Below are 144,179 nucleotides of genomic sequence, written 5' to 3'. Positions count from 1 at the left end.
CTAAAGCTCTTAGCCGCTTCTGTTAAGGGGCTGTAGGATGTTTGGAGCCGACATGGATGGAAGAAGTGTTGGGGGTTGTCAGCTGTTGCAGAGGCAAGGCATGAGGAGACAGCAGCTCTGGGAATGTACTTTGTAAATAACTTCAGTTGAAAGGCATGTGGGTGGCAATGTGATACTAATGATGCTGTATATTTGTAACTGGAAATTCAAGCTAATCAATAACAGTGAAAATGACACAAAGTGAATATTAATCTTGAGTGCAGACTGAGTTGCTGCCACAGTAAAGGTCACTGGCTACAACAGGGAACAGAAAAGAACCATAAAACTAATTCACAGATTGTCATCCTTGAATCATTACTGTACTAGTCCTGGTAAGATCCACACCAAACGAGCTGAACTCAAAGAACTTTATTGGGTGCTGCCATTGTTCATCAGGGTTTTTTTATGTTTGTTTTTTCAGTTTTGCAGCATTAGTCTTGTTTTTTTTTTTTTGCTCTGGTCTGAATCAGTTTAACAGCTTCGAAACTTGGTCCATTTCCCCCTTGGTTTAGTTTCCGTTGACAGAGGAAAATCCAACAAGAACAAGAGATTAAGAGCCATAGTGAGTGTGTCAAACTGATATTTACGGCCTTACATCTCTGCATTTGACCTATGTTGACCTCCTTCAGACTTGGCAGCAGAAACTATGCTGAGCTTCTCATTTTTATTCAGTTTTTACTTTGTTGTACTGTGCATTTGCTGACCTTTACTGTTACAATCTTAATGTATAAATATGTACAAAGGCCAACACAAATTCCGCTAATCATAATGTATTTTCATCATCTTTATTAAATTGGGTTTTGTGATTATATTTCCTTAATCAAATTGCACAGCAATTACCAATTTCCTCAAATATCAATAGTTTTATGTCCCCTCAGGAGGTCTGACTTGACTTGAACCTTGTGCTGTGGTGTGACAACGAGTAACTTTCAAACATGAGTCCAAACAGGTCATCTATAGGCTGTTGCTCGGGTAGTGAATGAGTGTGTAACATTGGGTTCAACTTAAGTGATCATCTTGTCCTTATGTCATTTGCCTACATAGTTTACAACAAATTAGGATGTGAGTTGGTTATTATATTTCCTCCTTGTTACATTACACCTTAGCTTTCAGGTTGTAATTGTTGAGCTCCAGCTTTTAACATCTGCACAGCAGCAAAATGCTGATGTTCTTCAGTGTCTTTTTTGCAGCTTTAATGGAGCTAATGCTTACTGATCCATCAGGGCATCATCTGTATCAGCAGGTGCTGGAGAGGCTGCACTTTCCTCAGCTGTCTCAGACATTTCAGTAATGGCAATATAATAATGACACCTACTTCAGAGACAGAGCAGCAAATATAGAAATACACATGAGCAGCATTTTACTGGACCTGTCCGTTCAGCAAAATAAAACCACTGAGTCAGTACAGTGAGAGAAAGCTACAGCTCTGTAAAAGTAAGAAACAGTAAAACCTTTATCATAGTAAATTATAAGGGATGGGAGTTTCAAGTGGTTCCATTATAACCACATAATGACCAAGTTACTCTAGGTATTGTCCTGGCCTATAGGGGAAAGCCTGATGCAATGTGCATGGAGTATGAATACGTTTTTCTTTTCTTTTATTAGTCATTGTTCCTTTGTACAGTTTGTTATAATGGTAGGTCAAGCAGAACAACAAACAAAGCAAATGTATTTTCATCTGAGTAGAATTAAGAAAACACACTCCTCATGTGACGGGGACCTGGGAGGATTCAGCTTTAAACACCTGTGGCTGCAGCCTCCAACCAACGAGCTGAAAAACGTACACGTTCACTCAATTAGGATTAGAGATTAAAACAGAGCCACAGACACACACACGTGGTTCAAAGCGGCACATATCACAGTGTGCACATCAATTCCCTATGTTCCTAGGGTCCTAACACTTCTACTCTGAAACATCTCTCAAACATTTCTTGCTCAAAGAAATGTTTGATTTAACACGGCATACAGATGTGACAAAGGCTGCAACGCTTTCAATCACTTAGACAGCACAAATGAAGGAGATTAATACTAAAAGCCTAAATTACCAGCAAGCTGACATCTTCCTGCCGCAGATGAGCATGAGTGCATACCTGTTGGATAGGAACTGATTTTCTTCTTTTAAGCAAGCTCAAGGGAAGTAACCTTGTCTTTCAAAAAACACATTTTTCTCACTACTATGTGACAGCTCAGTGACTACAGCAATAGGCAACAATAAGCAAATAGGTGTATGCTCTGTCACAGAAATTACACTTTACGTGTGGATACAATATTCAGGTGTTCCTGCTTCTATCTATGAATGTTTTTACATAACGTGTGTCTGTTAAAATAAATGAGAATCTATGCTTCAAGTCTTTCAAGCCCTTCCTTACTATGATCATTCCTCCATTCAAGTCAAAACCAAACAAAACAATCACTAATGATGAGAACCTTTTGATACAACTTCTTTAAAATGATTAATTTAACCTTGATTAAAATTGTTTTCTTTAATAAAAAATACAATATACATTTTTTGGTACATGTAAAATAGGAAAGATGTCAAATTTTACCCATCCATTTCTAAAAAGCTTGTCATTCGGATTAACTTAACAGCAGCTAAGTATTTATTATAAATGTTTGATGTCATCATGTGAATGTATAACCAAATAATGACACATAACACAATTTTTTTTAAGATTGTTAAGATTCTGCAGGGTGTTTTGGGAAAGGCCATGCCAGCCATGCAATTCCACTTTGTCTCAAATTTACACCATGTCTTTCTCTATCAGTCGAACTCCTTTTTTGTTTGCCTCTATGTAAAAACACAGTCCTCTCAGGCATAGCTTGATGTTAGCCACAGTCTGTTCAAGCTACAACCAGGGATATTTTATACACTTGAGTGAGTTTTGGCATTAATTCTACTATTAATTCTACATCTATTCTTACCCTGCATCCGTCGGGCCACCACCGATGTCCACTTTGGATGGGCACCAACTTGGGCTTGACAGTAACACCCGTCTACCCACCAATTCAAGTGGATTTTAGACATTTTGTTGAATTAAATTTTTAATTTTTACAACTAACTGCACAGGTTTACTCATTGGTCCATTTGTGATGCCTTGCCTTTTTTTTTACTATTACTCAGACAGTTTTTCTGATGTTAATGGAGACTTTTGCAGACTCTGATGTGAAACCACGAATGCAAACGCCGCTGGTAAATGGTATCCAAACCAGTGAGAGAAAACAATAGAAAGAAATGCATACAGACACAATAAATGCAGAAATACATACAGAAATATTTTTTGTGATGTTTTAATGTGAGTCAGGAAAACAGCTTATCAGTTTGTTTGGGTTGAAATAAGCTATGAGAATAGATGTTACAAGCATGAGTACAAAGTATTAGTATTACTTTAGCACCAGTATAGGGAACAACCGCAAATTATATCCATCATCACCATTGCTGCTGGACTGGCACTTTCTCATGCCAGAGGCGTCAAAAAGCTTAAAAAGTAAATCAATCTGACCAGCTGTTAGTTCTGAACCAGGAACCTATAAGCAAGAAGCTGTTGGTAAATCAGTGGGCTGTTAATGCGTAAACACATGTTTAATCAACATCTGAAAGCCTGTTTTCTGCTGCAATGAATACTGCTGCAGAATGTAAACAACAACAGATCTTTATCACAGAAACCGGAAGTACTTAGCGAAGGGATAACTTTTTTTCGGGGTCGCCACAGCGGATCATCGTCTGCATGTGGATTTGGCACAGTTATTACGCCGGATGCCCGTCCTGACACAAGCCTCCCCCTGGGCTTGGGACCGTGACTGCCCAGCTGGAGATGGGCTGTTGGAGCTCAAGTTTTAGATTCTGCAATTGTTCCTATGTAATGGCTTACAACAGAAGTTAGGCAGCCTTCTCTAGGCTGCTTCCTGTTGAGAAATGCAGAAGCGTAAAAAATAAATTTTTAGGCTTCTACTAGGCTGCAACTGAAAACAGTCTCGGTCGTCAACCGACGACGTCAACTACAGAATTTTTAAAATTTTAGTCAAAGGAGAGCAGGTGGTAGTCTGTGCAGAACTAAGTCAAATAGACCAGTTGACAGAACACTAGCCTGAAGAACTGATTTAGATATGTAATATTAAATACTTTTATCCAATGTAATTTAATCATGATGTAAGATCTTCCATAATACAATTCTCTTTTTTGGACAGCTATCACAGACAAGCAAAATATGTTTTACTTAACGATGATGTCTGTCTTCTACGCCTGAGATCCATTCATCATGGGTCTTGCAGTCTTCAGGAATGTTAGGATAATTTTAGTCCTCAATCCCTCATTCACCAAGGACACCAGATCAGACTATTAACTTCAGTGTGCTAACCGGCTTAGCCAGATTGACAAGCACTATATATCAGCGAATATCACTTTCGAATTTGGTCTATTTAACGTCTGCTCACTCTCCAACAAAACCTCTCTGATTAATGATCTTGTGGCTGATCACAACCTCAACCTAAGTTGTTTGATTGAGACTTGGCAACAGCATTTTTCTAGAGCTAAATCAAGCGTGTCCTCCAGGGTTTGTTTAAATCTCACAACCCCGCACTTCCAGAAGAGAAGGAGGCCTCGCGATTCTTCACAGAGTGACTTGTAAAACAAATCCAGTGTCAACTTATGCCTCTTTGAATCCACTGCCCCACAGTACTGGCTGTTATCTATCGGCCACCCAAATTTTAACTTTACATTGATAATACTGATAACATGTATACAAGAGACTTTATGTCTTGAGTTTTGTCCTGCAGCAATATTTGGATTTCCCAACCCACTCTGAAGGTCACACTCTTGACTTAATTTGCTGATCTGGTGTTGTTCCTGTTAATTGCATTGCTACTGAGTTACCCATATCTGACCAGAAGTTAATATCCTTCAGTGTTAACCATTATCCAAATTTGTTCAAGAGTGCACAATGTCTTTTCGCAATAAAGAAATGTCAACCCCTTTACTTTGACCAGTATCAATAACCTCCTCTGCAGTCACTTTATGGGGCGAATGTGGCGCAGGAAGGTAGAGCGGTTGTCCACCAATCTCACAGATGTTGGTTCAATCGGCTCCTCCAGTCACATGTCGAAGACACTGAACCCCAACTTAGTCGCTGCCAGTGTGTGTAGCTACATAGCGGCTCCCCCATCGGTGTGTGAGTGTGAATGGGTGAATAAGAAGCAGTGTAAAGCGCTTTGAGTGCCAATAGGTAGAAAAGCGCTATATAAGTGCAGACCATTTACTACTGATGACCTGGTTCTTCGCTACAGTTCTGAAGTACATAACCTTTTGGAAACTTTGGCACCTCTCAAAACCCAGACCCACCTTTACTCACTCTGCTCCCTGGCTTACTCTGGAATTACACAAGCTCAAATCTAGAAGCAGTCACCTGGAATGTCTCTACAAAAAAAAAAAAAAAAAAAAACTGGACTCACGGTGCACAAGGAAATGTACCATGAACACATCAACACCTATAAAGACTCTCTCTGCAGCCATATCGTTGTATTAAACTACTTAATCAAATCTGGTGAAGGCAACACCAAACGTCTGTTCTCTACTGTCAAGAATATTTTGAAACCTCCTGGCTCACTTTCACCTCATCTGTAATGCTCACTTTGAGGCATTTATGACATTTTTCAAAATACATGAGTAGTTAGTTTCTGTAACCATGTCACAACATGGTTCTCCACGGAATGTCTTTACAAATTGCTCCTTCCTGCTATTTTCTACCTTCAAGCGACGTATTGCTTCCCTGTCAGACTTATCATTTCAAAATCTTATTTTGAAATGAGACTGTAACTTTCCAAGAGTTCAACATCCTGTGATCCTTTGCCAACTCACTTGGTTAAAGAATGTGCACCTCTACTTTCGCCCTATATTATTCAGATTATCCACTCTTCTTTGATTACTGGTATAGCTGCTCAAATTCCAATACTCAGGAAACCTGGTGTTGACTCCAACAACCTTAATAACCTTTGTCCAATTTCTCACTTTCTCATCTCAAAAATTTGGGAAAAAGTAGTTGCAGCACAGATTTATGCTCATCTTAATGACAATAATCTGTTTGAATCTTTTCAGTCTGGGTTTCCTCCCAAACAGTATTAAATGGCCTTGGTTAACGTCACTATTGATCTGTTCATGGCTGCTGCTGATGGATTGTTAACCATCTTGTTCCTGCTTGATTTGAGTGCAGCTTTTGACATCGTTTCACATAACATCTTACTGGAACACCTAGCAGCTACTGGCATTACCGAAAGTCAGCTTACCTGGTTTACTACAGACTGAGGTTCTTCTGATAGGCACCAAATCCACCCTCTGAGACTTTTTCCCTTCCCATTGATGACTACTCTGTCATTCTTTCCCCCCAGATTAGGAACTTGGGTGTTCTCTTTGATGGCACTTTTATCTTTTGTACCCCATGTCAATAGCACCACAAAAAGATGTTACTTCCATTCTCTGTAACATTGCTCGCCTTCGTCCTTTTCTTACCCTGCATAACACTGCTGTCCTTATTCACTCTCAGAGCTCCTACAATCATATACCAAAGTGCATACTCTTTGCTCTTCCACTATGGGTTGTGGGGACCAAAACTCAAGGCACCCCATGTGTATAAAACGTGTTTGAAAGCCAAAAATAATATCTCCTTTGATTTATGGCAAACTGAGATTGCTACAATATCTGCAAGGATGAAACTTCTTAGACATTGCTTGACTTAGAAGAAACGGCTCGGCTTCCCAAAGATCTTAGTCATTTGCATTACTCAACAAGTACTTCTGGCAGTGCCGACAGTAGAGCCAACCAGCAGCATGGAAAGTGATGAAGGAGGAGGGAAGGATGAAGAGGATAAGAGTAAAGACAACATGAGTCTGGGATGAATAATGATGGAGAAGACAACAGTTTGCTTCCTCTGTTACAAAATATTACAAACGATACAGAGCAGCGCTGTGTCCTAGAAAGTGTATCCAGTTGATGGATGATTTTATTTGACCCTTGGAAAAAGAGACTTAACTGGGCTGGTCATACTTTATTGAACCCTAAAGGAGGTAAATGGTGACCTTTACAGTGCTTTTATCCAAAGCGCTTTACAGTGTTGATTCCCATTCACACACACTGTTGGCTGCCATGACCCACCAGGAGCGACTTGACTTTCAGGGTCTTGCCCAAGGACACTTCAACACATAGCTGGGACTGGGGATTAAACCACTGTGGTCCGTGGACAACTGCCTCACCAACTGAGCTACAGCCAACCAGGTAATAACACTTAAAGGAAACTTGGGAACAGAGTAAAGCCAGGCTGTACTTCTTAACATGTATCATCCATACAAAGCATGCACACAGTCGTCCTTCTGCTGCTTTGGATGGAACCCCTTCAAACAATCAACAGATAAACTAGCCACTTGCTGGATCAAACTTAATATTTAGAACTGAGAATGGTTTCAATCTCATTTATCTCTTGGGAAGTAAACATATCAACGGATTTCATTTCAGATATGCGATACATAGTATTGCCGCCGCCATCATCTGTGGTGACATAGGGAAACTGTAAAACAGAATTTTTCAATTTGCCTTGGGTTTTCCCTTTGACTTCCACAATGTGCGGCAACTGACCTGCACATAAATATCAGTTTAGTTTTACACTTTCTTCTGGTGAAGTAATTTATTTTATTTTACCAAAGAATAAACAGTAAAAAGTAAGATTAAAAAGATGTTTGTTTTAGTTTATGATGCATATTGGTTACTGTGCAGCTTTTCAGTCTTGTACTGTGTTTAAAGGGATACATAAATGTTAAAGGTCGGACCTTATAAGATTGGCGTTACAACTTTTACAAAGAAGTGACCAGGATGATGATTCATATATGAAGCTGACAACTTCAGTTGCTGTCAGATTAATGGGAAGCAATGTCTGAAACAGAGCTTAGGCAACTTTTAGAAAGCAAGTAAGCAGTAGATAGCATGAAACTTACAATTAATCCACTCTGCAAAACCCTTCAGGTTATGGTCTTGCTTAATTACAGTAAATAATAATGTTGCAATGTAATGTTTTTATGTTGTAAATTACAAGGTCACACAGAATTCATAAGAGACTGGTTGAATTAATTGTTGTGACTGCAACATTCCGATAACGACTAAGATATGTTTTGCAGCATGTTTGTGCTCTCTAAAAAGTACTGTAGCAAGTTGTGTTTACCTCAAGCTATGTACAATGGCTGCTAATTTGACATTATTTCTTCCAGGTTTTCCTATTGACTATTTAGACTTGTTTGCTACTTTTGTTGATTTCCTTTTGAGTTGTAATTAAAGTGACTATTCATGCTTTTTGTGCTGGAGTCCTTGAGCCTTAGACTGATTTGTCCCTGATGCAATGTCTGACATTTCTGTCTCCACTCCAACACAATGAATGCAGACAGAAGTTGTTCAATCCAGTTCTTTAAGAATTTAAAATCAGCCTTTAAAAAACTCCTTTTTTTTTTTTTTTTTACATTAATTGACATAGAAAGGAAAGTGTAGGCAGCAGTGAAGGAGACCAGTAACACTAAATTAACTGCAGCTACATGCAGACATCAAACAGAAGCAGTAGCCCGTCCTGGGCTGAGAGCTGCTTATGCCCGTGGCATCTCTTGTTAAATACACTAAGCTAGATTTTGTGTGAGTGTGTGTGTGAACATACACACTTAAAACTCTTGGGTTAAAAACAGCCTAATTTGGGTTAATTTGGTAACCGAGTGCTGGTTGTTTTAATTCAGCAGGCATATATAATATAATTGGCAAGACATTTGCTGTACCTGGCAAAATGACTCGAGTTTCTTGTGGCATTGAAGTCACCCGCATCCCGTAGGGAACCCTTTTCCGGACACTGCGAAGACACTCCTCAAAATACCCTGTTGCAGGTTTATGTTTCCTCCACGCATGAACCAAGCATCCTAAAGTTTTGGAAATACACAGAAAAGGTTTTGGATAAACATGTAAGGAAATGGCAGAACCTTTCTTTCACCAGGACTGGGTGAAATACTTAATTCGCCTAAACTCTGATTCAAAGCGTTGAAATGATTCAGCGGCCGATAAAAACTGCTCAATCAGTTCCTCTCCTTCCGGAGTCTCAGACTGCCAATTTCTGTTAGAAAAGAGAGTGTTTTTCTCTTTAGACCACCAGCTATATCTCTGATCAGACTAGATGTGTTATCTACAACATCTCTAATGCCGGTGAATGTTCATGACATGTTGGACTTCAACCTAGCTAAGAAGAGTGCAACGTGTCTGTCTTTTATGTAGTCCTCCACTAAGCTTAAGATGTTGAGGTTCTCTTTGGGAGTGACGAGGATGGACAGGATCAGGAATGAGGACATCAGAGGGACAGCTCATGTTAGATGTGTTGGAGATAAATTCAGAGAGGCCAGATTGAGGTGGTTTGGACATGTTCAGAGGAGAAACTGTGAATATATCAGTAGAAGGATTCTGAGGTTGGAGCTGCCAGGCAGGAGGTCTAGAGGAAGAGCAAAGAGGAGATTTATGGATGTAGTGAGAGAGGACATGAAGTTAGTTGGTGTGAGGATGTAGAGGACAGGGTTAGACGGAGGCACATGATTTGCTGTGGCGACTCCTGAATGGAAACAGCCGAAAGGAAAAGAAGAAGAAGATGTAGTCCTCCACTAACTCATCCCATTCATCCACTGAAGTTCCACTGCCATTCACCTCATATGACACACATGACTGTGGTTCTGCTGACATGTCAAGTGGGTGACGAACAACTTTCTTCCTCTGTTCTATTGTCAAACTCGATAGCATGCCTCCTACAAGATCTCATGTGATTAAATGAATAATGGCACCCAACTTGAGAACACTGGATAAGTTGATGTGGAGCACACATTATGTGTCATGACCTAAAGATCTTCTACACATAATCGATTTTGTCTAGACCTATGAGTAGGGATAGCTCAAGCAACTTTTTTAGGTGGAGTTAGAATTTTCGGCCGTGGTCCAAGGAAAGGTATTACAGAAGTTAAGCTGTCTCCATCCAGGAGGAAAAAGGATTACTAATTAATCTGTTCATCTGCAAAACATAAAATTTACACCAATGTAGCTTTGTTATTAGTTTAGTTACGCACAGACACATTCACCCAACTAAGCAAAACTACAGAAAGACATTAAAGGGTCCTAGCAAACGCCCTAATGTGTTCCCACCGACTGCAGCCTTAATGCTTAAGTAATTGCTTGTGAAACTAGCTACTTAGGTAACTGTTAGCTCGAGGCAAGCTAATAAACTTCTACGAAGAACTGAATAATGTTGCCACACTATCGCTAACAGCTAGTTTATTAATATCAATAGCTGGCAAACTTACCAATTTTGACATTTTATGTCCCAATACATGAGCAGCTTGTGTTACCTATGATGAACTTACATTAACTTATGGAAAGGGAGTTAGCTATGTTAAGTTAATAATGTTACAGACAGCTAACATTACTTTTTCTATTCGCGTTATCAGTAAAAAAAAACACCTGGCTATGTGAACCTAACCTAACAACAATATCCTCCTGATATACAGTTTTAGGGTCTCTTCCCTTTTTCTGTTATATGCCAGTACCTGGTTTCTCCCATGTACAAGTTGAAAGTCAGGTCAGGTCACTGTCCCAATTAAAATGACGGACAGACGTTTTGGGTTGCAAATCCAACCCATTGTGTTGGGTCATTATTTCTTAGCCAATGCTGGGTCAAACCCACCCAACACGTAACCCAGCAGCCTCAAAAAAGTGTTTGGGTTATTAAAATAACCCAGCATTTTTTAGTGTGTACAATATCAAGATACATGCACCTCATTTATGGAGAAGTGTTGACAGGTGCAGAGCTCTGAGTCCTTCATGACTGGATTGGAAATTCTCTGGAGTGAAGTAATGCTTGTGCTTCAGAGACCTCATCTAATCTGACTGCACCTATCGATCCACGTTATAGGCTGAAAAACTCCTAAAGCTCTCCCAGAACCAAGATGTTTATATAGGAATTGATTAAATTCTGTGAAAAACAGAGCTTGTGTCATAAAGGCAGATCAATAGCACTGATTCTTTTGAAATAAGAACTGCAGTTTTAGGTTGTGTAAAACAGATGCAGGACTCTGGCAACATCATATCTTTTGCAAAACAATGAAAAGTTGAGAAATAGTATTGATGTCAGGGTACAAGAGTCATTTCTTTTCATGATCTGCTGTACCAAATGCAGTCAAATGCTTTTGGAGGCTCTGCAGCTCGAGTGAAGTTGCTCTCTTCATTGGCTGCCTTTTCAATCGTAACACAACATACAGTACATGATGCCTCTAAGAATAGGGAGCAAAAGGAATTCAGCTGTCACAGAGACCTTAAATATAACTTGAAAAAGCCTCCACTCTTGTTCTCCCTCTCCCTGTTCTCAGTCCTACAGCCTCTTAAACTTACTTCTCTTCCTCAGGTTTATAACTGACAAATACAAAGAAAGATTTTAAGCATTTGATAAGAGACACCTCTTTTGATAACATGCAAGATAGAGAAAACCCCCGCCTATTCAGCCATCGAAGCTTTTGTATAGAAAACATGACTTTCTTCCATTTTGCAACTTTGGGAGGCAGCCGATCTTGAAAAATAACAAAATAGCAAGAAGAGAGACCAGCAGGGTTGCTGCTATTCATTATTTTAGCTTCCCTGTCAGACTTATCATTTTTGTTCACCAATTCAATTCAATCATTTTCCCCCTCTTCACATCAAAATGGCAGTTTATATCATCAGCTCAACGGAAAAATATTAATAAAATCTGATTCAGCCTTTAATGATGATTTCAACCAATGATTTTCACTTCTTCTTTCCAAGCTGCTTTGACTTTGTTGCCAAAATAAAAGCCATCTTGCAAACGTAAATTAGCTGTATACATACTGTAGGTCCAACGTGCATATGTTCATTTTGCATGTATTAGCAAATAAGTGTATAATCAGCTCCCTGTGATCTGAGTCCTAATGAGTGTGTCATAACTCCACTCACAGTATTCACTGACACTTGCGCTCAGTGCTGCTTGTTATATTGAGAACTAATAATTACAAAGCCATGAAGAGTTGGAGATATAAAAATAGCTACAGTAGTTTGATTGAATATCCATGTAACCATATTCATGCTCCCACAGCAGCATAGATGGAGCATAAAAAAGTGAATAGACAATTATAAAAACCTTCGTCTATAAATGTTCTTCCCCATCTGGAGTTTATTAACAGTTAGTGATGCACATTGACATCTGTGACTTCTCTGCATCTGCAGGTGTTTTTTTAAGCTCATGACAATCTGACAACATAATGATATAGCGTCTATAGGTCCTTCAGATATTAAATAGAATGTTACATATATTTTATACAGCATGTTACCAGCTCACAAGAAGCAGAGGTGCAACTTCAGTTTTTTAAAGAGCATGTCACAAAAAGATGTATCAATATATCTTAAGATTTTTCTTGTTTATTTTTACAATTAATACACAGAAATTAGGTCAGTGATTTTCATTTTTAGAAAAGTTGGGACTTTTTTTTCAAAATGCACTAAACGCATACAAAGCTAAAATCTGTGATTTATTAATCTTTTCCTTTTTACCTTTTCAGATAAACAATGTTTTCACTGACCAAATTAAAGCTACAATCTGCAAAACAATTTTCAACATATATACAGTATATATCAAACAAAACACATCACATCGACCCTTTAACGTTTGGTCTGTTTAGACAAAAGTATAGATTTCTGTTTGATTTGTATGAAATAAATTGTTTTCCTATTTATTATTATTATTATTATTATTATTATTATTATTATTATTATTATTATTATTATTATTATTATTATTATTATTATTATTATTATTATTATTATTATTTTTATTTTAAGCCTAACTGCCTGAAGTGCTGTGTAGAGTGTGGCATAGCATAAAAACAAAATCTGAAATGGGCAGAGCAGGGAGGACTAATTCTAATTCTCAAACTAGCACTAAGTTGCACTTTGTATCTCTAATTGTAATTAAATGTAATCAACTGTATGTAACTGTGTTATATTCCTTTTAATTACACATTAAAGACTGATTATACTAATCGCTGCAACTTTGTAAGATGAATATGCCCATTCTTGTTGCATGCAAGACTTATTTAATAGGAGACAAATCTGGAGGCTAATCAAGCACATGGACTCTGCGTCTACAAAGCCACGCTGTTATATGCATGATGAGGCCTGCCATTGTTAAAATCAACCTCAACCACAGAGAACTCAGCCGTGTTTCTGCACAGAACTATTGGATGTCTTCCTCCTTCTGTAATAAAGTTTCAGGTTGCATTTCTGGATGCAGCAGCAGATCTGTGTTAATGGTTTTCTGAAGTACTACCAAACACACAGTAGCACTACAGTTTCTCATGCAACTTGAGGTCTCAAAGGTCACATTTATAACAGTGGTTGCAGCCCTTGTACTTTAATTACTGAATTTTGCCCAGAGACTTTAAATCTGTTCACACCGTAGATTGCAAAAACCTAAATTCCCATGTTTGAACAGCTAAATGTCTCCCTGAAAGAGACTGAGAGGCCAAAGCACATAGAAAATAAAGAAAACCTGAACACAGCCATTATCTTTTCATTAATGTGAATGTTTTTGTAACTGAGATTTGTAACCATTTTAAAAAGCACTACTGCTGACAGAGGCATCAGAACAGAAACTGCTTATAAGGCTGAGGCAAATGCCACATTTACTGGTCAGTGACTTGTTGGCCAATTGCTCTCTTGTGGCTGTTTACCTTCTTTTCGGTAAAAAGCTCTGCCATTCCATGTCATTGTGTTGGCTACAATTACATGGGCTCTGTAATCAGTGGTGTGTGTTCTATTGGAATATTAGTTCTAAACCATGAATTTGCCTGAACTTCATTTAAACCTGATTTGCATAAAAGCATTAGATTAGACAAGGTTAGAAGCTTGGGAGCGGACAAAAAAGCAAATGTCCACCTCAAATCTACAGTATGGTGTGAATGGGCATCAACCAGGTAAAAATACTTTACATTTGGACAAGGTATTATGTTGTTGATAAGTTGTCTCGGCACCATTTTTACATGCCATAAATTTCAACACAACTCACGAGTCAGAATATGTTTAGGAAGTAAAACTTTTAGCCTAAATTTGTCACAAAGAAAGGTTAAAAAGGTCAATGCAATAAAGAGGTTCTTCTGCTATGAGCAACGAATTTAATGGCAAACCAGTTATTGTTTTCCAAGAAAACGTCTGATTTTCCTAAACACAGTCTCAATGCCTAAAACTTACACACTCTAGCTGTATCCCTTATTAAATGTTATGTTAATTGTTTGTTAAAAGTGGAAGAAGGTTTAAGGTACATCAGAACTGATGAGTGGCCTCTTCAGTTAGGTTAAAAAGACAAAAGAGCCAAAAGTAACATAAACAAAAAAAACTCTATAACTCTATAATAATACTTTATGTTAGCACAATTTAAAAAAAAAATACGGTCATTAAGGCTACTGCTGCACTCTGGAACCCATTTCTTTCAATGCTGCATTGCAGTTTGTGTTACGGTTTGTACAGTAATTTGCAAGGACCCAAGTAAGGAGACGGCAAGAGGGGGTATAAAGAAAAAGGGTATTTATTGCAAAGAATCTGGAGGGATAACACAACTAAAAATCACTCCACAGGAGGAGAACAGACTTGCCGAACAAAAGGTAACAACAGACTATACATGAACGGGGTAAACGTCAGGACAGCTATTCAAACCAACGGGGTGCACACACACAAGACAGACAGGACCAATGTAGGGCACACCCAGGGACCAGACAAGACCGTAACTAATAAGAACACAGGTAAGAGGGTAAATTAACAGAGACGAATGAACAGAACTATACAGGAACAGACAGACGGGAATAAAACATAATCCAACTAAACTAGAGGCAGAGGGAAATTAACAGGAGTAACTAAAACAGAGAGCAGGATAAAACAAACGTAAAAAAGGAAAACCACAGACCAAAACCATGATTTAGTCCAGACAGGGATCAGGCAGGATACGGAGTACCAACACACACACACACACACACACACACACACACACACACACACACACACACACACACACACACACACACACACACACACACACACACACACACACACACACACACACTAGGGGAACAGGTGAAACAAATCAGGACGAAACGAGGAAGGTAAAGAAACCAAACAGACTATCAGGAAGAGACACAGGAAGAGCAACAAATTAAAAGCCAAGAGAAGGAAATAAAGCTAGATAACTAAACACGGAGACAGGACTGGGACAGTTTGTGGCGGCTTAAAAGTTTGCACACACAGCGGTCAAAGTTCAGCCACGCTTATCAAAAAATAAAACTGTACTAAACAACTAAGTAACAAACTGACCTTTAAACCAGAGCCAAACCATTTCTCTTGGCAAGTTTAACTGTGACAATCAACCTTCTTTATGTTGAAAGATAACACAGAACATATTCATCTAAACAGCTGTAATAAACATATTTATTACTTATTCAGTTAGTACAGAAATTTAAATATTTATTTTTATTAAGCAAATTTTTGCACCAATGTAATTTTCAATATTTTGCACCTTTTTGTTACTTCTGATGATGAAAGAACATTTGTACTTGTTGTTATTAAGTGTTATTAAGCAAGCATTGTTATTAAATGGCATATTAGGCAAAATAAGATAAAACTGTGTAACTAATATAGTGACATTAGCAGAAGTGCTTGTATGGATAATTTTAAAATGCACTGAAACACAGCTACAGTGGTTTTGTTGGCCAGTTGCTCACTTGTGGGGGCAGCTGATAACTTAACCTGAATGTGAAACACAAGTCTTTTACCATTTCAGGAGACTGAAAGTACAGACATGCAGGCTTTTCTCAACATCTTTGTGCTCCTCAACTAAGTTGGCCGAACAATAAAAAATTGGAATAAAATAAATAATAAATAAAATTCCTTAAGATGAAAATTCAAGATTCACACCTTGTTTTCATTGTTTGTGCTTTCATTGATCAGGCCAAGTGCACAAAGCAATGTAGGTGAAAATCAGAATCCATCAAGAACCACAGAATTACACGCAATGTAATTTAACCGCTAACACCATGGTCCATGCACCAACCACCTTCACTAAATCATAGGATTTGTGCTGAGAATTCGTTGGAATTCATAAATACTCATTGTATACAGTATGAGGTACACACACAGTACATACTCTGGGGGCTATTTATCAAAATAATCTCAAAATCTGGATTTCAGATATTTCATTCATTAATACATTATTTGGTGTGAGGAATGAGGAAATGATTCTTGGCCAGATTTACCTTGAAAAACAGGTTTTTAATTTCCGTTGGTTTTACCCATTCAGCATAGCAGTGATAGGAAAGACCATGTGAGTGAATCATGGAACCCAGGGATGCAGTATAGATAGAAAAGATAAGACGACCAAGAACTGAGCCCTGCGGCACACCGTTAGAGAGGCTATGAGAGTGAGAAAGATGACCCCGCCAGGATACCTTGAAGGTAAGAACGAAGCCAGTCTAGAGCTAATCCAGAGATGCCTAAGTCAGAGAGTGTGGACAACAGGATCTGATGGTTCACAGTGTCAAAGGCTGATGATAGATCAAGTAGAATCAAGACAGACGATTGACCTGTGGCTTTTGCAGCTCGAAGATATTCCACAACAGTCAGGAGTGCAGTTTTTGTGGAGTGACCCCTCTTGAAGCCAGACTGGTTGACATCGAGGAGGTTGTTCTTGGAAAGGAAGTCTGAGAGTTGGTTGAAGACTGCTCGTTCCATTGTCTTGGCCAGAAACGGAAGGAGGGAGACTACAGAGACCACTACAGAGGGATCAAGAGAAGGCTTCTTGAGCAGTGGGGTAATTGAGGCCTGCTTGAAAGAGGTTGGGAAAGTCCCTGTTGTGAGAGATGTGTTGATGACTTGTGTAATAGCTGGCATTATTGTGGGTGTAACTGCTTGAAGAAGAGTGGAAGGGATCGGATCCAGAGTGCAGGTGGTCGGATGATCAGAGAGGAGAAGGGTGGATACGTCATCCTCAGTCAGAATTGCAAATGATGAGAGCAATGCAGTGTTAGATGGATGTCATCATCTGGAGGAGAGAACTGTGAGCTGATGGCTGCCACCTTGTTGGTAAAGAAGTTGGATAAGTCGTCAGCAGTGAGAGAGGTAGATGGCGGAGGTGAAGGTGGGTAGATGAGTGATTTGAAAGTGAACACTGATTACTCAAGAGCATCTTCTGCAGTTTTTAAATTTTTCCCCTAATTGTTGGTGTTCTTGAACTTGTTTGTTTGTTGCTGTTTGTTTAGACAAAACCTCAGAGTCATTACCTGAAAGTATTATTTACCTAAAGAAATGTGATGTAAAGGATTCCTGCCAAAAAACAGCTATAAAAATTCTTTGTTTTTCCTTCAGTCTTCCCTTCATTTCACATTGAGGTGGGAAAACGTAAATATTCTATAACTGTACAAACTCCTTTCAAGATTAGTAATGTAACATAACTATAACTATATTTCTAAGTGTTTGGAATTGTTGATTCTGTAGGCTTACTTAGCAGTTCAAACAGAAAGAAATAACTCATAATACCAACTATCTGAAATCTGCCGTATGTATGTAAATGTATTGGAACAGCAAGTGGTATAATTCACAAGGTGAATTATGAAACCTTTACCCCGCTCTGCAAATGTTAAAAGCTGTTGTTTTGTGGGTTTCTGACTATGACTAATGTTTGTATAGTAGCTTTGATTGTTTCCCTCTGTTTTCTCATGGTTACCCTGGCTTTTTTCCTCCCATGAACAGCTCCCTGGTCTCAATGTTGCTTTAGAATATTAAACAACAAATAAAATCTTCGCAAGTAAAACACAAGGGTCAAACCAAGGGTAGTCATTCAAATGTATTGAACAGTCAGTCAGTCTCACAGGACACACATGGCTAACTAGAAACATTTGTCAGTTACACATTCCAAAACGTATGTCAACTTAAGACAAATGTCAAACATAGCAGATATTCAGATTACCGAGCCATTTTTATGGCTCAAGGTGTAAATGCAATGTAAAAAGATGAACTTTCAGCTCTTATCAATATCTTCATTAAAAACCCAATTTTCTTCAGTGTACAGAAAAAAATAACTGAATTGACTTTTCCAGTTAATATTTTGGGAGGCGACAGTGTTTGACTTTATGCCAGTATGCTCTCTGACCTGATCTAGTTGTTTCTTTGCTGGTAGATAATTATTATTCTCCTACTTTGGTCCTACATGCAGAATTGTAACAAATTAGAATTAATTAAAAATTTCTTTATAAAATAACATAATTCCACAATCTAAGATAACGTTCAAAATGTTTAATAGCAGTTTTCTAATGAGGAACAGGTAAGAAGTTTTGAAAGTTTTTATAAGTAGTGTTAAAGCAAATAAGGTAAATAATTGTAGAAGAAAAATAAAATTTTTCTTTTTGTGAAGAAAAATAATGATCACTTAACAATTTGAGAAATAAATACTTTTCTTTAGTGTTATCGTATATGAAAATGGAGCTATAGGCAGTGATGTGACTTGATGTGCAGGTACTCTACAGTAGATGCATAGTATAAAATTGTTGTATGTAATAGTGATCATATTGTTATATATATACTGTGGTACATATTTTCAAAGGATTTTAAAAAGCATTTGATCCCCATAAGACTTCCTCTTTAGAGTTTCTAATACTTACATCTGGTTTCAGAACTTAAACCTGAGCAAAAACAAAATACATCTTTGAAATGATAATAATTTTTTGAAGCAAACATTTTATTAAATACCAAAATCACCAATGTTGCATTAATCATGTTGTCACGGGTCTGGCAGGTATTAAATCACCTTTCATCATTTAAATAATTAGAATTTTGTGTTACTGTGTGTGAATTTCTGAAATAGTTTATTATGAGATACACATTAACATCTTAAGTAATCAGAGGAAGGTTGGATATTTTTAAAGCAGCAGCTTTGGTTCACATTGTTAGATGTTTTGAACTGATAACTGTTGCAAAGGTTTTGTAAATTAGGGCTAAATAAAATGTCATATGCACAGCTATACAAAACACAAACACTACTAGAATAGAGTATTAAATTTCTGATTACGTTGATTTTACTTATTTTACAAAATGTTTTTAATAGTGATGGTTGAATTTTGTACAACACTAATGCACTTTTTCCCTTCTTTAACTGCCCTCTCTGCTCTCATCTTTCATCACCTACCTAGGTGTTAGGTGTGAGTTGCCAACCCCAGCTGACAGATGTGGAAGTGCTAACCATCGCCACTTTCACACCCATCCACTCCTATTCACCAGGCATGTGACACGGGCAAAGCACGATGGCTGCAGAGGGCTGCCTGCCACAACCACTCAGCTATCAACCATTAACACAGAGATGAAGCTGTTCTGTACTGTGCAGCCAGGGAGCAGGTGGTCACCCGTCCGAGTGAGAGCCAGTTCAAAGCAGAGCCTGGTTTCTGAAGAGTATTAGAAACAGAACAAGAAAACTTGTGGAATGTGGAATAAAGTGGATACAACATAGCACAGATTAAACACAAAATTTTTTTTATCTGATCGAAACAAATCTACAAACCTTGACGTGCCTTCTTGATTACTCTGTTCAATGTGGTTATCTTTTTCAAGAATATATTGAAGGAGTTATTTCTTTGACCATTCACAAGAGTTTGATAGACTGGACTGAGGCTGAAATGCTCTTAAGTTTGGAAATATCGATTGACAATGCAGTTGAAAGAATGTTGTTATGAATAATGCTCGTTAACGAACAGACAGCTGTAACACAGTAAGTCACGTTCAGTTTCTCATCATTAGACCAAAATCAAAAGGATGTGCTGTGACTGCACAGTATCAGAATGAATGCAGTAATAAGTAAAGTATTAATGCATATTCCCTAATGAGGTCTTTTCATATACACTCGTATTTAAATTGTAGAAGGCCATCTCCATATACTTTTGTTATTGCCATTTGAATTTATGTTTACTGAGTAAACAACTCTATTACCAGTTCATATAAAACTGTTGTGTTTCAACATATTCAGGAAAGCATTGAAGAGTTTTGTGAAAGATATAAATGCTAAGCAAAAAATATAAATAAAGAAAAACATACAGTAACGTAACAATCATTTATAAACATTATCAATGATTAAATACTGTGTAAGAAGAGTAAAATAAGCTTGTGAAATTAATTTTCACAAAATTTAATTGTGAAATTTAATTTTGTAAAGAGAAATAATTTTCCAATAAATAGGGTGATGATGGAGACAGTGCCACTCACAGCAAATAACGTTCAACATATCACTGTGGAAAATCTACGTTTGCTAGGCTATTATGACCTTTGCACAAATTTGTAATAGTATGAAATTTTCTTTTTATATCACAAAAGCTACAATTTACATTGTGGCCGTCATGAATTTTGTTACGGGTTAATGGGGACATCACGCCAAAGACTCAGGTGGCTTTTGGTAGGCTCAAGCCAAACAGATCAATGAACATTGCCCCCACCAATACATGATCTGGGAGGATGAGCCGACCATTACACAGGACGGTGTATGCCAGAGCAACACCTAGTGAGGAAATTCCCTGCTGTGCAAAACTATTTGCAGAGATAACCTCATAAGTGTCGTTGTCTCTCCTGCAGAAAGTAGTGTTCAGTGCAGCTGTATTGATTGGACTGTGTGCAAGAGAGACTGGATAGTGGGAACAGAAGCTAAAGCTGCAGCCATGGACGCACACAGATTCAGCCAAGATAGTAACAGCAAGGCGTGGAGTTACAGCTGTTGGCTTGATATCAGTGCAGATGGTAAGTGTACACCCTAACCCTTTCAAAAGCTTTCTTACCACAACAGCCAAATAAGATGGAACCCGATTGGATGGAAAAATCACAAAGTCTGGCAACTCTTGTTGGTGTTTTGTCCAGAATAGCTCAGTAGGATTTACCCAAGTCAGCAATCAAGTCGACCTGTGGCAGAATCCACCTAGTCCTTTTCAAAAGCCTACCCACCTACTCTCCTTCTGCATAACTAAATGTAACATAAATGTGACTTGCAAAGGAGGCCTGGATGCTCAGTGGTAAAGCATTGGGTTGGGCACGGATTCCAATCCCACCCCAGCAGGTGTTGCTGCCCCTTTTTAGAAGTGTATATACTGATTTTAGCATCTTTCACAGAATTCACCTAAAACAAAGGCCAAGGCCAAAAGTATAAACAGGGTAAATGAATTTCCGTCTTTGACGGAGACATATTTTGATAAAGGGAAGTTAATGGCATTCGTGTACATGAATTACCAAAACTAGAACCAAAAGAAGCAAATTCAAAATCAGTGAAAGCGTCCTTTAAAGGAAAAATAGTTGTGCTTTGCTTAGCTCTCATCCATTCATGATGCTTTTATTCGTGCATTAAGGGCTATTATACTGTTGAAGGACCCACAACCTGCAGCTAAGTCAGACGTGTGTGACACTAGGCAGAAACCCTCACTCCAGTATTCCTTGATATCTTGAAATTTCATTTTACCCTGCACAGATTCAAGCCACCCACCACCATGTGCAGCAAAGCAGCCTCAGAACATTACCAAGCCTCCTCCATCATTCAGGAGGTCTGGTGTTCTAAGATGGAAAAATACTTTTTTTAAAGAAAAGAACTGATACACTATGACCCACCAAAGTTTTCTTTCATCTGCTTAAAGGACAACTTCTCCCAAAAGCAATGTGGCTTGTTAATATGCATTTTAGCAATTCCAGTCTGCTTTAAATTTTCTTTCAAAATCTGACTGATGGTGTGATCAGACCCGGATTCCTTGACCTTGGAGTTCAGCTTGTGTCTTAAGTTGTCCTTGACTTTTTATGTGCCTTTTACACCATCTTCCTCTTCAGTCTGGGTTTGATTTTACTCTTGTGGCCACATCCAGGGAGGTTGCCTACAGCCACATGAACCCATAAAAAAATCTATTTAATATTAGCCAATATTGATATTAATTCCAATATAATTCACATCATTTTCTCTACTAGGTGATGCTGACCAGCCATTTTTAACTAATGGAGCTTGTTACTGTCGTTGGTCTAACATCTGCGATAATCTCTTCCTTATAATAGTGGTGTTTGTTTTTGAGCTTATGGATCGAATATAATGTTTCCACCACGTGTTGGATCAAGTTCTGACACAAATTGCAAATCACAGATATCAGGCAACAAATCAGATGTAAATCAAACTGTTTCCAAATAACAGAGAAACTTTTCCATCCAGGTGAGCTTAGCCTTCTAACCAGTCTTCTGTGCCCACATTAACGTCTTAGTCAAACATGCGATCACACAATTGCATAGTCAATATCATGATGTGACAACATTTTATTGCCAGATATGGTAAATGATCTGAACTTCTATACTTTTCTATGTTACTGGTACCCAAAGCTCTTTACACCGCTTCTCAAACCAACAACCCTGGGATCGGTGGACGACGGCTCTACGCCCCGAGCCACATTTGATGTACGACACAATATGGCACAGCCCTGCCTTACATTTTTTGTAAGTATTTAATATATACTGTTGTAAAAAAAGTCTACACTTTTTGCTTTTATTACATTTAAATACATACATCTGAAACGATCTATGTATATAAGAGAGAGCCCTACCATTATTTATCAACCCTATTTATGGAATAGTACTCATAATATACATAGAATATACATAATCATAAACATACTCATAATATCATAACAGACACAAAATACATTATTACATAAGTTTTTGTACATTTTTGTTACATCATGAGCTTCTCAAGACATCTAAACATTTAAAACTAAGACTGCTGCCTTAGTGGCAGCAATAGAAATATTATTATGCACATGTAAATATTGCTAACAACTCTGAGCTAAACTGATGTGCTTTTAAATCTTTAGAGCTTTGGCGTATTTGCAGAATGTCTTCTTTGTGTGAATGTGGTGATGTTAAATAGATGTGTATTTGGAGCCATAATGTGACCATTTTCCCCCACTGTAGATGAACTCTGGGATTCTGCTCTTTATATCTACTTTAATAAGTGAAATGAATGGAGTTATTCTGGGCCAGGTGTTTCATCTAGAATAGGAGTCAGAATGAATGATGCCTCACTAAATGAGCTATTTTACTACTTTTTGTCCACAGCAGCATGTGTTCCAATCAGTAACTGAATCGCTCCCAGTAGTAGCAACTGTGCAATGGGAGGGTGCTGAAAAGAGAGACATGTGCACTGGAGCCTCCTCTTACTGTGGAGAAATGAAAATGTGACGAGAACACCTTCACACTGCTGTGGCTATTTATAATAACTTGTATCCAGTAGATGTAATTAAAGAACAATTCCAGGGAGTCTTCTCTCATTTCCTTAGCTTCATTATGGCTTTTCATTTTCTAGCTTTTTATCACGTTAACAGATATTCACGATTTTTCATTCATCTGAGCTCTTTTTACAACGTGAACACTTTCCAGCAAAGGCCGTCCAAATATTGCGGATGGTGAAAATGACATGCTTTGATTCTGTTTCCATTAGTAACCACTGAAGCCCACTGGTGCGCTCATCATCATCATCATCATCATCATCATCATCATCAGGTGGCAGCATGCCCTTTGAAATATAAGGGAGGCAGCCATCCTGCTACCACTTTACTCAGAGGGGACATCTTTGCACAGTCATCACATCAAATAGTAAAAATGCCTCATCCTCCAACATTAGTTAGGTCATAATGGACACACTTATGTTCATTTCTCTTCTAAAACCTAATTAAAGACTATTTTATGAAATTGTTTATGTGTGTACTTTTCTAACAAGCAGTGCTTCTATATTCAGCAACAAGCAGGAAGTGTTGCCCCACACAAACCTTCAACATGAGGTGTTAGGAAGCTGAGCAACAGTCTCTTACAAGCCACAAATGAATTCCCCTTCGCCTTTCAGAAGACCTACAAGGTGGTGTTTACGCCCGAGAGAGCAGCAAATGTAAGCAGTAATCAGTGCGTTTTCTTCTGAGCCTAAATCTGTGTCATGTTTTTCCATCTCCGCCTTTTGTTAGATGGATAGAGAGATAGATATTGCTTTATTTTCAATGCATACAACAAAATTGTGTTAATTTAATGTTACACAGTAAAAGCAAAAGTGTTTTGTTTGTTCAAATTAGAACAACTCTAAAATTATGTGTAATAGGTTACAATTACAACATCCATCCATTATGTGTTACCTCTATCCAGATGTCATCGGTAGAGAGGTGGGGTCCACCCTGGACAGGTCTTCAGTCTCTCAGGGCCAACACATAGAGACATACACAGCCAGTGACACTCTCACTGACACGTATGGGTAATGTAGAGATACCAATTAACCTAACATGCACATTTTTGGACTGTGGTAGGAAACCGGAGTATAGGAAACCTGCACAAACACAAGGAAAACATGCAAACTCCACAGAGACAGTGGGGACCTTCCAGCTGCGGCAGTTAGCATTAGCCACTCCACCACTGTGTTGTCCACAATCACAACTATTAGTGCAAATGTAACCAATTCCAGTGAATTCTGTGAGACAGTTTTAATCAAACCTTGCAACTTTTAGACAAATTTAACCTATAGTCTTTGAACTTCCCACCAGAGCTGCAGATCGTGGTTAACCAAGACCAAATCAACCAACAAATGTGTTTCCCAAAGAAAATGTTAACTAATCCCTAAGGTGAGACATTTTTGTTTTAGGGAGTTAGGGTCACTAAGACATTAAACAGATAACACATTTTTAAAAATGGCAGCTTTAATATCATTTACAGTTACTATTTACAACCCAGAGAAGTTGATATTAATAATATTTCTTTGCCAGATACTTCATTACCACTCTGTTGCCTGTTTTCAACCCCTACTTGTGTTTTTTAAATAACATTTTCAGTGGTGGATCTGGAAACATTGTCTGCTTTACATTTTGTCAGGAAGGCAAAGGACAGCAGTGTATAAGAGTTTTTGAACCATATCATTAATCTTAGCCTAATGTCTTATATCACAGACACACAGCAGAAAGCAGACAATAACTACATGTTCTACTGAGTGAAGGGGTATGTTACTACACAGGAAATGATATGAGCAGCAAATTAAACATGCCATAAGGTCCAGCTGTCTCCTCATTACTGCCTGGTTCTGTTCGTCTTTCAGATTCTGTTTTATCTTCAGCCCTCACATTCATTTCTTCTTCTCCGTCTTCCCTCTGCGGCTTTGTCTTCCTCTGCCTCCTGCCTATTCTCTCCTCCTTTTCCATTTCTCATTTATATTCCTCCTAGCGTCAGCATTGTCTCACTTGAAGAAGTTGGAAATATTAGCACTTTTGAAATTCCTTTAGATTTTTAGTTTGCCCTGAAGGTAAGTCCAATTACTGTGACCTACAGTAGTTGAGACACAAAAGGACCCAAAGGTTAAATTCATGTATTACATTCATTGTGGCAGCTTGTGGTTAATAAGTTACAATAAAACTAGAAGATCAATAAAGATTCAACACACATTCAAAGATGCAGCTGGTTAACAGCATGTGCAGACTCTATTAGAGTAAGGAAATTCTCCGCCCATACTGTGCAGCAGCACCCTTGACTCCAACCAATCAGACAGTTCAGTTTGTTTTGGTGTGATCACTCTGTTCAAACCAAGTTTCAGTATCTTGCTCAAAGACACTGACATGTGACAGGAGTCAATCCTGGGATAAGTGGATGACTGCTCTACCTTCTGAGCCACAGTCAGATCTATGATGATGAAATCATTGTACTTATGATAATTCAGCCCTTTGACATGTTGAAATGATCATACAGTACATCTGACAAAGTTTCAAAGTCTTTTCCATCAGAGTGAAATAGTGTGATGCTGATTTGGAATAATTTATTGAATGTCAGTAGTGTGTTATGGAAAACTTGATTGGATCATCAATGGCAGATTCAAGGTCATTCAAGGCTGACAACTTCTTTTTCCTCACATTTTGTTCATAGTTCAAAAAATACTAATCCACAACCTATTTTTCACACATTAAGATGTCAGTAGCCAGGTTGATGTGAGCTGCAGAACAGACTTTTGAGCTTTCTGTTTTGTTGACAACACACTAACAGACACACTCATTTTCGAATCACATTCTGTTGTATTTCAACTGTGAGATTAACAAAGTTCAGACCCCAATTTCATCTGTTGGCTATTTTTTATTTATTTATTTATTTATTTTTTACACAAAACTACTACTACTACTACTACTACAACTAACCCAAGAAATGGTTTTCCAAGGTTGGGATGGAATAACTTAACAGGTCAGCTTAGAGCCTTGACCTCAACTCCATTCCGCATCTGTGGGATGAGCTGGAACATCAACTGTGAGTCAGACTTTATCAATCACCGAATGCCTGCTGCTGAATGTGAGCAAATTGATGCAGGTAGGTTCCAATAACAGGTGAAAATCCTGAAGCCAGAAATTTGGAGGCTATTATAGCAGCACATAAATGGCCTCGGTTTTAAAATAACATGTTCCCCAAACACATGATTGTAATGCAGCCACATTCTACCAGTCATGTAGAGTATCTCAGTTCTGATTTTGTGGCTCATTTGGTGCTTACTGTGGCTGAAGTACAATCATCATTTGGCTATCCTGCCCCTCTATGTGCATTCTACCAGCAGTCTGTTGCTCTCTACACGTTTTGTGGTTTACATGGGGACACATACTGTGCAGTATGCACAACTGGAAATGAACACATCTTAAAAGTGAATTTAAAAAAGTTCACAAAATGCTTTAGTGGATGGAATGCAGGAAAAGTTACCTATCATTATGTGTATACGAGCACATAGATATTGTTTAAGGTTTTGACTTGAGGAATCCTGAACTTCTTTAAAACCTGACAGCCCCCTACAACAATGTCAGGGCCATAGACTGTCCATAGATGGTTCTGTGTAACTGAAAGTGTGTTTGTGTGTGCAGGTAAACTGTAGTATTCCACTTGAACAGTGACAGTAATGAACTGAAAACAGAGAGTCTTACCACATTCCAAACCTCCAGGGTTTAGAGGGTATTATACAGCTGCACAGACATAGTTGATATGCACATGCTGGTATATACACAAACTCATATGTATGTGTGTTTTTGTGCATCGATAATGGACACTATGAGAATTTCTACCTCTGCAACCTTTAAAATAAACGGTTTAGATAATTGATGGAGGTTTGACAGGAGGCAGTAAGGACCTAAAAGCAGTAAAAGTGGCTGACGGTTGCAGTAGAAAGTACATTTTAATAAAAGCATAAACAGTCTTGATGTTGGTTCTGATGAACAAAAGCAGGCAGGGATAACCAAGAGGCAAAGTCCGTGAACATGCAATAGTCAGGGACGACAAAAACTCAAAGCAAAAATTCCAGGCTAATGAAACACGCTGACACACAATTAAAAGGAAGCCAGAATATTCAGATAGGAGGAGAACAATGTAAACTCCTTAAACTAACAGGAAGTTAGAAAGAAATGGTTTGGCTGAAGCACTGTAGAGAATCTGGCACAGTGTAAAAGAAAATGGGCTGATACACACAGATGCAAAGACAGCAAATACAAATTAAAACAAAACCTGAAAAAAAAATTATGATGACACTGTTCTCATCCAACAACAATAATTCAACAATCGTAGCCTTTTAACAGATCCAACAGCATCATATATTGACACTAACTAATGTCATATTGCACCAATTGTTACGCCCTTTAGTGTATCATATCAATGCCACAGGGACCCTTTGGCGTCAGTACACTCCAGGAGCTCCACCATTTGATGCCTAGGAACAACTTTACATACACTCAAAAACAGTGTTAGGGGTAGAAAAACTACTTCAGGGTAAGGTTATGTTAAGAGACAGCAAGGGTCAGGGTTCGGAACAAGAAATTCAGGTTTGGGTTAAGTTACAGGATAAATTACATAAAACAAAATGCTTCAATTTGTGAAAATGGTAAACATGTATTTCCATACAGTAACCACCTGTTTGTTATCATTAAAGAGCATCATTAAACCCTGGTCACCTGTGGAAAAGTCCTGCATCTTGTTCTAGTGTACATGTCATGTACACTACCTTTTGCTAACAATCCCACAATGCAATGCTCCTCGTTTTAGAGAATATCTCCTGTAAGAGATATTCTATAAGACAGTTAGTTTTTTGATGGTTAAAATAGTGTCAAGAATAGTGGCTTACATTGCAAAGCACAGTGAGTATTTCATTCCCACCTCCCATGTGATGTTTTTCCTGTCTGAGCAGGGCTATAATCTACTAGTATGGAACTGAACTTACTGTTAATTTAAAATTGCAGAATCACGCCTGGCCTGATCATTTTACCATGAAGATTTTCTTTCCAAATTAGGTTTTCAGACTTTTATGTTGTTATCGTCTTACCAAGAAAGAGTTTCAATAGTAATTAAATGTTGGATCAGTATTAGTAAAAAAAAAACAAGCTTCTATTTAAAATTTACTCTGACACTCACTGTGGCACCGCCCATATTCATCACTCTGACAAGAAATAGATAGAAATAAGATCACTTAACACACTATGTCCACCCAGCCCTTTATTCTATCACTCTGTCATTGCAGCAAACACTTTCAACAATGCATGTAGTCAGTGGAGACGGGCTGGAATAGACTGTAATTATTCTTAAAGAAGACAAAAGCATGTAACAAGAACCTCCTCACAGGCACTAAACTCCTGTACCAGCTTTTAGAATAGAATGAAATGTGTGTTCATCTGTGGGTTTAGTGTCATTAGTCTGTTCCAGCAATCTTTGATCTCAATGCAGTTTCACTCAATAACACATTTTTTGATATATTAAAATCCAATCTCTTGCAATTTTTTACTTAAGAAGGCAGTTATATGGCCAGAGGGGGTTGCATTTTAGCATTATCAAGCCACTTCAGTAATCTTTTTCAGATGCTGGTACCAAAGTCCACAATATAATAGAACACATGACCCAATAATGAACTACAAAAGTTGATGATCATAGAAATTAGATGAGAAACAGGCAGACTCTTGGGGATCGTTAGGATGTGCAGTTTAGGAGTAAGCAGAGGACTTGTACAGCTATCCTTAACCTTCTTATCCAGTGTGTCCTAGTCTCTGATCATTTAAAACACATTCACATTCATTCAGCCAAATGTAATCATTACCCTGCTGTACATGATGTAAACATCTTTGTTTGAGTCCGAACGGTGTTGTAAATGATGTTTCTCGCCTGTGTAGTTTCACAGGAGTCTTCCAAGAAAACCAACAGTGGTCAAAACTTAATCCCCTACAAAACTGTGCAATATAATATAAAAACAGAACACAAAAGTTGTAGTGCGCGTTTAACTCAAAGTCAGTCCCAATGACAGCAAAAAATAAATAAAAAATAAAAATTTTATATATATATATATATATATATATATATATATATATATATATATATATATATATATATATATATATATATATATATATATATATATATATATATATATATATATATATATATATATATATATATATATATATATATATATATATATATATAATACTTTGTCCTTGTATTTGGTAAATATGAGCCTTATAGGTCATCAAATGATACCTGCCTAGAAACCTCACGAAAGTAGCACCTTAAGTCTTGGATGCCCTTTTCATGATAATCAGTATGACAAACATGACTTGTTGTTGACATCTGTGAACTGGAGCTCTCTCTCTCTTTCACGGTGCACGTTGCAGGACAGGTTCAGAGCCAGTTCAATCAGATAGTAAGAAGCAACAGAAGGGGTGTTGTTCTTATTTTTTTTTTTTTCTGCATTTGTTAATTTTTTATTTTCAGGGCAGAGCACGAGAAAAGGGCGACAGTCAGGCTACAAATTATTACTGTGATTTGTTCCAGCAGGTGGCGCCCTAGGCGACTGCCTACGTAGCATATGCAAAGAGGCTGGTGCAGCAATAGTCTTTTTGTGGTTGGTTAATTAATCTAGCACTACAGGGGAATACAGGGAGGTTAACAGTCAGTGAGGACAGCCCAGACCTATGTACAGACTAAACCAATATACATATTATACCTTTTGTTAAATTCAGTGGGGCAGTAAATTACCTCAATATTCCCACCTTGAATGGGAAATGCAAAAGTCAGGTTCGTACACTGCATCCAGAAACTATTACAGCCTTACTTAACAATGGATTAAATTCATTATTTTCTTCAAAGAACTACAAACAATAGCCCATAATGACAATGTGAAACTAGTTTGATTGATATTTTTAATTTATTAAAAATAAAAAATTAAAGAAATCAGATGTACATAAGTATTTACCGCCTTTGCTTAATACTTTGTTAAAGCACCTTTAGCACCAATTACAGCCTCAAGTCTTTTTGAGTATGATGCTACAAGCTTGGCACAGCTATTTTTAGCCAGTTTCTCCCTCTTCTTTATTGCATTACCTCTCAAGCTTCATCTGGTTGGATGGGGAGCGGTGGTGCACAGCCATTTTCACATCTCTCTAGAGATGTTCAATCAGGTTCAAGTCTGGGCTCTGGCTGGGCCACTCAAGAACATTCACAGAGTTGTCATGTAGCTGCTCCTTTGTTATATTGGCTGTGAGCTTAGTGTCATTGTTCTGTTGAAAGATGAACCGTCGACCCAGTCTGAGGTCCAGAGAATTCTGGAACATGTTTTCATCAAGTATGTCTCTGTACATTGCTGCATTTCCCTCGATCCAGACTAGTCTCCCATTTCTTGCCTCTGAAAAACATCCCCACAGCATGATGCTGCCACCACCATGCTTTAATGTATGGATGGTATTGGCCAGCTGGTGAGCGGTGTCTGGTTTCCTCCAGACAGAATTCAGTCCCTTAAAGAGTTACATTTTCAATTTTCAAGAGAATTTTGTTTCTCATGGTCTGAGAGTCCTTCAGGTGGGCTGTCATGTGCCTTTTACTGAGGAGTGGTTTCTCTTTGCCCACACTACCATACAGGCCTGATTGGTGGAGCACTGCAGAGATGGTTGTTCTTCTGAAGGTTTCCCTCTCTCCAAAAATACTGGAGATCTTTCACAGAGACAATTGTGTCTTGGTCAGCTCCTTGACTGAGCAACACACAAAAACCCTTCTCTCCTAGTTGCTCAGTTTGGCCGGGGGGCCGGCTGTAGGAAGACTCCTGGTAGTTCCAAAATTCTTCCAGAAATTGGAGGCTTGTGGACAAAGTCTAGTTTTGACACTGTCCATCCAAAATTTCTGACCACACCCCTAATTGAATTTAACTTCTTCCGGTCATGTGTTAAAGACTGATGTATGAACTGATGTATGAAGTCAAAGGACTAAAGGCTATGAACTAATTTGGAACTTTACTGAGATGGAGGAGGACTCTGGTCCTGCTTGTCCACCTAGTTCTTCAACACAGTTTCCAATGGATCTAATATTCTTACATGTTTGCCAAAATCAAGACACGGTGGTATTGATCCTTAATGATTAGACATGCACTAGCAGTATGCATGGACATGACCCACCTTTGCATAAGACCGTGTGAATCTACTCTATATTGATTTGCATGTATTCATTGAATATCGTGTTTTCTTAATAATAATTGTGTCATTAAAGTGGAAAATTTAAAGACGTTGACTGGTGACACAAAACAACAGTTTCACCTTCAAAGCTCTGTGTGAGCTCTTTGGAAAAACTGAGGCTTCAGTGTGCTGACCTTCAAAGTAATTACAGGATCTGTTTGGTATACACTCTGTCAAAAAACGTGTTTGCTAAATTATAGCCATTCCAGACTATTGCAGACTCTTTGTTTCTTTTTTTTCACAGGCTCCGAGCTCCATCTATTGACTGTGAGGCTCACAGGTTACAGTACAGTAGGCAAGTATTGCAGCAATGAGCATCTGTATGGCTATTACTTTACCTGAATCATTAGCAAACTCATGCGGAGAGTTGTGAAACTATCTCAGTGTCTACTCAGATTTGTGAATGTGTTCACAAATCTGCAAATTAAGACACCAATTGCAATTCTAATATATGTCTACATATGTATAATGGCTACATATCCTAAATGCATTTGCAATTTCTTTACATTTAAATGATTTTGCATGTATGCACTAAATACATCAATATAAACTGTCTTATAGTGTTAGTGAAACCTGGAGACATTTCGATTAAAGACCTGGGGGAAAAAAAGATTCTTAATTCCCTACTCAGACATGCCTCTCAGTAGGATTATTCTTCCCTGACACTTGCAAATGTGTGTGGTGATTTATTTGTAGCTAATGTTTTCTTTGCTTTCTAATTTATGTTGACCAGTTCACCTTGAATGTTGCTAAATGTCTTTATTTTTTATAAATACATACATAAATACTGTTGTCATTGGCCAGAACAACTAAGCTCTATGGCTCATCCTGGTTTTAAGTAAGCGGCACACTGGCTCCACTTTAACACATTTTGGAAGTAAATAGAAACCAGCTCCATGGTGCCAGTTTTTACTCACATCAGGTGACATGTACCTCCATTTGTTCAGGTTCATATTAAACACTTCCTGTTCTTTTTCTCTTCATTGAACATGCCGATGAGAGCACACTACTGATAAAATTTAGCACAGTGTCCCTTCAATGGACTGTAAACATTTTATGTGACACTTGTAAGGTGGATTTATTAACATCTATCAGCCATTACTACCAAGGTCTGAACCTGTTAAATTACAACTCACCTTTTAAAAGACAGTGAAACAAGACTTGTGTAAAGTGCTAAACCTAATAATGAAGCATGAATTACAAAGTGGTGATGTTGTTAAAACTGAGTGGATGTCCTCATTCTCAAAACACAGCAATGCAGCACCTCTCAAAGGATAAAATTCCTTTTTTAAAATATAGCTAAATTCATGTTGAAGCTGGTTATACGCTTTGTGCACTTTTCTTTCAGCATCCACTGAACAAAGTGAATAGAGGTTTGTATGGAGACGAGGACGGTTGAGTAAACATACTTTTTCTATTCGAGCCAACGGCAAGGCCTGGGGCTAATGTGCAACGGCATCACTTCTTCTCAGCTTTCTACCATACATTTCCTACTTCAAACCTTGAAATGAATGCCCCACTTTTTAAAAGTATACTACTAAAGAGCTATTGAGATATGCAAAATAAAAGCCAATGAAAGAAGTCCTCAAAGTTGTTTTCGGGAGTAAGAGGTTGTAAACGACTAAATAATGAAACCAGCTTCTCTAACAGGGCACACGGGCAGAGCAGCTATCAAACTCAATCAGTATTTAAGCCTCAGGAGCAAAGAAGGGAGAGGAGTGCAGAGAGAGCTGCAGAGGGAGGGATGAGGTGGTGGTGATTCATCAGTAGCACATCCCTTTACTGGGTTGGGTGACTTTTAAGGGCTTCCCTTTACTCTGAGCTTTGGGAAAGCACAGCAGCTGTCTGCACCATAACTTCCCATCACAAGCTCTGTGTGTGTGTGTGTGTGTGTGTGTGTGTGTGTGTGTGTGTGTGTGTGTGTGTGTGTGTGTGTGTGTGTGGTTGTCTCCACTCTCATGAAAACTGCTCACTTCAGCGTTCGTTACCGAAGCAGAAAAGTTATTTAGAGCATCTGAAAATGGTTATTTAAAGCTTTAACTTTCCTTCTAATGCTTTGTAATTACCTTGTGCCAATGAAACGTATCTGTTGAGTTTCTTTCAGTAAAAATCCATTAGTCCTACCTCAACAATTCACTTCCCCGCACATCTTTCTCACCTGGGATTTATTGGATGTTGTCTCACATCAGCAGTTCATTAGCAGAGGAGCTCTGATTGGCTTGAGTTCTGGAGGCCACTGTAAGGTCCTTTCTCTGACCAAAGTGATGTGACACATGAAGTCAACATCAAAGAATTTTAGCAAGAGCTTGGACTCATCGCAAAGATAACAGCCATTAGGTGTGTAGAGTGCAAGTTCGGCACCTCAATGGGGTAAGGAGACCTGTACTGTGTTTGTTTCATACTGCAAACCAAAAAGCTGTCTTCAAAGAAAACATCACTAAGTCAATTTCTAAGCTGAGCTGGAGGTGAAATTCCCTTTCTTCTGAAAGTTTTAAGCATTTGTCATAAGCATATATTTTGAGTATTCATGGTGACTGTTGTTCCACAAATTATCAATTCACAAACATGTGAAACGACTGGTCTATCCAGATGGATTTTGTTAGTCCAGTCAGCGATAAAAATTCCAGGGAAAATGTTTTGTTCTCCTCAGATTTTAGAAAAAGACTGTCAGTTGGATTTATCATGTATAAACCATTAATATTCTCCCAAAATTTGGTGCCAAACTAGATGATGAGATATTTCACAGCATAAGTGAAACTTTTGTCTGCTACTGTTGTTGAAACATTTTACTCAAACCCACAAATGTCAACCTCATGGAGGTGCTACAGCAAAAGTCAAAAGGATCACAGAAGCAAATTGGATTCCTCATCTGTGAACCATGAATGTCTATACCAAATATCATGGCAATCCATCACATGGTTGTTGAGGTACTTTAGTCCAATCCAAAGTACTGAACAGACTGATGGACTGATGTTTCTATCCCTGCAGCTATGCCACTAGCATTGGCAAAATATAAACTGTTCCATGAGTTTCTCTTGTTAGACTTCCTAAAAAGTACATCTTACAGACTGCAGTCTGACCTGTGGCCAGAGAGCAGCTCCACTGGAGAGGTTGGGCTTAGGGCCTTGCTCAGTGGCACTATAATAGTGTCGCAGTATATTCTGCTTATCTGGGAAATCAATAGGTGACCCAACACCCATTTTTTGGGCTGCTTTAAACTCAGCATGAGAACCGAAGGTGTTTGTGTTTCTACTGTTCTTGTGGTTGCTCTTGTCTGATGCTGTACGACTATAATGAAAGAAATAGATGAAGATTCCGTTGGCCTTACATTCATTACCTTTAGTTACTGAGATGTGTTGTAAAATAATTTAAAGTTAATTAAAATGCATATAATGTTGCCTCAACTTACTTGAGTAATGTATTTAGTAACACCATTACAGAGTTACCATGGCACTCTGTAATAGTATTATGGATAGTGCTATATAGTATACTCACTTTTAGCAGCCCCTGATTGTGGCTGGTTAATACTGTATGTCAACCATCAGGTCAGATGAGCCATCACTAACATTATGGTTTAAATTGAAGACAGCTCAAAATGAAAGTAGCTGTTAATGGGTTTGTTTGCTCTCTACAAGGAAAAAAATTAAAAATAAATATAAATCAGGATTGTTTTTAAGATGAAAGGAGCATCATTTAGTCTGCTCTAATGGTTCAGCAGTGTTTCTTCCACTAGGGGCTTCAGTGGCCCATTCAATTTTGAGAAACCCAGAACCAACACAGGATCCAAGCCCTTGGCTATGGGTGGATTTTCACTGCTACAGATCTAATAGGAAATCTGATTGAATTTAAATTGTATAAAAAGGTGGGACTTACATCAACAAATAGCTTTCATTTCTATGGTTTTACAGTAGTTCTGAGACATTCTTATCTAATATTGTTCTTCTCAATTTAGTTTTTTATAGTTTTTCATTAATTATTAATTTTTCAAGAACAAATTTTTAAACAATTTTGTCATGTCATGATTAGGACTCAAATGATGCATGCAGGGACAAAGGATCAGTGCAGCAGCCACTAGGCAAATACAGAAAACCCAAGGTAGGCTGAATCCAAACTAAAAACATCAAAAGATCTTTTAACATAGGCAAAAACTGCTAAGTCTGCTACCACTACCGAGCTGTATTGGCAAGGCTGACCAGACTAGGAGTAAAAGAGCAGGTCACCAGAAACCAGGTCTCAATAAAAGAAATTAAAGTTTAGATACACATGTAGATACAGATAAAAAAAAACTGAATAAAATGCAAGAATAAAACAGATAAATGTAGATGTAAGCAATAGTACATACAGAAAACGAATAGCACATTGAATCAAAACCACAAAAAGAAGGAAGCTTATCCGCTTATCAGTTACGGATACAATATATAAAATAGGAGAACAACAAACCGACACTGGCAATGTCAAGAGCTGAACAGCAGTGAACTAAATTACTAGAAAGAACTACACCAAAACACAATTTAACAGGCCTAATTGCCAGTGAAATAAACACAAAGACAGTAAGAAGCTAACCAAGGGACACAACAGACAAGCATGGGTGCATCAAAATAAACAGTGCCTGAGCACATGGCAATGAATCAACAAAAGATAAGTAGTAATTTACACATTGAACAACAAGCCACAATGCTAAATAAAGCTAGAATTATAGGAACTGTACAAATCCATACTTAACACAAGTGGCTCCTACAACAAAATATAGGTATCAGGTGTATCTCAGAATGTTACAGTAAGACAGGTTTTCTGCACCAAGACAATACAACACCACCATTTTCTATCCCCTTCTTGTGTCAGATATCGAGGTTGAAGCCTTGCACCTACAAAGCCCACCGCATGAGGCACTAGTTATATTGTTATACATCCCTGTCAGGAAGCTGAGTTGCTTATGATCTGTGTACAGATGTGTATGACTACAAGGGCTTTAGAACTGGATTCAACATAAACTTCAAAGTGTGTGACAGAGTTTCTTATTCTATAGTAAGGTAATAGGACTTCCCTGCTGGTGTATGTCACATTTCCTTGACAGAATTTGCATTTAGCCAAGTTCAGTGTTTGCGAAACATTCAAAATTGGCATCATCAAAGTGCACATTACAGTTACAAGCACACTTAAGACTATGTTCATGACACGTTGGAATGTGGCAGGGGCGTTGCACATCCCAGACACCACGACCACAGACTATAGAAATCAATCGGCGGCCACGAAGGCAGTAATTTCTGAAGCACGGTGTGCAGGACCAAGCAAGCAGACAAAAGGAAACAGGTGATAACAAAAAAGGGTTTTTATTTACCTCAGAAATATGAAAACAAATCACAAATATTGGGCCATAAAAGGGGTCAACAAAATCAAACTTGACTCAACTGAATATAACAAAATTATCTCTAAACAAACTCACTAACAGACAAAAAGAAACCCGACTAAAACTAAGCCAAACAAAACTAACCCGCAGACTGAACACACAGGGGAACATATATAATGGAAATCAGACTTTTCAGACACACCAGGAGTAACAGAAAAAAAAACCTCACAATTAACTTGTACAGAACAAAATATAACAATACATCTACTAATTACAAATAATTTGATACTATCTAAAACAATTATATTAAATAACTAACATAACATAGCTAAATAACCCAAAATCCTAAAACTGAAATTACTGCTACCTTAAGGTAGCAGGCTCTGGGTGTGGTCCAATTGACAACTTATTCTATTTAGATGTTCCTGGGGTGCAGCCTTTTGCTCAGCTGAACAAGAAGTCCCAGCAGCTGAAGCCCACAACAACTCCAACTGCACTGGTAACTGAATTATGATTAACTCAAGCAAAAATAATTAAAGTGTGACAGAAGTTAAGTAAATGTGCACACTACTGTTCTGACATATCAAATAAAATGAATTTACAAAAATGAAATAACTCCTTTACTAATCGGTTCAATAAAATGTGTTCAATGTACAAAATTATTAAATGTTAATCAAAGAAAGCTAAATGTGCAGTGCTGGTGGGTTACTGACATTGGGTGGGATGTGGGTTGTGACACTATCACACACAGTCAGTAAAGAGAATTTGCCAATAACCCTTATGTAAGTTAAAATTACACGTACATCTACATTATCAACACGATCTTCTATTCTGGGAATGGGGTAGGAATCCAGAATCGTGAATGAGTTTACCTTTCTAAAGACAGTGATGAACCCTGCTAATCTCTGAGTCCATCTATGTAATTTAGAATCAGATACCTCTAAAACTAACAAATTTCAAACAGCGGTTACTTGTTCAGTCTGGCGTATAGTGGATTTGTCTTGTTTGTTTGTTTCAGTTCACATATTGAAGCCAACAGCATGGATGCTGTCTATTGAGGGAAACGTAATAAGGGGACCTCACTATGACTTTACAAGAGCAGTTTGGCTGCTCTTTTTGCAAGCTCCTGTTTTAACCTGCAGTATGCTGAAGATGCTTCCTGCACCCTGGAATTTATCCAAAGGTAATATAATCTTTATTTTAAAATTACAGTTTAGATCCTGCTTCAGTTTCCCAACTAAAACTAACAACCTTGCTCTTGGTCTTATTTTTACAGGTGCTTCTTGGGCATTATTCCACAGATGGGATCAAAGTCAAAGAGGCAGCATGGACACTTCCATCATCAAGTCTGTACCTTTTATCAGAAAACTCATTGACTTTGAGTGGACATGGACATGGGACACAATGTGACAGAACTGGATAGACATAAAAAGTGTGTATAAAAAGTATTTGCCACCTTTTTGTTTTTTCACTGATCAACAAAGACTAATTATCGTCATACTAAACACAATGTATTCAAGTCCCTCAAGTCAGTCACAAATTCTCAGTTGGGTTCATGTGATGTCATTGGGCCATATCCAATATGTTGTTGTAAATCTTCATATTGCTTCTTTTCTTTTTGGCACTAACCATGACATCTGTCATCCACAATTTTACTTTTACAAGGTTATAATTTCTAATAATTTCTCAGACACTGTCAGAAAGGTGATAATTATAATGTGTTTTTATTAAGTCATAGTGGGTGGTGGATTCATATTTGGGTGCATTATATTAAGAGGTCTTTAAAATGTTTTGTTCATTTTCCATAAGGTAGCCTAAGCATCATAACCACCTCTTAATAAAATGCATTCAGTAGTTAGCCAGGAGGGAACGCGATTCATATTTGTCATAAGAGCAGCAACAAATCCATTCACCATTACAGTAAGTGACAGTTCCCACCCCACAAAAAATACAGTTGCCAACTTAAACCACAGCAAGTATCACATAGACTGCAATCCACTGACACATTCAGTATGGTCAAAAAGGCGTCATGTGACATGGGTGCAAAGCTTCTATAGGCCCTTTCAGGTAAATTTGTATTTATACAAGCACCTGAAGCACATTCTCTGCACTCAGGTGATTTCCATTTAATTAGTGAGTTGATTGTGAGTTTTAAAACCAACTGGCTACACCAGAGGCCATTTAGGTAAAGCACATCAATTATTTTACTGTTTTATCCTTTTTGTATACACTTCTTACAACATTGAAGATGAAAACCAATAAAACTGTTTCAGACAGCCCATTGTGTTCTGCCAAAATAAAAGAATATGATGATCATCTGGATTAAAAGAAGAGCAGTAAGTCCAGTAGTACTAAAACTGATGGTTTATTGTTATCTAGATCTGAGATATTTAACAATGTAATCATTAACTATTTTGGCTAAGGATTTCTTAACTATGGTTAGTGTGGAAACCAGACTGAAACATTTCTAGCGTGTTACTTGTATTAAGTTATGTTCAAACTAGTTTCTCTAATATGGGAGATTTATCTAGCTACTCAGTGTGGATGGATCTGAGCTGCTTTTTTTTTAAATATAAAAAGGTTTAACAATTGCTGGAAATTCACCCATTTGCACATAGTGGCTTCATGTAATTGCATTGTGTCCTTGGCTAATGCCCGACCTGTTGGTAGCTGTTTTCTTTTAGACCAAGGCTGCTAATTCATTAGCTTAAAGACCATCTATGTAGTTGCTATTGTTTTTGAATGGCTTTAAATGTTCTCAATTGTGTGTTCTCAAAAGCAGGTTGACTAAATCTTTGGACAGGAGATGCAAGACTTTCAAAACAAAAGCATAAGCAGAGTTGGTTAAATTCTAATTCAGTAGTTCAATCATGGCCACTCGCAGTCAACTGCATTTAGTTCTGATTTAAATCCTCTTAAAATATTCGAATATATTTGAAACCGAAGATGATAAACTCACAGCCCTCACTTCTCTCTTGACAAATTAGCAGTTAAACAGAGGAACACTCTGAAGAAAGCCATTTTCCATCAAAGGAAATTAACTGGGGTAGAGATCAAAGTAAACACCAATAAGCCAAAACATTAAAATCACCTGTGGTTGTTCAGTGTACAATAGTAATTTATCTAAAGGATCTTCAAGTTAAGATAAAAATGAAAGCTCAAGCCTAATGACCTCTGTAGGGAAATCAGGCTCTCACTATTGCACTGTTGGAACAGGTTGCTAGGCAAAACCAAATCAGGGTGTTTTGTTCCCCCACCAGGATGAAGCAATATAATCCTGCAGCATCAGAAAATATCCACTCTCCTTTGAAAATATAACCATTATCAGAACCACACTCCTCACTAGCAATAGAAAACTTTTCCACAAGTTAGAGTTAGTTAATATTTGCTCATTTTAATATATACTATAATATACTTTATGTACATTTTATAAATACTATACTATAATACTTTTTTTTTTCTCATAATTCATCAGAATTACTTTTACTGGGCAAAAATATTCACCGTTTCTAACACATCAGTGAAATCCAGTGTCCTCTCGTGTTAAACTTTCAGAGCATTTGGTGTATCGCTGAGTATTGACGGGGGAAAATTCCTTAGTTTTTGGAGGAATTTTTATCACACAACTCACCAACAGAATACTTTATACTTGGAAAAATGGTCACAACTCAACTCCACTCACTCCACTCCCAATTTTACCCATAATTCCCTCTATATACTTTTCCAGTCCAGTTTCCGCCCTGCCACAGTACAGAAACTGCACTTCTCTAATGATGGTCCTCATGGCAGCTGACTGTGGATCACTCTCAATTCTCATCCTCCTTGATGCAGCAGTAGAAACTCCACATCTTCTCTCCATAACCTACCTTCTTCCCCTTGGAAATATGTTTTACACAAATTCAAAATTCATTTCCACTGCTTTGCTGATGACACCCAGCTCTCCCAAGCTAGCAAACCAAATTCCATACTCCCGCCCTCCTCCCTTACCAACTTCACCTCAAACTTCCTAAAATCCAAGATGGCGCCCTCCGAGGCAGACGTGTTTGCTCGCTCCATGCTCAAATGTCGGCTTTTCTTCTTTTTTGTGTGTTTCTTCATTTTTCTGCAGTGCACAAATGTCATGCACTGCTAACATATAACCGACAGGCATTACTGGACATCGCCAACTCACGACACATTGACTACTAGTTTTATTCCGCTGGAGCTACAACTCATTGTTTGCTCCTGAGGTCACCACCGAAACCACACCGGGGGCCACGAAGCACCGGGCTCGAGTGAGTTAGCTGACCCCAGGAGAGCGCTTTGAAGACGGTGACGCAAGCGAGGCAAGAGGGGGGGGCTCCATGCTAGACTAAAAGCTTGCGCTAGCCGACCACCGCTACCGAGTCTCCTGCTAGCGAATGTGCTGTCCCTGCAAAACAAACTGGGGGAGCTACGAGCCAGGATTACAACTCAATGGGAAATCAGAGAATGCTGCGACCTGATTTTCACCGAGACCTGGCTCTCAGACAAAGTGCCAGAAGACGCCATTCAGCTACAGACTCACTCTGTTCACCAAGGCCATCGAACGGCCGCGTCCGGTAAGACTAAAGGGGGAGGTTTGTGTGTTTGTCAAAAACTTGTGGTGTGGAGATATACAGACGGTGGATGAACACTGTTCGCAAGATGTGGAGTTTCTACTGCTGAAGTGCCGTCTCTATTATCTACTGAGGGAATTTACTGCTGTGTTTTTGGCCGCTGTTTACATCCCCCCGCAAGCTAACTCCACGGCAGCACTCAGCAAACTCCATGACGTCATCAGCGTGTTAGAAACGTCTCATCCTGACGCTGTTTTTATTGTTGCTGGCGACTTCAACCAGTGTAGTTTACGGACTGTATTCCCCAAATACCACCAGCATGTGGACATTCCCACCCGTGATAAGAACTGCATCATGTTTACAACAACATATGTGGTGCATACAGGGCTGCACCCCCCCCACTTCGGACACTCAGACCACATTTCTTTGTTCCTGTACCCTGCTTACAGACAAAGACTGAAACAAACACACCCTGTCACCCTGTACATCAGCACTTTTGTCGACAACATCGTGCCCCACATTACAAATCAGGAAGTTTCCCAACCATAAGCCATGGATAAACAGTCAGCTTCGTCACATGCTGCGTGCTCACTATCTTGCATTTAGATCAGGCAATGAGACCGAGTAGAAAGCTGCGAAGTATGGACTGAGAAAAGCCATCACAGCGGCCAAGAGGCAGTACAGAGAGAAGCTGGACAGCTTCTATTCTACTTCTGACTCGGGGCGGATGTAGCAAAGCCTGCAGCACATAACAGACTACAAGACCACCACCACCAACATCCCCTCAACAGACAGCCTGCCGGACGACCTCAACACATTCTACACCTGCTTCGAGGCCCCCAGCTACACTGCAGAGAGGGGGCTCACACACACCTGGACCACTCAACCCCCCTCCCCTCCACCAACCTTCTCAATGACCCAGGTACTCAAAGCTCTGAGCAAGATCATGACTGCAAAGCAGCAAGACCAGACAAAATTCCTGGGCGGGACCTCAGAGCTGTGCCAACGAGCTGGCTAATGTTCTCACCTCCATGTTAAACCTCTCCCTCAGCCAGTGCACTGTTCCTATGTTCTTTAAGACCACGACCATCGTCCCTCTGCCTAAGAAGAGCCCAACCACCTGCCTGAATGACTACAGGCCCGTGGGACTCACTCCAATCATTATGAAGTGTTTCGAGAGAGTGGTGCTGGCCCAAATTCAGAGCAGGATACACTATCGACACTATCGACCCCCTGCAGTATGCTTACCGGCCCAACAGGTCCATCTCGGATGCCATTGCTGCTGCCATCCACTACTCCCTCTCTCATCTGGAAAATAAGGACTCATACCTAAGGATACTAATAGACTACAGCTCCGCCTTCAACACGGTCATCTCCCACAAACTCAAACACAAACTGTCCACACTTGGTCTGCACCCCACCCTCTGTGACTGCCTCTTAGACTTCCTGACTGGTAGGCCTCAGACTGTCAGGATTGGTAATAGGACTTCAGCCAGTATCATCACAAACATTGGCACTCCACAGGTTTGTGTACTCAGCCCCCCATCCTCTACACCCTGTCCTCTACACTTAAGTGGCGGCGCGTCCACATGCAGCAGCTTCTCTTGCTCCCGGCAAAATGGTGTTTTCGTGTTTTTTGTCTTGTGAGTTGCAGTGTTTTGGTATGTCTTCATCGTCTCAACTTGTCTGTAGGCGCGCATACAGCCTTGAAGTTCTGTTGGACGTCGGCAGAACCACATTTTTAAAGTTAAACTCTGCGCACGCAGAAGAGCTGCGGGAACTCGGTCTGCTCCGGTGGCCTACACCATCACCGACCCCCCACTACTGCATCTCGCCCACTGCGGAGGCGCCACAAGCGGCGTCAGAGGAAGCACAAGAGGCTAATGGCTAACCCACACAAACCAGCCGTCCCCACCATCTTACTGGCTAACGTACGCTCTCTGGACAATAAACTGGACTACATTCGCTTACTACGGTCAACTCAGAGGGCTGTAAGAGACTGCTGTGTTTTTGTGTTCATGGAAACATGGCTTAGCAACAGCGTTCCAGACGGTGCTATTCAGCTCGATCAGCTGACATGCTATCGAGCGGACAGAACTCCTCCCGTGGCGGCGGGCTTTGTGTTTACATCAGTGATGCGTCGTGCGCGATGCTGCTGTGATCTGCAAACACTGCTCACCCCTGGTGGAGTTCATGATTATCAAGTGCCGGCCGTTGTACCTGCCGAGGGAATATACAGCCATACTGCTCGTTTCTGTTTACATTCCCCCGAACAACAACATCAGCAGCAGGAACGATGCACTTAATGAACTGCACCAGTACATCAGTGAGCAGCAGACAGCCCACCCTGATGCTTTTCTCATCATAGCTGGGGATTTCAACCATGTAGACTTAGAGTGTGTTTCCAAAAATACACCAACACATTAACTTTCCAACACGAGGAAATAAAACTTTAGACCTTGTTTACACCACTCAGACAGGAGCTTACAAAGCCCTTTCCCTCCCCCACCTCGGTGCCTCAGATCACATCACTATCATGCTAATTCCTACATACAGACCGCTTGTCAAAGTCACCAAACCAGTTAAAAAGCTGACATAGGTGTGGCCGGAAGGGTCGACAGAGGCTCTTCAGGACTGTTTTGACACCACTTACTGGGATATGTTTAAGCAGGCTGCCACATACAATACCACCACAGACCTCCAAGAGTACTCAGAGACTGCCAGTGCCTACATCAAGAAGTGTACTGATGATGTACCTGTCAAAAAGACCATCACTGTCCGGGCATACCAGAAGCCGTGGATGATGGGGGAGGTCTACAGACTCCTGAAGATGCTGAACGTTGCCTTCAGAGCTGGAGATGAGGTGGGCCTGAGAACAGACAGGGCCAACCTGTCCCGTGGCATCAGAGAGTTTAAGAGAGCGTACTCCAGGAGGATAGTCCATCAATTCAGCAGAGACACTTGGAGCCTGTGGCAGGGAATACAGACCATTACGGACTACAGGCTCCACTAAAAACAAAACAGCTCCACTGCACAGACGAATCCACCTCCTCCCGGCGACCAGGTGTTGACGCTGACCCCAGACAGTGTGAGGAGATCCTTCAGCAGGATCAATGCACACAAAGCTCTGGGTCCTGACAACATTCCTGGGTGTGTACTGAGAGAATGTGCAGCAGAACTCACCATTGTTTTCACAGACATTTTCAACATCTCTCTACGTCAGGCTGTTGTACCCACATGCTTCAAAGCTACCGTCATCATTCCAGTCCAGAAGAAGCCGTCTCTATCCTGCTTCAATGACTACCGTCCAGTTGCACTTACTCTGATTATCATGAAGTGCTTTGAACGGCTAGTCATGCACCATATCAAGTCTGCCCTCCCCTCCTCCCTGGACCGCTTTTGCATACCCAGCATGCATATCGGTCCAACCGGTCGACCGACGATGCTGTTGCAACGGCTGTCCACTCAGCACTCACAAATCTAGACAAAAAAGACTCATACGTCAGAATGCTGTTCATAGACTTCAGTTCAGCATCCAACATTATCATCCCTCAACAGCTCATTCACAAACTGGTCCAGCTGGAGCTCAACACTTTGCTGTGCAGTGACAACAATCTCTCTCTGAATTTGGAGAAGACGAAGGAGATTGTTGTTGACTTCAGGAGAGCGCACACTCCTCATGCTCTTCTAACCATCAACGGTTCGACTGTGGAGAGGGTGAGCAGCACCAAGTTCCTGGGTGTGCACATCACAGAGGACCTCTCCTGGACCGACAACACTGCAGCACTAGCCAAAAAAAATCACAGCAGCGTCTCTACTTCCTCCGCAAACTGAGAAGAGCCAGAGCTCCGCCCCCCCATTATCTACACCTTCTACAGAGGCACCATTGAGAGCATTCTGACGAGCTGCATCACTGTGTGGTATGGGGCCTGCAATGCCTCCTGCCAGAAGACTCCACAACGCATAGTGAGAGCAGCTGAGAACATCATTGGTGTCTCATTTATGGAACCTGTCTCACCCGCAAAGCCCTCTGCATTGTAGGTGATCCCACTCACCCATCCCACAGCTTCTTCAGCCTGCTGCCATCAGGAAGGAGACTGTGGAGTCTACAGGCCAGGACCAGCAGATAGAAGGACAGCTTCATTCATCAGGCTGTTAGGAAGCTGAACTCGCTCCAGAACTTGCCCCCCCTTCCCTCTTCTGCCTCAGGCACAGAACCATAACCACAACTACCTCATCTGACAATTTAATTTAAAGAACTGCTCTTGAGCCTTTTGTCACTTTGCCACTTTAACCAGACTGAATAAGCTTTTCTTCACTAGTTTGCACTCCATCTGCCATGTGCTTTGCACTGCTTATTTACTTTATTTTACTTTATTTTTATTAGTATTACTCTTCATTGTCCTTATTGTATAGTAGTATTTTATATTTTATATTTATATTTGATCTAGATTTTAGGCTCCACTGTATTATCTGTACACACCATGGATTCGAGAAGACACAATTTCAGTTCCCTGTATGTTTGTACTGTACATGTGGAAGAACTGACAATAAAACTTGACTTGACTTGACTGTGTCACCTCCCACAAGGACAACATCATCCTGAAGATTGTGGACGACATCGCAGTGATAGGACGCATTGCTGGTGGTGACGAGCCAGGCTACAGGAGGGAGGTGGCCAGTCTGGTGTCATGTGTGGAGACAACAACCTCACCCTCAACACGGACGAGACGAAAGAGATGATAGTGGACATGAGAAAGGAGAGGAGAACGCATCAGCCACTGTTTATCTGGGAGCTTGAGGTGGAGAGGGTGAGCAACTTTAAATACTTGGCTGTCCACATGTTCTCACTTGGACACCTCACATCACGCAGCTGGTCAAGAAGGCCCAACAGCGGCTGTATTTTTTGAGGAGGCTGAGGAAGTTTGGCATGTCACCTAAGATCCTCAGCAACTTCTACAGCTGCGTCAGAGTGTGTCCAGACCAACTGCATCACGGTGTGGTACGGCAGCACTGCTGTCATGTACCACAAACGCCTGCAGAGAGACTGCACAGAAGATCACCAGGACTCCACTGCCCTCTCTGCAGAGCATCTACCACCACAGAGTCCACAGGAGAGCTGCTTCCATCCTCAAAGACCCCTTCCACCCCCAGCACGGACTGTTCACACTTCTACCCTCAGGACGGAGGTACAGAAGTGTGAAATGCAGAACCTCAAGACTGAAGAACTCTTTCTTCCCCTCTGCCGTCAGACTCCTAAACAGCTGACAGGAGTTTGCAACCACGGACATAACATAACAGTTTACATGGACACAACAGTTTACATTAAATCACATTTTGCATTTGCACATTAATTTTTCCAGAACCGCACTACCTCACCTTTATTGCCTTATTGCTCTTATTTTTTATTTTCTTTGTATTTTTCTTTTCTTCTTCTTTTTCTTTCTCTATTTTTATATTACTTTACTGTATGACATTTAGTGTGGATGGCAAAGTAAGAATTTCAATGTGCAGGGAAACATGCTTTCTGTCTGTGCATAAGACAATAAACAATCTTTGAATCTTGAAAAAATTAAACAATGATAAAACAGAACTTGTTGACAGAAAAAGTTGACAGTTTTCCCTCACAATCAACAGCTCTTCTGCTTTCCCCTCCCCTCAGGTTAAGAGTCTGGGTGTCATCCTCCACAGCTCATTATCATTCTAATCCCACATCAATAACATCACTAGGTCTGCATATTTTAATTTAAGAAACATTAATCGTCTCTGCCCCTCCCTCACCCCCACGCGGCCTCCGTCCTTGTCACCTCCCGCATTGACTACTGTAACTCTCTTCTCTTCTGCCTCCCCCATAAATCCCTCCATAAGCTCCAACTGGTCCAAAACTCAGCTGCCCACATCATTAACAAAATGTCCTCATCTTATCACATCCCTCTATCCTAGAGCAACTCCACTGGCTCCTGTTTAAATACAGAATAGAATTTAAAATCCTCTTGTACACCTTTTTATGCCATTCACAACCTATGTATACATTTAATCTTCTCCACATTGCCACCTCCTCTCAGTCTTTCAGATCTTCTGCTTCCATCCACCTCACTGTGCCCCCGGCTCGCCTCAGCACCATGGGGAGCAGAGCTTTCAGCCCCACTGCTCCTAGACTCTGGAACTCACTCCCTCATTAGAAACATTGACTCTCTTCCAGTCCTCAAATCTGCACGTACTTTTTGTGTTTCATAAATCTACCTGAGCAATCCACCGAGCAAGGACATTAAAACCTGTTTCTCTGGTTTGCTTCACATTAACCCTTTCTACTCCAGAAAACCTTTTACTTTGTTATACCATATGTTTTCAGCAGATCCCTGTTCTCCTCCGCAGACGCAGGACATGGCGTCCAACTAGAAGACGACATGTTTCGCACCTGCGGACTCAAACCCAGACCACTTTATCACCAGCCTCTTTTTCTCTTGCCCTGTGGAACTGCCAGTCTGCAGTGAACAAGGCTGACTTCATTCCAGGTTTTGCTACACAGTCAGCTGTTCACCTGCTTGCACTTACAGAAACCTGGATCATACCACAGAACACAGCCAGCCCAGCTGCACTCTCCACCAATTTTTCATTCTCTCACACTCCTCGCTCATCAGGTCAGGGGTGGGACTGGACTTCTCATCAATGATACCTGGAAGGGGTGCTGTTGTCCCCAACAGCACCCCTTCCAGGTTGTTCCCAACAGCACCCCTCAGCAATCTGTCATCTCTGGAATATCATGTCGTTAGGATCACAGCACCGATTACGATCCAGGTCATTGTGATATATAGACCACCGGGCCAGCTGGGAAAGTTCTGCGATGAACTGGACTTGTTGCTGTCCCACTTCCCTGAAGATGGCACTCCTCTCATCATGGGAGACCTGAACATCCACCTGGACAAACCAAAGGCAGCTGACGTGTTTGCTCTTCTAAACACATTTGACCTGAGTCTGGTCTTTACTCCTCCGACCCACAAAGCTGGCAACAACCTCAACCTCTTCCTCGACTGGAACTGCACCACAGACAACATCTTGGTCACTCCTCTGCATGTATCGGATCATTTCTTCATTCAACTCACAGTCTTCATCCCTAGACCTTCGCATTCTCCCACCACACTTGTAACATTCCCTCGTAACCTCAGGTCTCTCAACAATTCTCCTCACTGGTCTCCACAACTCTGCCCCCTACACAGGACCTCTGCATCCTCGATGCAGATGCAGCCACGGACAGCATCTGAATTACACTTTCACCGTGTCTGGATTGGTTCTGCCCCATGTCCCGCTCGTCCCTCAGCCTTAATCCATGGCTCAGCGACTGGATCTGTGAACAACGCACCACGGTCAGGAGTGCTGACAGGAAGTGGCGCAAATCCAAGACTCCATCTGCCCTTGCTGAGTATCAGGATCTGCTTGGATCTTTTTCTCACAGTGTCACCAGGGCAAAAATCGATTACTACCAGGAGAAGCTCAACAACACCTCAGACACCAGAAAGCTGTTCTCCAGTTTCAAATCACTCCACCTCCGCCATCCACCTCTCTCACTGCTGACGACTTTGCAGACTTCTTTACCAACAAGGTGGCAGCCATCAGCTCACAGTTCTCTCCTCCAGACGATGACATCCGGCTAATTTCTTCGAACCCTGCATTGCTCTCATCATTTGTAATTCTGACTGAGGATTATGTATCCACCCTCCTCCTCTCTAACCATCCCACCACCTGCTCTCTGGATCCGAGATATGCTTCCTGAATCTGAACTGGGAGGTGGTTTCACAGGTGAGGAGCTTGATAGCTAAAGGCTCTGCCTCCCATTCCCATTCTAAAAGGCTGGACATATCCTGGTCTAAATCAAAATCCTCAGAGGTTCCTTGCAGTAGTAGTGCAAGTAGTATGCAAGGCTTTCCCTGAAAGAGACATTGTCTGGATGGGAGTGTATGTTGCTTCCATGCAAGCTTTTGAGATACAGACTTTTGAGATGCAGGCTTTTGAACTTTCTGCTGATAACAAGCTGGATTGTCTCTCTCCTCTTTAGTCCACAGGACACGACATCCATTTTCTGTTTCTGGAATCGTGTTCACATTTGTTTCTGGATCGTATTCACCTATACCCCGGTTTCTTCTTTGCATGATACATTGATGGTGTATCTTAACTTAACATTTGTAGATTGCACAGTGAACTGTGTCCACAGATGGTGGTTTCTGGAAGCATCCCTGAGCCCAAGCAGTGATTACCAATAGATAATCATGCCTTTTTTTAATGCAGTGCTGCCTGAGGACCTGAAGATCATGCACATCCAGCTTTGACCTTCAGCGTTGTCCCTTATGCACAGAGATTCCTCCTGAATCTTGTGATGATATTATACACTGTCGATGGTGGGCTCTTCAGAATTTTGGCAATTTTACGTTTACATTTTTTCAAATTGTTCCAAAATTATTTACATATTTTTATTATACACAGTTTGTCACAGATTGGTGAACCTCTGCACACATTCCAGACGCTCTGCCTAATTGAAATGCTGCTTTTATACCCAGTCCTGTTAGTGACCTGTTGCCAGTTTACCTAATTAGTTGTCAAATGATCCTCTATTTGTTTTTGATGTGCCGCATTTACTTTTCGAGCCTTTTGCAAGAAATTGTAAAATATGTCAGTTTCAACATGTGATATGTGAAAATGGGTTGATGAGATTTGCAAATCATTGCATTCTGTTATTATTTACGTTTTACACATGCTCCCAACTTCTTTGGAATTGAGGTTGTACATGTGTGTTTAGAACAGGGAACTGCGGTGGCACAAACCTACCAACCAATTATCTGAATATTTTATGAGGACCAGCTTCACAATTGACAAAACATTCCTTAAGTGTTCAATGATTCTGCCAAAAGGCCTAATATTCATTCACACGGGTGCTTTTGTCATTACAGGCACAGGATAGTTGAGCTATAGATTAATTATTGTTTTTTTTCTCTCGAGTAGATTCATCAAATTTTTCAATTCACACATTTCAGCCTGGTGACTATCCTATAATTGTTTACACTATGCAGTGTCTGATGAGCATTGTGTAATACATGCAGTGAACATTGCTAAATTGCTAAGCATGAAATGATTAAATAATATTTTATTACAGCCATTAAGTACATTTAACCTCTATTTGACTGTTTGATTTTGCTATGAGCAATGCTGTCCTCATTTAAATAATTCCTTGCTGCTAACTTACACAGTTAAACACTCATTCTTGGTAGCTGCCCAGTAACACAGCTGATGTGTTGGTCACTGAGCAGCTCAACTGTGGCAACTGTCTTTGCTTCAGGGTAATTCAGCAAAGAGATATCAGAAGAACAATCGCAGTTTTTTCATTTTCCCAACCCAGATTTAAGCCACCACCTGGGACTCAAAAACATTAGTCTTTTTACCTTCAGGCCATCACTATTCCATTTGACATTCAAGACAAACAGTCAAGTGTTAAGAAAAGTGATCTGTGATATTAAATAAAGAAAATCAAATAGCTAAAACAGTGTAATTGGATTATTTAAATAATGGAGTGCATGACCTGGTTTTTAGATGCATTTTTCGAATTTGGGAGAAAGATATATGAAAAGCCCTACTTTATGTGCATGTAAATGAACAACAATTTGTGCGTTTACATGTGCATAAAGCTACAATAGCATGAGATTCCTCCCTGCATCCACCCTCCATCTTCCTGTTTTTTTTTTTTTTGCACCACTGCAGAGCTGGAGAATGAGACTTCACAGGAGGCATTAACAGCACTTCTCCTTGCTAATGTCAGCTTTGGAACATATTTCTACTACAAAATATTCGAAACAATTCATACAGTCTAGCTTTAATTGCAAAATCAGACAGCTCACAAAGGTGAGAAAGTTGTAGTGTTGAAGGCTTGCAGGTTATTTTCTAACCTTATTCGTGCAGTTACAGTTGAGTAGAGAGGCTTGTATCCCCTTATTTTTTCATTAACATAATATTTAATGCACAATTAACTAGTACAAAATATCTTTCATTAGAAATGAAAGCTATTTATCTTATAAATGTATAAACCATTGCACTAGTTGAATTTTCATTATTTTACCACATTTATACACTGCTTTACCACGTTCAGTACGGAAGTAAACTTTGTCGTTTTATCTGTGAAAAGTGCCAAATAAATAAAATGCTTTACAAGGTGCAGATAAAATACCATTGTTAAACTAGAACATAAAAAGAAATACGGAAACAAAATAAAACAATTAAAACCTAAACGCTGAGTCAAATAAAAGCCTGTCTAAACGAGAGTGTCTTCAGCTGCTTTTTAAAACAATCAACAGATTCAGCCATACACAGTGACAGGGGCAGGGCCACAGTCTGAGGGCTACAGCCTGAGAAGACAGGTCCCTCTGAGTTTTCAAATGGGTTCTGGGAACCATGAGGATGGTTTGACTGAAGAACCGAGAGCACACCTTGATGAGTACAGGGTCGAGAGGTCTGCAATGTACTGAGGGGCCTGTCTGTGTAGTGCTTTCAATGTTTGCACCAAAATGTTAAAATCCATTCTGGACTTGACTGGCAGCCAGGAGTTATACGGCCTGTTCTAGAGGTTCCTGTTAAAAGTCTCGGTGCAGCATTTTAAACAATCCGGAGTCGATTCATGGTTGACTTATTAAAACAAGCAAAAGCAGAATTACAATAATCAAGATTAGAAGAAATAAAAGCACGAATAATCATTTCCAGATCAGCTTTTGATGACAGTTTCCTCAGTTTACAGATGCTCCTCCAGTCATAAAAACAGTTCTTGACTAATTGTCTTGACCCAGTACGATGATCTTTTTGTCGGGTGTAATGATCACAGTTTCAGTCTTGTTTATCTGGAGGTAGTTATTGTTTAGCCAGATCTTGATCGATGACACATTATTTGTTTTATTATATTTGTTGCACTGAGATTATATTTTTCACAACTATATTATCAATGTAGTCTATTGGATCTGTTTGTCTTTAATTATTTCAGATTAAAAACTCTACACTTCAACTCAACACCAAAAATATAATCATAATAATTTTGAATTATTTACCATGTTAGTGATCCTGGACAGTGGTGTGTACTCAGTTTTGTGGCTGTTGCTTTGTTTGTTGTATAGTACGTACATGTACAAACTAAAGTAGCAAAGATACATTGTACTAAATACCCATCATTGCATGAGTACACAAGGTATCATTTAATTACTGGCCTGTTTGTGAACATATGAAGACCTGAGGGTCCACAGCCTTAAGGTATTTCCACTGTCCCCCACCAATAAATGACATGCACCCAGCCTCTCCGCCAACAGCCTGAGGCCACTCTACATCAGAATGCAGTAATTATAAGTTCTGCCTATCCACTTGGAGATAATATCTGGAATACTGTTACCACCTTCAGAAATCACCGTTGCTGCTTCTGCTGCCATTTTATATCAAGCTGATATACACATCTTAAATGAAACATCACTTTCATGTGCTATTTTGAGAAATGTGTTAACTGCAGAGAAAACCAATATTCAGCACACAGCGGGATAAATAATTTAGGTAATGATGATGATGCTCATGATGTTGCAGTGGCTGCTTGTGTACATGATATTACGTTGTAGATATTTATTTAGCAGTTAAAATGGGCTTCACTAGCAAAGGGGAAAGTACAGTACGTCGCTTTAAACAGCAACAAAACTGTACATACAGTATCCACTGTAACTTACATCAAGTTGGTATTTTGGCGTGTTTCTATTTTGATACCAGTAACAGTAAAATCTTTTTCTGACATAGGCCTTTATGCAGTATTTTTCCTGACCTTCTGTGACCATCTCTGAACAGAAAAATTTCTTCTACTGACAAAAGTGTAATGTGGCTCTTTAGAAGATTAAATAATAATTTGTTCGCACAAATGTATAAGATTGTGACCGTGAGTTTTAGTTAACCTACACTGATTAATTTCTTGGTCTCTAGGAAGCAGTAAAACATGCTGTATACACACCACACCACTAACTCTATGACCTCAAAATGTATATATGCCTGATGTTGCTTATTTACACATTTAGTACTTATCACTGAAGTCCTACACTCTCCATCATTGCCACTATAAAAGTGTATTAAACCTGTTGCAGTATGCCAGTTTGGTAGACATAACCCAACCGTAGTCCATTTTAGTTTAGTTGTCTGAGCTGCCATCCTCACACACTTCAATGCCTTGTATGTGACCTGTCTAACCTGCAAAGGTCTTTCTTTGCATAGACTTCCAATTTGGATAGCTGGAATTATTTTACATTGTATTTTAACTATATTTTTCCCATTTCCCATTACATGAGTACAACATTTAGAGTAGGTGAAAAGAATTGTGTCATTCGCCATGTGTCTGCTACTATTAGATAGCTCTTTAAATACATACAAGCTTCCTCGTCTGTTTAGCTTCCTATCATTTCTCCATTTAAGGCTTTTACTGAACAGTGATCAAGCAACATTACGCTCCTCATGGAATACAGTTTAATGCAATGGACATAGAAAGCATGCCCATAAAACAGTGTGTGTTGGCAGTGTCTGCGATGTCCACAGATTCACGTGTGACAAAATGAAGCACTTAAAAAACCAGCATGTGTCTTAAATGGAGGGGAAATCTTTCTGCAGCAGGAGGCAGCAACAACTTAAACAAAGAGCACAGCACACAAAAGAGTGTGACATTAATCATTGGCAGCGAGATAAAACGTGATATCAGTAATCACCTTCTGGCTGCTGTGCTGTCACTGAACTATATTTTATTGTATTCACTTATTCAATTATAATAGCATAGCCTATGTATTTTACTCTGCTGTTTAGGAATAAAAACTTAATCTGCTGTAATCACAACGCGAAATATGAGCATCCTTCCCACAGCCATAAATAAATGCATGTTTTCATGCTATCTATCTGATTTAATGAGCTCTCTTCTTATCTCTATTCGTTTTTCTATCTGTCTATTTCATATAGAATTTAGACTTCACAGAAAACTAAGGTCAATACAGGTCATAATATTGCAGAAAGTTACAGTACTTTATACAATAAAACCTTACAGTAAACTACACTGTCTAATATGGTAAATGCAAGGATTACTTCCTATTAATTATCTTTTCTTTCAATAAATATATATTTGTAACTCTATGCATTAAAATGCATTAAATGTAGAGTTTTTAGTAGCGCTTCACACCCTAGCTCACTTCCTAACTATACTTCCTTTCATAGTCAAGTGAGTTGCACATTAGAGTAATTCCAACTACGACTTTTAATTGGCTTCAGGTGTGAACCGCTACTGAACTATTACTAAAACTTACGGGGGAAAGTAGGTCACCTACTAAAAAAAAAAAAAAACCGTCATTAAATGGTGTGATGCATCATGAGCAGTTGGTACTAACACATTCTCATCCCACAGTGTCAGATAATGACATCTATAAGGCATCAAATTGTGCCGCTTTGTATATCTGGTGGCGTAGTATACATTTACATTACTTTTACATTAAGTCATGTAGCAGACACTTTTATCCAAAGTGACTTACACGTGAGGTACAAGGCAGCAAAAATCTAAGTCAAGGAGAAAATCATTAAACCAAAGTCCTATCAGAAAAGTGTTTACATTTCATGAGATGCAAGTACAAGAAAGAGCAGAAAGGAAGTGTTTTTTTTTTAAAAATAGATTTTAGTCCGCATGGTAACTCTAGTATGGAAGTTACCATATACCAATGCTGCAGATAACCTTCAGCATCACTATTGGATGGTACAGGAGCATCACTATACAGTAGCATTGGAACAACAGTGTCTGGTATTGGGGCTACAGGTACACTTTGCCATTGGTATAGGATGCTCAAGTGCTCATAGGGGTCATTTGACACTACAGGAGTGACTTTACATACACAAAAAAACTTAGGGTAAAAGGGTAATTGTTACGTTAAGAAACAAAAATAAGCACAAAAACCTCAGCTATGGTTAAATTAGAAGATAAATTACATTAAAAAAAAAAAACACTACAAAAGGTGACACACACATGTACTTTCATTTTATAGTAACCATGTGCTCCACATTATGTTACAATTATCATTTAAAGTACACAACATCTTGCACTAGAGTCGAACCCCAGGTCTCCTGTGAAAAAGTCCTGCGTCTTAACATCCACCACCCCGTCCACCTCTCTATGAGACTTTTTCACTTAATATTCCACGTCATTGTTTTAGGCATCCAACATTAAAGCATCAGGGTTTACATTGTATTACACTCAAAAGCTCATAGCGTCGATCATCCACACAAACAGGTCCCCTAAGCATCAGCATGAAATGCAGAAGGGAGTGAAGAAAGCAGCGCTTTTTGATGCTTCTGAGAATGAGAAGGGTCTGGTGATACTGGCATGTCAAATGTTGAATAATTTTGCTCGATTAGTGCAGGATTCGTGGCTTGGTACGTGGCACAGTGTGGCATACAAATTGGAATCCTGCTGCCATGCTGTATGCAATGCTGTATCTGTCCACCAGGACAAGCAGTGACATGAGAGAACATCCAGATTGTTGGTCTTCTTTTGCAATAAACTGAATCATAGTCCAGAACGGCTAGTGGACTAAAGAGTCAGACCCGTGGGCTGGCATCAGCCTAACTGAATACTAATCAAACTTATAACAAAATTACATGTCCATAAAAAATACCATTAATGTGATTAACACAAATTGTGTAGTAGATTAGATTAATGTGGGTCAGCAATAATTTCTTCTCATGACGTGGAATGCATTCCAGGTACTGCCAAAACATTAATAAGAGCTGCTGTTGCTTTCAGCTATTTTTAGCATTGTTTCCTCTGAGACTAAAAAACGCTGTACTACCTGCAGTACCATCATTAATTATTTCTTATTATAAATATCCACAACAATAAGACTTACAGAGGATTAGTCAGAATCTGATGGCAAATTGTAAGAATGTGTAATAATGTGTATCAGAAAAAGGGGTGTGGCATTAAAATTAAAAACGTGAGCGGATGACTGGTTGCCTTTTTTAGAAGACATGTACACGCATTAAATTATTGTGTTAGTTTATGTAGGTCTCTACCACTTTTTACCTTGGCAAGGAAGAAAGACTGATGCTACATATTTGTTTGGCTGTGTCACTTCTAGTAGAGTTATGGCAGAGTAACTATGAATCATGGTCTCATGTGCAAAGGAGGTTAGGTGAGGTGACTGCAGGCCTCTTTCTAGACACATCATCTATAACAAACAGTATTTAAGCATCTCCAAATGAAACACGCCTCCATGCATGCATTCACAGATAAATTATAGATACCTCCCTAATTGAAGTTATGGGCTGTGGGCACGGCACTGTTATAACTAATTGGCTGTTGTGGCTGGATTTTCATCACTCACTGCAGGAAGCAAATGCTTGTCCTACATTCTGTCAAAGTTTCCAACAGAAAAGTCTCCCATAGCAAACACTGACATACACTGGTACACAAGCTTGAAAAGTCAAGATGACTATTACTTGGTTACACTGGTTCATAAACTTTCGAACAAAGTCTACCCTCCTCAGGCATCAGAAATGTACAATAGTAACAATTTTTTGTGATTTAAATTCTGCCTTAAATGCTGAGGAGTGTCATTACCCAATGAGATACAATTTTACTGTGTTGTATATAGTTTGTAGCTTGTTGTTCCTGTTCCTGGGAATCTATATGATCTTGCTTGATAAAACCTGTGCGTGGTCCTTGTTTTTCAAATTGTAAAAACACAAAATGTTGCACTTAAATGCAGCATGTTGTCGCTCTACAGTGTGCAAAACAAATCATATCTACTGTTGGATTATTAATGTCAACTGGAAATTTGTAAGTCTGGTTACAGTTACCAGCTCAGCTGCTCAGCTCAGCTCTCTATATACAGTAGGTCAGCACCAAGCCACCACATGCTGTATACAACAACAAGTGTGCAAATTTGGTTTTACCATGATAATGTGAACATACTTTAATTTAGGCTACTTTGTGCCTCTTTTGGATGGTTTCAAGCTGTTCTTCCAAGCAAGATATATGAACAGTAACTTCGAAGGCTGTGTGTGGCACAGGGCCCCCTGATCTCTCAGGCCTCTGGACATGTGCCTTGTAGGCCTATACAGTAATACAGCTACGTTCTGATTGGGTCTAAGCATCATTTCATCATAATAGAGCTTTTGACCTCTTTGCTCTAAAGGGCCTGAAAGGCTCATTTCACATCATACACACAAGCATACACACAATTACTATAATTTGCAAGATTACAATACATACAAATAACTGACTACATCAAAAAGTTCACATCATTTTTTTTTCAAGGCTTGATACAGTCACTACTGTATGTACACAGTCCTCTACATTTGTCAACAGTGAACCTGTGGCAAGAACCCACTGCGACCTTAAATAGTACTACTTTCCTCTTGTGTAGGAATGCCACAAATGTTCATGCAATCATCAGTGTATTTGCGTTGGATTAAAGTTATCTAAACTTTGTTAAGAACAAACATCTGGGCCGTGCACTATGGCTGTGCAGATGCTCAGGAAGTGAGATCAACAGCACTCTCCAGTAAAGAAAAGCTGCCTTTTTCTGGCAGCCACTAATTGACGGACATTAGCTGATGCAGGGTTTAGATAAAAGATAAACTCATGTCAACAATTCCCCAGTCAACAACACAGTACTCAAAATTCCCAGTTCTACTGTTTGTCCAGTTAGAAGTAGCATTGTTTTCTGTTATACTGTATTTAATATTATGCTTTGTGGGGGCAGCACAGTGGGGCAGCACACACTGCCACCTCACAGCTATAGGTCCCCGATTTTAATCTACAAGCTGCTTGTGGAAGGTTAATTGGTTACTCTAAATTTCCCAGTAGGCGTGAATGTGAATGTGACTGCCTGTCTATGTCTCTCTGAGATAGAATGGTACCCTGCCCAGTGACAGCTGGATATCCTGAACAACTTGGTTATACATACTGGATGTATATGCTTTATTGTGTTACGGAGTTGTGAGTTTGTATAGCAATTTGCTCAAAAATCACACTGAACTTTACTTGCTATCAATCCATCCGCATCAGCAGCTCATCAGTCTGCTTTCCAAACTGCTGATATATCAGTACCATGACATAATCCCTTTGCGAACCCTGTAATGCCTGTGCAAACTGGGTCGTCCTGGAGAAAATCTTTGCATGTGTACAGATTGTATCTGTACATCTGGCCTTTGAAAAAAGTCATTGTACACTAATATCTTAATTAAATCAGTCGAATATGTTTTCGAGAGTAATTTTCCTTACATCCTATCACACTGTCCCTGGGCAGCAATAGGGGCTGTTTTTAATTTGGATTCTCTGCGTTTGGTTAGTGCACCAAGTGATCTGGGTTAAGCCTGCAGAGCACCAACAAGCATCACAACCCTACTTCCCCCGTGCAGAAGGTGTGGCTGTCTACAATCTTCCATTTGAGAATGATGGATCCTCACTTTGTTGGTTCATTCCTTGTGTTCACGGTAACCATGGACCCCTTTTTCTGTAGGTGTTATCCAAAACTCAGTTATTCAGATTACAAGCTGTCTATATTTTTCTTAAGAATTCAGTAAAAGGGATAGTGTGTCTGTGTGGAAATCAAAGAAAATAATCAAAATTTTAAGTTACTATCAAAGGGAGAACACATTGTTAAAGGACAAAAATGCAGAGAAAGATTCTGGGAGAGGTCAGCACATTAGTCTTCATGTCACATAACATCTCCTCTGAACTTTCTGAAACTAACAGAAAGTAGAAATGAGTCTATGAAACACAAACTGAAACTAATGAAACCACTGGAGTAACTAACTGAAACTAACTGAAATTATAAACAAACCCAAAATATTATGAAAATGAAAATGAATTTTAAAATATGAAACTATTATAACATTGTTATAAGATCTTATAATGTTAAAGATGAATAATGGTAATAGAAGCAGCAGCGGTGGTGACAGTCAGACTGGGAGGGGGAGTGGATTTCGTAGTACTACATTAAAACAGAACAACTGAGACTACTAGTAGTGAAAGTTTTTGTAGTTTAGTTCTTTGTCTGCTCTCAGTTCCCAATTGCCTGATTACACACACACACACACACACACACACACACACACACACACACACACACACACACAACTTTACCTTTTTAGGCCCTGTCTCTCTTAGATCCCTGACCTGTTCTTAGTTTAGTATATCCTCACTATTGTAGAGCATTCACCATTGCCACACTGATGTCTGCCTGTTTTTTTAACTCTCTGCTTGGTATTTCTGGACTCATCCTCTCTGTTTTCTTTTAAGACTCTGGTTTCTCTAATTATATGCTTGTCTCCTGACCCTGGCTTTGGAAACCCCTGCTTGGGTGTTACAGCCTGACCTTCGGGTCATAGGCCTGTTGTTGTTATTAAACTCAGCTCCTGCCTCTGTCTCATATTTGTGTCCTTCTATTCTGCAGCCTGGTGTTCAGTTTACATAACCATCACAGAGTAGTGCTAGTGGTGGTAGGAATAATAGCAGAGGGTGTAGAAACACTGGCAGAGGTAGGAGCATAGTAGAAGTAACAGCATGACACTCCAGCCTAAAGCACGCCTCACCGCATAGCAACATGCTGGCTTCATGGCAACAAGGTTTCGGTGTTTGATAGCAGAGTGAGGGTAAAAAAACAAGAGAAATGCTTCTGAAGTCAAAGACATTTAGCCTCAATGACCACAAAATAATCACTTGTACTATAAATAATGCGGAGAGTGTCCTATGATTAATTACTAATCAAGAAGCACACACACACCCTCTGTATGTAGCAGAAGCAAGTAGTAGTAGCAGTTGTTTAAATGGTAGATGAGGTTATTTTAAAAAGTTAAAGTAGTTGTGGAAGGTGTCATCTAAGCAGTTGCAGTATTAGAGGTAATAAAGGTGCAGCTGTAGTATCACTGTTAGAGACAAAAAGAGTACTGCTCCAGTGGTGGTTGCCTTATGAAATGTGCAGTAGTAGTAATTACAGCAGTTAAGGTTAAGTTTTACAGCAGTAAAGTAGTAGTAGCACTAGCAGTTCTTCTATTAAGGAGTAAGAGTTGCAGCATTGGTGGTGGGAGTCAGTACAGAACGTTTACATACTTACATTGTAATGAAGTAAACATAAAAATCTACTCAAGTAAAATTTTACTTTTTAAGAATTGGCTGTGTGCTAACATTCAGCTACACTGCACTCAGTGTTTTAAAAGTAAACCTCTTGTAACTGAACATACTTAAGTAAAAGTAAATTTATGATAAACTAAGTAAAATACGAGGACACGAGACATTGCAGTAACAGCAGTAAATGTAATTTGTTCTTTCCATCTCTGGTATTTGTAGAGGTATTAAAAGTAGCAGTATTTGCTACAGCTATAGAACCAAAAGTGTAAGACGCAGCAGGACTTAAGTAATTTTAGAAGTAATTTTGGTGGTAACACCAGCAGTGGTACTAAAAGTGATAGTACTACTACTATCACTTTTAGTAGTTGGTAGTTGTTGTTCTTTTAGTAGTACTCGTTGCAGCTGCTGTAGTAACAGTAGCATTAGCACTCAGATATTCACAAATTCAGTACAAAAGTATTAGTATGAGCTTGGAAGAGCTGCCAGTTTGTTTTTTGTCACCTTCACGGTGACGCAGGATTCGAGAAAAAGAACAAAACAAATAGGGAAAAGAAAGGGAGGGAGAGAGAGGGAGAAAGGGAGAAAGCTGGTGGCACGAGAAGATGTGTGTGTTCATGCTGTGCCATGCTGCCGCTGGCCAGTACAGGCAAACCAATACTCCGACTAGCCACATTAACTTCACACACACACACACTCTCCTCCTTCTTATGTAAATACATGATTGTGCAGTGGTGTGAGAGAGGAAGATAGATAGAACCACATGATGTTACTGTGAGCATACAACAAAGCTTTTCAATACCTTAAAAGCTGTGGGGGGGGGACTACAAGTATCATCCATGTGGAATGACCACACTGCCACCTAGGGCTGGCAGAACATATGACACCGGAAACACTGCAGATCATTTCTTCTCTCCTACTGCAACAAGAAAATAAGAAGCATAGTACTTTGTTTAGTGTCTTTTTCAGTTGGGATTGTTCTGTTGAATAACCTGCAGCTACTCTCTAAAAGGGTCACAGACATTGGTGTTCGTTTAATGTCAGTGATCCTTGCCTTGTGTCTTCATGTGAACAATATATAGTCTTACAGATTAAGAGCTATATAAACAGGATATATGGGATGTATACCCCATTGCCCATTGGTGTGAATGCTTGTCTGTTTCTGTATATCAGCTGTGAGACAGACTGCCCAGAGTTTTCTCTACCTCTTCTCCAATGACAGCTGGGATAAGCTCCAGTACCTCTGCAGCCCTTCATAAGATAAGCAGTTTATAAAAATAGATTGCTGGATGGTACATAACTGGGGGATACTGGCTTTTGTCAATTGGATAGACATGGCTTTGATTTTTTTTTTTTTAAAGCCCTAACAATAAATGAGCAGTTTTTGACTTTACAGCCTGCATCATTTGTCTTTTTTCTTAATGAAAAATACCTACATTCCCAAAAGGACTGGCTCTCAAATAAGACAGAGAGAATGCACTCAACAGTGCTTAGCCCAGAGCAAAGCACAGAAAAAAGTGTCAATTTAAAGGTAAACAGACTGCGGTCTGGCTGTTTTGACTGCAGACAAATTAATGTGTCTGCTGTAATTAAAATCCAAAAATACCTACACATCCTTCATGTCAAAAGCTTTTGTCACTGCTGTTTCATCAAGATTAATATAATTTGAACGCCTCAACTTTTTTATCAGATTGCATGAATACATTAGTGAAATCAAACTTGTTTAACCCTATTTTTATATGCATGTAGTATAAATGTAGCAACATAGTCATATTGATTATTCTTACACAGTAACTCTAATGAAGATGTGCCTATATTTGTATAATGTAACTGGGTAATTGAATAGGATATGACATCACTTCCAGCAGTGGAGAGTAATAGCAGTGAATGTTTCATTATTCTCAAACATAATGCTAAATTGCTGTTGAAAACACTTCTACTGGAGTAGATGTGTGAGGCAGGTTGAGTGAAAGTGGGTCGGAAAACAATTATCTCTCTTTATCACAAGTAACTCTTGAAATGAAGTTGATGTCATATAGAGATAAGGGAACCGGTTCTAACGCAAAAAGTTTTCATGCATGAGACATTTTCATCTGGTTCAACATTATGCACCTTTTACTACTATTACTGTGGAACAGTAACTGTAGTACTGCAGTAGGTATGAGTCTATTATAATATATCAACAGCTTTCGGCTTGTCTCTTCAGGGGACATGCTGCACACGTCGATTTGGCATGAGTTTTTACGCCAGATGTCATTCCTGCCAAAACCCTCCCATTGTATCCCTGCTCAAGACCAGCACCTTATATCTGCAATAATTTATAATATCAGTTACACAGTTGTGGCACCAAACAGGAGCAAAAACTGTAACATTACAGTACCTGCAATTAGTGTGCTAACTTTCATTCAAACAATGCGTCTCTGCTGATCGCATTCAACTTTTAGAGAACATATTTAGAAAATCAAAGACTATCAACAGGTTTGAAATTGTGATGTCAGAGTGTTGGTAAAAAATTCTTAGGAAGAGCAAGAGCTAAATATGAATATGAATAATATGTCTACTGGTCTCATCTCAAGTATATAATACTTCCTGGCCAAAATATTGTTAATAATATTGTTATATATATATCCAACTAGTCAACAGCACTTATTTTGAAATGTCAAGAAGAGTTTGCATCCTCTTTGATCAATTATTAAAAACAAACTTTAATTCATTTCTGATAAAGGAGCTTTTGTACTACCTGTGCATTAACAATTATGTTTTGCAGCCACCAAAACTGCCAGTCTGCACTACATGTTAACCTGCATAATCCAACAGAACTATATCATGGTCAGTTCTAAAAAGGAAGCAAACTGCTGTCATTTTCTAAAGTAATCATATTTTTAACATTCCATATTTTCTTCTTCCTCTTTTGTCTTAGGGGGTCACATCAACGGATTGTCTAGTTTATTTAAAAAAAATTTCATGCTAATTGCCCTTGCTCAAGCAACCTTTCCCAATTTGCAGGGCTTGGGATTGGCACTGAGTAACTGGGATTTATTTTGATATTTTGGACAGCTTGGGGACATGGACAGAATGAATAAAATGGGCATCTGGAAACATCCAGTGAAATCACCACCCCACACTTTTCTTTTGGTCATTTTGTGGTCATCTGACATGTGTTTGTGAAGGCCAGTTTTTGTTGTTTATTTGTGTGTGTTTTAGTCTTTTGGAGCTTTGCACGGGCCAGAGTTAATATGTAACACAATACAAAGTAATTTGATCTATCAGCGATATAACATTATTGATTAGAGCAGCTTTAAGTCTTCATTCAAATTCAGTTTTTTTTTGGTCACAAAGTTTTAACTGTAATCTGAGAGCACAAAATAATAATTTTCTTGTTTTATACATGACCCTTTTGAGGGATAACTCAACAATGATTAGATAAAACATTAGCAATAAACAAAACATGAGTCAACATCTTTGACCCCAAAAAATCTGTATCAGTTTGATGCTGAAGAGGGACTTCTCTTTGTTTGTTGTCTGTTGGGAGATGTTTGAGAGGAGACTGCGCCAAGAACAGCAGTCTGATTCAGTAGTAGGTGTTAGTGTGTGTGGGCACTGAACACAAAAAAGTTATCCTGACTTTACCTCCTCCTCCTCTTTCTGTCATATCTTAGTATGCGGAAAGATAAACAGGCAGCTATTGCTCCTTGTGCGTCAATAAATTAATTTTAACTGTGAGGAGCTGACACAAGGTCCAGGTAAATGAAACCAAGAACTGGGTGTACAGGAAGAGGAGTAGGGGGAGGAGGAGTTGATGGTTTAAACCTGAAGATGCCAATGATGGGAGAAGACAGCAAGTGAGGACTAGAGAGAAATGAAAGGGAGTAGATAATGTGAGGGGGCGGAGTGACGGGGAGATAGCAGCGGGAGTACAAGCACAGCCAGGAAGATGTAAATGCTGGTTACTCATTTACATTCATTGAGGCAATTACTCTCTCTTCCACTCTCTCCTATGCTTCGATCTGGCTTTCCTTCCTACACAAATCCACTACCAGAATATAAATTGAGTCCTGGCACAGAGACAAACAACAACAAAGTCAATCTAAAATACTGTCTTTGTGGAAACACACTAGTTATAGTTACAGTTCACAGGCTTAAACCAAAACAGACTCATGAATATTTTCTGTGGAATCAGGGGAACAGCACTGATTCAGTATTAACTTCTGTCCAGCAGATGCCACCAGAGCAACAGAGCTCTCTCTCTCTCCCATTACACAAAATGACCACAGTGGTAAAACATCTTATTACAGTAATCCTGAAACCATGCATACCAAAGTTAATACAATCTCATGTCTAATTACAGGCAGTATAAGTTTTGACCTCCTCATAATGCTTTATTTGACTTACTATTTAAAGGCCCAAAGAAGAAAAATTACAATGCACTACATCGTAGTGAGAGCAAAAAGGCTATGTTTAAAGTCATTTTCAAGAAAAATGAAGGCAATTATCCATGTGGGCTGATTCACTGACCATAATAGCAGAGGTTTTCTCTCATTGCAATCCAGAATACAGGGGGCGACTGTGGCTCAGGAGGTAGAGCAGTTTTCAGCCTATTACAGGGTTGTTGGTTTAATGTTGGTTCAAGTGTCCTTGAACAAGACCTGCCTCCAGTCCAAACATTTGGGACATTATAAAATGAAAAATCCGACAACAAAGGCCCAGGATTGTTAAGCAGCTAGAATCCTGAATCAGACAAAAAATGGGGCAACATTCCTTTCCTAAGACTCTATAAACTGCTCTGTTCACTTCCCTTCTTACTTATGTATACGTGTATATAATGTCCCACAATTGACATGCATAATAAGACAAAAAAGCAAGCCACAAAGCCCAAAGATCTATCTGCAGATCTTCACAGTAACACGTTGTGGTGAGGCACAAGTCAGAGTGTTTGATCAGATTGTTTAAACCATTTCTAAAGGTCCTGTTCCCAGGAGGACAGTAGCCTCAGTAACTGTGAAAAGGAAGAAGTCTGGAACTACCAGAACCAGCCACACGGAGTAACTAGACAAACAGGACCTTGGACAAGAGGGGTGACCAGACCCAATGGTCACTCTAACAGAGCTTTAGAAGTAAGGAAAGACATCTTAGTTACAACCGATTAGCCTGTCTGGAGTTTGTCAAACATTATTTAAAGAACACTGAGAGCATGAAGACAAAATTTGTGTGCGGTGAGGACTGAAACTTAAACTCTTTGTGCAGAAGTCCAAGCAGAGAAGGCTAAATGCAGCCAAATACAGAAGTTCAAGAAAATCTGCTTCAGAGTATATCTGAAACTGGGATGGCGTTTAAGCCTTCAGTTTAATAATCCGAAGCGCAGAGCCCAAATAATGCTGTCACACTGTGTGTGGATCATTGCACGCAAATCTGGGTCTTGAATTAAACCTGCAGAACCAGAGCCTGCCTGCAGGTGGAGACACTGACTTGATGTGTGACTTTACTGATGCTGGTTTTGCTTGTCTGCTGTGAAAAGCTGGATGCCAAGTCATTATTCTTCTCTCAATCATCAAAATGTGAGATGCTGCTTATCGGCCTGGGCTGAAATAAAAGTCTAGAAGATTTATTCACATGACACCAACAGTAGTCTTGTATTCTGTACATACAATTATTGCTTCTTTAATCATCCTAGAACAGTAATCTCTCCTCAGTTAAGGTTTTCTTTCTGACTGGAGGGTCTAGGCACAGAGGGTGTCATATGTTGGTCATACTGTAAAGCCTCTTGAGACAGAATTGTGATTCATGATATTGGTTCATATAAATAAATTTCTGCCTCTCCATTGTGCTGTACAAAATTTTATTGGATTATAAAATGCCCCATTAAAATGCCCTATAAAAAAGAACGCCATTAAAAGTGAAGCATGTGAGAGAGACAGTTCTTTTTGTTGTTGTGAGCCTTTAAATCAACAGAAAAAACACTTTGGTTTAGTGGCTGCGACTACATTATAGCTTGTTATAAACCACTTACTAATGCGTAGATAGTGTTTATTAATGCTACATATTGTGCTGTGGCAGGCTGAACTGCAACAGAGATGGCATGAATACGAAAAAATGCTGAAAAGTTGTTTATGATGAGGATAATGTATCTAAGGAGGCATTTTGTGTCCATGCTTTACGGGTTTAGGTTAAGGCTGGTTTCTCAGGCTTCTTCAGCTAACTGTTAGTTTTATTTATATAGCACTTTTCATACACAATGGCAGGTGTATCTTTGCAAATAATCACTGGTATAAAATAAAATTAACTTCACATAATGTCAAAGATGAAACACTGTATCAGGAAGTTTTACAATCTGCTCCACATTGATACCCTCTGTTCTTAGACCCTCAAATTAGATAAGAAAATTTTCCCCCTATACTTACTTACTACAGAATTTGTCCCAGTAAAACATTTTAGGTTTTTTTTTAAATATGAAACCTTTATATGTGTGTTACTAATCACACATGGATCTAAACTTTTTTAATAACGGCATAATAACAGGGCACTGGAAAGACTTGTAGGACAAGGTTAGCAACAAAACATTAACAATATTTAAGGTGTCATTTTAGTGGCCTGAATGAATTCGATTACACATCTCATGTCATTACAATTAAAAAGGATTTAAAGAATGCTACACAAAGATCTGTTTGTTTTGTTTGTATTATATCTACGCTACACTGATTTCCTGTCATGGTAGTTATTATAACTATGGCCAAATGCTTTTTTTTGTGTTTGTGTTTATAGAAAATAACGGAATAACGAAAAAAAATCACACAAAAACAAAATGTTGTATCTCTGTCGCCTGTGTTTTTACCTGTGGCTTTCCAGGTGCTCCCAGTGCCTCCTGTGGCACTTCCCAAACAGCTCCTGACATGCACTAATGTCATCAGTCCATAAAGAAACCATGTTTTTGGTCAGCACACCTAAAAAGTACAGAGTCGCACCGACTCACTCTCATAATAAATTCATGACTCAGGTTAGCTGGGACGTTTTTGTCCACCGCTCTGCGCTGCCCACAGAGGAGAGACAGGAGCTAAAATTAGCTTTGACACACAGAGCTGAAGAAAAAGCACTGCACAAAGGTCCTAATAATTATAAGATAATAACACGTTTTGGAATTGTAAATTCTCCAAAGGGATTTAAGTACAGCTTAAGAATTTGTACCCTGTACACCGACACAAACAGACGTTTCTCTCCATGCTGTAAGCTACATTTAAATGCTATCCCAACTCTTTCATATATTCATATTTCAAATCACAACTATAATGGCTGTGAGCATGACACCACTGTCTAGTTAGTGCAATGTGATTTTTGTATTTATTCAAAGGTCATGGCATTTGTACTAGCTTAGGAACTTGGACAAAACGGCATAACCACAACCAAGCATCACCTTTGAAAATATCAGTATGTGTTCTTACAACTTCGATCAATCCAACCCAAAATTTATGCGATACATTATCTCCAGCAACCTACCAGCCAGCGTCTTTGGTGACGTAGCCTTTGTTCCGCTACAGCCTACTACATGAAGCCAGTTATACGCTAGTAGCATCTGTGTGTTGTACCGAATTCAGTAGGTATTTTCTTACAGAGACAGGCTGACATGAACACTATTTTCCAGCAGGACGCTCTTTTCCACCGCGCTCTGCTTCCTCACATCAGCCGCAGCTGCACGAGATGAGGGAGTGGTAATCGTAATGACTGCGCACGCACGCGCACGTGCCCATATGTATTCCACTTGTAAACGTGCGCGTTAGTAGGTGGAGGGGGCAGAGACAAGGAAGCAGCGCACGCGAGGAGAAAAGTGCCGTTTATGATTGGCTACAGGCATTGGTACCCATCTCTGTCAAGTCGGACCGATTAAGCTCGAATATTACCGGATGTCAAACCTTCAAAATAAAAAACGTATTATTTGCAATCGCCTATTGCAATCAGAATTAGCACTTTATATATGCTAAAACAAATTCTGAAGAGGTATTTATTGCATACTATTGAGATTAAATGTATTGTCTATTAAAAAATCTTGCCAGAAAACCGTAATAAAACGTTACGGGTCTTTTTTTGGGTACCCTACTTGAGCGTTTACGTGTCCGGATCACGTACGGTGTATTATGTGTAGCTTTACTCTTAGCAGAGGCAAGGATGTGACCAGATTCTCTCTCGCGTGTCTCATCGGCCCCTTTACTTGCTACGTTGTTTGTTTGTGTCCTCCTGCCCTTTACCGTCGAAATGGAACAAGGTGGGAATTAGCGGGCGTAACCCTATTCGAGTTCTCTCCCGTACCCTTGGAGAATGATCCACCGGCAGGTTATTTTATCCCAGGTAGGTCGACTCCATTGTTGCTGTGTAATATTATGTGATGTATCCTACCAGTCTCCAGCAGCGGCCCAGCGCTCTGTAGCGCGCAAAACGTTATGTGTCATCGTCTGTCGTGTGGTTCAATTCTGTTTAAAACAGCTAATGGTTAAGTTTGTTCCTGTTTTTTTGTAATAGGACATTACACGACTCCTCTTGTAACAACAGCGTATCTGCTTTTCCTTTTTGTATGTAGGACACCCATCTCTCAAGCAGCACTTCAGTGACGTTGTGTAGTGGTGGTTCACCTCACTGCCAGATACGGTTCTCCGGTAGCCTCGTTTCGTAACGCTTCCTGTGTGCCCCAATATTCCTGTGCTGCTTTCATGTGACATTTAAAAGCATAATTAAGTTATTGTAAGCTATGGGATGTGTGCCGAATCAAGGAGCTGATATAAATCTAAGATAATGGTAAGTTGCTTTCCATGGACATTTTACATTTTTGCCAGTTAGTTAGCAAAGCAACATTAAGTGAATCCATTTCCTAAATGTCGTTGTGGTCGTGATGTGACCAGGGCCTTACAGCTTTGCCCTAGATTTGGGATTTATGAGAAGAGGCTTCCCCTTCCCTCTTTGTTTAGGGATCCCCATCCTTAAAATCCTCTTAATCTAAATACTGAAGCTACACTCAATGGGTGTGTTTTCCTTTTGTTTTCCTTTGCGTTTGGTGTCATACAAAAAAACAAACCTAACCAAAGATAAACGTTATGGAACAAAAGGGTGAATCTGTTATAATTAAGAACAAATGCAAACATAAACGTTAAAAATATTTAGGCTATTTTCCAAAGAGTAACATATCAGTTTTACAACATGTGAGTTAGGGCTACATACTCCACAGTATCATCAATGATAGTGGTTTTCATTGGGGGGCCTGGTGGCTCAGTGGTAGAGCATTGGGTGCAGAAGGCAGCAGGCTTGAATCCCACCCCACCAGGTGCAGCCCCACCCAGCCACCAAGGGCAACCTTGGTGGCTGGGTGATCCCGGACTAAAAAATGGGCGGGTTGTGGCAGGAAAGGCATCCAGAGTAAAAAACACGTGCCAAATCAACATGCGGAACATGTTCCGCTGTGGAGACCCCCGAAGGGACAAGTCGAAAGCTGTTGATTGATTCATCATCAATGATAGGGATTTTCATATTGTCAAGATGGTATGTACATTATGATCTACAGTTGGTGACTATCATAAGGTACAAGTTACAGTGTACTATTGTCCAGTCATAGGTAGACAAACTTTGATTCTGTTGGTGAAAGGTCTTATGAAGCCTTTTTTAAACATTACACTATGTAATGAGCCTCTGTAGACTAGACTTTGGTGCTGGTGCTGACACTGCCATTTTTTCTTTGAGTGACTCAGCCTATAACAGAGTATATACACTGCTGTGATGTCTTTGCCACACTTTTGGATCAGACAGATGTTAATGTGTTAATCACTTCTACGGATGGCAAAACATAAAAGTGTAGCACCTATTAGCTAAATAACCTACTTTCCAGTGACACTGAATAAAAATGCACTGTAACTCTTGCTCATTTGGAGGATTCAGATGAAAATCTTTAATCAATGAAATTGACTCATTTTTAGTAATTCAAATGTTAAAAACCCTATTTTTAAATGACTAATGAAGAATTCATTAAGAAAAAGCAGCACATCTTTACTGTTGAGAAGAATAAACCTGCAAATGCATGATGTGCTTGCTTAAAGGATAACTGCAATTGTTTATTAGTTATGAAATAGTGGCCCGTTGATGTTTTTGTTGATGCACAAACTCAGTTGCATTAAATAGAATTAGGACACTGAGCTTCTCGCACAACAATTTACTTTTTAGTATGCTGTCAATGCCAAATCAACCCTGCCAGTAGTTGCTCCAGAGTAAAACTTTTAAGTTAGAGCATTAGAAGCCGTTGCAAGAAAAGTGGTAGACTTCTTTGCGAGAGAAAGACTTTATACAGTTCTAAGCCCCTCAGGGTCTTACTGCAGTGTGGGTGAACATGAAAGCTTCAAAAAGCAAAATCATAGAAAGCAGCAGCAGCCATACTCTTCTCATGCACTTTACCCTTTTCTCATCAAGCCACAGAGAACTATGGAGTTTATTATAAAGTGTAGGTGTGGAGCATGTCTATGATCACAATGGACTAGTGGTGAAGCATCCAGTCAATTAACTGATTTGTTGACCAATGAACCTACAACTATTTTTGAAAATGTATTGCTTTTAATTCATTTTTTATGCCAAAATGCTAAAACAAAATCACTGGTTCCATTCTCAAATGAGATGTGGCATTATTCTTTACTATGACAGTACAATCCGTATATTTCAGTTTGTTTTAGCAGCAGTGCTGTTGTGCTTGTGTCCCTGTGCTACATTTATACGTGTTGATGGAGGAACAGCTTCAAATGACAACAGAAACATTAGGTTTTACTCATGTTTACTGCGTGTTAACTTACTCAGTGCATTTGTTGCTTGTGCATGTTTCTTGAAGCGACCTGGAGGCCCAGTTATCTGTAGTAATAAATGTCTCCCATCTACTGACCTACTACTGCACCCCTTTACTCACTCTATATTTTCTTTTCTCCCTCGTGTGCACTACCCATCTTCCTGTCTATTAAGGGAACACACTTAAGCACTTAGCTAGGAAACCTATATGAACAAGCCTATTTTTTCTCTCCCTTGTCATAACTGCCAAGCATTCACACAGACAAAGGTTAAAAGAAACACTACCTCATTAATTCCAAAAGTGACTTGTCGACATCCTTTGTTTTATTGACCTCAGCTCCTTTATCATCATCCATCCTTTTTAACAACAATCGAAGAGGTCTAAACAATTTATGGATCATGTGCCTGATTGCAACAAAATTAGAATGTGACAAAAATATAAATATGCCTTCTACATAATACATTAATTTTGAAACTGAATTAAACAATCACTATTTAAAAAATACAGTCAGTTCTCTGTGTACAGTAGGTTCTATGTACATTTATATTGATTAACCAAGTGCCTACCACCAGTGCCTTTTTAGCAGGCAATCGATTTTAGGGATGGCCTGTGCCCGCAATGGCTACGCCTTTGAGCATGACACTTTTCTAAAATGAATTGGCTATCTTGTGCACATGCACTCACGAATTGCTCTTGTAATTTTACTAAACTGTGACATCACAGTACATGTGTGTACTTGTGTTCAGGCCCTCTTCATTTTATTCTAGCCCTGTCATCTTTGTAGAAGCACAAGTATGAATGAACCATGAGATATCAGCAGCAGAGATGCTTATTATCCAGAAACTCTGGAGTCATATTACACGAAAAGCACAGACACATTATTATAAAAGCTGCTGGTTGCATTCATCGCACAGTACTGCACATAGAATTTGTATTGATTTACAGTATGTTGCCTTGTGCTAAGATATCCAGTAGTCACTGCGAAGCACAAAGGGAACATCCCCACCCCTTTGGTGGAGGAGTTACTGAGTGATAAAATGCTAGCTGGTTTTTTTATATTTAAATATATTTTAACACATAATGCTTTTTCTCCTGCATGAAATTTTATATACTTTATCTTGCCATGAGAAGTAATTAAGTGTAATCTTATCAGTATAAATGCTAGATGGATACCACATAATAGACAAGTTGGTTCATGGGATGCTCCTTCTTCATTCTGGCAAATTCCTTGTGAAGGATGTAGCCTAGCTGTTTGTCACTGCAATGTCAACAAAGCCATAAAACAGCATATAAAACTATGTCGGGATCTTGGGGTGGACACTGTAAATGTATCAGCTCATCTACTAAATAAATACCTCCCACGTTTTCGTTGTATTCTAACACAGGTTTTAGGCATGAGTGGACCAATCAGTTGGGCTCTTTATTTTTATTTGATCTCAGCCACCATATGTGTGTCCATCCACTTAACAAACACGACGGGACTGTTGTGTTTCTACCTCATGGTGCCTTTGTGGTTGTTTATTGATATCTAAGGGAATTACATGATGAGCTGCTCTCCCATTATGTACCCAAGCATAGTCAGCAGGTGTTTGAAGAATCTTGGGCTTGTGTGTTGTCTGCATATAGGAGGTTTCCACTTCCCAAGTACCACGTAACGGACATTACAGAGTCAAAGGCCAATTCTAAAGTATTAACCAAATTTTCTGTGTAGACAGTGAAGTCTACTGTGAACCCACAGGCCTGTATATTGTAGGAGCGTTATTTGCCACCTTCTTCTTGCTGATGTGTCATTTAAATAGGGATGTCCCAATACTAATACCAGTGACCTCCATAGTTCTATTGGCAGAAGAACATGTAGAAATTTCAGATCTTGTGGGATTGGCAGATTTGTCTGCTTCAGAAAATCCTGTTGTCAGGTGTGTGCTTCTTGCAGTATCCAGCGACTGGAAATCCTAATGACGGCTGAGATAGGCTCCAGTCCCCCTCAACCCTGAACAGGATAAGCAGATACAGATAATTGATGGATGGGCATACAGGATAAAGTGATCATTTATTATAGATCCATTACTATGAGCAACCTCTTCTTCACTGACACATTGTTTTCACAGTGTCTTTTAACACGTTGTTTAAAACATTGATTCAAATTCTATTAAAGAAAACAAAAAAAACCCCCAACCAATTTAGTATTGTTGGATACTCTACAGCCTATGTTCATATCAAAGATGAAAAGCATTTACTGGATTATATTACATCTTACTTTACCACATTCCTGTTCATATTTTCTCTTTTAGCAGACCTGCCTTTCCACTGCAGCCAGGCAAACCATGTGATCATCCATAAATTAGAGATGGGAATCTTTGACTCTTGGGATGTGGATTAAATGCAGAGTCTATTCTCAATTCAAAAGCATTGTTGTATTCCATACAAAAAACAAAAACAAGGGCTCTATGTTTTTGGACTATATCCAGTGCACTATGTACCAAATACTGATTTTTCTCCTTTTCCCACTAAGCTGTTAAATGCTTTAACTTAATACCTTTATGAAAAAATGAAATTACACTGAACTTGTGATTGAATAGATTTTGTTTCACCCACCACCTCCATAGACGCTCATGAAAACTGTTGTTGTTGCTGTGTTGAAATGAGCATTACCGAATGCTGATATTGTGTCCGTTCAGTGGTGTCTCTCTCTTTTTTCTGTTCGAAACTCACTGTGTTTGTCCGTCAGTTTACTATTGTTTGTCCATCTGTGCTTTTGCTTCTTTTAAATTATTCATATTTTTAGCTCAAAAAGTGAAGAATGAAAGTATGTTGATCTTGCTCCCCAGAGATGCCATACTTGACTTTCACCTGCTGCATTCACTAGTTTCTGCTTTTTGTTGTGTGTTTTGTAACATGGCACCCTTCTCCTCCCACTTCCCTCAGGTTTTGGTCTCCTTTGGGTTGACTGGTCATTATGCTGATGCAGCTCTGTAGTATCAAGGTCAGTGCCCCTACCCCCTCTCCCAGCCGCCACCACAATCACCCATCACCTTCTCATTTGTCTGCCTACTACCACCAAGCACACAGTTTGTCTATGGAATTGAACCATTATGGGTTATTGAAAATATACAGTTGCTTTGGATTATTCAGACCCCTTTCTTTTTTTCCATCAATCCCCACACTATAACCTATTATGACAAAGTATTATATTTGTAATATGCTAATTAATAAAAAATTAAATACTCCCCTCATTAGTATTTAGACCCTTCCATTTGCTTTTTTTTTCTTTTATTTCTTGAGAGCTTGTCTGGGGTCCACCTGTGGCAAATGGACCTGAAAGCTCACATTTTCGAAAGGTACAGATATATGTATATACTGTACCATCCAATTAACTTTACATGTCAAGACAGAAAACAAACCATGAAGTCCAAGAAATTCTCTGTTGACCTCGACAATGGCATTTTGTGGTAAGATACAGATGGGGTAGGTGACACTACAGGGGCCTCAAAAATTGTGAAATCACCAAGACTCTTTCTAAATCTGCCAAAGACCAAACTGAGGAACTTGACAAGAAAGGCCTTGGTCAGTAAGGTGACCAGGAACCCACATATTACTCTAACAACTTCAGAGGTTCTCTGCAGATATGTGAGAGCCTAATCGAACAAAAAACATCTCATTAACATTCCATTAAATAGAAACCTCCTATATAATCTGTACCTAAAGACAAAATATATTTGGAAGAATGGGATTAACTTTAAGATGACATAAACTTTTCCAAGATGACTCATACCTGGAATTGCTTCCAAAAGGTTTCTACACAATAATGAATTAGGGGCATGAATATTTTTGTAAAGAGAGAATTTAAGTTTTAATAAATGTGCAAAACTTCTGCAAGTATGCTTTTACGTTGTCAGCAAGGTCTATTGTGTGTAGAATTAATAACGTCCTAATAACATCTAACATGAGCATTCTTTTCATTGCAGAATACATTTTTCAACACAGTAAAATGTGCAAAATGTAAAGGAGAATTAATGTTTTTACAGTCACTGTACAATATGGATACTATCTTTAAATATTTTTATTGCCATAAATTTTTCAGTATCGCCAAAGGTGATTATATTCATGCTAAAAAACACATTTTATTTAACAATGTCAGATCAAATAAACAACAACATAAAATAAACAACATACTGATATACATTAAACTGAATTTATATATGAATAATAATAAAATATACCATGCGTGCAGATAGACTAACTGCACACATAAAGAGCACCAGCATTTAGACCAATCCGTCAAGGCTGGCTGAGTCATGCCCCCAAGCCCTTCTAACTGGAGCATTTCAGATCTGATAGAGTATCACAGAATGGAAAGCTCTGTTCCTCACATTTAGACTTGCTGATAATTATGCTGCATCTTGCAGTGATCAAGGCATCCATACTGAACACACACTGAGACTCCTTTAACCTATTTTCAAAGCTAGTTTTTTTATGAATATTACTCATTACAGTATGTTCTGACTGGGATTACTAATCAAGACATTGAATGACAGAATAAATAAAAGAAATTTACTGGTTTGTTTTACAGATGTCTTTAAATAAAACTAAATAGTAAGAACTGACCTAATCTTAGTTACCAGAGTGTGCTGGGTGTTCACAGTGAGATACAGTAAACATGCGAAGGTTGTTCGGCCAACATGATGCGAATTGTTAGTTTTGATTTTTTTCCATTTAGTAATAATGAACATCCTATTTAGTTTATTTAATTATTTTATACTGCATTATGTTATAGATTGTTTAAGATGTTTATTTTGCCTACTGTGAAAATAACAGAAACACCCCACAATAAGATGCTATTCAGTGCAGATATTATAGTGCTATTGTGGTAATTATAGGCTTAAAATGGCATTTGTAGCAAATATGCTCAGAATGACCACACCTTTGCACCACAGTCTAAGGCCAATAAAGTATGGATCTCAGATCTCAGATCATCAGATCTCCAGTGGAATTATGGTGATGATGAGCATTTAGGCCAGTGGAGCAGTGTGATGTGTTTTTGACACATAACACTTGAGGACTTTAACAACTTTAATACGCACTTTTGAAATAACAAATTTGCTCAATTTACTATTAATATATGCCTAACATGAGCTGTCCCTCTGATGTCCTCATTCCTGATCCTGTCCATCCTCGTCACTCCCAAAGAGAAGCTCAACATCTTAAGCTCTGCTACCTCCAGCTCTGCCTCCTGTCTTTTCTTCAGTGCCACTGTCTCTAAGCCGAACAACATCTCTGGTCTCACCACTGTCTTGAACATCTTTCCTTTCATTCTTGCTGATACTATTTTATCACACAACACACCTGACACGTTTCTCCACCGGTTCCAAGCTGCTTGCACTCGGCTCTTCACCTCTTTTTCACACTCTCCGTTGCTCTGAACCGTTGACCCTAAGTACACGTATTCTGTCTTACTGCGACTAAGCTTCATTCCTCTGTTTTCCAGAGCAAACCTCCACCACTCTAGATTTTCCTCCACCTGCTCCCTGCTCTCACTACAAATCACAATGTCATCTGCAAACATCATAGTCCATGGAGATTCCTGTCTAACCTCATCTGTCAGCCTGTCCATCCCCAGAGCAAACAAGAAGGGGCTCAGAGCTGATTCTTGATGCAGACCCACCTCCACCTTGAACTCCTCTGTCACACCTACAGCACCTCACCACTGTCTTACAGCTCTCATACATGTCCTGCACCACTCTAACATATTTCTCTGCTGCTCCAGACGTCCTCATACAATACCACTGCTCCTCTCTCTGCACCCTGTCATACGCTTTTTCTAAATCTACGAAGACACAATGCAACTCCCTCTGACCTTCTCTGTACTTCTCCATCAGCATCCTCAAAGCAAATACTGCATCTGTTGGACTCTTTCTAGGCATGAAACCATATTGCTGCTCACAAATGTTCACCTCTGTCCTTAGCCGAGCTTCCACTACTCTTTCCCACAACTTCATTTTTTGGCTCATCAGCTTTATTCCTCTGTAGTTGCCCCAGCTCTGCACATCTCACTTGTTCTTAAAAATGGGCACCAGTACACTTTTCCTCCAGCCCTCAGCATCCTCTCACTCTCCAAGATCTTGTTAAACAAACTAGTCAGAAACTCTACTGCCACCTCTCCTAGACACTTCCATACCTCCACAGGACCATCAGGACCAACTGCCTTTTTACTCTTCATCCTTTTCAACGTCCTCCTCTCTTCACTCTTACTAATGTTTGCTACTTCCTGCTCCACACCAGCCATTTTCCTCATTCATCAACTCTTCAAAGTTCTCCTTCCATCTTCCCATCATTCTCCTGGCACCTGTTGGTACATTTCCATCCTTATCTTTAATCACACTAATCTGCTGCACATCCTTCCCATCTCTCTCTCTTTGTCTGGCCAAACTGTAAAACCCACCTCTCCTTCCTTATTGTCCAAACTAGCATACAAGTCCTCATATGCTCTTTGTTTGGCCTTTGCCACCTCTACCTTCACCTTACGCTGCATCTCCCTGTACTCCTGTCTACTCTCTTCAGTCCTCTCAGTGTCCCACTTCTTCTTAGCTAACCTCTTTCTCTGTATACACTCCTGAACTTCCTCGTTCCACCACCAAGTCTCCTTGTCCACTTTCCTCTTTCCAGATGACCTACCTGTCTCCCTGATCACATTGGCTGTAGTGGTCCAGTCAACTGGAAGCACCTCCTGACCACCCAGAGTCTGTTCCAGCTGCTCTCTGAAAACTACACAATGTTCTTCCTTTTTCAACTTCCACCACTTTGTCCTCTGCTCTGCCTTGGTCCTCTTCATCTTCCTCACCACCAGAGTAATTTTACACACCACCATCCTGTGTCGTCTTTCTACGCTCTTCCCTACCAATACTTTACAGTCACTGATCTCTTTCAATTTACGTCGACACAAGATGTAGTCCACGAGTGCTTCTACCTCCGCTTCTATATGTCATCCTATGTTGCTGCCTCTTCTGGAAGAAAGTGTTCACTACAGCCATTTCCATCCTCTTTGCAAAGTCTACCACCATCTGTCCTTCTGCGTTCCTGTTCCGAAGACCAAACCTGCCCATCACACTATCACCACTGGTACCTTCACCAACATGTCTATTAAAATGTCCACCAATCACCACTCTTTCACCTCTGGGGATGCTATGCATCACTTCATCTACCTCACTCCAGGAGTGCAGTTTGTTTAATTCAGAAAGGCTAATTAAATCAAATCTGCAGTTTGTCTATTCAGCCACCAGGTGTTGCAAAGTGTTACCCTCGTCCCCAGTCTACAGTACTAAATCCTAGTGGATGAAGTCTGTGGATGCATTAACAACTTCTTGGTGAAAACTACTTTTAAATCTGATCTATCACACAGCTGTCATAACCCTGTTTTTATGTTGACTTTGTCAGATGATGGACATAAGATTTCTTATAGATTGTGTCTCTGTTCCTTTAATGTTGGTCGTGATAAGATTACATTACTGTTTCATACATGTTTAGTCACCCTGTTTCCTAAAAGGTTATTAAAAAACTTTACAGGGAAAATTTGATATTTGGATTATAGCCCACGGCAACATGTCTGTTTAACGGATGAATTGATACATTTACCTACAGACATATAGAAATTCCTAGCACTGTAACAGATTTTTTGTAAACATTAAATATTATGTGAATTGCTTGGATTAGTTTTCATTCATCATGGGCTGCGGTCATGTTTTACTGTATGTTTTGGTGTCAGATCAGTTCCTCCTTTCTCATCTCAACATGTACCGCAGTGACTTTTCCGACCAAGAATTTACGTCAAAGTGTCTCTCTCTTCTCCTTAAGTGATCACGATCCCAATCCAAGTCTATAAATTTGACATGACATTTCCAGCCCTTTCCAGCCCACTGCTGCCAGCAGTGATACTGGCATGCTAAAGTGCAAGACCCAGTATGGGCCTGGGTCTTCCCAGAGACAGGTTCTTTGAGGCTCAAAGATTTTTGATTTTCATCCCAGGACTGATGCTGTTTTAAAATTTTCATGCTGATCCCTCTGCCAGAGAACGAGCAACCGGTTTCCGGCACTATCTCATGTTGTAATGAATTTTGAAAGATAAAAGCTCGTGTCAGCTGTTGGCTAAACTTATCACGGTGATGGTTAGGGAGGACCCAAGAGATGAGACAGTGCGAGTGATTGAAAATAACAAAAGGCTTTTATTGACAGAAAACTTAAGGCAAACGGAAATCGCTCCCAAAAGTAGGGTACGAGAAACCGGTTCAGAACAAGACTAGACAAACTATCCACAGGATCAGAACAGGAGGGGAGTTTACTTCATCGAAAACAAAATGACAACAGTACTAATGTGGAAAAACAAGAGACGAACATAATTTACCAAAATTAATACAACAAAGGCTCAGGTGTGAATATATCGGTAGAAGGATGCTGAGGTTGGAGCTACCACGCAGGAGGTCTAGAGGAAGAGCAAAGAGGAGATTTATGGATGTAGTGAGAGAGGACATGAAGTTAGTTGGTGTGAGTGAAGAGGACAGGGTTAGGTGGAGGCACATGATTCGCTGTGGCGACTCCTGAAAAGGAACAGCCGAAAGGAAAAGGCTCAGTGATAAATAAGGCTGGGACATGAAAGAATAAAACCTAAATGATCAAACAGGAAAAAAAAAAAACACAGGGAAGTCTAAGGAAATTAACAAACAGGAAAATACCTAATAAAAGACACAGATGAGAAGCATGGGCTACTAGATCAGAATGAACACATGGGATACGACAAAGGAAACTAATAAACAGGAACACACCAAACTAAATAGGACATAGGGTACGAAACAAATTGCTAAAAAACAAAATGAACAAACGGGAGGAGATTAAGAACCTAATAAACAGAAAACACATCACAACTCAGACCAAAAGCTCCACAGTGTCTCGAACGCAAAGTCTGGATTGCAAGAGTCAGGTTTTCAGTCAAGTTCAGAGTGATGACTGTGGGTTAGATGACAAGGATCTGGCAGCAAAGTGTGGGGAAGAATGGACTTGAAAAGTGAGGGGAACAGGTGCAAAGAATGAGGGATAACGAATATAAAGCTAAGGAACAGAACTAAGCACAGGAAGTGGGGAGAAGAGGCCACAAAATAAAAGTCCAAGGGGAGGAAGTGCACTGGGACCATGACAAAACTACAGCAACCACCTCTCACTAATATCGATAAGCTCATCGCAATTGGTGAAGTTTATGAATCCGCAACTTCTTTTCATGCTCCTTCTGACATTGCGCTGTTTCCTCTGTCAGTCTGTCAGCTGGGATTTATTATTATTATTATTATTATGTCCTCATAGGCTACTGTGTGTCTAACATTTAGTTCAGTGTTGTTCAGAGCAGTTTATTTTAAAGTAAAGAGTGATGTCTTTTTGAATAGTTTTAATGATCATGTTTTAGTAACTAACCACACCAGGAAAGGTGGGGGATTCAATGTCCAGAGCCTTTTCCAGGTGAGATGGACGGATTTAATGACTTTAAAAATCCTGTCCTGTCTCAGTGTTGGACATATTTAATAATAAGTTTGCGGCTGAGGAGACAATCAGTCTGTTCTCCTGTATATGTGCAACGGAAAATCACCAAGGTTAAGTTAACAGTTCCAAAATATAAATATAAAATTCAGAGTTATAGTAACACTCGTGATTTTGCTGTGCACTTGTATACTTGGTTTTTTTTAAATCGAGTTGAGTCAAAGACTTCAACCCCACCCCATCTTATTCTCTCTCATCCTGTTTCTGTGACCACACAGTCATATTATCCATCTGTTGTACCAGTAAACTATTTAAGGTCTGTTTTCTCATTTGCATTATCAATTTAATTTCGCCTTTGTCCTTCATTGTTTTCCATGGGTTGGAAATTATTTCCTGATTCCTACCAGTCTCAACCAGCTGAATATTTGGTGCATTATCAAAACACCTTAACAGCCTGTTGAAGATTAAAAACACCAGCAGGCTAATTCCCAGGTAAAACCAGTTAATACTAGAGAATTAAAAATTACACACGATTTAAACTGAACATTATTAGATCAATGTGATGACATAAACAGTGATACAACACTGGATACAATATAAGTCTAATTTCTCTTTTATGGGGAGAAAAAAAAGTCACAGGAAAGTGCACAGTCTGGAGTCTCCCATATAAACACTGAAAGCAGCCGTCATGTCTGAACAATAATTGTCTGTGGGATCCCACAGTTTGGGGAGAGTTTGGTGTTCTCATGCTTCTTGAATAATATTGGATATATCTTGTACTCTAGTACTTTGTTGGTGGATAAATACAGTAATACTGGTACGGTATGTTGTGGTGCATGCACCAGGTGCTGTAACTCTAAGTGAAAGCTTAGCGCCACCTACAGACCACATACTGTCATCACATGCCATCCTGTGGGACAAGAGACGAGCAATCGCCGTTTAGAGTGACGAACTCACGTGGCAGAGACCAACAGTACTGCACTAAACAAATGCACTGAGCAGAAGCCACAGATTTCTAATATGGCCACTTTGATAACTGAACTCAAATCGATGCACTCAGCAGTCAGGCTCTTGAACTTTTACAAAAGTGTGTTGCAGAGATGCACTGATACATTGCTGCCAGATTCAAAATTATATGTGCTGGTGAATAGACCAGCTGTAGTTTGAGCAAACAGGCAGTAATGGACTTGAATATTGGAGTAAATTAAAATTATTCATTTATGTGGGCTGCCCCTGTTGCAAGGATGTCATCTAGTAATATTATGAACCTCATCCCACTATAACAAATCCACTGTCCAGTACACTGTATTAGTATTTCGTCTTAATAAGTTACTTATTTAACTAATTAAAAAAATAAATGGTCTGCTCATTTAGCACTTTTATCCAAAGAGCTTTACAGTGTAACTTCTCATTCACCCATTCACACACACAGACTCACATTGACGTGCAGTGTGCTCACTTGACCCACTGTCTTACCCACGGACACATTGATATGTAGCCATTAAGGTCCAGGAAATGAACCTCTGAGCTCCTTTAACACAATTTGCTGACCCTGTGGTCAGTTTTCCACAGACCACAGTGTCAGCAAACTGTGCTACAGGAGTCTATAAAATAAAATCTGTAAAAGTCAATGTTTGTAAAATAACAAGCATCAACATGCTATTATATAATTGCTTATGACAAATATGTTTTATGCAGGCAGCAGATGAGTTATATTATCCAACATGACTTTCTCCTAATAAGTGAAAAAGATATTGCTCTATTAATAAGACATTAAGGTTTATAGCCTTGATGTGTATCGTGTGGGTGTTGATTGCTTTTGTCAGTTTGTTTGCTTGCTGCTCCCTTCAGATCCTGGACTCACACTTAGTCAGACTTTTCAAGTTTTTTTCCACACTGTGGATGTGGTTGAGTTACAGAAAATACAACTACTGTATTTCCTTGGTGGCCTGGTTCAAGGCCTATTAAAATACTGATATTGATAACTCATCTGCATATCCAATCTGTCAACAAAAACAGAGACTATATGCACTGATCAGTAAAGAAGTTACAAAAATGATCACCTCAAATCTTTTACTTGAGTAAAAGTAAAAAACATTATCTACATTTTACTTAAAGTAAAAAGTAAAGGTTCCCCAGTTAGAAAACTTGTATTTTTTTAACAATACTTTTTATTTTGATTATTGTAATATGACAAAACGTGTAAAGTAATTCATAGAACAATTGGGTCAAAGATCACTGTTTATGTGTTTTAACCACTTTATGTGCTGACAGGTGGTTAATATAACAGCATTTATTATTTTAAAATATTTGTATAAAAACTACATAATATTGTTATATTAAAACCACCAGGTGTTGTTAATGTTGTGGGTAATCTGTATGTATTTCTCTCCACTTAATAACCCTTGTCAGCTGTTAGATGCTGGTGTTACAGCCTTTAGATTTTTACTAAGATTCATCCTTTCAGAAATAGTCTCCACATAAATGTAACTGTCGTTTTGTCCATTTTGGTTGCTATTATCTGCTTCTTTCAGGATCTCTCAGAGGAAATCCATGAAACATTTTTACCCCCTCACTTGTTTCTTTTAGAACAAGATCGACAAAAATTAGCATGATCTACGTTTGCAGGAAAAAAGCCATGTTGTCTGGGTGACAACTGAAAAAGAGCTGGAGTGAATTACACACAAATATAATACCAGACAGACTGCGACAGAGTTTGACCAAGTAATTTGTGTCCCAAAACCTCAAAGCACGGAAATACCCCAGCTGTTGAATCTTGACAATACAACAAGAATGCGTTTCAGGTTAACATTCACCCTGGACAGTAGGGAATGGTTCAGTAAGCAAGATCATTTTATGTATTTAAAAATTATTCAGTTTTTATTTAGACCAGCTAAAAAGATCCCAAGCTATACCTTTAAGTTTCATATTAAATGATCACACCAACTTAATGCTAACATCTGCTTATGTTAGCATTAAGTTTGTGTACCAAAAAAATTGCACAAAAATTGTACAGTTGCTCAGCTAGCAAATCATAAATTTACCTTATGGAGCTTTACAGTCTGTACAAGAACTACACCCTGTATCCTTAAAACTCTGATTTAGGTAAGGAAAACCTGGCCAAAAAGTGAAGAGACCTCAGGAAAAGGAAAGGAGCAGGAATTTCTCAAACAAAGTAGATTTACATTATGGATAACAACAGAAGAAACCTTTGCTGCTTGCCATTAGATTTACTATATTTTTGTGTGTATTTTGTTGCAGAACTTGTACCAGAATCGGTTCCTGGGCCTGGCGGCCATGGCATCCCCAACCCGCAGTAGCCAGACCCGCCAGCGCTGTAAAGATACAGCTCGTCACAGCTATGGCCCAGAGACCTACGCTGTCAATTGTCTGAACCAGGACGCCTTCATGCTGGGGCTGTCGCGGTCAACTAGTGACACTGATTTGGTCTCTCCAGATGCGCGCTCCACCCTCACCATCAGCTCCTCTCACTACATCATAGGCCAGTCTGACGACCTGGTGATCACATGGGACATCAAAGAGGAAGTGGATGCTGGAGACTGGATCGGAATGTATCTTGTTGGTACGTAAGCTGTTACATACTGTAATGACATTTATTGTAAGACTATTTTGATTAAGACTAAATTTATTATAAATCTTTTGTTACATTTTATGATACCAGTCTAAAAGCTGTGTAAAAAACCAAGTACTCTGTGAGTATTATTTTACAGAATAAGCATTTTGTTACAGGTTATTCTACAGCAATGGTGATGGTTAGGCTTGTTGTGATAACTGTTTATGTAACAGCCTGTGCATAAGTATAATTAAATGTTGATCATAGCATAAAGTAAGACTAGTTTACAGGAAGTGTCTTCCTCTGAACATGAAAGCCAGAATGAACCCTGACTAACTTCACACCTACCAATAAACACACTTTTATTGGTTACAGTGCCAGAACAGAAACTGGAAGTCATAAATACACTGTGCTGGCAGCGCTACTTCATGAGCTTTTTGTCTTTGCCCTGTGGTTCTTAAAGGCTTATTAATTATGATTATTGTACCTAATAGATTAGTAAATCATCAGTAATGGGAAGTTAAAGTAAAAAAATACTTTAACATCCCTTTCATCTCTCTTTTTAGATGAGGCTTTATCAGAGAACTTTTTAGACTATAAGAACAGAGGCATCAGTGGATCTCACAAGGGACAAATAGTTTGGAAAATTGACTGCAGCTCCCACTTCAGTAACTGTAAGTATCAAAAACTGTCTATTTATTTATTTTTTTATTTATTTCATTTTAGCGGAAATGAGTAATAATTTCTTACTCTTTTTTGGGTTAACTGATTAAGAACACACTGCTCCCACTGTATGACATGTTTCTAATATTCCTGAAAGTGATCAAAATTCTACTTTAGATTGTGTGCTTGCGTTGATGACTGTTGTACGCTAGTGGTGATTCAGAATATTTGGATTTATTTTTATTTTTTTCTCAACCACAAGCTCTGGTGGTAGGAGCACAAACATAAGTAGAGGAAATTCACTAATAGTTTGGCCATTGTTGGAAATGTTTTGGTAAATGGTTACAGTCTTTGTTTAAATTTATATTAATTAACATTTTTAGAATAACGATAGAGTTGTGTTTGCAACCCTTAAAAACCCTTACTCAAACTCTCACCCCAACAAACTGAACCACACTTACTTACTTGAGTTTGTTTGTTTAGTCTTTGCAAATGTTTTAACCAGTTTTATTGTCAAATTGTCTTCACAACAAAGTGGGTAAACCAAGATTTTGCTGGAGCAGCATGTGAGGTGTGAGTCTTTAGAGAATTAACAGGGTGGCCCAACAGAAACAGACCAGAGAAGGCAAACCATAAGCCCCTGTCAGACATAAACTCTAGAGAATGTCAGGAGGAACAGGTCCTAACGTTATCTGGAGTTTCCCTTTCAGACATGTAACCAAACTTTGGAAGATAGTCTGTGTGACAGGTGTTTTCACTAATGAAGAAATACTGAGCAAGGGGCACTTCGAGCAGGGGGCGGGACATGACGTAAAAACAATGCTGCGGAAGTGACAACGTTTGGCTGTGCAATCTAGTTCTCAACCACAGATTCCTGTGCTGTTTCTTGTATTTGTTTGAGGATTTCCAGGTCTGCTGGAAATCAAAAAGTTCACGAATATTGACGTCCTTCCAGTTTGCATTCGTATGAATGAGTAAATCACCCTTGAGTGTTTGTACTTGCACAATTTTGCTGCAGTTGCAGGAAATATGCATCATTACGCCCACTCACTCATGGTGAATCCTTCAGAGTATTAAGTCCTCTGTTCACAAATGAGCTTGGGTGGAGATTTTGCACTAGGGAGCAGGCTGGGTAAAGTCCTAGTAATGTCAGGGCCAACAGACTTGGGTAAAAAATGGTGCATGCAATGCGCATGTGCGAGCAAAAATATAGAAATCATGTTGGCACAGTCTTTACTTGGTCCAAAGCCTTCAGTGCGTTTAAAACCACTAAGTTAGTTGTATTTTGTAACTTTGAGATAATAATATTTATTAATTATTAATTAAACGGTTTTATTTTTGTCACTAAAATGATTTCATATTTTCACCACAAAACCACAATGTTATGCAATCAACATTCATCTTTACTTTTTTGTGAATTCATGTATGAAAATAAATTCAGTTTATGATTCAAAGTTAGATAAAGACTTACTACTACTTACTACTTACGTAGTCTTCTACTTCATCATTTTAAGTGCCTGAGTCACCAAGAGAATATTGGGGTTCAACATCTCAAGGACATTTTGACAGACAGAGTTGGGGATCTTGTACGCTGGAATGTGTGCCTGACCACCCAAAGCAATTGAGCCACCATTGCCTGAAAGATAAATATGTTGAAATAGGAAATTTTAAAAAGTAGTGATTAGCAGTAAGTATTTTGGATCTGTGCTCATTTACTGTGATCATGTTCAAAAAACAAAAAGGTTTTGGATTTTGAACTTTCTGGTCTTGACTTGGGACCTGAGTAAACACTTTGCGACATATTTGAGACTTGCAAACAATGACTTTGTCCTACCTCTGTGGCACCAATAATGCTTTGTCATCTAGCTAAAATCAAACTCATAATACTAAGATAATGAAATATTGGCAATACAGTACAAGCATTTTTTCACCAAAAACAATTTACAAAATCTGTAAAAATAAGCAAAAAGAATTCTATTGATTCAATGAAAGTGGATTGTGAACCTCCATATAGTTGATTGAAGGGTTTTTAAACCTGCTTTGTTAAGCCTAGTATATTTAAACTCCCCCTTGGTGCAGTTCGTTTCGTCTGAACACACCATCTCCTTCAGGAGTTACCACAATTACAGCACCGAGAACATTTTGAGAACGTGTTCCTGCCTCAATCTGGCCAAAAGCACAATCTTGATCTTAGCTGACAGCATTCTAATTACATTTAATGACCAAAATCAGGGGAAAGTTGTAACACAGACAACACAGAAGACACACATATTATGCTAATTGGTGACTTTAAGTGTGAGTGTTGCTAGTTGTCTGTCTGCTTATGTCTCTTGGCCCTGAGATCGACTGATGACCTGTATAGGGTGTACCCTATATCTTGCTCAGTGATGTCTGGGATAGGCTCCAGCCCCCTCAGCAGGAAAAGTGGTTAGAATAAAGGCTGGATGGCTGGAATAAAATTAGCTGGACATTAGTTTTACTACATTTTGTCACTAGCTTGTACAATAATTAGATCCCTGCAGAAAACCCCCACTGAGTGTTTCCTAAAAGGGTTTTCTCTGTGTTTGTTCCCTGTACACTGTTAATGTGTTCTTAAACTGATGGTCTCGCTTCATAATGTGCATTATCAATCCCTTTTTTTGATTATTTCACCTCTTTCTGTTACACACATACCACACTGCAGACCCACATGTGTACAGTTAATTTGGTCAGCTTGCATGTAGTGTAGCCGTATCTTGTCAATCCCTCTAAGTATGTCTAGGTAAACAAACTGAAAAATTGTTAATATGACCTTAATATGCTCAATCTACTTTTGTCGCTGTAGCATTTTGACCAATTAACCTAGCGTGCATGTCTTTGGACTGTGAGGAAACCCACAAAAGCACAAGGAGAACATGCAAACCCTACATAGAACAGCTGTTAATAATGCATGAATGATGTATGAATCATTATTATTATTTATTTAAATCTATAAATCTTTTAAAGCCACTAAGGAGATGTCAGATGATTTAAATTTGAACATTTGCAATGGCCTCTGTGGCTCACTGTTTGCTATGCTGATTACTTAAGCCATCTGTTCATCTGTAGTGTTGAAGATAATATTCTGCTTTGCAGTGATGGCATAGGAACATCAAGCAAAACGTCATTGGTGGAGAGGTTCTAATGCATTGTGCATACAAGTGAAAACAAATGGACAAAGACTCAGTGCTGATAAAAGGGAACTAACGTCTGTATAACTGTCTGTCTATCATTCCCACATTCATTTTTAACACTTTTTTGTATCTTCCTCAGCTGAGACACAGGTCTGCTTCAGATACTACCATGGTGTTACTGGAGCTCTGAGGGCTACCACACCCAGCGTAACCATCAAGAAAGGTCCTTTACCCGTGAGTGTCACCACACCTCATGGCTTTATTTTGACTTTAGTAGGTTTTGAGTTTGTGTGGGGCTGAAACAAAAACATTGAATACCTCAGAACTTACATAATGTTACTCTTGACTAGTTAAATCAGGTTCTACATTTACAGATTGTATAGCTTATAGATGTAATTAACAGTTTAGTCTCTTTTATGTAGTTTTTTAACAGTAAGTAGAGAAATATAAAATAACTGGTCTTATCATTTAAAGGGCTTCACCAAATTTCAACTGGCTTTCTGTGGCTTTGGTTTAGGGTGTAAATGTGCATTATTGCTTTTAAACTTCCTTCTTTCCTATATTAAATTATTTTTTCAGATCAAAATGAAAAACTCCTGCAGATGACATGACCCGGAGGAGTTTTTCGTCATTAGGAGTTCGGATGATGTCATCTGGGGGAGCTCTGGAAAAGCAGGTTGACTATGATTACAGACTGCATAGTTTGAGCAACAAGATGACATCATCTGAACTGAAGGTTCCTCCAAGTGGAGGCATTTTTCAGCTAAAAGTAGAGATATTTTGATATAGGGAAGTCAATGGGAAGTTTAATAGCATTTATGTACATGTACTACTCAAACTAGAACTGTAAGACGCAAGTTCAAAATCAGCGAAGGCGTCCTTTAATCGATCACTTAATGTCTTGTCTCTCAGCGCACAGTAACTGTTGTTTACAACACACTACGCCTGAAGTTAAGCTGCACCTAGATTTCTAGAGTAGAAGGCTATTTTAGAAATTAATGGTATACACAAAGACAGTATTTAAAGGGTGGATGAACAGTGGAAGGGATTTATTTCTAATATCTTTTTCTGTTGTCTCTTTTGCTGCACACTTTTTTTCACCTTAAGCCTTAAAACATTTTTTCCAAGCTTATAGTTACACAATTTGCTTTCCTAGGTAAAATAATCCATAAAACAATTGTTTTTGTTAGTCTCTATAGTAAAGATTTACCTTTGTTGTTTTCTGCTTGTTTCTCCCGTTTGAGTATAATTTATGAGGCAACCATGGTTGTAAATTGAATATACTTACATTGAAGAACAACAAAGTGATATTTTCACCTGTTTTCACCGGTACATAAGTGTCCTTCTGATGTAGCATTTCTGCACTTGTTATGCTCGTGGCCATGTTACACCTACAAAGTGGAAAAATAACTTCCTACTGGAGATCGAACATTATTACAAAGATAGCTATGAAGCCCTAAGGCTGCTGTTAGAGAGAGGTGATGCAAAGTTTCTGCAGGAGATGACAGAGAAAGCTGTATGCTGGTTCTGCAGATGTTATAGTAGCTATTGCAAATTGACCCTGACTTGTCCTGCTCACCAACATGGTTCAGGAGTCGGGCTTTGCAAGGCCATATTGTCACATTGTATATTATACATTTTGTCAGTAATTTGTCTCCCTCATTTTATTATGTTGATTATATAGTCACATGATTGTTTGCATGTGTGTCATTAATGTAGACATCTCACATCTTAGCACTCTCTTGATACTAGTTGACATTCAAATTCAGCTCTACTAGTCCTACTAATAATTATCAGTTATACCAAACAAAATGTACACACTTTGCCATAGTTTTGTTCTTTTCCTTTCGGCTTTTCCCTTTCAGGAGTTGCCACGGTGAATCATGTGCCTCCGTCTAACCCTATCTTCTGCTTCCTCTTCTCTCACACCAACTAACTTCATGTCCTCTCTTACTATATCCATAAATCTCCTCTTTGGTCTTCCTCTAGACCTCCTGCGTAGCAGCTCCAACCTCAGCATCCGTCTACCAATATTACTTTGGCATAGTGTGCAATCAAAACATTCTCCCCAAGGACAGAGCTGATAGTTTGGGACATGACAGAGTATCATTGCATTTCTTCAGGTTAAGGTGGCTTCAGGTTTCCGTTTTCAGGTGTGTGCGGCTTCCAGGTTGTCAGAGACTAAAACTCTGTGGCAATTTGTTGAAACAATGGTTAATTGTAAAACTGTGAGTCTTTAAAAGTCTTCGTCTCCAACCAGCAATGCTTGCTAGTGTCTCTTATAATCTGAACTGTGTAACAGGTTAATTTGGATGTTACTGTCCAGCATATCATAATAGAAACACAACAGGTGTGTACTCTTACTGGTACTCTGTATCAGTAATTATGCAAATATAATTTTAATACTTCTATTCAGACTAGGAAAAAGTGGTATCAAACATCCCTATTAACCAATAGCCACTTCATAGGAACCCATCTGAATAAAATATGTACTGTACAGTATGCATGCTAACAACATGCCAAAACTTGAAATGCAAAATGCCAAGTTTTTTCCTCCCATAGGACATTTCCACATTATCTTCTTCTGGAACTGTCAGCTTTACAGCTTACTAGTGTTAACTGGTAGTTACATGAAAAAGTCGTGAAAATCTTATTTCAAATGTTTTGAGCAGTAGTAGTGATTAATTCTGGCATTGCCCTTCCAAAGCTTCTGTGAGTCACACTCTGTTATCACGAGGTCATCCTTCTTGGTGATTGGATTTCCATATTTACCTTCCCATTTTGCTGCTGTGGGCCACTGGAAATGCTGATGGGCCCAGAACCTGATCTGTAGTTGCTTAAAAATAGACAGTGAGGGGGGGAGGGAGGATCGAAGGCAGCATTGTACCCAGTCCAATCTGGGTAGGTCATTCAGATTTTTGGAGGCAAGAGGTGGAAAGCACCAGGTAAAACAGCTGGAGGATGACATGCAAGGACAGAAGAAGGGGAAGGAAAGGAAGAAGAAATGGAGAGATAGAAAACCAGGGGAGAGTTGTCTGCTGGGACTGTTCTTTATTTTAGTCAGTCAGAGCTGGCAGATGCTGCAAAAAGAGAAGGCAGAACATATGTTTGTGTATGTGTGTGATGGATGGCTTTGGTCTCCAGCTGGGATTTCTGTCTCCCAGTCATCCTGAGAGGAAAAGCAGGAGGAGGACAAGGCTTAGCTGGATAGCCTGGGTAACTATGAGTATTTGTTCTGTCCATATCTATAACTTTCCTTACACATAAGGCTGTAAGTACTCATTCATTCATTTGCCTTTTGCTTTTTTGTGTGTCAAATTACATTTTCAGTTAATCAGTCAAGATCAGAGGTAACTGTTGAGTTTGAACATCATAGAAAAAACAATATTTAATCATAAATTGTGATGTTACACTTATTACAGACTTGTTGTCTTGATCTGTCTGATACACCAGTTTGCTGATTAATTAAAATGAACAGATGAAACATTCTAGGAATAGTTCAGCCTTTAGAACATTTGCCTTTTTAGCTTTCTATGTATACAAGACACAACTTTAGAGGTGGTAATAGGTGTGTTTTTTATTGACTTTGGATAAACCAAAAATTCAGTTAGCGTTTTTCCACCTCTAGCCCCCTTGACCCTAAGTCTACATGAAATAGTATAACTAAGAATATTATTTTGCTGGACGAAAAGTTTGTTTCATCAAATATTATAAATTTAATATTTGTTGTTGTGTTGTTCTACAAGGCACTTTATTTTAGTTTAATTTTCACTCAGACTTTAGCCGGACCTTTATTTAAAAATGTAGTGGCATCGATCAGTAATCATCTCTTCTTCATACAGCCATACACTCAGCTGCTTGCCTAGTTGATTTTGTCATGCATATGTCCAAGTTGATCAAAAACATGGTTTCATATACCATTTTGACTTTTGCGCCCCTTAAAGTTATTGTGACCTTTTTGAAACCTGCTACTTGTCTGAATGATGTCATTTCACCTCTCCCAGTAAAAGATGTCTGGGGCAAAATTGGAATGAGTATTTTGGCGATTATAAATAGCCGTCTTCCTACCGGTGTTGCCCCATCACATTTTAAATAGGTGGTGGTGCAACGTTAAATTAAAAAAACCTTGTCTGGATCCTTCTGTATTATCAAACTTTCAGCCCATTTTCAGGCTCCCTTTCCTATCTAAGATTCTGGAAAAGGGTTTGCTTTTATAACTCCCGCTTTTTCTAGACACTCCTGGCATTCTGAAGACTTTCCAGTTAGGTTTTAAAGGTTTTCGTAGCACCAAATGAGTCCTTCTAAGGGTTTTTAACAACCTTTTAAATACAACTGATTCTGGTGATCATGCACTTTTGCTACTTTTACATCCATCTTCAGGTTTCGACACTGTAGGCCTTGATATATGGATTTATTGGAATTGGAATATTAGGTGGTGCAGCTTTGAAGTGGTTCAGATCAAATGGACCCTGAATTTATGCGTTATAAACCGATTAATAATATTGAAAAGGCTGAGTTTTACCAATTGCGACTCTTGTTAAAAGTAAAACCGTTTTTCATCATTCATATTATATTCATATCATATTATTCTGATACTAGCGTCCCTTCACTGGCTTCTGGTCCATTTTAAACATGAGTTTAAGATTTTATGGTTTGTTTCTAAGGCTCCTAATAGTCTTGCTCCCTCTTACATTTTAGAAGTTCTCCATCCTTATACTCCTGTTTGGCCTCACAGGTCTACTGATCAGCTGCTTCTTGAGATTCCTAAGATGATAAAGAGCAGAGGTGACCGTGCCTTTTCAGTCATAGGGCCCAGGTTATTGAATAAACGTCCTCTCCATGTAAGGGCAGGCTGGTAGTGTGGTGGTGTTTAAATAATTTCTTAAAACCCTGGCTTTTAATTCAGACTGAGAGTTGTTTTGCTTTGGGTTTTGCTTTTTTTTAAAATAGTTTTTTATTTTATTTATTTCATTTATTTTCTGTATCGTTTTTTATCTTTTAAAGTCTTATGTTTATTATGTGAATGATTCTTTGGTGTTTTTATGTACGTATTTCTCCTATTACGTGGGGTATAGATATTTATTACCTGTACAATGTAAAGTTTGGTCAACCTGGTTGTTTTTGAAAATGCTATATAAATAAAGTGGATTGGTTTGGGATCACTGTTGTTTGCACTGCTATTTACTCGTAAAAAATGTCAGGTTTATCTCACAGGTTCAGGGTGGCCACAGCGGATTATTAGTCCGTATGCTGATTTAGCACAGTTTTTTTTTGTTTGTTTTTTTACATCGGATACCCTTCCCGACGCAACCTGCCCCCATTTTTCTACTTGGCTTGGGACGGTACTGCAGGGCTGGTGATGGGGATGGGCTGTTGGGGTTTAGGCATATTATTGGGAGGAGCGTCGCGCAAGCCTCCGACCCTGTGGCAGGTAGGCGGCCACTCCACCAACAGAGCCACAGCCATTCCCCTCCAGGTCAGAAAAAGTTAATGCTGGTGATTCATTTGAAGACAAATGCATTTACTTAATTTAGTGGCTCTCAGTGTTCACTTTTTCTCAACCCATTCATACTCCTTAATTATGTCTTAAATTCATAAGGAGTTTGCCTAAATTAAGGGGAAAGTAAAAGCAACTTAATTTCTCCTTACTTTCTTATTTAAGCATTCTCAAATTAGCATATTTAAGATGTAGACATTTTCGCATTTTCCAATTAATAAGAAATTAAGTGAATGGTGCCTACAAAAATTTTAATTTAAAATAAGAGTACTTTTCTGCTTTCAGGGGTTAATTAAGAACTAGTTAATGGTATTTTAATGGATTTTTGATTCATAGAGAGGGTTTGTTTAGGGATGGCCTACAAAAACCCTATGGCGCTCTATTTCCTCCTGTTTCAACTGTTTATGCTAAGCTTGGCTACCCATTTATTAACTCTAGTGCTGTCCTTAGCTCACAGACATAACCTCCTCTACAGTACTCTGTTTTCTGCCGAACAAACTGAGCCAGTTTGCTTCCTGCCTTTGTGTATTTGCACTGATTTGAACTGCCCAGGATCCACATGAACCTGGGCATATGTCTGTACTGTGGACACCCTGTACTATAAAGGTGCTGAATGTACATGTGCTATAACTACACATTTATTTTGTGTACTATAATAACTATTTTATTTATTCTTGTTAAGCTGTTAAAACACTGCAATGTTGTTCAGCAAATACTGTATATCAAAGAAAGGTTGGCTGTCAGGAGGTTGCCATCATGATTTCTAGTGTAGTAGCTGTCCATGTGTGCAGTCTATGTCAATAGTTTGTCTGAGTTCATCATGCTTTGAAGGCCTTGAAATTAGATCTTCTGTTCTAAAAGGGATTCTAACTTGGTTGCCAGCTGTTTACAGTTGAATGTGGGCAGCCAAGTGGCTGGCCTAGTTTTTTATTGATATTTTTAAAACATGCTTTGTTGTACTCCTGGAATTTTGCATGTGCTATATTCTCTTTTAATCACCAATTTCCAAAGAATCTTGGGATAGGTTGGACCTCAAAGGATTACCTCGTAGGTACTTGCCGGGGGATGGGAAGACTACATTTAATGGCCATATTTGAACAATCTTTTGAACCGGGACATCCTTGTCGAAAAACTGTAATGACGTGTTCTTCAAATGCAGCCTTCAAAGAAGGATGCAGCCTCTAAATTAAGGCACAACTTGTGTCTGTAGAAGAGGAGCAGAAAGCGTGATCAGACTTTTTGATTGCTCAGCCTCTGTGTTTTAAATTACAGTAGGATCATTTGAAATATTTTAAATACATTCACACACAGGTTGTAGCCTTGTTGTGGCTGACGGACTAATCAGATGTGGATCCACTTTGTAAATGTAGGCTGTCTCTTTTAGTCTCATCATGGTTAGGAGGAGGCTGCTTTTATTGTGTGAAATATGTCTTCATGAATCATTTACGCTTCTTGCAACACTTAAAGTATGCTCATAAATTGTATATTGCGTTACTTTTACTTGTATATTTTAAAGTGCCTGCTCGCTCTCGCCTGTATTGTGCAGTAGCTTGTAGATTATATAAAGTGTGCTGCAGACTGATGAAGTTGTCTTTTGGTTTATCTGAGAGATTAGAATCAATGAGGAAAATGGAGCTGGCAGTCCTGCCTCTGACTGTGCTCAGCATGGCAGATTAGCATCTCATTAAAATGAACTGGTCCAAACATCTGTCATTTCCTTTATCCCTTTATCTTGTTGTTTTCACTGCCAGATTTTTGTTTCCAGCCAGTTGCATAAGCATTCAGACCTGACATAAAATCTTGTAAAATCTCTCACACACTGGCTGTTTATGTTCTTATAATGGCTAGCAAGAGGGAAACTGTGCTGCTCAAAATTGTCATCTCCTGAGATGTAAATTCATTTTTGTTTTGAATACTGTCGGACTTTCTCTTTGGAACTAGAGAAGCAAAAGAAAATAAGGAAGATCTTAGTGCTCATATATTTTTCTAATTATAATATTGACACATAAACACAAACAAAACTGTCAAAATGGATATGTGCTTGAGTAAATTCAATAGACAAAGCTCTTTAAAATTTCTGACCCGTCAACTAGGAACATCTGTGAAATAAATCTAGTCCAGAAGGCTATGCTTTTTCCCTATAACAGAGAATCAAGACAGTACTAGCTTTTCCCTGATTGGTCATGTTTAAGAGTAGACAGACTTCCAGACTTCTTCAAGTGTACATTTCAAAATAAGAAAATGTTTATTTAACACTTTCCACAATCAAGAAATGCTTGGTTTTGGATCCTAATGGTATCTCAAGAGCTGAGGTCTTTCAGACCATATGTATAAGAAGAAACCTGGAACATTGTAAGTGGTCTGAATAGAATCAGTCTGTGACACAAAGGTACCATTATCGAGGAAGGAAAAGTGAGGGGAATAGCTAAGTCATTAAAGGTAATGTTTTAATCAGGGCCAGATCTGGCCTGTCTGGCTTGGGGATGGAGTAAAAATGTGACGGGGACAGTTTTACAGTTTTAGCTCTTTGTGTTCCTCAGCTTATGAATAACACAATTTTCTTTAGATTAGATCTGTGTATTTTAGTGCAGTAATGTTAATTAAACTGCATTAACAAATGTAAAGGGCTTTAACGTAACATCTTCGTTTTGCAATTTTTTTCTCACAGACTTGAACATGTTTAAAATAGTAAAGTGCTCTACCTCTGTGGTTAATCTTTAAAGCAAAATGGATTTTGTTTAAAAGTGAGGGACTGGGCAAACATCAGAGCAAAGTGCTATGAAAAGTGTATCTGTTACATGAGACATGAGTGCAAGAAAGAACAGATAAGACGTTTTGTTTTTTTAGCATAGGAAGTTGAGGAGAGTTACATGTAACCAGGCTTCTAATGTGCTTTCTCAAACAGCGCGTGTGCATAACAAAAGGATGTAGATGGAAACGAGCAAATAAGTGAAGGGCTGAATGAGAGAGAGGTGATGCTGCCTTGTTGTTGAAGTCCACATAAATTCCCACTGAAAATTGTTTTATTAACATAAAGTGCCTCACAGAAGTCTAAATATGTCAAGATGGATAAGTGGTAGATATACTAAAAGGTGTGTACTTCTAGAGGTAAAACAATCCAGAGAGAAGGAAACTCAACACTATGCCATAGCAACTTCTCTATGACATTAATAAATCATGTCTGTTTGAGTACCCACTTATTTGACTAAGTGTAGTATATAGTATAGAGGTAAACATTTCTACAGTATGGGGGACCTGAACACATTCCTTCACTCCCCATGAGCTCCACAGTCTCTCTTTCCATCTGTCATGTCTTCCAGACTGAAGAAACATTGTCAGGAGAATGAAAAGTGGATTAATAAAAGGATGCTATCAGTCTAACAATGTAGCTTTAAAAACTGCTGCATTGAAATGAGCTTGGACAATAGGCCCCTGGCTGACCACCTATGAGTTTGAAACAAGGTTGTATCTGACAGGAAATGGAGGAATGTTTTCATAGTGTAATAAATTTCTGTTGGTTTTTCCTATTCAACTTTTACTTGTGCTGACTTTTTTTTTTTTACTTGTATGCTGTCTTTTTTTTCTTGTATACTGTTATTTAGCTACAGTGACCCACTTTCCTAATGGGCACCATTAAAGTTTCATCTTACAGCAAAGTAAGGAAGATGCTGCGATAGAACAGAAGGAAGTTCTGAGTGTTCTTTCATGTTCTTCCAGTTTATACACGGCTTTTAACCCTTCATGTCTGTGACAATCTCCAGGTATTAAAGCCAGTGGTTAGTCCTGAAGTCAACCATGGGCTGGGCAACAGGAGACTAATTAACTTTTCTCTGTCAGGTATGCTGTACTCTCATATTTAGTGTTGACTCTTTAACAGCACTAACTCATACTCATGGTTAGCATATAGATAGATTGATAGATATTTTAAATATATAAAAAGGGATGTTGAATAACTAGCGCAGTAAGCCAGAGCAAATGCAAAGAAAGTTGTATTTAGTACCTAAAATAAAATCAGTTGTACACTTACTTTTGGAGATGTAAACAGGAATAATAGTTTTGCCCTGGATTAAGTGAATGAGCTGTAGGCAACAACATAGCCTAGATTCATTTACATGTACTTATATTTTTATTATAAAATTATACTGAGTTTTCAGTTTCTGTTTATATTGTACCCATGGATGTTCGAGTAACTATGTCTGGATTACTTTGATATTGTGGCAAACCCAAAAATTTAATTGTTTCCAGAAGGTTTGGAAATTATTTTGGCAGGTGAATCTGCTCAACCTAGCTGTCACAATGACAGCTACATAAAAGTAACCTGTTCAAAGAAATAATTGCATCGACACACGTTGAAATCAACACTTGAAACAACACATGCCACATGTGGCATTCTGAATCCATGGCAAATACACCACTACTGTTGGGGATATTTATTATTAGAAATAATTGAAGGTACTGCAAATGGTATGTAGTACAGCTATTGCATAACCATAGAGCAAAGAAATAGCTGAACGCAACAGCAACTCCTCATCATAAGACCTCAAGTCAGTATATCTCACATATATAAGCTGCAAATTTGTCAGAAAATAAAACCGTTCAATCTAAGTTACATTAACTGAACTTAACAAAAAAATGATTTGGTTTCACTAAGTTCTTGTCTGATCCTCTGATTTCTGTGGACAATTCACTTCAATAAATAGCAGAAGCAGGATCAATATGTGAAAGATTCAGATTGACATATTGAGAGAGACTTTGCAATATGTGTCACAGCAGTAGTAACTCTGAGACTGCGATCGTATAGTAACATTGTTAATATAGTTTTTTGTTTGTGTTTTTACAAATAAAATGCGTGTTAAGGATTGTTTTAGATTTAATTGTAAAATGGTTAAATCAGGAGCAAATCTCAAAATTGTGTCCAAATCATAATGCAGTCCAGATGATAATAAGAGACATTGAAAACTGATCTTAAGCCAACATTGGCATTACACAATATGTATTTCTCCTCTTTTGGCATCTTCCAGATAAGCAACCATGTAGTTGTAGTCACTAATAAAAGTACTGCATTGCAGTAGTTTAGTTTCCCTTTTGGTCCAACAAAGGACTGACATTTGTATGTCCATCCTTGTTTACATTACCCTCTCAGATTTATGCTTTCTGTCCTTAAAGACTTCCAGGCTGTTGGTTTGAAAAAGGGGATGTTCTTCAATCCAGACCCCTACCTGAAGCTCTCCATTCAGCCTGGAAAGCACAGCATCTTCCCCTCATTGCCACACCATGGCCAGGAGAAGCGCTCTGGAGTGGTCTGCAATACAGTCAACCCACAATGGAGCACAGAGGTACATACCGATATAGACTTCATCATACACATAATGATACATATCCATGCTGTATTTAGACATTTACATTGTTTGAACTACTTTATCTGTATCCAGTGTTTTCTGTGTTTGTAACTGCTAAAAATATTTGAAACCATCCACCATAATTTAAACCATCGTGATGGACAAAGTCACCTGCAGTGAATGAGCAAGTTTAGAACAGTTGGACTTTAAACCTTTAGGGAAAAAAGGCTTGTTTACATGTTTGATCTGATTCCTTTTTTTCAAGTATTAGAATCAGAAAACGTAACACTTAATTGTGCAATTTTCAACGGCTTTTAGCTTGTCTCTTCAGAGGTCGCCACAGCGGAACATGTTTCACACATTGATTTTGTTACGGTTAGTATAAGTATTTTAGGAAGAACCCAAGTAAGGAGACAGCAAGAGGAGGTATAAAGAAAAGGGTATTTATAAAGGGTTTAACAACTAAAAATCACTCCACAGGAGGAGGGTAAAGAACTTACAGAACTAAAAGGGAACAAAACAACAAACTAAACACATACAGGGAAAACGACAGACTATGACAGCTGCACAAACAACGGGGTGCAAACCTACAAGACTAACACAAGGTAGAGTACATTCAGGGACCAGACTAGACCATGACTAATTCTAATACACAGGTAAGAGGGTAAATTAACAGGGACAAATGAACTAAACAGGAATGGACAGAAGGGAATAAAACATAACCAAACTAAACTTGAGGCAATGGGAAATTAACGGGGATAACTAATACAGGGAGCAGGGGAAGATAAACTAATGCAAAATGTAACAAAGGAGAACCAAACCATATAACAAGAAATAACCACGTAAGGAAAGACCAAACTTTAGACCAAAACCTTAACAGTCCAGACAGAAATCAGGCAGGATACAAACTTGTGACAAAGGCAGACAGAGTACTAATACACGCTTACACATAATACAAACAGGCAGAGAACACTGGGGAGAGCAGGGTATAAAAGAACAGGGGAACAGGTGAAACAAATCAAGACAAAACGAGGAAGGTAAAGACAAACAGACTCACAGGAAGAGACACAGGAGGATAAATAAAATAAAAGCCAAAACGGGAAATAAAGCTAGATAACTTAAACACGGGGACAGGACTGTGACAGATTTGGCATGTGTTTTGACTTCGGATGCCCTTCCTGCCGCAATCCTCCAATTTTTATCTGAGCCACCAGGCCCTAATTTTCATAATTTTCTTGGTGTCAGGTGCAACACATAATCTAAAACTTTAAGTTAAAATGCAAAGGTGTGACACACAACAAATATGAAGTATGTACACAGAGATACAATAAAAATAAAATAAGAAGCTATGCAGAGAAAATGTGCAATGGAAGAAACTGTTCTTTTGGCAGGAGGTCCTGGTATTGATGGACTGGAGCCTCTTGCCAGAGGGGAGGGGCTTAAAGAATTTGTGTCTTCTTTTAAATATTTGTAGAAATAAAACACAGAAAACCATAGTTCTCACTATAATCCCACCAGAATGTCCAACAAGGAAAATGGACAAATAGGTACTTAGTCTACTGCTGAAACAAACAATCTATGTAATCCATCACCACCCACTATGAAAAATAAACACATAGTACAGTTATCACCTTTCTTACAGTTTCAACTTACAAACTGGGAAATTATAACCTTCTAAAAGTAGAATTAATGGCAGAGTTACTGTATTGGCTTTAAGTGGATTCTACAGATGTATGTTGTGGCTGATCAGTGTATTGTGGCTTTATGTAGCACACTTATTTTCTGTGCTACATAATTCAGTATGTGATGTAGTTTCAATCTAAAATATCAAAAAAATAATAAAAGGCAAGAAATCTTTACTTTTCACTTCCACTGTTTTGTTGAAAGTATGTTCTAAAATTCTTTTCATGTCTGTTTGTTTCTCCAGAGGTTCAACTTTGTGTCTCTGCCCACTGATGTCCTGGAGATTGAGGTGAAAGATAAGTTTGCGAAGAGTCGGCCAATCATTAAGCGCTTTCTTGGGAAGCTCTCTGTCCCTGTCCAGAGGCTGCTAGAAAAGCATGCCATTGGGTATAACACACACACACATACACACACACACATTATGCATATTAATGTAGAGGTTTTTCATTGTTTGAAGCAGTGAAACTGTAGTGTAGATATTACTCTTGGCCTTACATTTACATTTAGTCATTTGGTAAATGCTTTTATCCAAAGCATCTTACAATGGAGGTGCAAAGCAAGCAAAATTGCTACTGTAAATCACAGAGAAGACATTGGCAAGTGTCAGGAGTGAAGATAATAGATAAGGAATAATACATTTGTTTTTTTGTAAGTGCATAGATGTAAGTATACTTGATGACTCAGGCCTTCAGAGCCGAGTCTTCCCACATACAACAGCCCACAGACAGCCCTAGAGATAAAGGATGTAGGTGGCTGTACCAACTGCAAATCACGTTGGACCATCTAATTTTAAACTTTAAAATGTGTACAGACATTTTAGTCAAATCCACAAATATTGCCATAGCAGTGTCTGTTTTCAGTGTTCCTATTTTTCCTTACCCTTTCCTTTTCCCTGCAGGGATCGGGTTGTGAGTTATTCTCTGGGTCGCAGGTTACCAACAGATCACGTCTGTGGCCAGCTGCAGTTCCGCTTTGAGCTGACCTCCTCTATTCACCCAGGTTCATGGTTCACCGTGATATAGCAGCATAGACATGTCAGCGTCACCTCCAGCTTATATGAAGTGTGTTTCTCTGTGTTCATTCTTTTCTTAGACGATGAGGAGGTCTCCCTGGTAATAGAGCCAGCCCAATCTCAGGGGCGAAATGCAGATGCCAACAATGCTCCCGATGCTGCTGATGATGACACGCTAAGTGTGGGGCCTGACATGCCTGACCTCCCTTTGGATGTCCACCCTGACTCTGAGACCTCTTCAGCACCAGCTTTCACCACTGAGGTCTCTACACCCAAGCAGGATCAGCCTCTTACTGAGGAGGTCGAGGTTGACGCATTACCAGGAGCAGAGAATGGAACCACGGAGGAGGAGAGCACAGTGAAGGAGGAGCCCCCACTTACTGAGCCCCAGGTGGACCCAAAGGAGGGAACATCAGCTGAACAACAGGAGGAAAGTTGTGGAGTGATGGTACAAGATGGAGGAAAGGAGGAGAGGCACCAGGAAGAAAGAGCAGAGGAACAGACAGAAGCATCTGCACCCCATGCTGAGGAGGCAGCAGTAGAAGACAAGGAGGTTGAGGAGCTAAAGCCAGACTCTGATAATCATGTAGCAGTAACAGCGAACAATGGAGCAACTACTCTGGAGGCTCCCACACAAAAAAACACCACCTCCCAGGAGAGCCCTGCAATGCCAACTGAAGGTTCTGCGCAGGAGGTATCAGAGGGAGGAGACCGACACTGCACCCCCTGCAACTGCCAATCCCTTTTTTCTAACTACAACTCCCAAGCTTCCTCACGCCGTAAAAACCGCCCCTGCTCCCTGCCAGTGTCAGAGCTGGAGACGGTGATAGCATCAGCCTGCGGTGAGCCAGAGACGCCACGATCCCACTACATACGAATTCACCACCTCCTCCACAGTCTCCCCTCAACCCAACACAGGCCCCCCAGCCAAGAGGAGGAGACTGTGGAGGGAGATAATACAAACACCACTGAAGACACCACCTCCACATCACTAACACTCAAAACATCCAAAGACAGAGAGGAGGAGGGACAGGAAGAGGATGAAGAGGAGGCTACAACCCAGTCTCCCTCTCTGGTATGACCAGTGATGGGCTAATTGTCATCAGTGTTAATGGAGCCCTACAGTACACCCCCACTTCAAATGTATTAAAGCTACAATGGCCTAAAACGGATGCAATTATTTAGGTCAAATTTTCAGAACAGAAACAGTGCAAAAAAATAAGACATAAAATAGTTAATATATTTAAACAAAGCATAAGCTGTTAGCTCTGAAGTGATTAGCTGATAAATTGTTTAATTTTAATGGACAGAAATCTTTTACATTTGTTTTATTATTTAAAACTGAGCGTCACATAATGGTCTGATGATTTACATGAACTTTTCTTTGTTTAATAAATAATAACTTATGTCATTTTATTTAATTAATCATATTTTCAACAATGCTGAAATGAAATCTACAACGCATTGCCTCTACTCACTTGTACATAATGTCTTTTTAGTTTGCAAAGTGATTTGACTTATTGCTCTGTGGCCAAAACTGACTACTCATATACACCATTTCAATGGGTGCCAAGTTTTCGCATTCCAAAATGCTTAGTCGGGATATAAAAAAAACATTATATGCCAATTATCACCCCAGATGCTCTGAATCAACCGGAAAGAAGAAAATTATTATTGTAGGAAAAAATTAAGTTATCCTTTCACATTGTTATCACTAAGCATTTTACTATCATCATATGAGGTCTACTAACTGTGACAGGCCATCATCTTCTTTCTCAATTCTCTCTGGAGCCCAATAAAGTGTGTTTCATTAATGTATTTTGTTGGTAATGGTGAAATGAAAACTATGCACTTGAATTTATTACATTTTCTATGTCTTTGTTTGCAGACATTGTTTTTTACAATGTCTGCAGCTAATTTATGATCAGTGTGGTAACATACTTCTTAATGGTGCATCGCACATTGCTCTGTTTATTTTGTATCTGTATTTCCTGAACAGTTAGTGAAGAAACATTTATTCTTTCTGAAAATAAATTGTCGGTGCAGGCATTTACCCAACATCTTCCTAGGTCCCAATTTAACCAAAGTTAAGAAAAGAACTGCAAGTGAACAAAAGGCTTTATCATTTTTTAGTTAGTATTGAAAATTTACCCCAACCTCCAGTGGGTTAGGTAGGTCCTCTACAGGCATAACATCATACGAAACACTAGCAGGAGATCATTTTAGTACATAGCCAATCATCATGCATGTCAGTGACCAAGGCTGAATTTAGGACCAGGGCATAGTGTGTCTTTATGTACAAATTTTAAGGATTGTTTTATTACAAAATGTCAACGTATTTTCCTGTATCATGCTACCTACATGATTCCTATATTGTCCTAAATGAGCAGCGCAAAAGGTACCGCTTCCACAGCCAGTGCAGAAACATTGAAATCAGTCAAATTGAATCAAGCCTTGAGAGCCTCCTCAAGCCTCGTTAAACAAACCTGTTCACAGTTATGCCCAGTTTAACCCCATATTTTACTACAGTCAATCTGAAATGTGTAACCAGATTATGTTTGCACTGCAAAACAGTCATCACCCCCTCCCTTAAAACTGGTGTATTCTTATAGGTTGTGGAGTGCCCAGGGCCGTGCTGCCACCGCTCTCTACCCCGCAGCCTCTCCATTGAACGCCTGTCTGAGCTAAACCAGCTCCTGGAAGGTGAGGGAGGAGGACAGGAGCCAATCAGGAGGATCTCTCCCTCTCGCTTGGAGAGTGAAGAGGGGAACTCCAACAACAGAGTAGGAAGAAGAATTTGCGGAAGCCCCCATAGACCTCCAGGTGAAAATGAGTGCGAGTTTTGTGACACTTCCTGCTACAGCACCTCCTGCTACAGCACTTCCTGTTACAGCACGTCATGCTACAGCAACTCGGGCTACGAGGGGAGGAGCCGCTTTTGCAGCCACACACGCCTCTCCTCAGTGGACAGCAACAGACTCTCTGGCAGCACAGTCTTCTCCTCCCAGGATGAAGATGAAGATGAGGAGAGTGCCTTTGAGTCCGTACCCGACACCGGCCCCACGCCAGAGGACCAGGAGGCAGGCGATGCAAGAATAGAGAGGAGGCCAGGGAGGTGGAAGGAGGCAAGGAGGAGAGAGCAGGGGGATCCAGCTGTGGCTGGCACCAGTGACAGGAACAGCATTGGTGAGAGAAAACATGACTTTCTCATTGTCTGTCTGCAGGAGTCTCAGCTTTTTGGTAAACATGTATTTTATATTATTGTATCGGATTTTAGTGTGTTACCAACTACGATCACGGGTCTTATGACTTATTTTTTACTTCTCCAGTCACTTTCATCCGGCTGCCCTGTTTGCTCTTTGCTGCTCAGTTTTTTTAGGATAGTTTTGCAGTTTTCCTTTTAATGACTGATTGAGACATAAATGATTTGCTCATGGTTTATTTAATTTGGATTTGACAAAGAAATATCAAATAATATCTCATTTATCTCAAAGTGAAAACAATCTCTCTAAATAATCAAAATTAATTACAGACATAAAACTGAGAGAGAAATCAAAAGTCACACAATTAGATAAATAGAGAAATGTGATTGTATTTTAGGGATTGTAGTATAAATACTCCTGTATCTGCAATTAAAGATGAAAGAACACAAGCAATTCCTTAAAAGAAATATTGAAAAAGTAGTCTGGAAATGAATACAAGAACATTTAAAAGTCAATCACTATCCTTTAGAGTAGAGTTAAATCCAATATTAAGAAATGGAAGGAGCATAGGTGAAGGCCGTCCTTTTGTTTGGTCAAAAAAGCCAAATTAAATTAATTATGATTCAATATTGTAATAAAAAACAAATCCATGAAAACGTTTAAAGGTACTGAATAGTTTTTATAGGCATTGTGCTTTATATTATGTGTTCTATACACATTGGATATGAAATAATGTAAATAAAGACACTTTAACATGCCAGGTCTCAACTTTAGTTTGTTTAGGTTTACATCAATAATGATTAAATGACCTAACATAAAAATTACCCAGTTTTAATAAGTATTGTCCTAACTAAATTAAAGCCAGATTATATTTAAGCCGGTAAACTTTGGATACTTTGCTGTGTGTGAACCTACTTGCATTTTCTAACAAACTACTTACTAGTGAGATTTTTGAAGGTAAATCTTCCTTCTCATCAACCCTTGTTTTTTTCACAATAGAACATAAACAGCATATCAGATGTTGAAACAGACATTTTACCGATCATGGAAAATATTAACTCATTTTTAATTTTCAATTTGTTATGTAGGTTTTACACATTGTCCCAACTTTTTGGAATTGGGGTTGTATTTAATTTCATTCTTAAGCTGGTCTTCATTTATTTAGTCAAAATATTAGTGTGTCTTTTAGAGATAGAGGTTTGTTATTTAAATACGTTTAAGACATGTAAAAATTAGGTGAATACTGCAGCGATAGTGTATGTCCAGATGGTATCTGTGCAGGGGAGACATGACCAGTCTGAGTTTACTGGTGCTGAGATTGGACATTCATGTAAAACCATGCCAAGCCATCTTATTGCCTGTATTAAAAATCATTATCTTTCCCATCATTCTCCAGTATCTGTGTAATCATATCAATTATACTGCGTAGTTCCTCAGTTGAGTGTTTCACAGTGGGTTTAGGCTGTCTCACTGTTTTCTGACCAGTGTTGTGTGAGTCACACAACTGTTAGCTCACAGTTCTGTTCAGGTCTTGCAGGAGGTTGTGGCATGTAACTGATTACATTCTAATTTAACCTATGCACTGTACAGCCCATGAACACCTCACACACACATAACCAGAACTAAGTCCTTCCCAATCACAATCCCCCTTCATGTAAAATTAAGCTCAGGTTCAGGTTCTTAACTTGCAATTAGATAGGTTAGTTCAGCTAACAGAATTCTGCTTGCATTAAACACACAGTGCATTCATTCATAACATTTCTTCTGACTCGGTGATGTTGAGACCAGGGCTATGTGGAGACACATTCTTGTTCTTCTTGACTTTACAATTGTTCTTAGAGATTGTGCCTGTTTGTTTGTCCTGTGGCAGAATTAATTTGGTAACAAACAGACACTGATGGTTACATATAAACTATGTAACCATTGTTTGGTTTAAAGATTGTTTTTGTTGGACACTTTTAAGATTAGAGATCATTGCAAATTGATCCACATCATACTTTCCATTTCACTACATAAAGGAAACTTGCTGCTTCCTGGATTTGGCACAGAATGTTGCTAAAAATCATTCATGCACTGCTTTGCATGGCTACTGCTAGTGTGACACAAAATAGAGATTCCACACCCTTGTGTGTTATGTCCAGTGTTTTCCTAGTCTGGCAGATAGTGTAACACATCCCCGAACATGTAGTGATTTATCCCACACTTTCTCTCTGATTACCTGTAGGCTCAGGCTTCTCACCTCCTGTTGGTCATCTTCCAGTCCTGCGACCAAGCCATGACCTAAACCATTTTCCTGCTGCCACTGACCAAGCCTTACCTCCAAGTAAGAACCAACATCTCCTTAGTCTTACTCTGGAGTTCCATCTAGCACCTTAGTTTGTTGTGAATGTGGCTGTTTGTTTGTGCATGCTATCATGGTAAATGGTCGGCACTTATACAGCGCTTTTCTACATATTGGCACTCAAAGTATTTTACACTGCTTCTTATTCACCCATTCACACTCACAATCACACACACACACCGATGGGGGAGCTGCTATGCAGCTGGCCAACACTCACCGGGAGCAACTAAGTTGGGGTTCAGTGTCTTGCTCAAGGACACTTTGACATGTGACCAGAGGAACCAGGTATCGAAGCAACATCTGGAGGATTGGTGGACGACCGCTCTTCCCTCCTGCGCCACAGTCTATCATGCTGTATTTCTTTTATACATAGATTCTCTGCTTTGTGTTTATCATCATCATCTCATTGTCCCTTCTTGGATAAACCTTTAATTTCACCAAAGGGTGAAATACTAGATGTTTTAAGGGTTTTCTGGTCTTCATTGATTCCAGAGGAAAGTGAGTTTCCTGAAAGCTCAAATTCCACACTCCCCTAAAAGTATTGTAACAGCAAGGTCAATTGACTTGTTTTTGCTGTACACTGAAGCATTTTAGTCTAAGATCAAGAGTTGGATATGACAAGATGTTTGAGAATTTCAGCTTCCACTTGAGGGTGTTTACACCATTGTTGGTGCTTTTTCTTATCAATAACAGCTTCCAGACAAAACGTTCTGACACATATTCCACTATTCATGTAACATTCCACAGACTTACGGCTTCATAGATGAGTCGCTCCAAGCAGCTTTTTGATGATTTATTGGCATCAGACTTTCTTATGTGCCTCCTAGCCTTCACTGCGCATGTGCTGCCACCCTGATCCACATGATCAATCCACTATAAGCAGATGGCACAATTAAAATTTACTATAGTGAAATGATTTAACACAAAATAACAATAACTTACTTAACTATGTAAAGCTGTTTTGGCTCTTACAAGCATAATACACGAAACAACATGAAAGACAGAGCCTTCCGTATTAGATCACATTTGATCTCTTACAAAAGTATTGGAATATGTAACTCATGGTTTTTCTGTGAGGTTGTAATGTTGTTTGCGCAAACATTTGCATAGCCAATACAACAATTTGGAATGTCTTAAAAAAGAAAGAAACCAGTGGTATACTGAGCAATATGTACAGAGCAGGTCAGGAAAGGAAAACAACAACAGCTGATGACAAGCATTGTGAAAGCTGTGACGAAAAACCCGAAATAAACAGACATCACCAACCACCTCTACAGAGCAGAGATTAAGGTATCACAATCCACCATTCGAGGAAAACTCATTATTCACTCAGCAGCAGTAATAATCAGAAAATTAGGTTGGAATTTGCATAAACGTACAAAGATGTGTAGCACAGTGGCATAGTGTCATGGTCGGTCCTGTTTAGCTGCTTCTGGGATAAACTTATTTTAAAAGCTTTGTGGCAGATTGCCACAAATTGCATTGCATTATTAATTACTGTTAAGAGGTTTTTATTTATTTATTTATTTTTTACTAATCAACAGAAAAACACATCCTAGAATAGAAAAGTAACGTTTGTTCGTTTTTGTCCCCACTGTTGGCACAGATTGGGAAGCTCGTGTCGACAGCCACGGCAGAGTTTTCTATGTTGACCATGTCAGCCGGACAACAACCTGGCAGAGACCAAGCCACAGTGGCAAGTGTAACCACAGCATTCCCCGTTCAGGATCCACCCAGCAGATGGAGCAACTCAACAGAAGGTCAGGGTGGGGGTAGAGAGAAACGGAGAGTGTCACAATCTTAAGGCACTCACCTAATATTCACCCAGTACTGTCAACCAAATTATAATAGCACTGAGGAGCATTAACATCCTGAAGTTATAGCAATGTATAGCAATATGTCATATTCTAACATGAAGCTGTAAAATGGGAGTTATATGGAGAGCCACTAATTTAGAGTAGTAACTTTCCTATATAGACAGACAAACTCACATGTTCTGATATGTTTCTTATAAAACAGAATCATTTTATAACAATAACTTGGAAAATATGTCTAATTTGTATTGTGAATATTGTGAATTATAATGTGAATAAGATCCCATTTGTGGTTAACAAAATGAACTATGGTGTTATGGCGGCCACAACAAGCTGCTGTAACATTTATATTTATTATTTTTTAAATGTTTTTATTTATGTTAATTTTTTATGCTGTACTATCTCTGGTTTTAAAATGCTTACTGGTAAAACTTGCAGGGTTCAGTTTTTCAGTGTTAGACATTTCTTTTAAATCATATAATACCAACATATATAATTATGAAATACCAAAATGCCTTAACTGTATCAGTGAACATGTATATATACTGATTTTGGTTGTAGTTATCCTGAGCTGAAAAGTGTTAAAAATTGTTTGAGAAAATCTCAGCAATGTACACTGGTCCTGTAGAGGAGTTACACTGACATCTGGTGACTAGAAGTGGATTTTAAACTGAAATACATTTTTTGTGATGCAAATCAGAAAATAAGCATATGAAAAATATGGAATACATTAACATTACCACCCAAGCTTAAAATAATCAATTATCAAGTAGCACTAAAGAGGCGTTGATAACAATGGAAATGGTTGTTGTGAAAAGTTCAAATACCCGTTGAAAATCCAGTAATATATAAGAAGCCATTCAAATGTTTCATCCTTTATACTTCTATAATAGGTTGATATGTTTTTATGCAGGTACCAAAACATCCAGAGGACCATGGCAACAGAGGAGGAAGGTCGCAGTCAGAGGTTGGAGCGCAGCAGCAATACAGAAACCGATTCTGATTCCTCTTCAACAGGTACGGCACTCACACCTTGAACTCACATCACCTGTAGCTTTCACGCCATCTGATGTGCGGGCGTAAGAGTTTTGGACTCCATGCCCATTTGTTTAGATTATTAGTTCAAGCTGTAAATACTGGCCCTGCTTTCTTATCCATGCTTGTTTTTCTGCGAGCAGGTCCTTCCTCTCCTGTAAATCACCAAAAGCTGAGCAATCTCCTCCAATCACCTGCTGTTAAGTTCATCACACACCCAGAATTTTTCACTGTGTTGCACAGTAACTATGTAAGTACAACATACACACACATAGATTACGTTAAAGTTGAAAAATACATTTGATTATATTCTTTAATTATCTATATACCGTATCCTCTGTTCACATGTACTTTAAAAGAAACACACTGTTGGACATAGTCTTCCTCTGTGACCATTACACAACATAACATTCCTTTTTACTCCATGTATTTGTTGGGTATTTTTAAAGATTTTCAGTTTAAAATGCAACAATTTAACTTTGACAACTGCAAAGCTACATGCAGGCTAGATTAATAGTAGACATACAAAAGTAAAACAATAAGAAAAACAAATAAAAAAACAATAAAATAGACAGTGGAAGCAGCCATTGTCCTGTATGTTGTTATGGGTTGGTAAAAAAACAAATACAGTAGCAATTAACATTGTATCCAATTAGTGTTTATTATTATCTTTTAGAAGTAAAATTGTTCATGTTTCTGCAGGCAGCCTACCGGATGTTCACCAGCAGCAGCTGTGTGAAACACATGATCCTAAAGGTGCGTCGTGATGCCCGAAACATTGAACGCTACCAACACAACCGAGACCTGGTGGTTTTCCTCAACAAGTTTGCAGACACCCAGCTGGAGCTGCCGAGGGGCTGGGAGATCAAGACCGACCCCCAGGGCAAGGTCTTTCACTTTCCACATTTAGAGGGACATGAATGGGTCTAGGGCGTAAATGTAGATAACTCACAGTCAGCAGCAGTGTCTCACACTTTGAAACAGCAACTAACCAAAATGAACCGATACTCCTGTTCAGCTGTATGAAGATGAAACTTGTTGAATGGTGCAATAATCTTTTGAAAACCAACATTAAGTTCTAACTCTAATCAAATGATGTCCTCCTAATTCATATATCTTTTGTCTCCCAGTCTTTCTTTGTAGACCACAACAGTCGAGCAACAACCTTTATTGACCCTCGGATGCCACTGCAGAATGGCCGCCTGCCCGGCCACCTCGCTCACAGACAGCACCTTCAGAGACTACGCAGTTACAGCGCAGGAGAGGTACTCAAACCGTGTATTTTTACTCACTACTTTAAGATCCCCTCTCCTCTCTAGTATTTCTTAGAATATCAAAGGGTTGTTTTTTTTTAAATGCTGAATCAGCATCTTTACTAATTCTGCCGCTTTTAACAGGGATTAGAAATATCAGTACTCCTACATGCTTTATTCCATGTTTGTATTTTTTATGTAGGCTACAGATCAGGGTTATACTGCAAATCTTCAGTCTCCAAGTAATCCAGCGATAGTTGTGGACAGTAAACATCCATGGTTGCATTGCAGATAACCCACACAGCTTTGAGCATGTTGTTAAGTGTCAGACTTAATCCTGGGGTTAAGAACAGCAGCTGTCTCAGTGAGTAATGGCTTCTGTTGGTGCTTGTTCTCAGGCTTCAGACGTGTCTAGGAGTAGAGGAGCGTCTCTGATGGCAAGGCCTGGAAACAGCCTGGTAGCCGCCATACGAAGTCAGCATCACGCTGACTCGCAACAACTGACTGCTCCATGTAGGCACAGTGACAACAACTCATTATTACTCAATATTTACTGTAGACAGTATATGGATTGAATTTTTAACTGTTACTATTTTTTTCTGAAGACCTTTCAGAAACAGGCTTTTTCTGCTTCCCTTTTTCACCAGCTTACAATGACAAGATAGTGGCCTTCCTTCGACAACCGAACATATTTGACATGTTGCAAGAGCGACAGCCCAGCTTGAGCAGAAACCACGCACTGAGGTGTCTTTCTTTTCTACATGACTGATCCAAACATACAATCATCCTTCGTTTTATACTTGCTGTCCATGTGTAGGTAATGTATAGAAAATGTGCTTAATTACTTAGTGGATCAGTGTTTAATTTGGTATGGGTGGTAATTCTAATGAGGCTTTATACAGCGGCATGGTACAACATGCAAATTCCTCTTGGTGGCCTAAAGAAAAGAGTAAAAATAAGTAGAAGAAACAATTATTTGTAGCTGAGTAAAATAGCAAAGAAACATACAAGTTAGTGACTTGTATGTTGTAAGCCAAACCAAAACAGAAATGCTGAACTTAGTGGCACTTTTTGGTCCCCAGTGCTTGCTTCCTTTAAAAACACATGTGTCTTAAGCTAATGTGATGCTTCAACAATCCAATTTAGACAACCACTGTGAGTGCTTAATTCTCTACATCGCATGCACTGCAATAGAAATGACTTTACTAAATATACTTTGTACGTTGTGTCATATTATTGATCGCTTTAATATTTGCAGTCAGGTTCATTTCAAGAACTTCCTTTCGTAAGAGTCTTTCAAAAGTTTCTACTATATTATTGGACTCATGCTGTGAGTCATTCTAACACAATCATATTGGATGAATGTTTGCACATTCTAATCTGCTGGTAAGGGGAAGTGGGGATGTTTGATAGGAACCGTAACTGATGTTAACTGATAAAGTTTACATAGATACAGTTTTCTTGGTGACAGAGCTCAACAGGTCTCAAACAATAGGTTTCAGTGCCAAACCCAGATATTTGCCTGTATGAACAATTGATAATATTGAACCATTTTTCCTTTTTTTCCCTGTTCCCTCAGAGAGAAGATCCACTACATCCGGACAGAAGGTACCCAGGGGGTGGAGAAGTTGTCATGTGATGCAGATTTGGTCATCCTGTTAAGGTTAGCACCACGCGGATTTCAATACTAAAACTAGTATAGATATAGGCTTGTATTTTTTACTCAACAGCGTTGCTTTGAGACACTTTTGCTATCAGCAGATAAACCAATCAGCCGTAAGATTAACATGACCTGGTGGTTTTAATATAAATATGAGATTAACGCTTCACATTTTTGCGAAATAAAAACCTGTCACTCCACTTCACCTCTCTTTCTCCTCCAGTGACATTACAGAATGTCAGACTGATGTAGTTATTCTGGGAGTGACAGAGACAGAGCAGAAATGTGTCCAGTAACAGGAGGACAGGAACATTAAAACTGTGTCCATTGGAACCAGGACAGCCTCAGGTTACCTGATTTTTACAGCGCCACATAGACAATCACTTTACCAATGCCATGCGCACAGGAAGTAGAATTATTCATAGTTAACTAAACACTATTTTAAAAATAAGTTTTAAATAATTGCTATCATTACTAACACATGCAGAGAAAAAGTAAACAAAGTTAACTGCATAATGACTTTGCAATATAAAAATCATTTTTAACACTTTGTTTAAGTTCTATCGACTCTGGATAAACGGAAGGGGGGGGGGGGTCGTACCAGTCACTGCTGGTATTGAGTTTGTGTGCTTCTACATCTCTGCACACAGTGTATCACATTTTGCTGTGTATGGGCCTGTGTGGCTGCAGACTGTTCAGTGAGTATGCTGACCTTTCTGCTCCATGACATTATTAAGACCACCAGTGCTAATGCTGTGGCATCAGTGCATGAACCCAAAAACCTCGACACGATAAAAATGTCAGCTATCTATGTTGATATTTGTTGCTGGTTTTAAATCACAAGCTATGTAGACATGTGACATCATGGTATAATGATGAGTAACACTTATACACTACGTTTCAGGTATGTCATGTCTCTGCTTTTCTATCTTCCGTTGGTGTAGTTTATTTGAAGAGGAGATCATGTCCTATGTTCCACCGCACCCTATCCATACTGGCTTCAGCTTCTCTCCCCGCTGTTCGCCCGCCTCCTCGCCACAGAACTCTCCTGGTAGGTCCAGCCAGCCAAAAGCAGATGTCTGTCAAGTGCTATAGTAGTGCAGAGTACAAGGTGAATAGTCTCAACAGGGAGGAAGTGGAACCCGAAGGAAGCAGTTTGTAAGGCTCAGCCAATACTTAGAAACAGGGCGATTGTAAGGCGTGTATGGTATCACAGCCTATTTATTCATAGGAGTATATCAACAAGAAGATGCTAGATGTGCAAAGGCAGTCACTCAGCAGGGCCAATGGATGAGGTGGAAAAAGAAGATATTTACAGGGATACGTGTAAGCAGCATGATTAGGTCCACAATCTGAGTGGATAGATGGACAAAGACCCAGCCCGTCCTTTGTGTTCAGATGAAGCTTCACTTTGACATGTTCTATCAGGCTGTAGAAGAAGCCCTGCCTAGGGGCAGTACATCCTGAGAAAAAACCCAGTGTGTAGCAGCAGCCATTGAGGTAAACTCACTGGAAGCAAAAGGATTTTTTTTTTTATTTGTTTTTTACATTTTTTGCAAACTATTGTTCACTTTTTGTTTCTTTTACTGTTTGTTGTTTTAAACTGTTTTGTATATTAGGCCAGTTTGCATTAGTGTTCTTTCTGCAAACCTTTGAAAACATTAGATGTCCAATTATATTTTAGATAACTATGTTTAATTTTAACCTCTCATTTCACTTCCTCCTTGTTTTTTGCTGTGTGTGTGTGTGTGTGTGTGTGTGTGTGTGTGTGTGTGTGTGTGTGTGTGTGTGTGTTTCTAGGCTTGCAAAGGGCCAGGGCTCCTGCCCCTTATCGCAGAGACTTTGAAGCCAAGCTAAGAAACTTTTACAGGAAATTAGAGGCCAAGGGCTATGGCCAAGGACCAGGCAAGATCAAGTAAGACTGGCTACATATTCCATATATAAGATGATATATAAGATTCCATATATATATATATGACCTGTGGCTGTTTTAGATTGTTAATCAGGAGAGAACATTTGCTGGAAGGAACCTTCAATCAGGTGATGGCGTGCTCCCGCAAAGAGCTGCAGAGGAACAAACTTTATGTCACCTTCGTTGGGGAGGAGGGGTGAGACACATACATGTTCACACCTGTTCTATATTTAATGCAGTATGTAGTGTGGTAGTCTCACAAGGTTTGGAAGTGTAATATTTACTGATTGTTAAATTGCTAGCATTCTTGTTTTTTTTTTTTTTGGACATTTGGTAATGTTTGCAGTTAAATACAGAAACACACACACACACACAAGAACTATTACACTATTACAAAAATATGTACTAATACTCACTGGGAAAAAAATCTGGTAATTAGGTATTTTCAACAGTTTCAAGGTAGCAGTTCAATGGAAACAGTTCAATGGATGGGTTTTTGATAGATATGGGGTAGATTAACTCAAAAATGACTGAGAGCTTTTGAGGAGATTAACCTCAATTATTAACCTTTTTTAGTAGAAAAAACCCTGTGTGCTTATTTTAAAACTAAGTTTTCTTACATTGTGGGGCAACAAACAGCACGAGGAAGCTACTATCTGTCATTACATACTGTATTTTGTGAGTTTGGTTGGAGGTAGATAAATAGATCAGAACTGATTTTTCAAAAAATATACCATAAACCAAATATGTAAAAATATTGACTCAGTCTCGCTTCTTATCTCTTCAGGTTAGATTACAGTGGTCCATCCAGAGAGTTCTTCTTCCTCTTGTCTCAAGAGTTGTTTAATCCGTACTATGGTTTGTTTGAATACTCGGCCAACGACACTTACACCGTTCAGATCAGCCCCATGTCTGCATTTGTTGAGAACCATCTGGAATGGTAAGATGCTCAAGTCAATCAGTCTTTATATATCTAAATATATTAAAAATTGGTAAATCTTTGTATTAGAGAGCAGTTTGTTGAAATGTTAGTTGATGAAAATCTTCATAATTATAAATTTGGTGCTAAGAGCTGTTGGAATTGAAAAGGTTAACTCTTTCCAACACTTAAACTACAGGCCATTTTGACCTTAAAAGAGTAGTGTTTTGTTGCTACGCTTCCTCATCTCAATTCTGGTCCTGAAGTATACTATTGTAGTATGTATACACTGTTGATGGAGAACAAAATCTACACTTTTCATCCAGTGTAAAAACACATCCGGAAGTTAACCTGAAACTGTCTCAGGTTATCTTCTGCCATGGCTTAGAAATATATTGTGGTAGTCACATATAGGTCGAATAGGGTATTAGGGTCTGTGCTCTCCTGATAACAGGTTTGTAAATGTGTTATGGTTTGTAGATCCAAGAAGAAGATTGGAGAATGATTTGTAGGCTATTACTACAACCAAAGTGTCCCAGAATAAATTAAATCAATCTGGTGTGAGGACAATGTATTAAAGGGTTCATTAGAAGAGTGTATGGTTTAATAGAAAATACCTACAGTAGTAGCTACCTGCACTTAATATTTAAAAAAAAATAATGTGATGTCAAAGGAAGCTTTGTTTTACAGTAAATTTAACAAAAAGGATATATGTTTGTATGAAAATGTAATGAAATGTTACTTTAATCACATTTCATTTTAATTGTTTATGTAACAAAGTCAATGAATCTATTTACTGATTTTCCCATATGTGTGCATATGTGCGTGGTGTGTGTCCAGGTTTCGTTTCAGCGGTCGTATCCTAGGTCTGGCTTTGATTCACCAATATCTGCTGGATGCTTTCTTCACCAGACCTTTCTACAAGGCCCTTCTCAGACAGTCAGTAAACACATACACGTTTATAATGTTTGTGATTTGTCAGTTTAGGTAGACAAAAATAGAAGAATATTTATTTGAATGGACAAGAATTTAATCTAGTAAAATTATAATTGGAAAGATCAACAGCTATGTTAGAAAGGCAAGAAGTTACAGTAACACAGATTTGCAAGGTGCATGTTAGTAAGAATTAGTTAACTTTTAGAAATTTGACTTTTAACCTCTGGTGCAACTTTGGATGACTTTGGTAGCTATGGTGATAGAATTTGTTCCCAATTACAACACCTACACATTTTGCATTTATCAGAGCCTCTAACCGATGTTCCTCCACAATGATAGTCCAAGCTGGTGTAATATAGGGACATTCACCCATTTACAGAAACAAAGTAATTTGTTTTGTTTAAATTTGACCTTTATTTGTATAGGGACCTTTGCTGAGAGGTCAGTCTTTTTTATATATTTTTGGGACCTTTTCTTACAGTTACTCATGTTAATAATTTGTTTCTTGCCATCCACCCATGTGTCCCAACTTAACAACAGTTTAGGCATCTGGATTGTGTGTTTTTTAAATCTGTCTGAACATCCTCTTCACCAGAGTTATTTCAAATGGTGTAAATTAATGCTGGCCTAGTTAACAGATACTGCTAGTCTATTAACTATGTGCTAATTATAAAGTTTTGTGGCTTGTATTAGTAACCTCTGTCATCACACAGGGCGACCGACCTGTCTGATCTGGAGTATTTGGATGAGGAGTTCCACCAGTCTCTGCAGTGGATGAAAGACAATGACATCACTGATATCCTAGACCTCACCTTCACAGTCAATGAGGAGGTCTTCGGCCAGGTCAGCTTTTGAGCGTGTCCCTCTATGTTCAGTATTATCATTGTATGTATTTTTGTTGGTTTAAGGGTAGTAGCAGTAGTATGACCATACACAATATCTCCACAGTTCAGTGTAGACAGTATGGTTAAGTGTATAATATTTTGTAGTATCTTATGATAACATAATAATAATAAAGTAATTGCTCTTTTGAAGTTGGATTTGTGGCATACAAGATTTTATCTTTGGCATAAACATTTGCATAGCAATGCAAAATAAACAGTATTTATGTAGTAAAGTAAAAGAACACCAAGCATTTTGCAGGTTACTTGTTAACCAGACTTACTGTGCTGTTAGGTGACAGAGCGTGAGCTAAAGTCGGGCGGCTCCAACCTGCAGGTGACTGAAAAAAACAAGAAGGATTATATAGAGCGAATGGCCAAGTGGAGAGTGGAGAGAGGAGTGGTGCAGCAGACCGAGGCACTGGTCAGAGGTTTTTATGAGGTAAAATATATTGCACACGACCTTTTCAGCATTCAGGTGGTAAAAACTACCACAGAATTATTTAAATGTCAAGAGAAAATAAGTACTAATTGGTAACCAACTTTATACGTCATTCCATGATACAACACTAAGCTCACAGGCCTACCACCTAAAGCTGTAGGGAGTGATATGTTAAACTAAACCCTACAAAGACAGATCCTAAGTTAAAATCCATTACATCACTACATCAACTTGCTTCAAAATATGAAGTAATTTAGCTCATTTTTACAATTCCCATAGATGTGAATACTTTCCCATCCCCATCCCCAGCCGTGCAGTGCCGGCCCCAAGCCCGGTAGAAGTTGGGGAGGGTTGCGTCAGGAAGGGCATCCGGCGTAAAAACTGTGCCAAATCAACATGCAACCCTGAATTCACGGGATAAAGCTGAAAGGACAAAAAAATAAAATAAAATAGATGTGAATACTTGTTGTTGTTGTGATTTTTATTTATTTAATCTTTTTTTTTAACTGTACATTTTTTATCCCCATCCCAGGTGGTAGACTCCAGGCTGGTGTCTGTGTTCGATGCACGGGAGCTGGAGCTGGTTATTGCAGGGACAGTGGAGATCGACCTCTCTGACTGGAGAAGCAGCACTGAGTACAGAGGAGGTGTGTACTACTACACCAAAATACCTTACAAACCCCTTTTACTCCTGGTACGATCACATGTTCACATGAAGAAAGCAGGTTGTTATTGAAGATCAGATGCTCATACAGTTGATTGAATGCAGCTTAGCTCAGATTGCGTTTATCTCAGCAAAATGTGAATGAGGTCTGTGTGGTCTGGACACAATATTAGTTAAGATTTTCTCAAATATAAATATTTGCTTGTGATTAGGTTACCATGATGGTCATATAGTGATGCGGTGGTTCTGGGCTGCTGTGGAGCGCTTCAACAATGAGCAGCGTCTTCGCCTTCTACAGTTTGTCACTGGGACATCCAGTGTTCCCTATGAAGGCTTTGCTGCTCTGCGGGGATCCAATGGCCTCCGGCGCTTTTGCATCGAAAAGTGGGGCAAAGTCACATCACTACCCAGGTATCTAAGACTGTTAACTGTAAACTCATGTTCACGTTCTCTCAAAAACCTTTATTTTAAAAAAAGTCACTTCAATCTTCAAGATGTTAGGCAGGTTACAGCACAGCACTTTGAAAAGCTGACACATGTTCTGTGTTATTGGAGTCCACATGGAGTAAAGCTATAAGGAATGAGGGGGTAACATTTTCCTAGGGTTAAAGGATTAGTCGGATCATACCCAGGATTGTATCTATCTCTCTTATTTTCATGTTAATGCACAGGATGAATTACTTTGACTCAATCCCACATATATAGCAGATTTTCGCCTATGATAGTGGAGTCAATAAAAATATGGTTCTTTGTGACAAGAGCTGTTGTTGCTGATGTTGTACCAGATTTTAACTACCCGTCCTACAGTACATCTATTACACCCTTTTTTGTGTTACATAATTAATAAGAACTAGAGAGAGACGTTGACATACTAAAGGCCATCTGATATTCATTCATTCATTTAATTATTTACATACATACATACATACATACACACATACAGCAGGAAGGGCATCCGGCATAAAACACATGCCGAATCAACGTCTGAAACATGTTCTGCTGGGGCGACCCCTGAAGTTTTTTGATCAGCAATATTTATATTTTTAAATATAGAAAAAATACAGTTACACATTGTCTTTCCTAACTGATATCATCTTTATTAGTAAAAATATTCCATCATATATATTCCATCATACAGTATATGCCCTCACCATAAACAGCTGGTTAGAAGAGGAACATCCTACAGGGCTTTGATTGAGGTCCCCAGTGAGACATATAGGAGAAACTATTTGCATGCAAAACATGCTTTTAGTACTAATTTGACCTTTACGTGGATTTTATCAAACAAAAGTGTAAAGTGTTGCATGAAAAATAATGCAGTGTTTTCCATGGAAATGTTTTTAGGCATGACGGCAAGATACTTTGTACAAATTTGTATTTGTTTGGCTGCTAGAAATAGCAAAGTTTTTGCTGAAACTTAAAATATAGATAAAGATAGAAAATTACTTTCTTACTAGAAAAGACTTTGTAGAAAGTAAAGTATAATTTGGTGACATATTGTAAAGACTTTCCTTAGCATAAGAACCAGTGACCTTGCAGCTAGTCACAAGCATGAAAGTCAAAAATGTACTGAGAGATTATCAAAACACTTTAGGTTTTATTTGTTTTGTCCGTGAAGAAAACCACAGTAACACCTACAACTGACTTCAACAAAAACTAAAACCTACAGAACAGAACATACTGCATGTTAATAAATCAAGAATGAAATGTGAACATTTTTGTTTGTGCACAAAGCAATACTCCCTGTACTGTACATAGCAATTTAATCCAGTAATATGGACTGAGCACTTTAGACTGCAGATGTGGCATTGAGATTGTTCCTATGACTCAAAAGCACAAGGTGGCCGGTGAAACAATAAAAATGTCACCCACCTTACAAAATGTACCAGGATATTATAGTTACCTATATACTGTACTTCATATTTTGGTACTGGCACTTGAAACTTTTAATAAATGCTCCATCCTTACCCATCGCACTGTAATAGACCAGCTTATCAGACATGATTCAACCTTCGGACGAACAAGGACTGGTTTACCAAAGACCCAGGCCAGATTGTTGTCAATTACCATTATTTAAGTTAAGTTGACTGGCCACCAGCTTTAGTTTCACAGATGAAAGTGGTATCAATCTTTTCATCTAGTATCTTCACCTGTCTCTCATTCTCCTCTGTCTCTCTCCGTTATTCTCAGGGCTCATACCTGTTTTAACCGCCTGGACCTGCCTCCATACCCTTCATACACCATGCTGTATGAGAAACTCCTTATAGCTGTGGAGGAAACCAGCACATTTGGCCTGGAGTGAGCCCGACAGGGCAGAGAAATCCACTCTGCATCTATCTCTGTAAAAATGGCTTGGCCATAATGTGAAGGGGGTGTAATATGTCATAAAGATATGTGGATTGCATATGCAAAGGTTTTGGTCACATGGATAGATGTATGTCACATTTAGGGTAATACATGGTAAAGTCTCTCACATTGATCTTTATGACAGCACCCAGGACACAGCAGTACTAGTTATTTTTGTATTGATCATTGGGACATTTTATATTAATCTTTAAGACTGAAGAATATGACACATTACAGTTTTAAAAAAATATACTAGCAGCAGCAAATAAAGAGCATTGTAAAGAAAGACAAAAAGCATTGGTAACACAACAGCACAAAAAAATATAACTTTACAAGTAATGTAAGACATTTTGACAGCCAAATACTGAGAACTTGTCTGAATTTATCTCTCAATGACCTGAAAACATTATAATAAATAATAATGACTAAGCCTTATCATACTGTAAAAACAAGTATATCAAATAGAATCTGAAAAAAATACAAAAGAAATACTGACAGGAGAAGTATCATGATAAGCGGGTTTGAGATACCCAGTTTAAATAAAAAACCCTAACCCAAAAACTGGTGGTGAATTTATAGTCTTCAAACGTGAATTCGAAGGATGTGTGCAGAGTCCTGCACACAGATTCTCAGGTGGTTGCTGATCTTACCCGTTTATATAAATGTGACTTTAAAGAAGTGGTTAAAAATATGATGCTAATTACAGTACAAAACATATTAATAAAATGCATGAAAAGACTAGGAGCCCAGATGCAAAGGAACAATCATGTCAGATCCAACGAGGATCCTTATGTATTTTATCTGGACTGTCGCTCATAAATAGAATCCAGCCTGAGGATCTGAGACTGGGATTAGACTGTGATGTAGCTCACCAGACCAGACCAGTTAATAAAAGCCTTAGGGATGATTCGTACAGCCTTATAATCAAATTAAATCTAAAACTACCAATGAAAAAATACATTATGTAGAACATTGTCTGTTTGATGTAGTTAACGCATTAGCTGCAGCATTTGACAGCAAACAAAATATGCAGTATGACAGAATAGGAGATGAAAGAATAAGTTAGTTTCTCTAGACCATTTGATAAAATCCTCCCATCAAAAAAGAATCCTTTACTTTCCAGGGAGATTATAAACTAAACTTAGGCTATCAGAAAGTGTTGAAGATAAATAATTGACAAAATAATTGATTTAGATATACAGCAAGAATTGCTGAGGACTCGGGTAAGATGCCAAAAATGATCTACCAGAAAAACAGAACCTTGGGCAAAGAAGGGATCCATCAATGCCAATAACACTTAAGTCATCCATTAATATTCTTGTTCAATTAATGGCTGTTCTGCCTCAGTATTGAGCAGAAACATGAGATAAGCTGAATGCACTTCAGAAAGTTTAAACAGAAGATGTGGTTTGGGACACTGAGACTAGGGAAAGACTAGCATGTATATCAGATTTTCTAATAAGCAGTTTTCCTTCAGACTGACTCAGAAAACAGTAGCTTGAAAACAAATCCATGTAATACAGTTTAGTAAACCATTAAAAATAAGTCAAATAGGTAGATATTGATGCCAACTATGGTAGTACAAGAATACTCTTAGGTTTAAATCCTTAAGAAGTATTGGCATCATCCAGGAAGGTCTACATCCAGACTTAAACCCAAGCATAAACTCTTCTGTTCTCCTGAATGGACAGCAGTGTTACTCACAAACAACTCTTATCAGTATGTCCAAGCTTTCATGAGCAGAGACAAAATGTCACCCTTTCTGACAAAGTAGCGGTCAGTTTCAACATAAAGGCTTCTGGGATTCCTTCTGTGGAGACTGAAGTTGATCATACCAATGAAGAAAACAGCATAGTTCCTGATTCCTTGACAGGCTGACTAAAGCAGACTTTCTGTGTTTCCTGTTGGCCACGGTGGTGCTTCACCTGTCATCATTCCTGGTCCAAGTCTTCCACTCGTGACCTTCTCTTTTTCTGTGAATTATCACCATGGTGTTGCTGTGTGAACAGAGCAAGGTACTCCGGTATCTGAACCTTTACTGTCACAAACAACATGACTGATGCAAAGCAGCATGTGAGTCTCCCAAGGGCTTCATTGGATCGGCTTCCTGAATCAATCCAGCCTTCTGCTCTAAACTCGGGACATGCAGAGGGGGCCATTGGACAAACCAGTGTAATATATGCAATAGTTGAGACCTTTCCTTCAGTCTGCCATGGTCTTTAAGAAGGTGACTCACTGCAGTGTTCCCCTCAGCAGTCCAAGCATTTGTCCACATCTCTAGTCCAATAATAAAACTGTGTCTCAGTTACTTACTGCCTCATATGTGGCCTAAGTGGTTGTGGGGTTTTGTGGTTAGTACTTAAAGCTCATGTACTTTAAGAAAAGTTTGAAGTTGAGATGTTAGCATTGATTATCCTGAAATCAGTTTGCATGCTCTTCTACTGTTCATGTGGGTTTCATGTCACAATCCAATCAGACTGTGATACCTCATTTACACATATAGCTGACAGTTATCTAATATCAAAAAAGCCAAATATAACTAAACTCCAATGATTTTTTTATTTATTCTTTTCATTTTTTGTATAAAGCATCTTGTGTCTCCAGAGTGAACTGCTGTGAGAACTCTGATAAATGTTCTCAAGTGATCTTACTTCAGTCAGTGTCTGTTGGTTCTAAAATTTAAAAAATGACAATGAAAAGGATCTGGGGGTGTGGGGCTACACAGAAGTGAGCTGACCAGCCTTCTGGAATCATGCTCATCATCAATCTAAGGCTGACGGCTCCAGGCCTAGTATATCATGCAAATCTCCAAATGAACCACCAGTGGTAAAGTTTGAAGGAAAAAAGAAAGACAAGGAAGAAGGAATATGGCAAAAAAAAAAAAAAAAAAAAAAAAAGTGTATCCAATCCTGTTCACTTATAGTCCAATCACGCAAGCTGTCAACGTGATAGTCGGTGACGAGTGTTAGCTCGCTGAAGTGTGTTATTAGAGTTATTACTTTCCTGGACTAGTTGTTTGGAGAGAATAGATTAACACCCACTAGCTGCAAGGTGTAGCTAATGGAACCAAAGGACAAAAAAACAATGTTAGCTAATATCTAAACCATTTATTGCAAAAATGTAAATGGAGATAATGGAGTACAGTTTATAAATCTTTAAGATTGTAAATTTGATTTCACAAAAGTAAAACAAGATACCTCAATTTTTAAAATGTTTTACCAATATTGACTAAATAACATAAATTGAAGAGCATAATTGGACTTCCCATTTATTATAAATTGTATGAAAACTACTTTTAAATATATATTTATCCATGTATGCAAACAAATAAAATATAATTCAAAAGATATATAATTTACATTTGTAAGACTGTATGTTGTTGCCTGATGCAATAGATTTACCAATTTCTAAAGTTTTAACCAGAGAACTAATTTCCTAAGTTGTAAGGCTGCAACAAAATTTTATAGATCACTAGTTTGAAACCAGTGATTAGTTCTCAAGAAACTTAAAGGGGACAGATTTATGATAAACTGGTGCAACCCAGTCATGTGTGTCACCAAACAGCTTCAAAGTATCTACCTTAGCATCTAGTACAGGAAAACCAAGGTAGACGCTGAGGGTAAAAATGAAAATATTATCTAGTATCCTTGGACTTGTATCTATATTAGATGGTCATACCTTACAATTTTTGTATAATTGCAACAGTGCTGCTACAGGAAGCAGTGTGCCCTGAATGTAGCAGTACAGAAAGTAAAGGTGTTGGGTTGGTGGTTGGAGGCAAATCAAATGTTCATGCAAAAGACCAGAGTTTAAATCCACTCACAGAACCACACTTAATATTTGCCTGTATATATGCTGATCTTAACCACATTCTAGGTTCCATTCTAGGCACATTCCAGACTTTGCCTAAACTTGGCATTGGATAATTGGGGGCTAAAATGCCAATCATTTTACTGATGACATTCTTGAGACTGGAGACCTGTATGGCTTGCTTCCTTGTGATCCATACAATACAGTACATGCTGGAATAGGCTCCACTACCCCCGTACTCTAACTCTTAGAGCTAAGCAAGTATTAGATGCTATGATTTTTGTCCCCCATGCAATGTGATACTGCTTGCTAGCTACAGAAATGGTCCAAATGAGGAAATGGGGCACTATAAAACGACAGATACACAATGTTTTTTCTGTGTAATTATTGCACAAGTTGAGACCATCACACATGAAGCAAATTTAAGAATTAATCTGACAAGAATCCTATAATTACTCTTGTAATAAATGCTCTGTACTGGCAGTCATATAATTAGTACTGCAGTCATCCTTGGCGGTGGCGAAGCCTTATCCACGCATTTCTACAACCAAGAGAATAAGGCTGTGATTATGTTGCATTCTCTGTCTTTTTTTCTACAATCTTTTGTACTGTTGTTTATACTGTATTGTAAGTATAAGTACATGGAGGTCCTGGAGCTTCCCTTGAATGTTTTGTTTTTCTGCAGTTTTTTGATGATGTTTTATGAAGCATCACTCACTTTGCCTTCACTTTTGAAGCCTTTGTGTTTTAACGTGCGTCTTTTCTATTATGTATGGAGCTCGCTGGGTGGTTGTGACTTAGTGCAGGAAATGTGCCACCGTAGTGTCGGTTTTGGTTTTCAGTCAGCTGACAGCATTTCTGTTTTTCTGTTCACATCTCTGTTGGCATAGTGAAATTGTAGATGTTTCCTATTTTCCTTTCATGTCTCATATGGCATGGCATTTCAGGGCCACGTATATCCAGTAAGTACTTTGTGATTGAAGAAAACTAATAGAATACAAATAGGAGATTTTGGAATTTGCTGAAAATGTAAAGAAGTCTAGTTTAGACCTCGAGCACTAATATTTATTCCAGAAAAAAAAAATGGCTTAGGACACTTCCATAACAATGATATGTGTCATTAATAGAAGCTATTAGAGAATTATTTACGTATGCTTTTGGAGAAATAAAGAAAAATGAAATGTCTATAGAAAGTTAAGGTGGTGGCAAACTGTAGCGGATGTTTAATGTTTGTATTTTTTCATGCTATTTATGTTTTCATTTTTTAAAGGGAACTTTATAAAGGAGCGTATGTGAATAACAGGATGAATAATGTCAAATGACACTGAAGCATGCAGATCTTTTTGTTATGTTCTGACTGTGTAAAATACACAAACTGTATGTACATATTGAAAAGTACAGCTCTGTTTTGTCTGAGAGCGGGTTACTAAATACTCAGGCTGTGCTTTTGCTCCACCATACCATACAACTGTTGAATGAATCTCAATAAAAATGTCACTTTATTATTTTGCTGCTGTTGTGTGGATATATTGGACATAGAAAAAAAAACATAGAACTTTAAAAAGACAATCAAATTAATTCTCACGGTTGGTTCTTGAAGGAATGTTGTAATAAACCATTGTCTTTTTTGGTATTATTCTTTCAGAATAAAATGTGAGTACAGCTGCCTTTGATTTGACTTGTTTGATTTGAGTCCATGTTGGATCATCTGCACCTGATGGTAGATGACTAACAGGTACAAATGTCTGATGAGGACCTATCCTAATGGCATGATCGTCCACTGTCCTCTCCATCAGCTTGTTTCTATCTGTTCAGATGAACTACTAGTAAGAGATTCTGCATCTCTGCTGTCCTCAGGTCCTCCTGTTTTTTAATGTATGGAATCACATCGCTCCTGATCCAGACAGTTCAGCTCAGGGGAGAACCTCGCCTTAAAGCCTTATAAGGTCGGTCTGTCTGAAAATGGAACAGTTATCACTGCAAAGTCTTCCTGTGATGTTTTGCTGCAGTGATGGATAAATCATAAAGTAGTACTGTTGGGAATCAATCTTCTAAAAATTACTTAGAACTGTTTTGTACTTTGTGTAACAAACACTTGTTCAGTTTGTTAGAAGCTCATCTTTTAAACCAGTGTGATCAATGGAAAGCCTGGAACAGCAGAATGATTTGACTGATTTATAAAAATTACTTTGTCTGCGTTTGAGTTCTGTTGGATTGATGATTCCATTTTTCCTATAATGTGATCCATCAGTGGTCAGGCCTTTGACAAGTTTTGATCTAAACCTCTGAAGTTTAGCTGTACGTTATCCGTGCAGGATAGATTTCCATGGTGATCACCAGACTATTTAAAAGTAAGTCATCTTTATGGTTGTGGAAAACCGATCCTAAAATCAAACTTTATCTAACTGACTGACTCCTCCCAACATCCTCTGATGTTCAGAGGATCTTATGACTTCCCTGCACAGATCCTGTTTTCAATTTGAAAAAAGATTAGAATTTAACTGTGTTCTGTGTTTGTGGTGATGTCTGTAATGTCAAGATTCATGCAGCTGTACAATAAGCCAAATAACGGCTGTTTTTTTCCACATATAATAAATGATTTTATTCTGTTAAATCTAATTTTCTTTAGGAACACCATTAAATTTGTGTGTACATGAATTAATATCTGCAAGAAAATGAGGCCAAAAGAAAAGGTAGGGGACAAAGGAAGTGGAAGAGATAGGAAAACATTAAAATCTTAGAAGATACTGTATGTGGCACATAACAACATACTGTGAATACTGCACTGTATCTCCTCTAAATGCAGGCTTTCAGTCCTGTTGTTAAACAGTGGCACAGCAGATCCTATAACTCATTAAACAAATAATAGTTTCTCATACCTGGAATAAAAACAGGAGGGGAAATAGATCTTTTTTTAAAATCTGATTTTCACCTTTGTTGCACTGAGATGAGTGAGCGCAGGCCAAATGTCTCCACTCATCAATATACCTGTACAGGCAAAACAGCACAACATCAAAGTACGGCCCAGTCGAAAAACAATCAAGACTTGAAGTTGCTTATTTTCTGACAACAAGCTGAGGGTCTTACTCCTCAAAACTTAGTGCGTTAGTCCAGGACAGGAGCTCATCCACCTCCCACTCCAGCATTTCATCATTGCCTCTCTTTTCAGTGGTGTTCATCACTTCCTGGGCTGAGTTCCCCATCTGGGTGACCGTGTGTCGATGCACTGGATGAGTCTGCAGACGACCCCAGCTATACCTGTATGTGAGGGAGAGAGGAAGACGATTACCTCTTTTCCACACATCACAAAGGTCAATTTGTATTTCAAAAACCAAGATAGAACCAAGCAGATTAAAAGCAATAAAGATTAAAAAGTTTTTATGTCAATTTACAGGCTAACAGCTACAAAGATGTTCTGGCGAGGTTGGAATGGTAACACTGTTTCTTTAATTGATTGACCTGTTTATTTAAGTGTTTTGCACCTTAGTTTGCAGAACATATGGGCTCATAGACAGAATGATGTCAGACAACTCACATCTGCTTCAGCCATTCGATTTTCCTCCTTTTCCTCCACCTGACTACATCCTGCTGCCGTTGCAACTTGGAATAATGAAAGTCCATTTTTTTGTTTGCACCAATCTCCATTGGCTCACCCACAGGACCCACCTATGAGATGCCATAGAAGAAGAAATGCAGACTTTAGAACATCTCATGATGATTTTATTTCAGGAGTGTTACACCCATTTCAGAAAACATTGATCCTTGACATGGTGGTTTATAATTAGTTTTCTCTTAATATGGACTATTTAGATACATGGAGCTGGCAAAACAACAGGTAGATGATACTTTACTGAGGTCTCATTTCTGACCCATACTTCACCTTGTTACAGAAGAACCTCCAGCTGTTGTTCTCCATACGCTGGTAGCATCCTGACTGGTCGTCCTTCATGAGAGGGCAGCTGTTGTTGGTCTGCTGGTCCCCAGGCTTCCTAAAGCCTGGCTGGGTGTAATCTTTGGGGCTGCTTGCACACACATCTGCGATGGGCCGGTGGGTGAAGATCTTGTAATAGATGTTGGGGGGAAAGCTAATCTGAAACAAGGGTAAAGAGCTCAGCATGTGTATCTCTTTATCGCTTTATCATAGGCGTCAACATTAACACTGTTATAACTTTGCTTACGCCTCCGAGCCGAAATCTGATGAAGGCTCCAGCAGCAGCATCGAGCAGCTGTGCCTGCCACAGGAAAATATCAGTGTAACATTTGTGTTGTCTGTTTTGTTTTCTTTTTTTGGAGAAGGCCATCATTACCTCTCGAGGGTTGACAGTTTTGAGGATAGACTGTGGGTCCTGTTGGTTGCACTGGGTGATCAGCTCTTTGAAATACTTGAAGACCTCTCTGCACTATAGATTGGGTAGAGAAGACTTTACTCTTACACTTACGACTGTGTACGTTGTGCAAGTAAAAGGTATGTGTATCCAAAGCAGCGACAGTGCTCACCACATATCTTCTCCAAGCCTTTTGAATGATTCTGGACGCTATCTGCTGCACCATCTCCTGCTGGGGCTCCTGGGGACCTTCATCCTGTGAGCTGTAGGTGTGTATACAAAGGAACGATAAAGAGAAGACGGGCAGTCACATCCACTAATACCAAGTTTTATATAAAGAATAATGTGGATGTAAGTTACTTTTTGTCCAACAGTCTACTTCTAACTCTTTTGAGGAACATGTTGCACTTTTTTATTCCAATACATTTTTCATCAGACTGCTATAGCTATTAGCTGTTTACCTATTGTGCATGTAAAAAAGAATCGTTTCCTAAAAGACAAATCCATTGTTACAGGTTTAGTGCATCTGCCCAACAAAACAGTTAACATTTCCTCTATGGACCACTTTCTTCACAAAACATTTCTGATTAACTATGAATCATGGCTGAGCTGCTCAAATTACTATTGAGTCATTCACTACTCATTACCTAATTCTGTGCACTGAACAAAACCTGATATATTACACTGGGTAATCACTATGTAATCCCTCAAGCATTGTTATTTTCCCGTTGGGGAATTCACTAGCTATTCCTTATTATTCTCAAAATATTTTAACCCCCAAGTTTAATATATATTAGCAATAACATCTATAATCTGTAGCATGAATTGATGCAAACATATTGGTGAAAGCTGTTACAATGGAAATGTATTATTGATACAAGAATCACATATTTCTGAAAATCTCGCTGTCCTGCTTGTGAAAAACCCATCACCTTTTTGTCATACTCATGAAGTAACATTACCATTAGTGACTGAGTGACCACTCTGTGGGATGTATTTGCAATTTGAAATCACATAAAACCACAAACAGCTTTAGGCAAACAGAAATTCAGGAAGTATTGCAGTATCATCATAGAAAACTCTGCAGGAACTAAAGATTAATGACTAATTATTAGCCTAAGTAACACAAATAAGTAGTCCTCACTGATTTAGGAATCGTTTAAAGTTAGTGGTTGTTATCTAACCTAATCATTGGGCAACAACGGTTGCTCCCAGTCTGCTCCATAGTGGTTCAGAATCACCTGGTCTGTAGTTACTCATTCACAGTTCATTACTTAATAGATTGTTGTCATGGACGGATAATTGAAATGACCCACCAGCCACAGATCTTCTGTTAAAGAACTCACAAGACAAACTGACCACAAAAGATGCCAAACGACTCTGAAAATTAAATGTTTTTTGAACAACACAGCCGATGACAGAAGAAGAGCATAATAACACCAAATTCCCACTAATAGAATGTATTGATTTATTTTTGTCTTTATCCTGTGAGCTCAGTGTCGCCACAGTGGATCCTTAGTCCGCATGTTGATCTGGCAGTTTTTACGCCCGATGCTCTTCCTGACGCAACCCTCCCTAATTTCTAGCGGTCTTGGACCGGCACTGCACAGCTGGGGAGGGGAAGGGGCTGTTAGGGGTTCAGTGTCTTGCCCTGAGACGCTTCGAGATGTGGCCGTGAAGAGCGGGGCACGAACCTCCGACACTATGGTCGGTAGACGGCCACTCTACCACCTGAGCCACTGCTGCACCTCCCACTAACAGAATTAAAATGAACAAAATCAGGCAGAAAAAGTTCAAAATAGCCTCATAGTCTAACATGATAACACTTTGACCAGTTAATGATAATAGCCATTAATTTTCGCTGTATGATCTGATGTTTCTGGAAGGTCGCTGTCAGTCATTCACTTTAGTTTAGGAACCTACAGACCGTCCTGCCGCTTTGCACTGATCTCCTGTCTGTTCTGGCACAAGTCAGTGTGTTTATGTCTGAAAATACGAAACAAAACGAAGCAAAATAACGATCGAAAACAAAGCAGCGCCTGTCTAACTTAGGGAAGCAGTTAATGCTCTGTTTAATACAGTGTTTAATACACAATATCAAACCTAATAACTAACCTATTGTTTTATACAGCTATAACTATAAAACTATTCAATGTAAGGACACACAAATACAACAAGACAAAAATAAATGAGCTTAGTTACCTCATTTGGTTCCGCGTTCAATAATGTGATAAACTTTAGTAACTAGTTTATCTAACTTTATGGTAACAGCAGCCGTGCAATCACTAGGTTACCTGGCAACGCAGACGCAGGAAACATGGATGTCACAATAAAAACCTTTGACAGTGGCTCTCAAGGTACGTAGATTTAAAAATGCAAAGAGTAATAATTTAGTTATTTTTTATTTATTATTTAATGAAATTTAAGATCAAGCTTTTTAAGGGAGCCTCGCAATTCAGACGAGTAAACCTGGAACAACTAGAAAATGTACGCTTTTATTTTGAAGGCAGAAATATTTATATGAGAGAAAACTTTGTCTCTCAAAGGACAATGCGAGCCAAGTGAAGGTATAAGACAATCATCAGGCATAAAGCATCAAATTCAGACATCAAAAAGTGCTGAAACAAGATAAGAATGTGTTCACTCTCTAATTGTTTGTGGAGTAGTTGTGTGGGGTCATCAGTGTCAAGCTGCTGTGTGATCTTTGCATTTTCCACCAAATAACTGAAAAGGTGCAAAAAAACTTTAATAAAAAGTAGAAAGCAGCATCGCCAAAATACTTTGAAAACTCCAAAGTACTTAAGTTTAAGTTACCTGTATAGTTTGTGACACTGTGACACTGCGTCTTTTTTATGCTCACGTTTGTATTTTTACTGCATCTCAACCTGTCAAGCACATTTCACCCAGTACCTACAGGTCTGCTGGTATATACTGGATGTGATTTTAGGTTTGAACAAATTCAATTACATTTGTCACCTGGCCACAAATTGTCTGGCCAGATTTGGCAGATGTCAGTCTCTTTGAACACTACACGAGTTCCCCTGATACGAGCCATGTACATGTTAAACAATAAGGTTCCAGTTATGAAGCACTTCATTAAACAATTCATGAAGTAGTGTCTGAAAACAAACACACACCTGCCTTGTGTTGTTTTACAAACCAAGGGAAACAAGAAAATACATTTTGCTTGATGGCCTTTAGATGGAGCTCTTTAACTAGCAACCCCAGCTTATCTGTGCCTTTTCACCACACACACACACACACACACACACTCACACACACACACACACACACACACCAGGAACACTGTATATCTGTAATGAGTAATCTTCTTCTTTTTCCACCTCCTTACTCCAGTTTGACAGTGAGGCCCTCTGTTCCTAATCCACCTTCTCATTTAGTCTGTTGGTGTGTGAGCAGCTGAGCAGTTTCCAGGTGTGAATGAATGTGTCAGGATCTTTCTAAAAAAGACCTCAATAAATCTAAATATTATAAACCTGTTCTTCTCTGCACATCACAATCCTTCCATAATATTGTCCTGACCACGACTATGATGACATCTTGTTTTTCATGTTTTCCATGTTTGTTGGTTTTTCATTATACATGTTACAAGGCACAGTCTAAACTGGTGAAGTAGTTCATTTAGAAGATATGAAAAAATCTAACCATGTTCCTCCTAAAACCAAGGACACAAGCAAGGTGCTATACAAATGGAACTGATAGCTACAAAAACTGCCTGGATCAGGCTCTGGGGGTTTCTGTAAGTTCTTTACAACTTCTTTCACACAAAATCTTTATTTGTCACATCGTTTCTAAAACCTGCCACTGAAGGGGCAAAAACACACAGCAGGTCTGCAAACCTATAAACCTAACAACTTACTGTTCAGTCTCATAAAAAACACCTGCAAAAGACTACACACAATTCTACATAATACTACGTACAACTGTCTACATAAGATGCAAAATTTTAAACTAAAGTAACTTCCTCTCCATTTCCCACACACACCCAGTCAGAATGCTACACTTCCTCACCAGTGTCTCTCATCCATTTCTGATGGGTGCAAACATTAGTTGATTAATTGCTCACTTACAAGTCAGAGCTTTAGCAGGCGAAAAAAGGCCACAGATGAGCTCTCCTGTTTCAGAGGACAATTGAGGTTAAAGGTGAAGCAAGAGCTAGATATCAATGAATAAAAGTAAGAGGAGGAGGAGACAGAGGAAGGAGAGTTGTCCCAGATTTGATTGGGGGACAGAACATTATTGGCCCCTGTGCCATTGTGAGTGTCTGTGGACTGTGTTCAGGGAATATTACAATTTGCGCAGCCATTAGCCAGTACGGTGTTCTCGATCACCATGACAACCACTGTCCAAACAACATCACACTTCTCATTTCATACAGGGCAGTGGTGGCCTAAATGTTGGGGATGTGAGTATGTGATCATAGTGTTGTTCAGTTCCCCGGTCTGGCAGGAATGTCTTTTGTACTACATTTCACATGTTTGTCTTTTTGTGATTGACAAATGTTCCATTTGTATTTGATTTTCTAAAGAGAAAACCATTTATTTCATGAATGTTTGTCTTCTGTTGGGTATGTAAATTGTCATATGTAGATCACAAGTGTTTCAAACACTGCATTTAGGAAAAAAGTATAAATGTCACACACACATGCATAGAACTTTCTGCAAACCATATGTGCAGTAAATAAAGCCACACAAATGCAGTAACAAAGTTCTAATATGCATGTGTGTGTCATTGATGCAAAAGAATCTGCAGCATAACCCTTTTTCCGAGTTTCCCTTATTGTCTGTAGTTTTACCTTTAGGAAAGCAGAGAGCTGCTCTCTAAAAATGCCATACTTGTGATTTCAGCAAGCTGCAACCTTTGTACAAGGCTATGCAACATTCAGGACTAATCCATACCCTTAACAGTGCTCCCTTCTCAGGAACCCAATATATCTGTGGCTCTAAAATCTTTCAACGATTTCAGGACGACCTACAGGGTATGGAAACTTGACGTTTATGCACAGCTGTGTAACTCAGCCACAAAGGAAATGTTCTTGCTCCTTGCCGAGCATCTCTGGGACATAGAAGTTCAGGAGGGTTGTGTTGCGATGTCCTCCAATGAGCCCCCCCACCCCCCAGTTCATTTCAGGGGGGGTTCTTTTAATGTTTAGTTTCAGCCCATAGGGCTACAGCCTCCACAATGTCTCTTCATGCATGTTTTGAAATGTTTTTATCGGCCACAGATGGATCTGTTTGGGGAATGAGCGTGCAAACATGCATTTCTCTGATCGGCTGCTGCTCCTCTCTGGCCACCACCCCTGCATGGGACCTAGTGTTTCCCTGCCACATATACACATTTGTGTGTAGTCAGGGTTTGGTTTGAACCCCGTCGTTATTGGGTTTAAAGCAATCACTTGAACAGTATAAAAACCAAGTTGTCTACCCTCAGTGACGGAGGGTAGACAACAGAGGAAGAATGGGAGAATGTCTCAGGAATGGAGGACTAGGAGGAAGAGGAGTATAATAGTGCAAGAACAAGAGGAGTCATTAGTCAAAAGTCAAACAAACAATCATAGATTATGGTTTGGTCTTTTTTACAGTGGCCAAAGGTCTTTTAGGAAACTTATTATTTTAGTATAGAGTATAAAAACCTATAACCCTGTAAAATGACCCATTAGTAGAAGTGAAGTGACACAGTTTTTGTTTTTTTTTAAATATTAGTAAATGAATTGCAATGAATACATTATTTATGTTTGTTGGTTTTCTACTATACATAAAAAACAGGTCCTCGTGAAAATAAAAATATGCAAAATATACATGGGTAAAGATTTCTAGGTGCTTTGTTATGAGGGCTTGTGTAGCGTGTAATGACTTTAGTGTTTATGGATTAGCTGGTTTTGTGTGACATTGTTTTCAGTTTTGAGTGAATCGTAAGATTTTTGTCAGACACCTGAAGGCTTTTGTGAATGTAAGTTTAAGATTTAGGTTTTGTGTTTATCCCTTTATTCATTGGGGGATTTCCACACTGCTGCAATTGGTGGGTATTTTTGACAACTGTCAGAATCATTGCATCATCAGTTTCTGTCAAATAGCTTGTGCTGTGTGTACAGTTATTTGCTTGATGTGTTCATTGTGGTTTTCACCAAACAGAGGCAGCTTCCATACACTCTACTACACTGCACCGCTTAAACAAACAACTGAGTCTAAAACTTATTGAGCCTGGACATCTCATTATTGACAAATTGCCTTGTCACACTGGGGAACACAGGTCGGGAGGATTAAGATGTAAGTAGGCAGAGGGAGTGAATCTGATAACAGGCCTGTTTGGGTTTCATTTTGTGGTCTCCAGTTGCTCACTAACTGAAACATGCTCAAACTGCCAAATGAAATGAGGGAAATGACTTACAGTTTCATGCAAGGAAGCTAATGAGGTAAATGAGAAATGTTGAGAGGGTCTCAGGATCTGGAAATGGATGGAAGGTGAGCAGATGACATTACTGGGTGATTTGTAGCTTTGTTGCTGTTTGGAAAATGATATAAAGGATCCAACCAATCGAGGCAGATGGCCGCCCAACCTGAGCCTGGGACTTTTTCCTCTCCACTGTCGCCTACAGTCTTGATCAAGGGGGATTTGTTGGGTTTTCTTTTCATATGTGTATACTCTTGACTTTGTAATGTAAAGTGCTATGAGATGACTTTGACTTGAATTGGTGCTATATAAATGAATGAATTGAATTGAATGTAGGATTGATAAACTTAAGCCTCGAAGGGTAAGAAAAAGATTTAGTCAGCTCCTTCCCTTCCAGACATCCACGGGGGTGAATATAACATATCGCAGATTATCAATTAGTAGGGGACAGTCATGTCCCCCTACCAGGAGTATAAACACATGCAACCACAATCATAGGATGCCCACTCTGATTTGGAGAGAGATGTGTAGTGTTTGCTTATCATAACTCAGTTTTGCAAAGACATTTCTGCCATCAATGACCTTACATGACCTTTAAAACCATATTTCTGAATCAAACACTATTTTGATAAGAGGGTTGATATGGCATTTAATCCATACACTCACACGATGGGAGATCTACAGCTTATTCTCTAAGTCAAGCAGGTAGCTTCCAGAGAGTTACCCAGATTCATTGGTACCAGCACCAAATATGGAAACTTGGTGGGGTATTTTGAGTCTTTTCAGGAGGGCCAGACCCTTGCTGTTTTTAACTTGTAACATGTAACTATTTTGAATATGCCAATTTTTCTTGTGGGGTCTTTTCAGGGAATAGATAATATGCCAGACACAGTCAAAAGCACAAATTGTTTTCATTCTTTCAGCGAGTAAAGAAAATATGTCTTCTTCCTAATTATCATTATATGGAATGGATTCTAACTTAAGAGGCGTGTTGCCACCTCCGCTTTTATAATGAGCTACAGTAACAACAAATTCCAACTCGTGAGTCAGTGTAGTGTCATTACTTTGCATCACCTGGGCAATTTGTTCCAGAAATGTGTCTGCATTGCACTGATCACCAGGGGGTAATACAGTTTGAGCATCACTTGCCAGTGAAGGCCCTGCTAGTGCTTTTTTTAAACAACCATCTGATGTTGAAATTTGTTAACATGTTTCTATTTTTATGTGCTACATTATGCAGGTTGCTTAAATCAGTGTCACGCAGGTGCACATGCTGACGAAGCTCCACTGATTTAAATGCAGGTATCTCTATAACCTTGGTCTGATTCCCTGTCTGACTGTTATGCCAGAGCAGCTCTGATACCGACAGGGTGGATGAAGTGCTATGACACAGTCAGGAGGGGATGATTTCCTGACCCTATCACACATCCAACTGTCTGTTACACCCCTCCCTGTCTGACTGTTCTGTCCCATCACCCCACTATTTGTGCCCTGCTCCTCATAATCTCAAGCATCTGAATGTCCGACACATCCCTGCTACTCTCCGCGGTATCTGTATCCAAAACCTCATCGAGGACTTTTTGGTAAACTCCACTCTGATATTGCTATGGTGACGGAGTGGTTGGTTAACCAGTCATTGCCTGGCAGCCTAGTTGGCATGTTTAATTCAGTCTCTGTACCACTCTGCTATGAAAACAGGCATTACATTATAATCATTGCTGACGGTGTGGATGTGTAACGGCACATTCTAGGGATTTAAATATTTTTCTCAGAGGAATAATGTTCTTAACATGTGGTGAATTAAAGAATAATTAGCAGTAGAGTATTTGAGACATATATTTATCAGTCGAATCAAAATTCCTAAAGATAATCTGAGGGTGATCTACAGGATATGGCTTTTTGGGAGAGTATTAATTTGGATGTATACTGTGGTTTTTAGTGTGCACATTTATTTTTTCCAAATTATTTAACATGCCAACACACGCTCACTTAGACATCTATCACAGTACTCAAGCGTCAGAATCCGCTACAGCAATAGTCTGTGTAAGCCTACATGGCAGATGTGTCTGTTCAGAGTCCCTACACACACATCAGTAACCCTGCTCGTCTGAACACACTGCTCCTTCCTCTGCCTCTCCACATATCGCTATTAACGGTATTCTGATCAGCGGGTGTCAGTCAGTCAATCAACTTTATGGTCATTTTGTCATGCATACAGCAGTAGTGCAGACAGACTGAAATTGTGATTCTTTCTTCCAAAAAAAACAACAACAACATAATAATAATTAATAAATAATAATAAAATAAAAAGTAAAAATAAATTAATAATAGATAAAAGTGACAACCAGTGGAGTAAAGTGACAGGTCAGCGGTTCAAAAATCTGACCGTAGGAAGCCCCCCTTGCTGAGCCCCCCTTGTTGAGAGGATGTAAGGAGTCTTTGACCTGGCCCTGCACTGGTTCTGGAAGACTCCCTGTACAGAGGGCAGGATGACCCCTATTACCATCTCTGCCCCCCAGCCAACCCTCTGCAAGGCCTTCATTTCTCCCACTGTGCAGCTGGAGTACCATGAAGGCATAGAGCATGTCAGTACACTCTCCATGAACCCTCTGTAAAATGTTGTGAGGATGTTGGTCAGAAGCTTCCTTACGAAGTGCAATCTCTGCTGGGCCCTCTTCACTTTCGCAGCGGTGATTTGCACCTAGGTGAGGTCATAAGAGACATCTGTACTACAGGGAGCTTGATATTGTCCACCCTCTCCACTTGATCTCCACTAATGCAGAATGGAATAAGCTCATGTCGTGTTTTATGGAAGTCGATAATCATCTCCTTCATTTTGTCCACATTGAGCACCGGCTCTCTGCACCAGCCCTCCAGGCATCTCACCTCCTCCCTGTACATTGATTCTTCATTGCTGCAGATGAGTCCCAGTATTGTGGTGTCATCTTCAAACTTGATGATTAGGTTCCCCTTATGTCCACGACTGTTCACATTGCTAACACATTAAGCATTGGATCCCCCCAAGGCAGTGTACTCAGTCATGTGATTGTATTAGAGTTGTATTAGTCTGCCCTCCCCTCCTCCCTGGACCCCTTTCAGTTTGCATATCGGTCCAACCGCTCGACCGACGATGCTGTCGCAACTGCTGTCCACTCAGCACTCACACATCTAGACAAAAAGGACTCAGTGTTGAATGCTGAACTGAAGTCTATGAACAGCATTCTGACGTATATCATCCCTCAACAGCTCATTCACAAACTGGTCCAGCTGGGGCTCAACACTTTGCTGTGCAACTGGCTGTTGGACTTTCTAACTGGAAGACCTCAGGCAAGACGGGTCGGCAGTAACACATCCAGCACCATCACACTGAACACTGGGGCCCCCCAAGGATGTGTGCTGAGCCCCCTTCTCTTCACCCTGCTGACCCATGACTGCACACCATCACACAACTCCAACCTCTTCATTAAGTTTGCGGATAATACGACTGTGGTGGGTCTCATTAGCAACAACGATGAGACAAACTACAGTAGCGAGGTGAGACGCTTTGCAGGGTGGTGCAGTGACAACAATTTCTCTCTGAATGTGGAGAAGACGAAAGAGATTGTTGTTGACTTCAGGAGAGCGCTCACCCAGCACACTCCTCTAACCATCAACGGTGCTACTGTGGAGAGGGTGAGCAGCACCAAGTTCCTGGGTGTGCACATCACAGAGGACCTCTCCTGGACTGACAACACTGCAGCACTGGCCAAAAAATCAGAAGCAGCGTCTCTACTTCCTCCGCAAATTGAGAGGAGCCAGAGCCCCGCCCCCCATCATGTACACCTTCTACAGAGGCACCATCGAGAGCATTCTGATGAGCTGCATCACTGTGTGGTATGGGGCCTGCAACGCCTCCTGTCGGAAGACTCCACAACGCATAGTGAGAGCAGCTGAGAAGATCGTTGGTTTCTCTCTCCCCTCCCACTGCTCTTGAGCCCTCTACCACTTTTACCAGTCTGAATAAGCCATTTTTGCACTAATTCTGTTACCTGCACTGATATACTCTTTACTGGTTTGCACTCCATCTGCCATGTGCCTTGCACTGCTTTTACTTTATTGTACTTTGTATTGTATTTTTATTAGTAAACTCTCCAATGCCCTTATTGTATAGTTGAATTGTATAGTGTATTTTATATTTTTAAATTTATGTGATCTGGATCTTAGGCTCCACTGTTAGAACTACGTGTAAGCACCATGGATCCGAGAGAAATGCAATTTCAGTTCCCTGTATGTATGTACTGTACATGTGGAGGAACTGACAAAGCTTGACTTGACTTCAGTTAGGCAGTTCTCAGGCCAAGAAGAAGGAGTTTCTCTATTAGCTCTGGGGTCAATATGCTGAGCTAAAGTCAGTACACATGATTCTGTCAAATGTGCTTTTGTCTTCAAGATGTGTGAAGACTGTGTAAGATTGTTGATATTGCACCTTCTGTGCAGCGCTTTGGGCGGTGGGCAAACAGTAGGTATCAGTCTAATGATGCAAGCAGGCTGGTATTGATATGTGACTTGTGATTGTGATTGCCGACTGGTGGGATGGTGAAGAGGACCAAATCTACCCCTTGTTGCCAGGTTTGATGCCTCAAAGTTTGCAAAGATGTTGTTGAGTCTTTCTGGAAGAGTTGCATTACAATCATCAGCTCGTTGCCTGCTTTTGTAGTCTGTAAGGGTTAGCTTTCCCCATCACATTTGCCTGAGGTTCCCCATGTCACAGAGGGGCTTCTTTAACTTCTTAGCGTAGGTGTAAGCAACTCTGATCCCCTTTTGAGTGCAGACCTCGCTGAGCAAAGAGCAACCTTATCTCCTGATCGGTAGGGCTTACCAAGGGCTTTCAGCAGTCAACGCACCTCGTTGTTCATCCATGGTTTCTGGTTGCTATGTGTGGTAAAGTTCTTAGGTACAGTAAGATCTTCTGTGCACTTGGCAATGTAGCTGGTCACTGCCTCATCGTACTCCTCAATGTTACCATTGCTTCCCTGTGATCTTAAAGACCTCCCAGCCCTTGCATCTGAAACAGTCCTGTAGTGAGGAGGCAGCTGCCTCTGGGCAAACCAAGGTGCCAGAAATAGGGGCAAATGGGGAGAAATTTGAAGGCGCTTGTAATGTCAGCTTTAGAAAGCCACTTTTGCCAGCCAGCTTAATCAAGGACACCTGAAAATTAATCCCCCACAAAAATCTTTATCAGCAGCTGCCAGTACTGACGTGAAGAGTTTCATTTCCATCCAAACTCTGAAATACCTAAGCCATCAGTCACCCATCATTGCCTCATCTCTAAACAGTGGACATATTATGGATGTAATGAACACCAAAGCCTCAGATGCAAACTAGTAGAACTACCCTTTGCTTTCTCAGACTTACAGAAACTTTACTCTCAATTATCACGTAGGTGTAGGAGTTCCATCACAATTATTCACACAGCAGACACAAAGTCTGTCTAACTGAAGCCAAGAGGGGGTCACTCGGTCACAGGTTGGATAACTAGCCAATCTATCACAGGGCTGACAGACTAATCTTTAAGTATTTCCTTCAGGATCACAGGGGGCTGGAGCCTATCCCAGCTGACATGAGGCGAGAGGCATCGTAATACCTGGACAGGTTAACACAAAGATATAAGCAGACAGGTTAATTGATGACTGGAAACTGGTATGAATAGGTAAGAATGGTTGTCTAACACGCATGGTTTCCTCCCACAGTCCAGAGCAAGGAAAGGGAGAAGATGCAAATTCCATACAGAAAGGCTGCAAGGCATGGCCGCTTCAAACATATGACCTCCTGGTTGTGAGCCAGGAGCTCTGAGCACTTCACCACTATGCTGCACTGAAACATTGGATTCTCTTAAGCTTTTCAGAAGGGAGAGGACTGTGGGAAAAGGATGAAGACAAGAGAGCAGAAAGGTTGAGCATGGAGTCAAGAGAAGTGGGTAAACAGGAGAACAGGGGGCTGGAGATGACGGAGAAAATGTAGAGGATGAGAGAAACAAAGAGTAAAAGCTGAAAATAGGGTGAAGATGAGAGATGGCTGCAGGTCAATGTCAAGTTACTGTGTAAAGCACCGACTGAATACAGCACAGAAACACAAACACACCTGGCCTGTGTTTGTGTTTTCTTCTTCTCCTTTTCCATCTTTTTTTTCTTTAGACACGTGTCTATGTATTATCTGATTAAATACACTGATGTGTGTTTACATCTCATTAAGTAAATTACATATTTTGGTGAATTTGTATAGATTACTTTGTATTCATAATACTTTTTTATCTTGTTTTTGTGGACAGTGAAACTGAGAATTTCACTTTATATTTATTTTATGTAGTGCTACTTATAGTGTGAGTAAACCGATTGATTTTCATTTGTAAAAATGTGTCACTGTGTTCATCTCAGCATAAAGCTGCATGTTGAACACACGCAAGATTCAAAACTAAACATGTTACACTTTTGCTGTCAACATTTAATTTACAACCAAAAACCTGCCGGATCAGCAACTCTTCCTAAAAACACAATAAAAACAGCCATACATCCATTATCTGTAATTGCTTATCCTGTTCAGGGTCAAGGGGGCTGGAGCCTGTCCCATGTGTCACTGGGCGAGAGGCAGGGTAAACCCTAGACAGGTGTATAGTCTATCTCAAGGCCACAGCCAGCCAGGATTTGAACAGGAGACCTTCTAGCTGCGTGGTGGTACCACTAACCTCTCCACTGGCATGCTGCCCATAAATTATTAAAGTAGACTGTTACAACTAACCAAGAGTTTTCTGAAGCATATGTGTTTACATTTAGTTACATTCTGGTGGAAAACAAACATTCATTAGGCAACTTCTTAAGTCCTGTTGGGATTCTGTTAAAATCGATTATAAGAAGGAAATAAACAGCAGCAGTCTGAAGCAGTCCTCGTGTGGTTTGCAGTGTTTGAGTGTTTGTGTATGTATACAACTGATGGATATTTTACTCGGGCTGTGCAGTAGTACTCTTGTTAGTATTTATATAAGTTTGAAAATATTTTTTCCTGATTGCATACACTACCTGATGTCAATGAAAATGCACACAAGAAAGACTCTCAGAATAACTACAAGCTAGTTGAAATACACTGATTACTTCTATATACAAACTTAATACATTTAAAAAATGAAACAGGTCAAAGTACAGTGATGATATTTTCCACTTGGTAAAAACATCTCAGACAAACTGCTACAACAAGAGCTACCAGATATCATTAAGATCGCCAGCGTTTGATCTTTCTGTGCCTGAGGATGCTGCGTTGCCACCCCAGGAAGGCGCCTTCGCCCGCTATAAACCCGGGTGAGAATCCTGGTCTGTCCCTACCTGGCCACTGTTACCTACAGTAGCCGCCTATCTGCAGAGGTCTGCCAATGCGCCGGCAAAACTGAAGGCTCCAGTTTCCACCTTGTTCCTATCACTAAGGTGAAGGATCTCACCAACCATGGCTTTCCGCCAGTCCCGACCATGGAAACGAGCCTCGCTGCTCTCTTGGGAGTAAAGTGCAACCTTAGAGCCAGCCGACGCCCCACTCCACCCTCTCCTAAGAATCCCATGACAACCCGCCTCGCTGACCACTCACATCAGTGCGCGTTTCAGTCAGTGGTGGCAGCTAACAATATCTTTGTTTTAGCTAACGCTGTCTCCAAGCTGGCTCTGCTACCTGATGTTCTTCCTACCAAATACGCCATAGAGATCAGGAAGTTCTCCAGCACCTTCCTCGCCATGTGTGCCCCAATAGTGATTGCTTCGGCGCGCATAGAGGCATGGAAAACTATGATCGCAAGGAATCCCTGGCTTTATCTTTATTCCATCCCGGAGGCCATCAGGAAGGATAGGCTGGAGGGACCTATCAGCCCTGATGGTCTGTTTGGTCCCCATTTTTAGCACCTCGTTCAGGACATGCAGAGGGGGTCAGAAGAGGCGGAGAAGATTCGTCGCCATGTCACTACTCCCTCCCACTCCACTGGCCACTTGTTTGACCGCCATGACACTTTACACAAGCACTGCGCCCTCATCAGCGGCGGCTGCGTCACGTCCTGGAAGCAGGAGATTCTAACTGGTTGGAGGGGACATGTGTGAATGAACTGTTACTTGTTCTGTTTGTTATTGCAATAAAACCGAACATCTCCTGAAGAGCAAGGCTCCCTACTGTACGTAGGAACCCACAGCCAGCAGTGTCTGCTTCCTACATGTCTCCCACCCATAAATGCACGCTCATTGTTAGCCGCAGTGCTAAATCTACA

At 39.3% G+C, this 144,179-nt stretch overlaps 2 protein-coding genes across 8 annotated transcripts; one reads left to right on the top strand and one right to left on the bottom strand.

Annotated features, from left to right (window-relative positions):
• The first annotated feature begins 68,871 nt into the window (after positions 1-68,871).
• LOC137104821 (E3 ubiquitin-protein ligase HECW1) lies at positions 68,872-126,836 on the top strand. Of its 6 annotated transcripts, XM_067486565.1 has the most exons (30): positions 68,887-69,055; positions 74,445-74,502; positions 84,297-84,618; positions 85,176-85,283; positions 88,564-88,658; positions 97,683-97,758; positions 99,088-99,257; positions 101,188-101,330; positions 101,842-101,942; positions 102,036-103,030; positions 104,568-105,195; positions 107,383-107,481; positions 109,106-109,259; positions 110,227-110,330; positions 110,489-110,598; positions 111,051-111,236; positions 111,479-111,613; positions 112,000-112,114; positions 112,249-112,345; positions 113,181-113,264; positions 114,206-114,312; positions 115,062-115,176; positions 115,256-115,369; positions 115,961-116,113; positions 116,933-117,031; positions 117,742-117,871; positions 118,205-118,351; positions 118,884-118,998; positions 119,228-119,426; positions 121,206-126,836. In XM_067486565.1, exons 2-30 carry the CDS (start codon positions 74,476-74,478, stop codon positions 121,315-121,317), a joined length of 5,040 nt encoding a protein of 1,679 aa, XP_067342666.1. In that variant the 5' UTR covers positions 68,887-69,055; positions 74,445-74,475; the 3' UTR covers positions 121,318-126,836. The 6 variants fall into 6 exon arrangements, with proteins under 6 accessions (XP_067342663.1, XP_067342662.1, XP_067342665.1 ...); XM_067486562.1 differs by lacking the exon at positions 74,445-74,502 and having other exon boundaries at positions 68,872-69,055; positions 104,568-105,141; XM_067486561.1 differs by lacking the exon at positions 74,445-74,502 and having other exon boundaries at positions 68,872-69,055.
• Positions 126,837-126,974: 138 nt separating this feature from the next.
• Positions 126,975-131,785, bottom strand: c19h11orf65 (chromosome 19 C11orf65 homolog). 2 transcript variants are annotated; one of them, XM_067486569.1, is made up of 8 exons: positions 131,699-131,785; positions 129,669-129,759; positions 129,479-129,571; positions 129,350-129,403; positions 129,052-129,261; positions 128,707-128,837; positions 128,259-128,429; positions 126,975-128,159 (listed from the first exon to the last, which is right to left on the bottom strand). In XM_067486569.1, the coding sequence occupies exons 1-8, from the start codon at positions 131,701-131,703 to the stop codon at positions 128,045-128,047; spliced, it is 870 nt and encodes a 289-aa protein (XP_067342670.1). In that variant the 5' UTR covers positions 131,704-131,785; the 3' UTR covers positions 126,975-128,044. The 2 variants fall into 2 exon arrangements, with proteins under 2 accessions (XP_067342670.1, XP_067342671.1); XM_067486570.1 differs by lacking the exon at positions 129,350-129,403.
• Between the last annotated feature and the right edge of the window lie 12,394 nt (positions 131,786-144,179).

Source organism: Channa argus, chromosome 19, assembly GCF_033026475.1.
Source record: "Channa argus isolate prfri chromosome 19, Channa argus male v1.0, whole genome shotgun sequence".
Taxonomy (NCBI): domain Eukaryota; kingdom Metazoa; phylum Chordata; class Actinopteri; order Anabantiformes; family Channidae; genus Channa; species Channa argus.
The sequence above is the reverse complement of the archived record's forward strand: the minus strand, read 5'-3'. Positions and strand labels throughout refer to the sequence as shown.

Coding starts and splice junctions, on each gene's coding strand:
- LOC137104821 (XM_067486561.1), top strand. CDS start 69,026: ATGATCCACCGGCAGGTTATTTTATCCCAG. Junction 111,237..111,478: donor AGACCGACCCCCAGGGCAAG/GTCTTTCACTTT, acceptor TTTGTCTCCCAG/TCTTTCTTTGTAGACCACAA. Junction 113,265..114,205: donor GATTTGGTCATCCTGTTAAG/GTTAGCACCACG, acceptor CCGTTGGTGTAG/TTTATTTGAAGAGGAGATCA.
- c19h11orf65 (XM_067486569.1), bottom strand. Junction 129,404..129,478: donor AAACTGTCAACCCTCGAGAG/GTAATGATGGCC, acceptor TTCCTGTGGCAG/GCACAGCTGCTCGATGCTGC. Junction 128,838..129,051: donor GGAGGTTCTTCTGTAACAAG/GTGAAGTATGGG, acceptor GGCATCTCATAG/GTGGGTCCTGTGGGTGAGCC.